The sequence below is a fragment of the Plecotus auritus genome, assembly GCF_963455305.1.
Source record: "Plecotus auritus genome assembly, chromosome: 1".
NCBI classification, from domain to species: Eukaryota; Metazoa; Chordata; class Mammalia; order Chiroptera; family Vespertilionidae; genus Plecotus; species Plecotus auritus.
This window is the reverse complement of record NC_137770.1, coordinates 81,181,437-81,320,213: the sequence shown is the minus strand read 5'-3', so window position 1 is coordinate 81,320,213 and position 138,777 is coordinate 81,181,437. Positions and strand designations below refer to the sequence as shown.

The 138,777-nt window shown below is 45.4% G+C and overlaps 7 protein-coding genes and 3 pseudogenes across 18 annotated transcripts; 5 read left to right on the top strand and 5 right to left on the bottom strand.

Moving 5' to 3' along the window:
- Positions 1-4,661: 4,661 nt before the first annotated feature.
- Positions 4,662-15,460, bottom strand: PNP (purine nucleoside phosphorylase). Its single transcript, XM_080680880.1, has 6 exons — positions 15,352-15,460; positions 13,427-13,596; positions 10,630-10,733; positions 10,269-10,444; positions 9,961-10,151; positions 4,662-9,525 (listed from the first exon to the last, which is right to left on the bottom strand). The coding sequence occupies exons 1-6, from the start codon at positions 15,360-15,362 to the stop codon at positions 9,308-9,310; spliced, it is 870 nt and encodes a 289-aa protein (XP_080537006.1). The 5' UTR covers positions 15,363-15,460; the 3' UTR covers positions 4,662-9,307.
- Positions 15,461-31,555: 16,095 nt separating this feature from the next.
- Positions 31,556-35,401, top strand: PIP4P1 (phosphatidylinositol-4,5-bisphosphate 4-phosphatase 1). Of its 2 annotated transcripts, none has more exons than XM_080680908.1 (7): positions 31,556-31,842; positions 32,183-32,373; positions 32,782-32,888; positions 33,314-33,419; positions 33,612-33,664; positions 33,768-33,858; positions 34,569-35,401. In XM_080680908.1, the coding sequence occupies exons 1-7, from the start codon at positions 31,701-31,703 to the stop codon at positions 34,710-34,712; spliced, it is 834 nt and encodes a 277-aa protein (XP_080537034.1). In that variant the 5' UTR covers positions 31,556-31,700; the 3' UTR covers positions 34,713-35,401. The 2 variants fall into 2 exon arrangements, with proteins under 2 accessions (XP_080537034.1, XP_080537033.1); XM_080680907.1 differs by having other exon boundaries at positions 31,556-31,863.
- A 91-nt stretch (positions 35,402-35,492) lies between these two features.
- Positions 35,493-38,334, bottom strand: APEX1 (apurinic/apyrimidinic endodeoxyribonuclease 1). Of its 3 annotated transcripts, none has more exons than XM_080680632.1 (5): positions 38,130-38,334; positions 37,696-37,815; positions 37,288-37,481; positions 36,443-36,635; positions 35,493-36,268 (listed from the first exon to the last, which is right to left on the bottom strand). In XM_080680632.1, the coding sequence occupies exons 2-5, from the start codon at positions 37,751-37,753 to the stop codon at positions 35,751-35,753; spliced, it is 963 nt and encodes a 320-aa protein (XP_080536758.1). In that variant the 5' UTR covers positions 37,754-37,815; positions 38,130-38,334; the 3' UTR covers positions 35,493-35,750. The 3 variants fall into 3 exon arrangements, with proteins under 3 accessions (XP_080536758.1, XP_080536756.1, XP_080536757.1); XM_080680630.1 differs by having other exon boundaries at positions 38,099-38,186; XM_080680631.1 differs by having other exon boundaries at positions 38,033-38,183.
- OSGEP (O-sialoglycoprotein endopeptidase) lies at positions 38,229-59,436 on the top strand. Of its 4 annotated transcripts, none has more exons than XM_080680573.1 (12): positions 38,229-38,813; positions 40,986-41,105; positions 41,272-41,447; positions 43,442-43,537; positions 43,673-43,722; positions 43,866-43,944; positions 45,841-45,906; positions 45,990-46,080; positions 46,307-46,382; positions 46,471-46,569; positions 46,718-46,761; positions 59,382-59,436. In XM_080680573.1, exons 1-11 carry the CDS (start codon positions 38,699-38,701, stop codon positions 46,755-46,757), a joined length of 1,008 nt encoding a protein of 335 aa, XP_080536699.1. In that variant the 5' UTR covers positions 38,229-38,698; the 3' UTR covers positions 46,758-46,761; positions 59,382-59,436. The 4 variants fall into 4 exon arrangements, with proteins under 4 accessions (XP_080536699.1, XP_080536697.1, XP_080536696.1 ...); XM_080680571.1 differs by lacking the exon at positions 59,382-59,436 and adding an exon at positions 49,294-51,688; XM_080680570.1 differs by lacking the exon at positions 59,382-59,436 and adding an exon at positions 47,162-47,567.
- LOC308254686 (protein BUD31 homolog) lies at positions 49,472-49,906 on the bottom strand (annotated as a pseudogene). The gene has a single exon. The product of its transcript is annotated as a protein BUD31 homolog (transcript).
- A 209-nt stretch (positions 59,437-59,645) lies between the features above and the next one.
- KLHL33 (kelch like family member 33) lies at positions 59,646-69,191 on the top strand. Of its 2 annotated transcripts, XM_080680539.1 has the most exons (5): positions 59,646-59,743; positions 60,098-60,859; positions 65,088-66,012; positions 66,120-66,287; positions 66,403-69,191. In XM_080680539.1, the coding sequence occupies exons 2-5, from the start codon at positions 60,118-60,120 to the stop codon at positions 66,953-66,955; spliced, it is 2,388 nt and encodes a 795-aa protein (XP_080536665.1). In that variant the 5' UTR covers positions 59,646-59,743; positions 60,098-60,117; the 3' UTR covers positions 66,956-69,191. The 2 variants fall into 2 exon arrangements, with proteins under 2 accessions (XP_080536665.1, XP_080536666.1); XM_080680540.1 differs by lacking the exon at positions 59,646-59,743 and having other exon boundaries at positions 60,063-60,859.
- A 3,537-nt stretch (positions 69,192-72,728) lies between these two features.
- On the top strand, positions 72,729-117,701 carry TEP1 (telomerase associated protein 1). 2 transcript variants are annotated; one of them, XM_080680511.1, is made up of 55 exons: positions 72,729-72,850; positions 77,981-78,570; positions 80,533-80,715; positions 81,020-81,154; positions 81,888-82,049; positions 83,076-83,237; positions 83,547-83,621; positions 87,637-87,761; positions 87,978-88,135; positions 91,118-91,227; positions 91,924-92,014; positions 92,241-92,427; positions 96,415-96,583; positions 97,072-97,230; positions 97,415-97,492; positions 98,254-98,384; positions 98,709-98,768; positions 99,628-99,786; positions 100,459-100,635; positions 100,834-100,954; positions 101,532-101,656; positions 101,961-102,074; positions 102,168-102,285; positions 102,438-102,632; positions 102,734-102,909; positions 103,009-103,165; positions 103,271-103,450; positions 103,909-104,001; positions 104,307-104,439; positions 104,595-104,745; positions 104,961-105,094; positions 105,293-105,381; positions 105,644-105,758; positions 106,186-106,426; positions 106,625-106,748; positions 107,622-107,746; positions 107,875-107,974; positions 108,179-108,334; positions 108,475-108,687; positions 108,931-109,084; positions 109,179-109,391; positions 110,204-110,364; positions 110,559-110,672; positions 111,738-111,845; positions 112,210-112,342; positions 112,445-112,521; positions 112,625-112,757; positions 112,898-113,034; positions 113,187-113,311; positions 114,379-114,522; positions 114,673-114,769; positions 115,927-116,032; positions 116,139-116,344; positions 116,463-116,567; positions 116,988-117,701. In XM_080680511.1, exons 2-55 carry the CDS (start codon positions 78,004-78,006, stop codon positions 117,108-117,110), a joined length of 7,884 nt encoding a protein of 2,627 aa, XP_080536637.1. In that variant the 5' UTR covers positions 72,729-72,850; positions 77,981-78,003; the 3' UTR covers positions 117,111-117,701. The 2 variants fall into 2 exon arrangements, 1 of the variants encoding a protein (XP_080536637.1); XR_013961226.1 differs by lacking the exon at positions 113,187-113,311.
- On the bottom strand, positions 84,455-85,520 carry LOC308254506 (magnesium transporter NIPA2-like; annotated as a pseudogene). The gene is made up of 2 exons: positions 85,383-85,520; positions 84,455-85,325 (listed from the first exon to the last, which is right to left on the bottom strand). The product of its transcript is annotated as a magnesium transporter NIPA2-like (transcript).
- A 1,762-nt stretch (positions 117,702-119,463) lies between the features above and the next one.
- Positions 119,464-130,119, bottom strand: PARP2 (poly(ADP-ribose) polymerase 2). The gene is made up of 16 exons (XM_080680561.1): positions 129,963-130,119; positions 128,431-128,571; positions 128,071-128,141; positions 127,269-127,319; positions 125,110-125,206; positions 124,614-124,689; positions 123,923-124,025; positions 122,945-123,107; positions 122,548-122,686; positions 121,697-121,760; positions 121,481-121,615; positions 121,080-121,207; positions 120,823-120,922; positions 120,192-120,290; positions 119,848-119,972; positions 119,464-119,729 (listed from the first exon to the last, which is right to left on the bottom strand). The coding sequence occupies exons 1-16, from the start codon at positions 130,012-130,014 to the stop codon at positions 119,570-119,572; spliced, it is 1,704 nt and encodes a 567-aa protein (XP_080536687.1). The 5' UTR covers positions 130,015-130,119; the 3' UTR covers positions 119,464-119,569.
- LOC308254719 (small ribosomal subunit protein uS10-like) lies at positions 128,556-129,236 on the top strand (annotated as a pseudogene). Its single transcript has one exon. The product of its transcript is annotated as a small ribosomal subunit protein uS10-like (transcript).
- Positions 130,120-138,777: the final 8,658 nt, after the last annotated feature.

Here is a 138,777-nt window from a genome sequence, read left to right as displayed (position 1 = left end):
TGAGTTGTCTCTTGCATCCAGGAACTTCCCTTGCTTTTGTTAGAGGGTCTGACTTTATTTGAGCTGTATTTTTAAATACTCGAGGTGGAGCTAAGGGTTAACAGAACCCAGGCTAAGGCAAGACAGGAGAAAAAAAATGGGTGGCTGGTTTTTAACTCTGGCTTTTCAATTGGAATTGCTTTCTGAGAGTCTAAGCAAAAATCCTTCGCTGTATAAATAAATGAGAGCTAAACTCGTTCAACTCCAGAAATAAAGGGGCACATCCTCCCTCCAGCCCGAATCTTAGATGTTCTTAGGCAACAAAGAATCCTTGTGGAGGTGTCAGAGGTCATTCCTCACATGCAGGGGCCCCATATGGAAATCCCAACTAAACTGTAATTAAACTGATTGGCTCTTCCAATGGAACAGCCATAAGTTTTAGTGGATCAGTGCCCCAAGCCCTTCTTATTGTTTTAGACAGCCGGGAGAGAAACTGAGGCTTGTAAGAGGGTTAAATGGGGCTTGAGGGATGAGAGCTTCGTGGAGTTCAACCCATACGCAGCACACTTTGACCCACTACATGACAGCCCTAGAAAAGTTGCTCAGACTACGGATATAAAAACAAAGACAGACAAACAAAAAACTAAAATTAACATGAGAAATTGTGTCTCCAAGGTTGGAAACTCCCAGGCCTCAGCCCTCATTAATACTCCTGATAAGAAGTGTTTACTTGCAAGTGCTTTACAGAAATGGAAAGGTTTAACTAGAAAATAATTTAAAAATGCAGTTGTCTTTGGGTACATGCAAAAAAATCAGAAAAAAAAATGTCATCTCTAAAATGAAACTGAATGAATGAATGGAACGAGTATCTTAATTTTGGAAATTAGAAGCTTCTAAGGAGAAACACAGATAAATTCTTTTTTTATAGCTCCCCCATTTTATCCTTTGCTTTCTGAGCTTTCTTGTCCTTTCCCCTCCTTTCTTCCTTCCACTCCGTCTCTTCCACTACCACTGACTAATGGGAAAATGAGAATAGGAATTCTAACAGCTCCCTTTGGAAAAAAGCTTGTCTCAGCTAGACAGGAACCAGCAACTGTTCCCGATTTTATCCAGGACCCTGATGGATTCACAAAGAAATTTAACTGTTAGAACATGTAATCCTGGCTATTCTGACCTATTCCAATTAATACACCTACTGGTTTCTGAGAGCAAGGCAACATAGTTACTAAATAAGGTCTGCTGTGAAACTGTAGAGGAGTCTGTTTTTACTATTAAAGCCAGGTTTAAAAAAAAAAAAAAAAAAGGCAGGTCACCATAAGATTGTAGAAAACTGAAATGGGATTTACAAAGAGAAAGCAAACATAGGGCTGCTCTAAGGACTATGAGAGGGTATTGCCCCTTCTCCTTACTAATACTTTAGGAGAAATTGAAATTATCATAAAAGAGGAAGTTATTAAAGTCCTTGTAGATACTGGGGCCACTTTGTCCATTCTTAACCCTACCCAACTGAGTTTCCCTCTCAGAGTAAAGCTTCTGTGCAAATGGTAGGGATATCTAATGAACCAATGACTGTTTTTAAATCAGAACCTGTCCCCTTTCAACTAGGTGATGTTATGAGGCAGCATATACACTGAGTGGCCAGATTATTATGATCTCTGAACGCGTAATAATCTGGCCACTCAGTGTACATCCTATATAATAAAAGGCTAATATGCAAACTGTCTCCTCAACCAGGAGTTCCAGCAGGCAGGCCGGCCAACCACCCATGTCCCCTCCCCCTGGCCAGGCTGGCCAGACCCCACCCATGCATGAATTAATATATATATATATATATATATATATATATATATATATATATACATATATATATATATATACACACACACACACACACACACACACACACACACACTAGAGGCCCGGTGCATGAAATTCGTGCATGGGGGCAGGGTCCCTCAGCCCAGCCTGCACCCTCTTCAATCCAGGACTCCTTGGGGGATGTCCAACTGCTGATTTAGGCCTGATCCCTGGGACATCGAACATCCCTCTCACAATCCTGGAACACTGGCTCCTAATCGCTCACCTGCCTGCCTGCCTGGTCACCCCTAACTGCCCCCCGCCACCAGCCTGATCGTCCCTAACTGCCCCCCACTGATGGCCAGGTCGCCCTCAACTTCCCCCTCCCCGCCGGCCTGGTTGCTCCTAACTGCCCCCCCCCCACCTCCTACTGACCTGGTCACCCTTTACTGCTCCCCCCTGCTGGCCTGGTCACCCCATGCAGCCTGCTTGTTCAGTCGTTTGGTTGTCCCTCACTAACCCCCCTGCCAGCCTGGTCACCCCACGCAGCCTGCTTGTTCAGTTGTTTGGTTGTCCCTCACTAACCCCCACTGCCGGCCTGGTCGTAGGCAGCCATCTTGTGAGGGCTAATTTGCATATTACCTCTTTATTATATAGGAGATATATATATATACTGAGTGGCCAGATTATTATGCATTCAGAGATCATAATAATTTGGCCACTCAGTGTATTTTACTGGTCAGATCAACCTCAATTCACCTGATAGGGGGAGATTTTCTTGAAACCCATGATATCCACATATGCTTTTTTCAGAAGGGTGATATGTATTTAGAGCTAAATGAACCAGATATAGAACATAAAAGGGAAAATGATGATTTTAAAAAGGGAACCTCCCAAGAGGGAAAAAATTTTGAGACTGAATGCATGTCTGCTAACCATCTTTTTTTCATTATTAACTTCCATGAGAGCCTGAGAGATAGCTAAACAGAGTACCTGCCCTACTCAGAATGGCCCAGAGACTTTCAGGCTTCAACCCCAGTAAGGGGGGGTGCAGGAGGCAGCTGATCAATGATTCTCTGTCATCATTGATGTTTCTCTCTCTCTCTCCCTTCCTCTCTGAAATCAATAAAAATATATATTAAAAAAGAAAGAAAAACAAAACTTAAGATAAGCAGCAAAAAGATTCAGATCATGGTCACTCAAAAATTAGAAATAACCCAGAATATTTTTTAACAAGGACATATAGGATCTGACTGCCTCCAATTCACCTGTCTTTTTATTTTAAATAATAATAATTCAACCTTGAATGCCATCTAAGGTTATAGTCTTGCCCATCCCCAGTGGTCCACCCTATTCAGCAAGACAAATGCTGACACTGAGACTTCCTAATAATGAGCCTTCCTAGCACCATAGGACCCTGTTATCTAACCAAAAGGTTGGTTATCAATGCATCCTTTGGATTGATTTGTGACCAAAAGGGCTCTGTGTGGACGAAAAGGGGCCACGTGCTACCCTGACTAACTCAGGGAAGGCCTACATGGCTGCCTTGCAAACTTAGAGACCTAAAGTAACCACAAAGGATAGTCCAAAATTAAAACTTTTTAAACTAAAAAGCAGTTTATGGTGGCTAATCATGTCTTAGGCCAGTATCTTCCCTGACAAAGGTCAATCTTTAACTGAACTGAGCCCGTCTATTGACTTTTTGCATCTACGATAACATATCATTGGAATGTCAAAGTAATTTTCCTTTTTCTGGTCCCCTCAAGGCACAGGCACTGCTCTGCAAAGACCACAAATGCCCTCATTGTTACTCAGTTAGTTGTTGATTGTTAACTATCCTGCATCCATGTAAGAAAAGTATCATTTTACTTTTTTATCCAACCCAAAGGTTTGCCTGCTTTCTCCCACCTCCCTAATCTATCATCAATGGATTTTACGTAACCCACTTACATCTCCCCTTTTGATTGTAATGTATAGAACAAGGTACAAAACTGCCATTCTTCAGAGCTTTATCTCAATCCATTGAGTTCTGCTTCCTGACATTTGTCAACAATTTGGCTCAAATAAACTCACAAAAATTCTTCACAGGTTTGAATGTTTCTTAAGTTAACACCATCTTATCTCCCACTGCTCCCTCCAATAATTTCTTCAATTTAACTATTTCAATCTGTTAAATGATTAAACATTCCTTAATTCACCTGCATGTAGTACCTTCTGCCAATCCTCATTACCTCTCTTTCCTGTAAGACCTAATTCAAGTCTCAGCAGTCTTTTTCCCACTCCCCATCCCCAGTGTTGGTTCTCTCCTCTGAATTCCTATAGCACAAGCCAGGATATGCTACTCTTCATACATCATTGCTCTATTTGGCTCAGATAGACCGTTGGCCTGTGGACCAAAGGGTTCCTGGTTTGATTCCAGTCAAGGGCATGTACCTTGGTTGGAGGACCTCAGTTGCAGGCTCCTCCCTGGCCCAGGCCCTGGTCAGGGCTCCTGCAGGAGGCAACCAATCCATGTATTTCTCTCACATCAATATTTCTCTGTCTTTCCCTATCTCTTCCACTCTCTCTAAAAACCAATGGAAAAATATCCTCAGGAGAAGATTTTTTTTTTTTTTTTAAAAAGTCCATCTTACTCATAGTTCATAAGGGGAAGCCAATTCTAAACAATGACAAGATAACGCAGGAAAAGACTACAAGTAGGCAGAGAGGACACAACTAATTCAGGCTTTTGTGTACATATATCCTGTCTCCCATCTAGATTGCAAGCACTTTGTCTTATCAATTTATATTAGGGTTTTTAGGACAATGTTCTATTCAAAGTACATGATTAACAAGCATTATTGATGTTGATAAAGATAACCATGATAGGGTCAGGTAAGAAAGCCTAACTTGATGGAGAGTATGTGCTTTGACACCTATCATGAGATTCAGGAAAAACAGTCCATTTTGCAGATGTTCTGCAGGCTCCTCTGGAGAATAGTCTCATCATCAGTTTTTTTCCCCAAGAACAATCCTTCTTTAGGATTGTCCCTCCAAGATCTATCTCCCCAACTTTGTGCCTTTATTCTCTTGGTTACCTAAACTGATACATTCCATTTGGGCTGAATTATTTGGCACTTCGAAATTGAAGACATTTGATTTTTTTTTAAAGTGGTGTATCCATGCAATTGAATATTATCCTATATAATAAAAGGGTAATATGCAAATCAACCGAACAGCAGAAGCCGGGCTCATGGCTGGCAAGTGCAGCGGGCGGTGGTGGGAACTTCTCCCCACTCCGCAGCAAGGCTAAGTATGTCCGACTGCCATCAGTCAGACATCCCCCGAGGGCTCCTGGACTGCAAGAGGGTGCAGGCTGGGCTGAGGGACCCCCTGAGTGCATGAATCTTGTGCACTGGGCCTCTAGTTTAGTCATAACAAGAAAGTATGGCCCTAACTGGTTTGGCTCAGTGGATAAAGCTTCGGCCTGCGGACTAAAGGTCCCAGGTTCGATTCCAGTCAAGGGCATGTACCTTGGTTGTGGGCACATCCCCAGTAGGAGGTGTGCAGGAGGCAGCTGATCAATGTTTCTCTCTCATCGATGTTTCTGACTCTCTGTCCCTCTCCCTTCCTCTCTGTAAAGAATCAATAAAATATATTTTTTAAAAAAGGAAGTATGAATACATGCTACAACTTGGATGAACCTTGAAAATATTACGCTCAGTGAAAGAAGCCAGCCACAAAAATCCACAAGATTCCATACAGTTCAATCTATAAAGACAGAAAGTAGCCCTACCTGGTTTGGTTCAGTGGATAGAGCATCAGCCTGCGAACTGAAAGGTCCTGGGTTTGATTCCAGTCAAGGGCACAGGCCCGGGTTGTGGGCTTGACTCCCAGTAGTGAGTGTGCAGGAGGCAGCTGATCAATGATTCTCTCTCATCGTTGATGTTTCTATCTCCCTCTCCCTTCCTCTCTGAAATCAGTAAAAATACATATTTTTTTAAAAAGGACAGAAAGTAGATTAGTGGCTCCTAGGGCTGGGGAGGTGAGGAGGTGGTGCAGAATGATAGCTAAAAGATACAAGAGTTCCTTTTGAGGTGATGACAATGTTCTAAAATTGACTGTAGTGGTGATTGCACTTATCTCTGAATATACTAAAAATCACTTACCTATATGCTTTAAAAGGGTGAATTTTATTATATATGAATCATATCCGAGTAAAGCTACTTTAAAATAGAAATTGAAGACATGTTGTGTTCATGTTCTCTCTCCCCAACCCATATACCCCTCAAACCAAAAAATTCGAATGAATTAACTTTGAATTAATACTTATTACCCATAATTAATTATCACTTGCCTGTAGCTACTTTCCTTGCCATACCACTTAGTTTTTATTATAAAGAAAGCACAATTTTGTTTTATGTCACTTTGGGGGTATATTTAATGCCCTAACATGAATATAATAATATTTACACTTGATGTATGCATATACACATAAAGTAGGTGAGTCCTACTTTTTATGCTGTAAGTTAGAACTAAGAAATTAGACTTTTGAATTAGGACATCAAATGCATAATTTTCTTCTTGAATCAAGAATTCTATCATGAAACACAACACCCTCTACTAAATCTAAAAAGCTACAAAAACAATATTCCACTATCTCTCTGATATTTTTCAGGTGGCAGCATTCTGGTTCCTGATCCATCTCACAAGTGGCAGATCAGGGGTAAGAAAGCAAAGCACCAGTCCTTGCCACTGTGGCTCATTTGAGTGGAGTGTTGCCCCATACACCAAAAGGTTAGAATTCCGTCAGGGCACATACCTAGGTTGCAGGTTCGATTCCACAGTCTGGATCTGTACTCCCTTCCTCTCTCTCTAAAATAAATATATTCTTGGTGAGGATTTAAAAAAAATTTAAGCCAATCACCAAATGCAGCCCTCCTCTGGTCTCCAAATAGCTGTCTGCCCACGTCTCGCTAGAGCCTCTCTTGTCCTCTGTTCGTCACACCTTTGGTGACAATGACCCACGAACATGCCTAATACTTTTCATAGCTCTGTGCTTTTCTCACCCTGGGGCGAAATCCTCTTCCTCTCTTCCACCTAGACTGAGCTCAAAGTTTTCTATAAAACTTTCACTAAACAACCAATTCTCATGGTCCAATGTATACAATTTCTCTGTCCTTTGGGCTCCCGTCACATAACAATTTTAAACCATCTTATATTAACAGTTAATGGTTTTACCAATGTATCTCTCTTAAGACTGTAGGGTACTCATAAAAAAGAATGAAATCTTATTTGTCACCTGGATGGACCTAGAGGGTATCAGGCTAAGCGAAATAAGTCAGAGGAAGACAAATTCCACTTCTATGTGGAATCTAAAGAACAAAATAAATCTCCGAAACCGGTTTGGCTCAGTGGATAGAGCGTCGGCCTGTGGACTGAAGGGTCCCGGGTTCGATTCCGGTCAGGGGCATGTACCTTGGTTGCGGGCGCATCCCCAGTAGGGGGTGTGCAGGAGGCAGCTGATCGATGTTTCTCTCTCATCGATGTTTCTAGCTTTCTATCCCTCTCCCTTCCTCTCTGTAAAATATCAATAAAATATATATAAAAAAAGAACAAAATAAATGAACAAATGACACAGAAACAAACTCATAGATACAAAGAACAGATTGATGGTTGCCAGAGGGGAGGGGGTTGATGGACTGGGTGAACAAGGTGAAAGGATTAAGAAGTACAAATTGGCCCTAGCTGGTCTGGCTCAGTGGATAGAGCATTGGCCTGCAGACTGAAGGGTCCCGGGTTCGATTCCAGTCAAGGGCACATGCCCAGGTTGTGGGCTCAACCCCCAGTTGGGGGCATGCAGGAGGCAGCCGATCAATGATTCTCTCTCATCATTGATGTTTCTATTTCTCTGTCCCTCTCCCTTCCTCTCTGAAATCAATAAAAATGTTGTGGTTTTTTTTTTAAAAAGAAGAAGTACAAACTAGTAGTTACAAAATAGTCACAAGACTATAAAGTACAGCACAGGGAGTATAGTCAATATTATAATAACTATCTATGGTGCCAAGTACTTAAATTATCAGGGGGACCACTTCATAAATTCTATGGCTGTCTGGCCACTGTGCTATACACCAGAAACTAATACAAAATAGTGTTGGATGTCAACTGTAATTGAAGAATAAAAAAGAATAGGCACTTAAGAAAAGACCATTTTTTATTCTTAATATAACACTATTTGAAAGAGATTTCAAAAGCTTTCCATCCAAAATGCTTCTTCCATATTATACTACTAACTGGCATGTCACCATTAGAGGCTCATCCAGCCCTATCCTTTCTCAAAAGGCAAATGGACTGGGAGTGTAGTGTGGTTGTCAAACATGCCAGCCAGCTGACGGCAAGTTGATAAGCACAAACAGTGCAATGAGCCAAAAAAGGGGCCATGTCTGGCTGCTGCGTCACAGAGAGGTTCTGACTAAGCAAAAATGAAGAGAAAGACTAGAGCCCAGAACGTGAGCAACAGGGGAAAAGAAAGTGCTCAAATAGAAGTTGAGTAAGAGCCAACTCAAGTTACCTGGGGTTGACAAAACTAATCAGCAGTGAAGTGGCTGGCAGCAGATAAAGGGGTATTTGCCACTGCATTGTCAGAATGGAGTGAAGAAGAATACAGTTGCTATTAATTATGAAAGAAGGTAGAGTAGTGGATAATTAAGAGGAAATATAATTAGGGCTTAACATGGAACTGGCAACAATGGAACAGAAGTGGACACCAGTAAAATAATTCAGATATTCATGAGTATAAACAGGAAAGCATTCAGAAGGCAAGGGACAGAGGCAAGACTGGCCTGAGGGAAGTGGCCTTCATAGACCAGTTAGCCCTTCCTTATCATTTTCTAACATCTTTCTCTATTTTCATCATCTTGCCTTTTCTTCAACCTTTCCTTAATTTACATACATCATCTCAGTCCTTAGCTACTTGTCTGAGAAGCAGATAGTCTCACAAGACATGTGCTCTCATAGCCATTTATGCCAATCTTGGCCTGTGCCCCAGCCTTATCCCAAATTGCACAAAAAAATAAAAATAAATTATTTCATCTTTTTCTTTATTCTCAAAATATGATAGTATTAAAGTTCAAGAGGTATTGAGCTGGTCCCTTTGTGCTCGCCAGCACTTTGTGGGAGGTAGAACTGAATCCCCAGGAATGTGAAAGCATTATCTCAGAAAGCTAGCAGCAACTATTAACTGTGTCAAAGTCAGTAGCCCGAGTCAAATCCTGGGAACGTTCATGGATGTGTAGTAGGGTTTGGCTTGGGCTCCAGCTCTTGAAAATAGTGGAAGTGAAAATAATGAAGTGTTATGAGAAGACAGTTGAGCAAAAGAGCACTAGGCACCAGAAGGGTCTGGTGGGAGAAGTGGGGAAAGTGAAGGATAGGGATCTTCCTCTCCTTTCTGCCACTATCTAACACCAGAGGCATGTCACCTCAGCAAGGGTCCAAAGTAGGTAGCAGCTACTTGGGTCCCACAATGTAGAGGGCCAGACCACTCCGGGGCTGGTTAACTGTCACGGTCAGGCAGTGGAATGCTAGCCATAAGGATGGAGACAAACTGTTCCAATTTCTGCGCAGCTTGTTTCCCAGCATTTAGTACTTCCTCGTGGTTGGCTTTCTCCAGGCTTTCATAATCCATGATGACCTTGTTAGTGATGAGGGAGAAGCCAAAGACTCGAAGTCCACAGTGCCTTGCAACTACAACTTCTGGTACTGTGCTCATGCCTGATGGAGAGAAAGGAAAGCCATGTGTCAGGACCCTTAAGTGACTCTTTTCTTCACCGTTTATCCTAATCTATAACTGTCTGTGGTAATTTTAAAGTCAGTTCAAAGGATGCAGCTCCATCTTCCAGCCAGAGGTACAGAAGGTGACTATGACATTGGTTAGAATAATCTTTAGAAACAGTTATCAAATCAAGTATACGTCATTAGCATTACAGCTGTTTAAGCCCCTGATGCTGAGTGGGGAGGTCTGATGCTATAACACATCAAACTTCACCACCTTAATACCTTTCTAGAAATCACTTCCTAGAAAGTCAATCTTTCTCAAGTCAAATCTTCTCCCAATCCACTATCAGGTCTATAATCTTTTACTCCTTCCCTTTTCTAGTTTACCAGATCCCTCCCTCTTCAAGCCTCTAGCCAAGTATCCCTTCTCACCAACAGCATCAGCACCCAGCTTCTGCAGCATACGAGATTCTGCCACAGTCTCAAAGCTGGGGCCTGTCACCATAATGTAGGTCCCTTCCTGTAGCTCTCTCTGCTCTCCCATTTGTTTCCAGGTACTGTGAGCCTTCTGCCTCATCTCCCGGTCGTAGGCATCAGACATGGCAGGAAAACGAACTCCAAACCTAGGGCACAGGTTGGATTATCTCAGATTAATGAAATACAATGAGCTCTCTCCTCACTTCCAGACAAGTCCTTACACCACCACCCCCCATCTATAAACAAAGGAGCAAAATAAGTACCTTTCATCATTGGGCCCTATGAGAGGGTTCTCACCGCAGAGACCTGGTAGGTTGATGTGATCACGGATCAGCATGATATCTCCAACCTCAAACTTGGGATTGAGTCCTCCAGCTGCATTGGTGACCACTAGGGTGTCCACACCCAGAAGATGGAAAACCCTCACTGGGAATGTCACCTTGGAAGCAAAATATAAAAGATCAGAAAGTATTCTTTAAAATTTCACCAATCCATTATTCAGATATGCACGCCTTACATCATGAAAGGAGGGAACCAAAAATCTGCCTAGTTAGGCAATAAAGTGGGATAGAGAGCTCTCTCCCTTTCTTCCAGATCCAACCCAGACTTATGTCCCGAATTTACCTTCCAGAGTGGGTAGCCTTCATACATGTGGAACCTGCCCTGCATCATCACACAGTTTCTGCCATTCAGGACCCCAAACACCAGTCGACCAGCATGACCTGGCACTGAATACAAAGAAAGAAAGGGAAATGAATGGGATGATGTTTTCATACAACATTGAGCACCTGCTATGAGTCCACTCACTGTGCTCAACATGTGAGGATATAATTAAGCAAAAGAAGATGTTATTATGTTCACTTTCAGAAATTTAGGTCGGTGGTGATAGAAATTAATCATAAACTTACAAATAAATACTTAAGTACATTCAAAGATTAGGACTATGGGGGTAAGAATGTTCAATGTGAACATATATCAAAGGAAGGGGGAAAAATTTTTTAAAGAAATTTCCAAACAATAAGAAAGCCATATGGTAAAAGAATAAGTGAGCAAAAAAAAATAGGATTAGTGGGAAATAATGAATGCTATAATTATAGACCGCTTTCCCAAAATTCTCAGAGTATGTATTCCTATGTATTACCTGAACTAAACTATATGCACCTTCACTCCTGAAAGGACGGTCATAGTATATTCTTCTTCCTAAAGAGGCTCCTAAATAAGGGCAAGGAGCTGAATTTGGACCCACACAAAGTCTTCTCCATTAGGACTCCAAACTGTCCTGGGGAACACATGCCCATGATGGGGCGTGGGAATGCAAAAAGAACTCCCACACAGATGTAATAACCATCATTACCATTTTCTTTATCTGACACTTCTCCTCTAATGAACATGGCGAACTTATCTTTTAAAAAATGGATGGTCTGCCCTGGCTGGTTTGACTCAATGGATAGAGCGTTGGCCTGCGGACTGAACGGTCCCAGGTTCAATTCCGGCCAAAGGCACATGCCTCGGTTTCTGACTCGATGCCCAGTAGGGGGCGTGCAGGAGGCAGCCAATCAATGATTCTCTCTCATCATTGATGTTTCTCTCTTTCCCTTCCTCTCTGAAATCAATGGAATATATATTTTTTTAAATGGATGATCTGGGAGAGGAACCAAAACCAAGAGGAAGAGTTGAGAGACATTTAGAAATAGAGGTTTATTTTTTTTAATTACCAGTAATAGAACATAGGTGAGAGTTAGGAAAACGCAGGTGGAATATACATAATAAGTTGATAAAGCTTAAAAAATGAATCCTCTTGTTACTTAGTACAGTGCCCTTCTAACTGAAGATAGAAGTGGCAGGTGGAGCCAATGTCACTGCTGTCTCCCTTACAAAATTTTGCTCTCCATCTCTCTTTTTAGTATTTCCTTCTCCAACCCCCATCCCCACCTTCTTGCTCTGGTCTCCCAGTCTTACTCCAAAGGGTTTGAAAAATAACTGAAAAATCTGTTTACTCATCTGGCCAAGGTGGCCAGTGACTGAGCATTGACCCAGAACCAAGAGGTCACTGGTTTGATTCCTGATTGATGTTTCTCTCCCATGGATGTTTTTATCTTTCTATCCCTCTCCCTTCTCCTCTCTCTAAAACCAATAAAAACATTCCTTTTGATCTGTTAAAAATCCTAACTCTCCAGGGAAAAGAGGAAGGTAGAAATCCAAAGAAGTATTAAATTAACCAATGAAAGTTAATTATCTGAAAAATTAATAAGTAAACCAAGTAAGCTACCCTTGTAAAAATAAATAAGTTACCCAAGTAAGCTACAGTACACTTGAAACTTGCCTCTATTTCACTTGGCCCTTTTGTAAGCCTTCACTGTAGAGCTTTCCAGCTGCTATTAGGATGCTGGGTATGTTATCCTCGGGTCCCTCTGTGCATAGGGGACATCTGCCCTTTTCCCCCTCAAAAGGGCCAGTGTGTTAGGTTAGGTGTATTCATGGATTATTTATATATTTATTTTCAAGAACATGGTAGTCTGTGTGTCCATTTGTTGTTGTGCTCTAGCCTGTGCCTTATCCTAGGACTGAAGCTAGAGCTGGGGAGATTAGAAATGGCAGGAGGACACAGGACAGAGGAGGCCTGATTTTGCCCTGGGAGGTTACAGGCAAGGCTTTTTCCATTTAAGCTGCAGTGATGATGTAGGTGTGTGAGTATGTATGTGGTGACTACAGTGTGTATGGGGGAGGTGTTGTAGAGCTTTAAGGAGGGCTGAGTCATTAAAGCATAGGAAATGTGTCATCATCTAGTACCATTGACACACACATGCCCTATTATGACAGTCCTTCTAGTGGAATTTCATTCTAAAGTCATTCTGATTCATGGTGGTTTATTTTCTACTCTTACAAGTTGTCTTTAGTCCCATGCTATAGAGCAGGGGTGGGGACCTTTTTCTGCCCAGGGCCATTGGGATATTTAGAATATCATTTGAGGCCATACAAAATTATCAACTTAAAAATTAGCCTGCTATAGTTGGTCAAACATTTAAGTAACTCACCCCTAATGCCTTGGCAGGGCCAGACCAAATGATTTCATGGGCTTTATATGGCCCGCAGGCCTGACATTCCCCACCCCTGCTTATAAAGGTCTGGGCATAGAAGCATTGCCCTCCCATCAGAATCCCATCAATGTCAAATCTCAGGGGGAAGGTGGAGGTGGGTGGGAAGAGGTCAACCAAAGAACTTACATGCATAACACATGGACACAGACAAAAGAGTGGTAGAGGCATGGGGTGGGGTACAGGGGCAGGGTATAAGGGGCAGGGTATAAGGGTCAGTGGGAGAAAAAAAGGTGACATATGTAATACTTTCAACAATAAAGATTTTTTAAAAAAAAGAATCCTATCGATATCCCTCAATCCCACCCCTCTCTCCTTGCCAGTACCTGTACTTTGGGGAAAGTTTGGTATCTCACTGTAGTCAAAGATCTGGGTCTGAGTTAATTTATCAGTCAGGCCTCCTAAGCCAGAACCACAGATCACTGCCACTTGAGGTCGGTGTTTGGTGTGGGACAGAAGCCATTCTGCAGTATGTTGATAATCTTCATATGTGAATCTAGAAAAAGAGAAAAAAATCAAGGTGAGTTTTGCTCCCATACCAAGGGCATGAGAGACTAAAGACCTTTACTACAGAAAGGCTGGCAGGTACACCGAGGTGGCAGGGGACAGAGAAGCTAGCCACAGAGCTGCCCAGATTGGAGGCTCCTCTCTCTCAGGAAAGGCAACACTCAGCTCGACTAGCTGCCCACTCCCCTTTCCGAATCACACCCACTGGAAGTATGATATGAAATGCATTCGAAAGCCTGACAAAAGTTAATGTTTCCACCACCAGCCCCAACTTAAATTTTGCTATCACTTTCAGGTTTAATGTCTCTCCTTGTGACAAAGATTTAAAGAAGAAGGGACCAGAGTCCACAGAAGTATAGTTGAAATAATCAAATCAAGGAGGGTAAAGAGACCCTCCTATCTTACAGGCTCAGTTTGAAAATTAATTAATTTTGCTAATAAGCTCCAAATACCTAGGATTCCATAAATCAGGCTTCTGCTCCACAGCTCTTGAACCTTTCTCCCACTTTCCCCCCTGCTGTGTTCTCCTCCCAGTCTTCTCCCATTTTCCCTTCTCTGCACCAAGGTCCTTTGCCCTTCAGAGACCTAAGGACACACACTTATCCAGAACCCATACACTTGGTCCCTCCCCTCACCCCTCCCCCCCCCCCCCCCCGCACTCCTAATCAACCTAGAATTTTTCTCACAGGTCCAGTCCAATTCTCACACCCATCTGGGAAGACCAAAGATTGAAGAAGAAGGAAAAAAAAGTCAAACTGAGGTGCAACAGAGCTGAATACAATTAAGGAAGCCTCTAGGAAATCCTATCCTTCAAAAGAAGAACCTTTGAAACAAGATGGCTCTACAATACACCAGGAATGTAGCTAGGTAAGGGATAGGGGCGAGGGCAATGGAGCTGGGGCCACGAGATGATGGAGCAGAGAAGCAATAAGATGGTAAACAGTTCATCAAATAGCATCCCTAAGAGGTGCAAAGGAAATGAAAGAAGTAAGACCTAGACACCTAGCATATCTAGCCACAGATTATAGGACTTCCTCACTGGCCGTCAGTCCCCCAAGAACACCCTAGAGCCCTGGGCATCCAAAAGCCAGTGATCCCTAACGCTGGAAACTTGGACTTAGATTTCCAGGACTAAAGCAAAGAGAAGGGTTTTCAAAGGTGTGAGGTGAGGGTAGTGGGCAGGGTCTGTTGCTCAATTCACTAAATAAAGATTTCCTTTTCTCCTTGGAGACTCCATCCCCAACTTAATTGAACTCCAATTTGGAGGGAAAGGCTGTGTTGGCGAGGGACGTGAGCGGTATCTCCTCTGAAGGAGGAACTCAAGATATGGGCACAAAAAGTACCTTACAGCTTTACCTAGACTCTAGAATGGGAATCTGTGAAGAGCACATGGGGATGGGGGCATGCCTCCCTCTACACTTACACCCCAAACGTGTGGGTGTGCGCGCGCGCGCGCACAGACACCAGCTTCCTTTCGGTATAGACTACACTGTACTAACCGGTCCCCTCCCTGCTCTAGCGGCGCCACCTCAACTCTATTCCCACGTGCGCCCCTGCCGGCGCAAGCCGCCCCACGGCTCTGTCGCTTTGTCCCTGGCACCCGGCTCCATGCCAGGCCTCTGCATCTCCAGGGCACTCTCCCGGCCACCTCCGGGCTCGGAGTGCCAAGTTTCCAGGTTTCGGTGACAGCTATTTCCCCTCCCCAGGGGCCTTTGGGGTTCCTCGGGCCTGGTGCCCGCCTCACCGGCTCTCCATGGTCCCGTGGACGCTCTCTCGATGAGCCTGTCCTTCTGCGCAAGGTTCTGCTCCGCCGAGTTGGGCTGCCACAACCGGATCGGCACTGTAAACCCGGCGCGGGCTTATATCCCCAGCCCGGGAGTGCCCAGCCAATGGCAGCCACGTAAGAGGGCCGGCCCCATCTCCATGGTGACACACCCAGTTTCAATTGCTGGAGGCTGGGTTGTAAACCTGAGTTCTTCCCAGGGCTGGACCCTTACTCGCGCCTCACCCAGCACCTCCAGCATTTCATCCCTGCACCTATTCCGGTCCGCAGAGCCCGGTTTTCCAGCAAGAAGGAAACTCTGTGGGAAGAAGACTAGAAGCCAGGAGGGGGAGCTCCCCTCCCTGCCAATACCCCCTATCCCTCGCCCATGAATTGTAACCCCATTCCAGGTTGTGTCTGCAGCACACCGTGAGAGATTAAAAAGAGAAAATTTTAAACCTTAGATAGTGCAATCCTAGAAGAAAATTAAGTGAATCTGAGTTACTTCCTGGACAAAGGAAACTGGGTTGACCCTAGCAACATTGCTGATCTTGAGGTTACAGGATCTGAGTCTAAATCTAAGACCAGATGGGGAGAAGATAAAACTTTTAGGGGAAAGAATTCCTGGATCCTCAACACGAAGGGGGGTATGAGATGGGAAACCAGACAATCCCTTGATTTACACAATACTGGATCCAAGCAATACAGATAACTAGAGAAGGACTCATGTAACAAACTACATAATATAGCATTTTTGTAAGAATACAGCTATTGCCCTAATTTGGCTCAGTGGATGGAGTGTTGGCCTGTGGACCAAAAGGTCCTGGATTTGATTCCAGTTAAGGGCACATGCCTGAGTTGCAGGCTTGATCCCTAGTAGGGGGTGTGCAGGAGGCAGCCAATCAATGATTCTCATCATTGATGTTTCTATCTCTCTCTTCCTCTCCTTTTCTCTCTGAAATCAATACATATAAAAATTCAGCTATTTCCTCTCCCCACTTTTACAATTTTAACCAGCCTCACACAAAGTCATAAATCAATGGCCCCTGCTTAGCTATTGGAATCTTCCATCTGTTTCCACTCACCTAAAATCTAATCCTATATAATAAAAGGGTAATATGCAAATCGACCAGACAGCAGAAAGACTGGTCGCTATGATGCATACTGACCACCAGGGGGCAGATGTTCAATGCAGGAGCGCCGCTCAGCCACAAGCTGAGTACAGTGGAGGTGGTGGGAGCCTCTCCTGCCTCCGCAGCAGCGCTAAGGATGTTCAGGGGGGTGCAGGCCTAAGCCGTCAGTTAGACATCCCCTGAGGGCTCCTGGACTGCTAAAGGGCACAGGCCGGGCTGAGGGATTATCCCCCCTCCCCCCCAGTGCACGAATGTCATGCACTGGGCCTCTAGTCCTATATAATAAGTGGGTAATATGCAAATTAACCCTCACACCCTCACAAGATGGCTGCCTATAACCAGGCTGGCAGAGGGGTTAGTGAGGGATGACCAAATGACTGAACAGCAGGCTACATGGGGTGACCAGGCCAGCAGGGGATCTGTGAGGGGTGACCAGGCCGGCAGGGGGGGCAGTTGGGGCAATCAAGCTGACAGGGGGGGGCAGTGAGGGGCAACTAGGCCAGCAGCGGGGGCAATAGAAGCAACCAGGCCAGTGGGGGGGGCAGTTAGGGGCAACCAGGCCAACAGGGGAGGGGCAGTTGGGGGCAACCAGGCCAGCAGGAAGAGGGCAGTTGGAGGTGGCCTGGCCGGCAGGGGGGTGGCAGTTAGGAGTGATCAGGCCGGCATGCAGAGACAGCGAGGGGCGATCAGGCTGACAGGGGAGGGCAGTTAGGGGCGACCAGGCAGGCAGGCAGGTGAGCAATTAGGAGCCAACAGTCCAGGATTGTGAGCGGGATGTGCAACTGCTGGTTTAGGCTTGATCCCGGATATCCCCCGAGGGGTCCCAGATTGGAGAGGGTGCAGACTGGGCTAAGGGGACCCCCCCCACACCCGGCCCGCCAATGCACGAATTTCGTGCACCTGGCCTCTAGTGTATATAAGTATATATACACTAGAGGCCAGGTGCATGAAATTCATGCACAGGGGGTGTATCCCTCAGCCCAGCCTGCACCCTCTCCAATCTGGGACCCCTCAAGGGATGTTCGACTGCCCGTCGGACATCCCTCTCACAATCCAGGACTGCTGGCTCCCAACTGCTCTCCTGCCTGCCTTCCTGATTGCCCCTAACCTCTTCTGCCTGCCAGCCTGATCACCCCCTAACCACTCCCCTGCCAGCCTGATTGATGCCTAACTGCTCCCCTGCCAGCCTGTTTGCCCCTAACTGCCCTCCCCTGCAGGCCTGGTCACCCCTAACTGCCCTCCCCTGCAGGCCTGGTCACCCCCAACTGCCCTTCCCTGCAGACCCAGTCACCCCCAACTTCCCTCCTCTGCTGGCCTGGTCACCCCTAACTGCCCTCCCCAGCAGGCTTGATCACTCCCAACTGCCCTCCCTTGCAGGCCTGTCCCTCCCAACTTCCCTCCCCTGCTGGCCATCTTGTGGTGGCCATCTTGTGTCCACATGGGGGCAAGATCTTTGACCACATGGGGGCAGCCATCTTGTGTGTTGGAGTGATGGTCAATCTGCATATTACGCTTTTATTACATAGGATAGAGGCCTGGTGCACGGGTGGGGGCCAGCTGGTTTGCCCTGAAGGGTGACCCAGATCAGGGTGCGGGTTCCCTTGGGATGTGGGGCGGCCTGGGTGAGGGGCCTGTGGAGGTTTTCAGGCCAGCCACACCCCCCGGCGACACAAGCAGAGGCCCTGGGATCTGGGATTTATTTATCTTCTACAATTGAAACTTTGTAGCCTTGAGCGGAGCCAAGCCTTCTGCTCGTTCAGTGGCTGCAGCCATTTCTGTTGGGATTTATTTATCTTCTATAATTGAAACTTTGTAGCTTGAGTGGAGGCCTGGGCCAGCAAGGGCAGGCGGAAAGCTTGGCTTCCTCCATTGCCAGGGAAACCCAAGCCTCCCTCCTGCTCTCTGTGGCTGCAGCCATCTTGGTTGGGTTTATTTGCATATTCTCTCCTGATTGGCTGGTGGGTGTGGCTGCTGGGTGTAGCGGATGTATGGTCAATTTGCATATTACTCTTTTATTATATAGGATATATATATATATATATATATATATATATATATATGCAGAAACAGTGCCAAATGAATGCTTTATTCTATCATTATTGTTACAATCGGTTTTTTATTATTATTACTATCCCTATTCATCCAGTAATTTTAGCAAAGATAACAGGGTGATTTAAAGTAAATCTTACTGGGCCTAACCCTGTAGTTCAGTTGGTTAAAACATTGTCCTGATACACCAGGGTTGTGGGTTCCCCAGTCAGGGCACATACAAGAAGCAACCATGAAGGCATAAAACAACAAATTAGTGTTTCTCTCTCTTCCCCCTTCCTCTCTGTATCTAAAAATCAATAAATAAAATTTTAAAAATAAAGTAAATCTTAATGACCTTAGTAATGAGACTATGAACAACTGAGACATCAAAAGCATTATATTAAATGATGGATAAGATCAGTCACAGGTAAAATTCAGCCCAAGAAAATATCTATTCAATTTGATTGCTGAAAAGCTTTTTTTTAAAAAAAAAACACTCCAAATCCAATCCAACTTACACAAAAGACAAGATTAGAATATGATTATATATAAGAAAATGCAGCCCTAGCTGGTTTGGCTCAGTGGGTAGAGCATCAGCCTATGGACAGAAGGGTCCTGGGTTCGATTCCAGTCAAGGGCACATGCTAGGAGTTGTGGGCTCAATCCCTAGTAGGGGGTGTGCAGGAGACAGCCTATCCATGATTCTCTCTCATCACTGATGTTTCTATCTCTCCCTCTCCCTTCCTCTCTGAAATCAATAAAAACATATTTTTTTAAAGTGTAAACTTAATTCGTTTTAATGGACTCTCTAAAGTTAGTGTATAGAAACCAAAAGCAGATGCTCTACAATATATCTACAAAATAAAAATTCAGGGACAAGTCTCAATTTTCTATAGTAATTCTAAGGCATCATATGGGAAAGAATCTGCAGTATATATAAACATTCCCATCACCCAAGAAATGTACTGTTATGTGACAGGCAAGGACAGTTTACCAGACCCCTCCTTAGTCAGATGGTATAACCTTCAGAACTACACAACATACTCTATTCTGAATTCAAGTTCAGCAACCAATGTTATGCTCCCTCTCCCGGCCAACTCAAAGCCCAAGTGCCAAGTTTCTCTTGAAGCCCCAATTTCTTCAATCTGTTTCACCTATGACCCAGAGAGGCGTCTACCCTACAAGGTCCAGCACATCTTCTCAAGCCACATCTTTATCTTGGTCTATTCAACAGGAGGACCCAGGCCCTAGGTTGCATTAAACCCTACCTTGGATCCTGTCCTACCCCTAACTTTGGTTTATTTACATCTCTTACTGCTATCCTCACAGTTTTTGACCTTTAAATGGTACAGATTCAGGTGTTCTGTGTTTGTGTGCATTTGCTGTACTACGAACACTGATGTATAGCAGATACTAAAAGGTCAAAACTATAAAATGTCTATTATTTCTACTTAGGCCACGTTAGCTTAAAAATAATAGGCCAGCCCAACCGGTTTGGCTCAGTGGTTGAGCATTGACCTATGAATCAGGAGGTCAGGGTTCCATTCCCAGTCAGGGTACATGCCCAGGGCTCAACCCTCAGTAGGGGGCATATGGGAGGCAGCTGATCAGTGATCCTCTCTTATCATGGTTGTTTCTATCTCTCTTTCCCTCTCCCTCCCTCTCTGAAATCAATAAATATATATATATTTTTTTTTAAATAATAGGCCCTAGCTGGTTTGGCTCAGTGGATATAGCATCAGCCCTCGGACTGAAGCGTCCTGTGTTCAATATCAGTCAAGGGCACATACCTCGGTTGCAGGCTCTCAGCCCTGGTCAGGGTGCATGCAGGAGGCAACCAATCCATGTGTCTCTCTCACATCAATGTTTCTCTCTTTGTGTCTCTCCCTCTCCCTTCCACTCTCTCTAAAAATCAATGGAAAAATATCCTCAAGTGAGGATTAGAAAAATAAAAAATAGCAAAGAAGGAGCTGCCACGTGCAGAAACTATTTCTAAAAAAAAATAAAAATAAATTAAAAATAATAGGCCAGTGGCTGTCCCTCTCAGAGCATGCTGTCTTTCCCTTTCCCCTCTACTTCCCCGCAGGCCTGGTAACGTTACCCTTCTCTCTCCTAAGCGCCAAGGGCCATTCTTTTGCCTCTGTAACTTGTTTTCTGAGTCCACAAAACCCAGTTGGCTCACTTTTACTACCTCTGTAACTTTCTAAATAAACTTCCTCTTATAATTTGGAAATAATAATAATAGGCCAATGTGAGAAGCAAACAAACATTTGAGATCCAAAAGAATAGCTATTCAGGAAGCACTGATTCAGGCAGAAACCCAAGTAGGCGGTGAAAGGAAAGGGTGTTTGTGAGAAAGGGAAACGGGAGCAAATACACAAACAGAAGGAATTTCTTTAGGTGCAGATAAGCTAATGCAGCGATGTTAATTCTAAAGAATGTTTTTTAGGCCTGTAGTCATAATATCTGCTTTCTTCTTATCTACAGAAACAGTTGTTTGGGATACAATGTTTCTTTAGTCCAAAGGTTATTTTGCCAGTTTTAACATTTCAGGAGTTTGAGGAGTAAGACATACAAGGGAACTCTCCCTGCGCAAGCAGTTCTGCTCATACATAAAGTGACTCTGCTTGTATTAGTTTTTATAGTCATCTCAAGCGAAGGCCCCATACTCTATTCCAGTGATTTTTCAACCTTTTTCATCTCATGGCACATGTACAATAATCCCTAAAATTCTGTGGCATACCAAAAAATATATTTTTTACCGATCTGACTTAAAAAAATAGATATAATTTTTGATTCATTCACACCGGACAGCTGTTGTTGTGTTGGCCCTTGTCGTTTTTTTATTTGACAATCTAAGGGGAAAGAGGTCAGTGCCACTGGCTAAATAATCATGTATGGCATGCTTTAAAAAAATTTTGTGGCACACTGGTTGAAAATTGCTGCTCTACTCCTTTATGACCATTTTGATCTATTTTCAGCACCCCGACCAGAGGTTACCAATTTCTTAGTTTATAATGAGCTTAGTATCTCAACAATTTTTTTTTATAGCAACCCTAGGTCATAAGAAATACCTAACAGTTTTGCTTTTAAGTGGTTGGTTCATAACAACTTAGTAACAATTTTTAAAAAACAATATACACAAGTTGGAAGGGAAAAAAATTTTTTTTCTTAAATAGCCACAAATAGTTACTAAAGGAATTGATGTGCCTGTTGGAGACTGCACAACTTCTCAAACCTTGGAATCCGACACTGCTACCCCCATTTCCCGTTCTGTGATTTTCACATAGTACTTACTTTTTTTTATCAGAGGAATGGAAAACCAGGTTTTGCAAAGATATTTTGAAATCAAAAGGAATGTAGCAGAATCTAATGTTCAAATTGTGAATTACCTCCAGCTGCTAATTTGCATTGTATACAGAAATATTGATTATTGCTGTGTTTCCTTTAATTTTTTTTAAAGAATAGCTTATTGATTTAGAGAGAGAGGGTAAGGGAGAGGGAGAGATAGAAACACCGATGTGAGAGCACAATATCCATTGACTGCCTCTTCCACACCCCCTACCAAGGATCCAGCCACAACCCAGGTATGTGCCCTTGAAGGGGAATGGAACCAGCAACCTTCTGGTGCACAAAACAACACCCAACCAACCAAGCCACATTGGCCAGGGCTCCTTTAAAAAAATTTAATATCCCATGGTGCCTCTGTGAATTTTTACCTTGGCACAGAGTTTGGGAAGTATGGCCTTAATCACTCAATGCCACCTTGTTATCTTGAATCTGTGTAGTGTAAAAGAATGGACTTTGTCATCAAACTACCTGTGTATGAATTTCATCTCTATGCCCTACATACCAGTTGTGTGACCCAAGGCAAGTAAAATTCTCACTATGCCTCAGTTTCCTCATATGTAAAATGGGACAATAATAGTACTTACTATTGTTGCAAGAATTATATAAAATGCTTAAGTGTTTAGCTAATGCCTGGAATTATAGTAAGCACACAGTAAATGTTGTCTATTATTGTTATTCCCCATTGTCTCTTTTTCTTTCTCTAGACCACTTAACTGTGAATTGGATCAGAAGAAAAGCTAGAGGTACACCCAGCCCATCAACAGCAATTCTAATCCTGCACTATTTAAAACAGTACCCACTAGCCACATGCAACAATTTAAACTTAATAAAATAAAGATGACATAAAAATAAAAATTCCATTTCTTAGTTATACTAACCACATTTTGACTGCTCCATAGCCACATGTGCCTAGTGGCTACCACATTGCATAGCATAGAAACATTTCAATCATTACATAAAGGTCTACTGCCCAACACTGCTCTTATCTTTTCTGGTCATGCTGCCCTGTACCCACATAAAAGAAACTGGAACTATGTTTTATTTTATACATTTAGGGTTCCTGTAGTCAGGAATCAAATAATCATCAAGGGGTGATTATAGCCTATTACTGCCTTATTACCCTTTCTTCTATCTTATCACGCCTTCTAAATGCTGAGGGACTCCCTTGTCCAAATGTACTCATTAACCCGCCCATCCCCCACACTCAAGATCAAGGAAACTGAAGAACAGAAGGGACAGATTCTAAGTCACTCAGCATTGCCTTACAGAATGAAAAGATGTCTCCAGATAGTGACTCCAACATCAACATTTATAGAAGGAGACTCAGCCGCTGAGGATCCTTTAGGTGAAAAATCTATTTTATTCCTGTTCTCTCCACTGAGATGTCTCATTCCCTCTAGACCAGAAGTAGATGTTCTCCTCTTTAAATACTTATTCCACCACCACTACCAACCTTAAATCCTCTATTTTATCTAATTCCTAAAATTAAAATATTATTTTATTTTAGGTGGAGGTTTTCTCCTGTTAAAGGATCACTTTTATTTCTCTTCTCTAAGAGTGAGATTCCTATCTTGCCTCACTCAGTGGCAGGAACAGAGTGAAGATTTTAAAAAAAAAAAAAAACACATTTTTTTAAGCCCTGGCCTGCGGTTGGAGCATTGTCCCATATACCAAAAGGTTGAGGGTTTCATTCCCGGTCAGGGCACATATCTAGGTTGTGGATTTCATCCCAGATCAGGGCTCACATGGGATGCAACCGGTCAATGTTTTTCTCTCACCTCTCTCTCTCTCTCTCTCTCCATTTCTCTCTCTCTAAAAATCAATAAAAACATGTCCTTGAGTGAGGATTTTTAAAAAAACTACTTACCCTCAATTCCAAAAACCTTAGCACCCAGATAAGGAGGCAGACTATACCCAAAAGAACAGGGCAAAAGGCTCAGTATAATAAACAGCAATTGACCCCTTAAAACCAGACCACACCCTACCCCACCTCATCCAACACTTCCATACTAACCCTTGTCTTGGTTAATTCACTCTGCATATTACCAAAAACATTCTTTATATATATTCTAAAGGTCCAGTGCATGAAATTCGTGCACGGGTGTGTGTGTGTGTGTGTGTGTGTGTGTCCCTCAGCCCAGCCTGCACCCTCTCCAATCTGGGACCCCTCAAGGGATGTCCGACTGCCCATTTAGGACTGATCCCATTTAGGCCTGATCCCACTGGGATTGAGCCTAAATGAGCAGTCGGACATCCCTATCACAATCCAGAATTGCTGGCTCCCAACTGCTCGCCAGCCTGCCTCCCTGATTGCCCCTAACCGCTTCTGCCTGCCAGCCTGATCACCCCCTAACCACTCCCCTGCCAGCCTAATCGACACCTAACTGCTCCCCTGCCGGCCTGATTGCCCATAACTGCCTTGTCCCTCCTAACTGCCCTCCCCTGCAGGGCTGGTCACTCCCAACTGCCCTCCCCTGCAGGCCTGGTTGCCCCTAACTGCCCTTCCCTGCTGGCCTGGTTCCCCCCAACTGCCCTCCCCTGCAGGCCTGGTCCCTCCCAACTGCCCTCCCCTGCCAGCCATCTTGTGGTGGCCATCTTGTGTCCACAGGGGGGCAGCCATCTTGTGTGTTGGAGTGATGGTCAATTTGCATATTACCTCTTTATTATATAGGATATGTAAGAAGCAGAAGAGATATCAGGGATATGTATGCACAGAAAAGGCCATGTGAGGCCACAAAGGAGAAAGCAGCTATCTTCATGCCTAGGAGAGAGGCCTGCTGACACCTTGATCTTGAATTCCAAGCCTCCAAAACTGTGAGAAAATAAATTTCTGTTGTTTAAGCCACCCAGTCTATGATCCTTTATTATGGCAGCCCTAGCAAACTAATACTCCTCCGTAGCTTGATTTTTCTCAATCTAAGTGAGAAGACTCCACTCCATAAATAAGATATCTAGTACCAGGAGTATTATTGAAATGATTTACCTACATGATACAGGACTACCAACCAATAAAACCCCACGCCAGCCTTTAACAACTGATGTCAGCTATGCTAGAGTCCCAAGCTGAATATTCAACCTGCTTTGTACTACAGCTCACAATATTGCTTGGTACATAAATTGACTTCAAGATGGAGCTCAAGTGCCCTAACTGGTTTTGCTCAGTGGATAGAGCATTGGTCCCCGACTGAAGGGTCCTGGGTTTGATTCCAGTCAAGGGCATGTACCTTGGTTGCAGCTGGATCCCCAGTAGGGGGCGTGCAAGAGGCAGCTGATCAACGTTTCTCTCTCATTGATGTTTCTGACTCTCTATATCTTTCCCTTCCTCTCCGTAAAATTAATAAAATTATATTTTAAGAAAAGATGGAGCTCGAGTTAACTGATTGATAGCCAGTTATCAAGCAATTTCTATATGCCAGATATTGAGCATAAAAAGGGCTTCAGTCTGAATACCATGCATTCTACCACCTCTATGTTTCTGTCCTTTTCAATCTGCTTAGCAGATGATGTGAATGCAAAAGTATTAAACAATAGTCTTAAGACTTAAGCTCTTAGTCCTACTTCAATCTCTCTCAGCTTAAGTGACTAGCTCACAGAGCCTCAGTTTCCACATTTGTAAAATAAAAATAGTCTTGCCCTCCCTGTCCATCTCATAGGGGCATTTGAACCTACTTTATTATTTTTTATTAAATTTCTTGGGTTGACATTGGTTAATAGGATCATATAGTTTACAAATGTACATTTCTATGATACATGATATATATTACATTGTGTTCCTACCACCCAAAGTCAAATCATCTTCCATCACCATATATTTGGCCCCCTTTACTACATCCCCACTCCCTTCCCTCTGGTAATCACCATACATACTATTGTCCATGTCCATAAGTTTATTTTATTTTTTTAAATATATTTTTATTGACTTCAGTGAGGGAGGGAGAGGAATAGATAGAAACATCAATGATGAGAGAGAATTATTGATTGGCTGCCTCCTGCACACCCCCTTGTGGGGATCAAGCCCGCAATCCAGGCATATGCCCTGACCAGGAATCAAACATGTGACCTCTGGTTCATAGGTTGACCTCAACCACTGAGCCATGCTTGCTGCACGAGTTTCAGTTTTATATCCCACGTATAAATTAAATCATGGTTCTTGGCTTTTCCTGATTTATTTTGCTTAGTAAATGGCAGTATCATAAGGGGATTTGAAATAAGTATTTTATTAACTATGATCAAATTACAGATATTATCTTTACTTTTTGCATTTTTCTGCCAATTGACCTATTCAAGACAGAGCTCAAATCCAAGTTATCCATGAACAATAAGAGAATAATCCTTCATTGTATTCATTATATTATTATTTATTTTTAAAAATATAATTTTATTGATCTCAGAGAGGGAGAGGGACAGAGAGAAAAAAACATCAATGATGAGAGAGAATCATTGATTGGCTGCCTCCTGCATGCCCCCTACTGGGGATCGAGCCCACAACCCAGGCATGTGCCCTTGACTGGGAATCAAACCCGGGACCTTTCAGTCCGCAGGCCAGCACTCTATCCACTGAGTCAAACTGGCCAGGGCCCTTCATTATATTTTTAAATTTTTCTCTAGCTACTCTGACTAGAAATGATTTTTCCCCCTGAATTCATATTATACTGTTTAATTCATTTGTTATGGAAGCACATGTTATGTCATGATTTTCTAATATTGATTTTTCCATGTAATAGATTACTAGTGCTTATATTTTATACTGTTAATTTTTACATTATCATGTCACCCTACCCAGAGTGTCAGTTTCTTCTTTCACAAAGAGAAAATATTTAACAAATATTTTGCAGATGTATAGATTGCTGATATTCTACCATTTATAGTAGGTTGAAAAACAACTGAAATATCTCACCAGGATTTGAAGTTCATTTCCCCACACCTTGAATCTGTGCAGGCCCTGTGACGTGATATGACCACTAGAATGTGGTAGGAATGAAGGACTTAAGATGCCTTTCATCTTCTCCTTTCACCCTCTTGGACCATCCTTCAAAGTACCACCAACCAAGCCCAACCAAGCCAGCACATACAACTACCAGACATATAAATGAGGCCATCTTGGACCATTCAGTTTTTACAGTTACCTCTGACTGCATGATCATGAATGAGCCCAAGGAGACCAGTAATAGAACCATGCAGCCAACTTGCAGAATCATGAGGAAAAAACCAAAATACTTTGTTTGGGTGTTGTTCATTATACAGGAATAGATCACTGAAGACCAGAAGAGGCATTTCTCTCTTCCATACTGACAGGGTTTTTTCCTACCTCTTTTCACAACTTACCTTGCTTTCTGGGCATGTGTCTTCTAAGCACTACCAGATTGTTATGTCACTGGGGTGAGACAGAATTTATTGATCTTAGATCTCTGCTAAAGTACTGTGCCCAGAACTGTAGGGAGTGGGTGTTGAGTACATTTGTAGAATAAGTAATGGCTCCTTCCAATGGAGCCTTGGAACTCAAGTTTCAAAGGAATTTATTATATTATATAAATAAATAAAGATATTCTTTATTATAAAGAAGTTTAATCATGAGAGCACTTAGACAGCCATTGTCTTTTCCTTAACCCTTTCCCACACCTATATGAAAAGAGGTTAGTCTGGCATTAAAAGGGATCTATAACCGGACATATTCAGGGATTATTCCATTACACCTTTCCTTCAGTGCCTCACATACCTGTCAGAGAGAATATTCTTTCTATTTGTTAATATTTACTTCTCCATTTACTTCTCTAGCCACATCCCTATATTTTACCTGTAGAAGCCCAAACTACTACTACTACTACTACTACTACTACTACAAAAAAAAAAAAAAAAGGCTCCATTCTACTCACTCATTCCTAGAGGATCCTTGGTACTGTGTCTAATCCTCCATCTCGCCCACATTTTGATACACATAATACTAAATATAAATGAACTTTAAGTAAGGCTTTGGTGAGGGTGGAAGAGTCACATTAGGATAGGTTTTGGAATATGTGTAACCAAGGTGCAAATAATGAACCTACTCCACCCCAGAGTGAACACTTGAGCAACTGTGTGCCACAAATATCAGAAAAAGCGGCAGACTGGCCTGTTCCCTTGTATAGTTACAACCCCTTGCCTATTTTTGTATCCAGAGGTCCTATATTTCTTTAAGTGTCTGTGGGACAGAACTGCTAGATGGATATTTACTTCTAGGTAGAAGCTGACTTGAAAACTCTGTGTCTAAAACTCAGAACCCAGGTGAAGTTTTCAGCACCTATAGCAGCCATAATGGCTGAGACAACAACAATACCTTTATTATTAAACTAGAGGCCCAGTGCACGAAATTCATGCATGGCGGGGCAGGGGCCTCAGTCCAGCCTGCACCCTCTCCAATATGGGAGCCCTCGAGGGATGTCCGACTGCCTGTTTAGGCCTGATCCCAGTGGGCCTAAATGGGCAGTCGGACATCCTTTCACAATCCAGGACTGCTGGCTCCCAACTGCTCGCCTGTCTGCCTTCCTGATTGCCCCTAACCTCTTCTGCCTGCCAGCCTGATCACCCCCTAACCACTCCCCTGCCAGCCTGATTGATGCCTAACTGCTCCCTTGCCAGCCTGTTTGCCCCTAACTGTCTTCCCCTGCAGGCCTGGTCACCCCTAACTGCCCTCCCCTGCAGGGCTAGTACCCCCCAACTGCCCTTCCCTGCAGACCCAGTCACCCCCAAATTCCCTCCTCTGCTGGCCTGCTCACCCCTAACTGCCCTCCCTTGCAGGCCTGGTTCCTCCCAACTGCCCTCCCCTGCTGGCCATCTTGTGGTGGCCATCTTGTGTCCACATGGGGGCAGGATCTTTGACCACATGGGGGCAGCCATCTTGTGTGTTGGAGTGATGGTCAATCTGCATATTACTCTTTTATTAGATAGGATAGAGGCCTGGTGCATGGGTAGGGGCCAGCTGGTTTGCCCTGAAGGGTGACCCGGATCAGGGTGGGGGTTCCCTTGGGGCATGGGGCGGCGTGGGTGAGGGGCCTGTGGTGGTTTGCAGGCCGGCCATGACCCAAACAGAGGCCCTGGTATCTGGGATTTATTTATCTTCTACAATTGAAACTTTGTAACCTGGAATGGAGCCAAGCCTTCTGCTTGCTCCGTGGCGGCAGCCATTTCTGTTGGGATTTATGTATCTTCTATAATTGAAACTTTGTAGCCTTAAGTGGGGGCCAAAGCAGGTCAGGGCTGCAGAAGCTTGGTTTCCTCCTTCACCGTGGGCAACCCTAGCCTCCTGCTCTCTCCAGCTCTGTGGCTGCCGCCATTTCTGTTGGGCTTTATTTATCTTCTATAATTGAAACTTTGTAGCATTGAGTGGAGGCCTAGGCCAGCAAGGGCAGGCGGAAAGCTTGGCTTCCTCCATTGCCAGGGAAGTCCAAGCCTCCCTCCTGCTCTCTGTGACTGTGGCCATCTTGGTTGGGTTTATTTGCATATTCCCTCCTGATTGGCTGGTTGGCCTGGCTTGTGGGGGTAGTGGGGGTATGGTCAATTTGCATATTACTCTTTTTTTAGATAGGATATCTGGGAAGGGCTGCATTTTCCTCAATATTAGGCTCAGTGAAGAGGCTTCTAGCTAAACTGGTCTTCATCCTCAAAGTTGTTGTTTTTTTCAATTCCTTGTTGCCTTTCCTGTATAGGGCAGTCACAACTTGGGCTATGACATGGGGCTGGGGGTGGGGGGTGGGGTAACCAGGTGTGGTTCAAGCATCCATAAAGGCCACAGAAGTTTAGGGAAGGGGCCTGGCAGGGCACTATCGTCAAAGGTTGAGTTCAGAGGTTACTGATAGACTCTGAGTTCTGTTTTGATTTCTGGGAAGGGGTAAGATAGAACCCTCATCTGAGGGGCTCTTCAGGGAAAAGTGGCCATTCCAGCATTATTCTCAGTGAAGGAACCCCTACATTTAATAGACCTGAGCTAAAGTATTCCCATTCACAACAATCAGATATTTTCCAAGAGCAGGAGCTGGAACCATTTCCATTTGATTTCCTGGTTCTACCTTCTCCTATGACAATGGGCCCTTCCTATCCTTTACTGGCTTAACTAAAGGATATTACTTAACATCATAAAACAAAGATTCGCTAAAGTGACTCACTTTTGAATTCCAGAATAACAGCCTACCCACCTTACCCTTACATAATCAAGGAAATCTTCCTAAATTACTCTTTGCATAACAAAGCCATTCACCTTGACTGACTGCCCCTGCTCTACCCTGAAACACCCAATAAAGTTGAAACAAAGAAAAAAGTTCCCTTCCCCTAAGCAGGGAAGAGGAAACCCACACATTTTATCTTTGCCTGGGTACCTATTTAGTAGAGCACCTATTAAGTTTTAGCTGCTGTGCAAGTTGAGTATAGATGAATATGGAAGAACAGGAGAGTGGGTAGGTGGATTGGCTCTGTGTTTAAATGCCTGAGTTACTTACAAACTTTTCCAATACTTGTCAGAACAACCTCCATTGCAGTCTGGTGCCTGGGGGCAAAGTTGACTCTTTAGATTAGAAAGTCTTAAGACTGTCTCATCTGCCAAACAAGGTGACGAAAATACCCTTGGGCTTGATTGGTTAACTCGATTAAAAAAAAATACTTTTCACCCTATCCGGTTTGGCTCAATGGATAGAATGTCAGCCTGTGGACTGAAGGGTCCCAGTTTGATTGTGATCAAGGGCACAGGCCTGGGTTGAGGGCTCCATCCCCAGTAGGGGGCATGCAGGAAGCAGCCAATCAATGATTCTCTCTCACCATTGATGTTTCTATCTCTCTCTCCCTCTCCCTCTTTCTGAAATCAATAAAAATATTTAAAAAAATACTTTTCATGCTGATGTGTTTAGGATTGAGGGGTCAGAAAATTAAAACTTTGAGATCTCCTTTAAGTGGTAGATGCAGACTCATAAAAAGATAATCTCACAATTCAATTAGGGATAGGGAGAAAGGTGAAATCTGCAGACCAGCTTCCAGGAGAAACCAGTCTTGTGTCCTGTTCCAGAAGTGACTCCAAGAAAGATTGGGGTTATAATTTTAATGTTTTAAATAATTTCCTCATGGTACATCTTTCACTGACTTTTTAACAGGTTTTCTTTGAGCTCAGTGTCTACAGATCCTCCTCTAGCTGCACAGACATCCCAAGCTCCGCACTCTTCCACGGCCCATTCCTTGAGCCACGCCTCCGGGTTCTGGAGCTAAATTCGGGCCAATAAACTTGCGCCCAAGGATCACAGGACGAGGGAATGGAAGCCTCCAGCCAATAGGATGCCAATCATAACCGCAACGAGAGAGAAAACTTTTTAATGGTGTCTTTGGACCAATGAGGAGCAATGATTATACTCCGCTCTGGGCGCGTAACAGAGGACTCGTGGCTTCCTGACACGTGACCAGTGAGTCGGGGCTGCCCCGCCCCACCTGCTGGCCTGGAGGTAGCGCGATGGCCACGCTGCCAATGGCTTGCTCGTCCTCTCATCACGTGCAGCTTTTGCAGGCCCAGCGGCCTTTCGGAAGGTCATGTGACAGTGACGTTTTTGCAACGCTACCCAATGGTAGAGAAGAGCTGCCTCCACAGGACCAGGAATTGGTTCCTTTCCACGAATGATAACCCGGCGGGGGCGGGGATAGCCTATCACGTGCTGCGGGACAGACCAGGGCGGGGCAGGCCGCTGGTTGCGGTGCGAGCGGGGCGCGCGGCGCGCAGGCGCCCTGGGGACCCGGTAGCGGCGGTGGCTGTGGCTGCGGCGACAGGAGCCGGACCCTTGGCCGAAGCTGAAGGCGGTGGTGACGGCCATGGCGGCCGATGGAGAGCGATCCCCGCTGCTCTCCGAGCCTATCGACGGTGGCGCCGGTGGCAACGGATTAGCGGGGCCAGGCGGGAGTGGGACTGGGCCCGGGGGAGGCCTGACCCCCTCAGCACCACCCTACGGAGCCGGTAAACATGTCCCACCCCAGGGTAAGACGGGGTGGGTCCGAGGTGCTCCCGGGGGTACTCGGAGAGGCGGGAGGGGCGGGGCCGCAGGTGGAGGGCGGGGCCCGAGCGCCAGGTGCGGAGCTGCTGCACTTGTGACAGGGCGAGGTTTTCTTCCTTCCCAATCGCCACCCGATCTTGAAAACGGAAGGGGTTTCTGAGGAAGCTGATTGCAGGACGGTCTGTAAGGAGCCCGCCGAGTTTGGTCAGAAGGATTGAGGACCAGAAAGCGATCCCTACCCCGTGGAGCATCAATGGTGGTGTCTGCAAGTGATGCCAGCCCTTTCTTTACCTTCCTCCCCAGCATTTCCCCCGTTCCCCGAGGGACACCCAGCCGTGTTGCCTGGGGATGACCCACCCCCCTACTCACCCCTGACCAGCCCAGACAGTGGGAATGCCCCCATGATCACCTGCCGAGTCTGCCAGTCTCTCATCAACGTGGAAGGCAAGATGCATCAGCATGTAGTCAAATGTGGCGTCTGCAACGAAGCCACGGTGAGTTACACACACGCACACACACACACACATATATAGATATAGATATAGATATATGTGTGTGTATGTATATCCTGTTTCCTGAATCCTTTTTCTGATTCCTTGATTCTAGACCCTGACCTTCAGCCAGCCAGAGCTCTTTATAAAACCCAGCTTTTAGTTCCAGGAGCCTCATTTCCCCAGAAGCCACTCACCAAAGCTAATGCTTACCATCCTTCACCTTCATACCTATCCCAGATACTTAAGCCTAGTTTTCATTTGCCAATCTCGTGCTGTTTGCCTTTCTTTCATTTCTCTGTCTTGGTTAAGACTTTTATTTATCTGATCTCTCCTCAGAAGGTGTTTTTGGAGGAAATGAAAGGGATTGGGATTAGAGGTTTGCTTACTTATATTCCCATTATTCTCTAGCCAATCAAGAATGCACCCCCAGGGAAAAAATATGTTCGATGCCCCTGCAACTGTCTCCTTATCTGCAAAGTGACTTCGCAGCGAATTGCCTGTCCTCGACCCTACTGGTAAGAGGCATCAGGTGGGGAAGGGCATCAGTGGGGAAACCTAGAAAGCCCAAAAAGGATGAATGGTTGTAGAGAATGTCAAGGTGAGAGAGCCTGGTGTTTATTTAGAAGGAGAAAAGGCTAAGGACTGTTGTGCCTCTTGTAGCCATCTTTCTCATCTCTCAAAAAGATTGGGATGAAATTGTGTACTTTAGGAAGACTGAGAGTTTTGGGGACTTCGTCAGTTATCCTGAGATAAAAGGGAAATTAGAGACCTGTAGTTAAAGCAATGCTCTCCCTCAAGGGTTCTCTCGGGTAGCATTGAGGAGCAGAGTATGTTAAATGTACAGAGAAGTAGAGGAAAATAGTGAAGCAGGTAGTGGGGGGGTATGAAGGAGGGGTCCTTAGGATTAAAAACTTTTCAAACACTTTTTTTTCTTGTACAGCAAAAGAATCATTAATCTGGGGCCTGTGCACCCAGGACCTCTAAGTCCAGAACCTCAACCTGTGGGTGTCAGGGTCATCTGTGGACATTGCAAGAATACTTTTCTGGTGAGAAGGGGTACTGGGAAGTCCTGGGGAAAATCCCAGGAGGAATCATGAATGTGTTTCTGACTTATGATAATGAATCCTGAACAGGCCTGTTCCATGAGAACCCATTTCCCACCCTCCCCTGCCCTAAGACTCTCAAAATAGATGACCCTGCTTATACTATTAATTGGTTTCTCCCTTTTTTCTCCATAGTGGACAGAGTTCACAGACCGAACCTTGGCCCGTTGTCCTCACTGCAGGAAAGTGTAAGTGATTATGAATGGCATCATTGAGCTGGTAATCGGGTAAGGGGTAGAGTAAAAATTACAGGATCATTTAAAACATCCATTTCTGTTTGCCTCCCCACAGGTCATCTATTGGGCGCAGATATCCACGAAAGAGATGTGTCTGCTGCTTCTTGCTTGGTTTACTCTTGGCAGTCACTGCTACTGGCCTTGCTGTGAGTAACTGTGATCCGACCCCCTTTATTCTTCAGCCTCATCTCTGTAGACTAAGATTTGGGAATGGCTAACCTAAAAAAAGGGGGAAAGAAATCAAGGGCATAGTGTTTGTGTTTTAATGTATAGATGAGCTGAAGTTGAGGTGACTGAATAATAGTCTTCTTCGTTACTATAGGAGTAAAGAACAGCCATCTTCTTTTTTTTAAATATATTTTTATTTATTTCAGAGGAAAGGAGAGGGAAAGAGAGATAGAAACATCAGTAATGAGAGAAAGTCATTGATTGGCTGTCTCCTGCACACCCCACACTAGGGATCGAGCACACAATCCCCCAGGCATGTGCCCTGACCAGGAATTGAACCGTGACCTCCTGGTTCATAGGTCAGTGCTCAACCATTGAGCCACGCTGGCTGGGCCAGCCATCTTCTTTATGCAGAAGATAGGACAGTGGAGAAGTGGCTTAAGTTAGGAGTTGCTATGTAGGAAACCTGGTGCAATTGTAAGACATTAAGAAAAACTGACAGATGTTTGGGATTGTATATTCCTGCGTAGGGGAAGGAAACTGAACAACTGGGCCCTTAAGCAGGTCCCTGAAGGTGGCTGCACATGGATAGGGAACAGGGATTGAAGCTTGTGTTACTGTTATTAGGGCTGCTAGTAGGTGGTGAGACATCACAGTAACCCCATCATTCTTTCTTTTTCTTTGTCAGTTTGGGACATGGAAGCAAGCACGGCGATATGGAGGCATCTATGCAGCCTGGGCATTTGCCATCTTGTTGGCTGTTATGTGTTTAGGGCGGGCCCTCTATTGGGCCTGCATGAAGGTCAGCCACCCTGTCCAGAACTTCTCCTGAGCCCCAGGATGACCCACAGACTGTGCCTGGCCCCTCCCTGGTGGGGACAGTGACACTACAAAAGGGAGCCACGACAAAAGGCTCCCTGGGCTTCTCTAAGAGGAGCCAAGCAGCTGCCTTCCTTTTCCCTGGGGAGTAGGAAGGAACCAGGCCCTCACCTAAGTTTGGAGGGGTAGATAAGACTGCTGCAGGCCATCTGCTTTCCTCCTAGGGTTGCTGTACTTAGGGTGAAGTAGGGGAAATGTTGCTCCTAAACCTGGATCTTAAAAAGATGGTTCTAGCCTTGTCCTTCCTGTATGCTCCCTGAGCCATTCCTGTCCCTTATACATTCCAGGGCAGGGTTGGGGTGGGTTGCCCTGGGGGTTTCCCTCCCTCTTGTGCACCATTAGGACCTTGCTGCTATTGCACTTCACCAGGGACTGGCTCTGACTTCAGTCCCCTCAGTCTCCTCTCTCCCCATTCCATGTCCTGTGGGGGTGGGGCTAACCGCTGCTTTGTACAGAACCACAGGAACTGATGTGTATATAACTATTTAATATGGGGTATGTCCCCCTAGTCCTGTGTTTCCCTTAATTCCTCCTTCCAACCTTACCCCCCAGCAGTAGTATTTCACTGGGCTAGGTAGGGTTGCTGTGTTGGGGGAGGTTAAGGTCATCCTGTGCTTGTAAATAAATAAGGTCATGACTCTGCCCTTTTCTAATTGTTAATCTGTATGTAAGACAAAAATGAGGAGGGGAATTTGTAGCTCCACAGAGGGGTGGAATACAAAGACAGCAAGGCTGAAACTATGACTCTTTATTTTCACATGGACAGTTCAAAGGAAGTCATCAGTAGCTTGTTTAATGTTAAAAAAAAAAAAAAAAGGAAGAAAAAAACCCTCACCACCAAAAAAAACAAAACCTTGGGCTTAAAGGAAGCCCATCTGTCACTAGGAGCCTGGCTGAAGGGAAATACAGTGCAGAATTCTCTTGAAAGCAAAGAAGTTTAAAGCTAATTTAGGGGCTTATTTCCCAGGCTTAAAATGATTTGGGGGAGGTATCACAGTGCTAGGTATAGGGTGATGGGACAGTGGTCACTGCCCAAAGCCTTGGAACGGATCTTGCTGTCACACAATGCAGGTAACAGAGAATGAGACACCAGAAAGTAATCAAGGCGCCAACCAACGTTTTTAGATCGAGCATTCATCATGTAGGTCCAAAAGGTATAGGCATAGGCGGTGTTGGGGTAGAGGTGCCGGAAACTGTCAGCCAGTGGCACAGCCTTCAGCAATTCCCCAAAGCCTTGCCGCTCTTGTGGGGTGAAGCCAGCATTCTTTTTGTTTCCCTTGGGGTTGCGAAGGTCAATCTCTTCATGAGCCACATTGAGGTCCCCACACAGCACAAGGGGCTTGCGGGAAGCCACGTCCTTCAGGAACTTGCGAAAGGCTTCATCCCAGCGCTGTCGGTACTCCAGGCGCACCAGACCTCGGCCTGCGTTAGGTACATAGGCTGTTACCAGCACAAACGCGTCATATTCAGCCACAATCACTCGGCCTTCCTGATCATGTTCCTCCTCGCCTAGAGATATGAAACAGTATCAGTGCAAAAAAGCATAAGGGGAAAACAAATGTTTTTAATGAAAGTATAAATAAGCAAAGGGAAAGTAGAGAATAAAGGAATCAAGAATTGGGGCTGGAGTGGGGTATTGGCAATTAGAAAGTGCGCAGGCATTAGGAATCAGTAGGCTCTCACCAATGCCATATGAGACCTTGAGCGGGCACTGGCGAGAGAGTAGGCCCACACCACTGTACCCTTCCTTGTCTGAAGGAGCAGACCAGTACTGATGGGATAGTCCAGGCAGCTCTTGAAGTTCACCTGGTAGTTTATTCTCTGAACATTTGGTCTCTTGCAAGCACAGGATATCTGGGGCTTCTTCCTTTACCCACTGAGTAAAATGAAAGGTGTAAAAGATAGTATCAATACAGCAGATATTTATTGAATCTGTGCTAAGTACTAGACATAACAGGAGGCAGGGTCCCTGTGCATAAGGAGTGTAACAGTCTAGCACAATAAGCAATTAGATAACTGGTAACTAATGGAAGAAGGCTTACATACATCCCGGTGGAGATTGTGTTTTTTTCTATAGGGAGTGGCTAGCTAAGATTTTTAAAGCATTAGTTACTTATTTCGTTTTTTAAATTTTATTGGGGTGATATTGGCCAGTAAGATTGTATGTTTCAATAGTACAATTATATAATATAGCATCTGTGAATTGCATTGTGTAAGTACTAGTTATTTAAAAACAAAATACGCTGGAGATAAACATGGAGCAAGTCCAGTAAGATTTTTTCAATATGCTGGGGAAGAGATGAAAACGTTAAACGTTTAAGACAATGGCAATGGAATGGACAGGCAAGAAATGGTTGGTATGACTTGGTGAAGCCCCTCCTTATACCTCTCCCACAAAAAAAAAAAAAACTATAAAAAAATAAACCTTCGTGGTAGGTACGTAGGTACTAAAATGGGAAAAGGTAATTAAACCCTAAGATCATTCAATACTAAAGACTATCTATTTCCCCTCCTTGATTTCCACTCACATCTAATCCTTTCTTCTTAATCCAGGCTCGAAGCCCATCCACATTCCAGGAGCAGATCTTGAGGGTGGCTGATTTGCCACTGGGCGAGGTTTTCTGATCTGGGGGGTCCTCATACAGGACTGACCCCTCTCCTGCTGCCTCTTTTTCATTTTTCTTTGCTCCTGCTCCCGCCTTACGCTTCTTGGCCTCTGGTTCTATAAAATAAGTAGTACATAGTGATAAAAGTTGGCGGTAACCAACTTTCATCCGGGGTTAACTATAGGCCCACTGAGAGCCTGCAGTTGCCGCGAGTTCTTCAAACTGCAAAAATGTGGTGCGTCGGTCCGTACTTCCCGTTTATCGAATAAATTAGAAGCACCACCATCACAGCCTCTAGGCCCTAGGGAGAGGGGCTCATTTCACTCTTACCAATCTTGGGCTCTTCCCCGTCTTCAGCCACCACTCCCTTTTTCCCACGCTTCGGCATCACTGAAACGCACGCCCTCTTGCACCACGTCGCCCTGCGGAGCAGTATTTTCCCCGCCTTGCCTACAGATGCAAATAAATGGTGAAGGCAGCTAACGCTGAGGAAAAGGCTCCTCCCGAGAGCTGCGCGTTAAGTCTGAATCCCTTCCCCGCCGCCCTGCGCCATAGGCTCATTAGCCCCTCACCCACAACGCTAGATCATTCCACAGTGATCTATGTACCCTCCCACAAGATCTTCCCTCAGGCCAACCGAGGGCCTTAATCAAGGATCCCGGCTTACGCTAGCCGATCAGACGTCCAGAAAAGCCCTTGTGATGGTCAAAAGAACAGCAACCCGGTATCTGACCTGCTAAAGTTGCCGCCGGGATCCTTCTTACCCGAGCACAAAGAAGGGAGCACGCTGTGCCCCCACGTGGGTAACTGGCGTGGTCACGTGACCCGGGGTATCACCGCGTAGCGCAGGAATGCCGGCGATTAGTCTGTCTGGCACCACGTGACGGAGAACCTAGGCCCTCCCTTCTCCAAAGTCTCCAGGCGACTGAAGGCCCCAGCCCTCCATTCTCGGACTGTTTATCCGTGTGCCCGCTGCACGACTCCTCCTGCCACCCCGACCGAAGATCCCAGCGCTGTGCAAGAGAGAAAAACAGTCAGTGGGGAAGGCTGGGCTGGACCACCGGAGAGAGGCACAGGAGCGGTTAGGCGTGCAAGGAGCGGATGCCGGCTCAGCGTCCCTGGCAGTTAGGAGGACAGGTTCTTGAAGGGGCCTTGACGGGTCGCCGTGACGACGGGGGCGGGACGGCGCGACCTGCGGAGTTGTTAGGCGCCAGTCAGTGTGCGTTCCGCCACTTAGCTGCTGCGGGCTCCTTCCTCTGCACACGGAGCGGTGAGGGTTCCGCGGCCGCAGTGTTAGCCAGGACCCTGCGGGTGTTTTCTCCCCGCTTCGGCCATGCCCACTGTACTGGGCTTTGAAGGCAGCGCCAACAAGATTGGTGTAGGAGTGGTGCGGGATGGCGCGGTGCTGGCAAACCCGCGGCGCACTTACGTCACGCCTCCGGGCACGGGTGAGTAGGGAACTTAAAAAGTTGGCAGCGCGCTGCCCCGCCCAACATCATTTTCCATCTTCCTAAACACTAGCGAAGTGGGGCGTGGAGCGCATTGTCCCCTCATAGGGTTTTTGATTCGAGGCTCTGAGGTTATGTGACGTCTATTGACGTCACAAAGCTGATGCATATGAGTCACAGGCACTTGTACCTGGATCTTCAGGGTTCGTTCAGCTTTTATTGAGTGCCTTTTATGTGCTAAGAGTCAGTCAGCTAACTGTTGGGTACAAAAATAGTTGCATACAAAATGAGATGTGACGAGCCTGCTATGGAGATCGACATGTAAACCGAACTTTACAGTATGATAAATAGTATAGCATATAGATGTAATCAAAAATTCCAGAATGAGTGTAAAGAGTCCCAGTTTAGGTATCAGACAGAACTGGCTGGCTTTACAGTATTCATGGCCAATATGTGTTTTGGGAAGTCTTTACTCTTAAAATGGGACTAATACCTGCATCATGGGATCTTGAGAATTAAAGTACCTGTCACATTACAACTTTTAATAAATATTATTTGTAAGTTATGATGTTATATCATGCCTACCCTCTCCCAAATCACCTGTATGTGTGTAGGAGAGGGCAACTGACTTGTGTGTACCCGAAAAGGCTCCCTGAGCAGGTGATGTTGTGACAGGTTACTCATTAAAAATACTATATGTATGTTTAGCACTCACTTTTCTAGGCATTTTAGCAATAGGAATGCAAAGATGAATAAAAGGGCCAATGTTCTGAGACGCTCACAGTTGAACTGGGGAAACTACAGGTAATCATAATGCTATAATTGTTACATGCAGTTCTAAGTATTTTTGCCACAAACATTTTCACTGCACAACCCATTGACCTTAAGGCAATTACACTATAAAAGACAAAATAACTGGTTGACAGTTTGGTTAACATTTGGCAGATTTAATGCATTTCAGGTAATTGACAGTGGTTTCATTTCTCCGTTGAGGAAATTGTTGCAGTTACTTCCATTTTTATATTAAAGAAATCATAGTCCTCATAATGGTCTCTAGAATGATGAGTAGATATGGTAATCTTCAAATAGTGGATGATAACAACTATGTATAAGCCATATTGCACAGCTATGTGAAAGTCAGATTGCATACTATACTAGAAAGTGATAATTTATCAGTTTGCAAGTCGTTTGTGAGCAATCTTCCCTCCCACCCATCAAAACCAAAAGTTTACCAAACAATAGCAAATACAAAAGAGGCAGCTACTAATTCACAACAATCTTCGAGCTCATTAATTACCGATTTCTTTTGCCCTGGCGGGTTTGGCTAAATGGATAGAGCATCAGCCTGCGGACTGGTCCCAGGTTCGATTCCTGTCAAGGGCACATCCCAGGTTGCGGTCTTGATCCCCAGTAGGGGGCATACAGGAGGCAGCTGATCAATGATTCTCTCATCATCATTGATGTTTCTATCTCTCTGTCCCTCTCTGAAAGCAATAAAAAAATATATATTTTTTTTAAATATTGATTTCTTTAGCTGAAACTGATATCTCTCTTAATGAAGGAAGAATTATAGCGAAAAAGGAAAAATGTGATGCCAAACAAGGAGATGAAATCAAGAAGCAAAACTTATAATACTATAAACAAAAGACTTAGAAGACAATGTATTTTTATTTTTCACAATAAAGTGTTTTTAATTTTATTAATTTTTCATGTTTCAGTGCCCCTCTATTATTTTCCATTTTATCTTTTACTGTGCAATTGCCTTAAAGCCAAGTATTTGTGCTGCAAAAATATTTGTGGAGGAAATGCTTGTGGCAAAGATGTTACAGTAAACAGACTCATGATGAAAATACTGTGCATGGTTAAATACAGTATTGTGGTGATGCACAGGATTTGTAGGATCATAGAGAAGATCACCAAAGGATATGAGGTAGGTGTCACTTGGATTGAGTCCTAAAGGCTGAGAAGAAGTTGGATATGAAGAAGGGCATTTTGGAGGGGGTGGTCATCCTAGCTGAACAGACTGGCAATAGTATGTCTGAGCACCTGGAAGACAGGATGCTTGAGGAGAGTGAAAGGGACTCTTCCTACTACTAAAACGCCCGTCTTGGATTGCTGTCTGCCTTTTCTAAAAAAAACCCCTATGATCTCTGACTTCTGTTCATCCCCTAGGATTTCTTCCAGGTGATACTGCCAGGCACCACCGAGCTGTTGTCCTGGACTTGCTGCAGGAGGCACTAACAGAGGCTGGCTTAACCTCCCAGGATATTGACTGCATTGCCTACACCAAAGGTATGGCGGGGTGAGTGGTGGGCAATGGAAGAATATACCTGGAACTTGGCTATATCAAAGTAGCCTGCAGTTTGTCTCTGCTACCATCACTACTTCAGCCCTGTCTCTCATATTTCCTGCTTCCTCAATCTCTAAAGGATTCTAACTCCCATTTCAATCTCCCTAGGCCCTGGCATGGGTGCCCCACTGGTTTCTGTGGCTGTTGTGGCCCGTACTGTGGCCCAGCTGTGGAATAAGCCATTGCTAGGAGTGAACCACTGTATAGGGCACATTGAAATGGGCCGCCTCATCACTGGAGCCACCAGCCCAACTGTGCTGTATGTCAGTGGAGGAAATACACAGGTATTTAGCAGACTGCACCATTTCTTCTTAATTTCTAAGGAATTGTAATACCAGCACCTTTCATGCTCTACCTGAGTGGCAGGAACTGCAAAAACAAAGCTGGGCTCCTTTGAACCTAAACTGTGGCACACTAGAAAATCCACAATACAGTTGTAACAGTGCCGATTTGGGCAAGATAATCAGAATCAAATGACTTTTATATACAAAGATAAGGAATTTCCTTAGAAAATGAAAGAATGGTAAGGATTGAAACCCTCAAAATAAAGGATTTTCAATGTCATTTTCTGAAGCTAATTCTTGTACAGATCTTAGCAATTAAAACTAAAGGACACTACACGATTTGTTTCTTTATGACAATTATATGTTTTGTTTGCATTACTGGTAGAAATATATAGAAGTTGTTATTTTAAGGGTGTAAACATACAATTTTTAAAACACTTTATAAATGGTTGAAGATATTTTAAGTTTATAGGGGAAGGCATAGTTGTTTGGGGTCCCTTATAAGACCTTTTTAGGTTGGGATTGGAGAACTCCAACCTTTTTTCCCAAAGAACACCTGATGGAGTTATTGTCAGAAATAGTCATCGTCTTAGCCTATGAAAGGGTTATGTTCTAAAACATCATTGTGTGAAATAGTTATTAAAGATGAACCACACATTCCCACGAAAATAATGTGGGAACTTTAACAGGTAGAGGGCACTTATCTGTGTGAGTCCTGAAGGATGACATGCAAGGTTAGGGACTTGGGGTGTGGAAAGTAGCAATGGAAGCTTACAAGGGTTAAGAGGCTTAGGGTTTATTTCTGGTCAAAGACACATACCTCTGTTGCAGGCTCAATCCCTGATCCTGGTCAGGGCAGGAGCAGGAGGCAGCTAATCGATGTGTCTCTCTCTCTCTCCCTGTGTGTGTCTCTCCCCCTTCCTTTCACTCTCTCTAAAAAAAAAAAATATATATATATATATATATATATATATATACATATATATATATATATATATATATATATATATATATATATCCATGGAAAACTATCCTCGGGTGAGGAGTAACAAAAAAAAAGGAGGAAGGACAAAGGCAGGAAAATTTCCTTCCCCTCTTGTCACTAGCCTTTTTTTTTTCTTTTTCATCTTTATCCAAGGATATGTTTTATTGATTTTTAGAGAGGGAAGCAGGTGGGAGGAGAGAGAAAGAAACAAACGTCAATCGGTTGTCTCTACTGGGGACGGAACCCATAACCTAGGTATGTGCCTTGACCGGGAATTGAACCCCCAACCTTTTGCCGCACGGGTTGATGCTCCAACCAACTGAGCCACCCAGCCAAGGCTGTCACCAGCCTTTTGACAGCCGAGTAAAATCTACATCAGAATGCAAAGAAATCCTGAGCAGCACCAGGGGAAAAGAGACTTATCTGGTCCCTCGGAATCACTCACTGCCAAAAATATGAAGCATATGTGTTAGTGGGTTCTATGTTTTCTGTGTTAGAAGTTGGTCACTTAGGAAGAATGGACATAAGTTGATTGCCGGAGTTGAGTTGCATCAGCCATCAATCTGACCCAATATGGGATTTTTGAGGTGGTTTTTTTTTTACCACTACTTCTCATGTTTACAAATAGTACTGCCCTGATAGGATACTCTAAAAGGACTCTGGTTCCCTGTCTTAAGCAGGAAAGCCTGTTCCTTAGTCTGTCCCCTGTCAAGACTGCTTTTAAGGGATATGTCAGGAATCTCCAAGCTAGAAAAACGTATTTGAAGTGACAGTTTGCTTCTGCTCTGACCATCTTTATAGATTAGGAATATTCAAGGTATATGCTCTGGGAATATTGCTCTGGGAATATTCAAGGTATATGTGAGCTTCTTAGAGTTTGGCAAAGCACTTTCTATTTCTTATTGGACGCTCTAGTGGCCATGTTGATCCTCCTCTGCTATATTCTTCCCCAAAGCCAACTACTCCTCTTTACAGACGAGGTTTTCATGGACATCCTCATCACCCTTAGGTGATTGCATATTCAGAGCATCGTTACCGCATCTTTGGGGAAACCATCGATATTGCTGTGGGTAATTGTCTGGATCGTTTTGCTCGAGTGCTGAAGGTAAGCCATTGGGCTGCAGAGAACATAAGATGTGGATGACTTTTGGGGGAGCCATGGAAATGGAGGGAGAAAGTAGTAAATTCACTTCTTATGCTTCCTGGATATCTGACTTTATCATCTTTTTTTATCTGCTAGATTTCCAATGACCCAAGTCCAGGCTACAACATTGAACAGATGGCAAAGCGGTAAGGGGCCATAAGGTGGAAAGAGGCTGGCTGGTGGGGCTTCTGGCATTTTCTAATGTACACATTAATGAGGTTTGGGAGGGGCTTTGGAGGGTGAGCAACCAGCTGACTACAGGCTTAGTGCCTCATGTACTCCCGCATAGAGGCAAGAAGCTAGTTGAACTGCCATACACTGTAAAAGGAATGGACGTCTCATTCTCAGGGATCCTGTCTTTCATTGAGGTGAGTGTGGAAGAGGTGAGAAGACGGGCACTTGCATGCTTTTTAATGAAGCATATCTGTTTTGCTCACCATTGTATTTCCTGCATATAGCATAGTACTGGCCCATATTTGATGCTGAATAAATTCAGGCAGCAAATATTTATTGAACTAGAGGCCCCATGCTTTGATTCATGCGTGGATGGGGTCCCTCGGCTTGGCCGGTGATGGGGGCGGCCAGGAAGGACCGAGGGAGGGCTCCAGGGTGTGTCTGGCCCTCTCACCCCAGTCCCCATTGGTCAGATCCCAGCAGCAAGCTAACCTACCCGTCAGCGTCTGCCCTCTGGTGGTCAGAGCTTGCATTCTAACAGGAGTTGGATAAAGAAACAAAACAAAAAGGGAAGAGGGGAAAATAATAAAATATAAAGGGTTGCATAGTGGTAAGTGATGAAGAGAAATGCAGCAGGGTACGGGAGGGGTGGGGAGTGGTGGGAGGATATTCATAATTATTGAATCTTGAATGAATGCTGCCCACTCTGTAGTTTGGTACCAATGAAGAACAAAGTGTGTGGTCAATTGAATTGTGAAACATGGTGATCCTCCAAGTGCACGAATTTTTATTCTCATGGCATCTGCCAAACCACTGTTCATTGTTTTATTTGTTTGTTTCCTCACCACTTTTTTTTCTAATTAAATTTATTGGGGTGACATTTGTCGACATGATCATAATAGGTTTCAGGTGTGGCTTTCTATGTTACAAAATCTGTATTTTGCACTGTGAGCCCAGCACCCAAAGTCAAACCTTCTCTCACCATATATTAGGACCCTTTTCTCCCCTCCCCCCCGCTTCCCCTCTGGCAACCACCACACTGCTGTTTGTGTGCAGGAGTTTCAGTTTTATATCCCACATATGAGTGAGATCATATAGTTCTTAGCTTTTTCTGACTGACTTATTTTTAAACTACTTTTTTATTTTCTTTATTGATTAAGGTATTACATATGTGTCCTTATCCTCCCATTGCTTCCCCCCTCCTCCCACATCCCCCGCTCATGCCCTCACGCCCCTGGTGTCTGTGTCCACTGGTTAGGTTTATATGCATGCATACAAGTCCTTTGGTTGATCTCTCCTCCTTACCCCCACCCTCCCCTGCCTGAGGTTTGACGGTCTGATCGATGCTTCTCTGTCTCTGGATCTGTTTTTGTTCATCAGTTTATGTTCATTATATTCCACAAATGAGTGAGATCATGTGATATTTATCTTTCTCTGACTGGCTTATTTCCCTTAGCATAATGCTCTCCAGGTCCAGCATAATATTCTCAGGGTCCATCCATATTGTTACAAATGGCAGTATTTCATCCTTTCTTGTGACTGTGTAGTATTCTATTGTGTATATGTACCATATCTTCTTTATCCAGTCCTCTTTGCTCTTTGGTTGTTTCCATATCTTGGCCACCATGAATAATGCTGCAATGAACATAGGGGTGCATATATCTTTGTGAATACATGATTTTGAGTTTTTCGGGTATATACGCAGGAGAGAGATTGCTGGGTTATATGGTAGCTTTATCCTTAATTTTTTGAGGAATCACCAGACTGCTTTCCATAGTGGTTGTACCAGTCTGCATTCCTACTAGCAGTGAATGAGGGTTCCCTTTTTTCCACAACCTCTCCATCACTTGTCATTGCTTGTCTTGTTGATAATAGCCACTGTAACAGGTGTGAGGTGGTAGCTCATTGTGGTTTTGATTTGCATTTCCCTAATTACCAGTGAGGTTGAACATCTTTTCATATACCTATTGGCTGTTCATATGTTATCGTGGGAGAAGTGTATTTTCAGGTCCCTCCGCCAACTTTTTGATTTTGTTGTTTGTTTGGTTGGTTTTGAGTTTTATGAGTTCTTTTTTCCCCTTTAATAATAGGATGTAGCCCAGCGGATGTTGGCCACAGGCGAGTGTACTCCTGAGGATCTGTGTTTCTCCCTACAGGTAATGGAGTAAAAAGCTAGGACAGAAAGCTGGGCCTAAGTTGGGATTCCCTCTGATGTTTTCTCCTTGTCTGTCCCCCACAGGAAACTGTGTTTGCAATGCTGGTAGAGATCACAGAGCGGGCCATGGCACATTGTGGCTCCCAGGAGGCCCTCGTCGTGGGAGGTGTGGGGTGTATGTATCATTGGACTCTTCCTATTCTTGGGCATGTGCATCTTCCTCATGATAGTTTAAATCTGAGGGTTTGGGGAAATTACTAGTTTTATTTCTTCTCCTATGCTTCCCAATCCTTGCCCCCTAGGACCCGTACTTCACTTTCCTAATTAAATGCACATGCGGCATACAGCTAGACTGGAGAAATAGCTAAACTAAGTAAATCCTACCCACCACCTCATCATAGGTAATATGAGGCTACAGGAAATGATGGAGACAATGTGCCAGGAACGTGGAGCCCGGCTTTTTGCCACAGATGAGAGGTAAAGGTCCTTGTCCTTGATTTTTTTTCTCCAATTACTACAGTTTTCTACCTTCAGATCCCAAATTTCTTATCTTTTTCCTTCCCAGATTCTGCATTGACAATGGAGCCATGATAGCCCAGGCTGGCTGGGAGATGTTTCGGGCAGGACACAGGACTCCCCTCAGTGAATCTGGGGTCACGCAGAGGTAAGTACCCCCTTGGAGGGTGTAGATAAGATTATATGGGAGGTAGGCAAAAATCAATACATCAGAGGGTCCAGAATCATGAGAGCAGAGAAGAATGGAAGATGTTAAAGGATAGTCCATCCACCAAGTTTTTCCTGTTTTTTCACAGGTATCGGACAGATGAAGTGGAAGTCACCTGGAGGGACTGACAAGGTGAACAGGATCAGAGTAGATAGTGCCCTAAGTGGAGCCCATTATCTCCATCCTGATGGGAGTCCTGGCCAGGCTGTGGATTCCCCTTCCCATCATTGGAACCTCAAGTTGACTCAGCAATAAGATATTTTTGGTTTTGTATGTTGGTAATGGGCTTGTGTTTTTTAGGAACAATATAGAGATGGAACTAATAAATTGGTGGTGGTGGTGTGAGTGGATAAGGAGGCAGAGGTCAGAGCAGTGTAGCCTTGGGTGTTGCTACTCTGAAGCAAAGATTGAGGGGCTGTCTTAGGCCCTCTTCTAACATCCCCTTAATAGTGGTATCACAACTAATATTTTAGTTTCAGGCCTTGTGCTAACTGCTTTACATTCATTGTCTCATTTAAATTCTTTGAAATAGGTGCTCAGGACTTCCTTCAAAATAGCCTGGAGCCAGGTCTAATTGCATACTAATTTAAAACTCAAGAATAAAACTGTCCTGCCCTGGCCAGGTGGCTCAGTTGTTTGGAGTGCCATCCTGTACACAAAGGTTACATGTGGGCTCGATTCCCTGTTAGGACACATACCTAGGTTGTTGGTTCGATCCCTGGTACAGGAGGCAACCAATCAATGTTTCTCTCTCACCTCAATCTCCCTCTCTAAAATCAATGAAAACATATCCTCTGATGAAGATAAAAGAATGAATAAAACTGTCACTCATACATGCACTTATATTGGCAGGCTTGAAGGGGGGCCCCAGATACACAAACCTTGTGAGAATGTCATCATGCTCTTTGTCTTATGTCAATCACCATAAGAATTCCCAAACTACCAAGTCATCTCTCATCTTTTAGACTAATAACGATTACTCTTCACCCTCTTTTTTGTCCCCATCTACCTTCCTCTCCTAACTTTTGGAATTCTTTTGTGCTCTTTTCAACTAATGGCCAGTTACTAACAAAATTCCCTACACCCTTAGCCTCTCTTCTGAATGTTCCCTTTACATTGCTGCTCTGAGCCCTGCTTTCTCCTGAGGACTCTGCTTCTGCTACCACCTCCAATGGTGGTGTTTTCTCTCACATCCATTGTACCACTGGGCCTAGAGGCAGTGAATTTTTCTCATTTTTCCTTACACCATTTTTAGACTATTCTCTCTTATCCATAACACTCTTCAGCTTTGAAACACTTGTCATTCGATTATACCATGTCAATACCATTCCTGTCATGAATCTTGATTTCAGTATCCATGTGGATTAACTTTCTAATGCTCTCAGTTTTTTGCTCCTTTGGTGATTTTGTCCTCTAAGCCCCCTTCAGCCGTTCATTCCCTTGGTCATATTCTAGACCAGTGGTCGGCAAACTGCGGCTCTGTTGACTAATGAGTTTGCCGACCACTGTTCTAGACCTACGACCACTTCATAAATCATTCCCAAATATCCCACTCTCCCACCATTACCTCCGATCTTTCCAGTTTATCCCCTTTAGTGCACTGAATCCAACAATTCATCCTTTCACCAGGACCTATAATCGATTGATCTTCCTTTCCACTGACCTCATCCCCTCTGTGTCTTCATTTCCCTCTTCCATCTAAATTTTAATCATGAGCACTTTGTTGCAAACACCTCACCTCCCTTGCCTCTCTCTGTAATAGTCAACTCTTCACCTACTTTACGCCTAGACCCTTGCAGCGGAAAGGGGTGGCCAAAACGTTAATTTGTCTTACTTTAAATCCATCACCATGAAACTTAAGTGAGTCCTTTATTTTATTTTTTTTTAAATATATTTTATTGATTTTTACAGAGAGGAAGGGAGAGGGATAAAGAGATAGAAACATCAATGAGAGAGAAATATCAATCAGCTGCCTCCTGCACACTCCTTACTGGGGATGTGCCCGCAACCAAAGTACATGCCCTTGACCGGAATCGAACCTGGGACCCTCAGTCCGCAGGCCGACACTCTATCCACTGAACCAAACCGGTTAGGGCTTAAGTGAGTGTTTTAGACTACCTAGCAATATTCCCTACATCTCCCCTCATTCTCTTACTTTGATTCCTATTTTAAAGAGAAAATAGAAACAATCAGAAAATGTTCACAAGCTCCCACCACTACATTTAACTATCTCAGTGCTTGTACCCCATATACTCTGCTTTTCTTCCTGTTACTGTATACCAGTGGTTTTCAACTGGGAGGCACTGTTACTGGCCAGTGGCCAGGGATGCTGCAAAATATCCTACAATGCACAGAACAGCTCCCCACACAGAATTATCTGGGCAAAAATGCCATTGGTGTCAAGGTTGGGAAACACTGCTTCTCTCCAAAAACTTGAGCAGTACACTCCATATTCTAGCTTTTACGGATGTCTCTCAACAATTCTCCCTCCTTTTCTTTAGTTAGTATTTCCTTTTCTTTCCTGGACCTTCTATCAGCACAGAAAGATGTTATCATTTTTCTTATCGTACAAATACATGAACCCCTAGACCCCATTGCCACTTCCAATAGCTTCCCATTTTTTGGCCCTATTTTACAGTAAAACATCTTTTTTTTTTTTTTAAGGTTTAAAAGTTTTATTTCTACAAATCACAGCTGATGAACACCAAGAGACCATGCTCCAACTCGGTCCTGTGGCACTGCTCTGCCAGAAGAGCTGCTATCAGGAAAAGGGGGTGTCACGACAGGCAGAAACCTGAGCAGTCCAAAGTCCTGGGTGGAAAGGGGTCAGGGCCCGAGGGCCTCAGCCAGAGCAGCCCCGGCAGCCGCAGTGTGTGCACTCAATGATCCGGCCCACTTCCAGCTTGCTTTTGGGAACCCGGCAAATGCAATTTGTCCCAAAATTGGTGTCCCTTGTCTGAATGCACCGCAGGCAGCATAAGTTTTCATAACCCTGCTTTTTCCGTTTTGCAATCAGGTTTTTGTCTGCATAGCCTTCTTTAATACAATATTCATATAGTTCTCTGCTTATGGCTTTCTGCTTATAGAAGAGGTAAAAAATATAGCGGGTTTTCTGGTGGTGGATCCTGAAGATAGGCCACAGAGATTACACTTTCCTCTTTCCCTCATGAGGTTCTGTTTCACCTTCTCTCATCTTTTGATCTAATTCATCCAGTGTTGGTTCAATCAACTCCCAGCCATCTGGGGGAGCTTTCCGGCTTCTTTTGACTTTAGGCATTTTTCCCCACAAGATAATTTGCAAAGATCTCAAGGCTACTTCCAAAGAGTGTAACTGAAAGATCTCTCGTCAGTTTCAGGCTCAGGTTCTTTTCTAGCTCTATCAATTACTCTGCGACTTTGGGGAGGCCACATTCCCACTCTGGTACTCATTCTCATCTCTAGTGCTGTCAGGTAGCCGAGCTCAGGCTCCCAAAGAGATGCCACAGTAAAACATCTTAAAAGTTGTCTCCAGTTCCTCTCCACCAATTCCCACCAATTTCCTATTTAGTCCATTCCACCAAGACTGTTCTTATCACGGTCACCAATGACTTGGACAAACCTAAAGGCACATTCTGTCCCATCTTACACAAGCTGTCAGCAGCATTTGACTCCCTCTGAAAGATTTTCTTTATTTGGCTAGGACATGTACTCTTGTTGCCTCCTAACTCACTGACTATTCTTAGTCTCATTTTCTGGTTTTTCCTGATCTCTACAACCTAGTAACTCTAGGGTCCAGTCCTTGGACCACTTCTACACACCTGCAGTGATTTCATTCAGTCTTTTTTTAGATACTGATCTTTTTTAAAATTATTTTTTTATTGATTTCAGAGAGAAAAGGAGAGGAAGCGAGAGCTAGAAACATCAATGATGAGAGAGAATCATCGATCTGCTGCCTCCTGCATGCCTTCCACTGGCGATCGAGGCCTCAACCCAGGCATGTGCCCCTGACCAGAATTGAACCTGGGACCTTTCAGTCTGCAGGCCAACGCTCTATCCACTGAGCCAAACCTGCCAGGGCTCATTCAGTCTTTTACATTAAGACTATTTTAATGTGGATGACACCAATTTTTTAGCTCCAACCTGGACTTCTGTCCTGAATATCTAGTTGCCCATTGACATCTGGATTTGGATGGCATCTCAAATTTGACATGTTGAAGTTGAACTTCTTTTTCTCCCAACTTACTGCTGCAGTCTCCTATTGCAGTTAATGACAACTTCTGTGTCATAGCACTTTGGTATTATCTTTGACACCTCTCTCATCTTCTCCAGTTTATCAAATCATGTTGCCTTTACCTTGAGAATATATCCAGAATCCCATTTCTTTTCACTTCCCCTGCCCCAACCCAAGACAAAATCAGAATTACTGCAGTAACTGGTCTATCTGCTTTGACCATTGCCCACTTACAGTCAGTTCTCATCACAGCAACCAGAGTGAATAGTGTTAATATGAAAGGCAGATTGTGTCAGTCACACTCAAAACCTTCCGTGTTTTTCTATATTAGAGGAAAAACCAGAGTCCTTTAAAGGTCTGTGAGACCTTCCATGAGCGGTCCCACCCTTCCCCACTTATTGCTTGACCTTGCTTCCTGTTACTCACCTTACTCACTTTGCTCTGGCAATATTTGCCTTTTTGTTTTTCTTCAACACCGAAGGTGTGCCCACCCCTCAAGGTCTTTATATTTCTTGCTCCTGCCTGGAAAGCTCTTCCTCCAGATGTAGCTTATTCCATCAGAGTCTTTAAGTCTTTGCTTAGCTTTTTCTTCTTCTTTTAGTGAGGTCTTCTGACAACCCTACTTAAAATTGCACTCCTCCAACACTTTCTAGCTCTCTTCCCTGTTTTCTTTCTCTTCATAGCACTTACCACCTTCTAATCTAATGGTCTTATGATCATTGCTTGTCTCCTCCCATTAGAATATAAGCTTTCAGGATGATCACTTCTTGAGGTATATATCTAATCACTATGTTGTACAGCAGAAAGTAATATAATATTGTGTGTTAACTATAATTAAGAATAAATTTTAAAAAAGAAACTCCATGAGAGGAGGGGATTATCTTATTTTATTCATTGCCATATTATCTTCCAGTACTTAGAATGGCCATTCAATCAGTATTTGCCGAGGGATGAATAAGTTGATGGGGAGGTAATCAAAGGACTGTAAAGTAAGACAGGCAAAAATAAAAAAGAATTGGGATTATATGAGCTTGGGAAAAGAGTAAGTTTCTGATTACTAAGTAGAAAGTAGTGACAAACACTTTTATTTACAAAGAAGAGACACATAAATGGGTTGAAAATGCATTAAGATAATGAAGTTTAAAATCAGAAACTTTGGCATGGAAGATAGAGTGTTCGGGATACAAGTAGAAAGAAGATAAGTTTCCTTCAAATATATTTGAGAACAGGAATGATCTCTGCTTCTCTAGGCTTGGGCAGTTAATTTAATAATTGGGAATCAAGTGAGTTATTAACATTTGCCTTGGGTATTTATGTGTAATTTTTTATTAATATTATGGGGTGGAATGGAACTTGAAGGGAGGACCTTTGGCACTGTAGTAGGGGCATTCTTACCTTAGCAAGCTTTGGGTGCTTGCTTTTTTTTTTTTAATGTATTTTTATTGATTTCAGAGAGGTAGAAAGAGATAGAAACATCAAGGATGAGAGAATCAATCAGCTGCCTCCTGCATGCCACCCACCGGGGACTGAACCGGTAATTGAATCTTGACCTCCTGGTTCATAGGTTGACGCTCAATCACTGAGCCACTCTGGTTGGACTGGGCTCTTGCTTGAGGCTTCCCAAGAATCGTCTTAACATTTGTGGAGCCAAGAGACTAAAATCATGGCTTTGTGAGTCCTAATAATGGGGTCCTCCTTTTAGCTCAGTCTCCTGAGTCTCCTACAGGCTCAGTGTGTCCTGCTGATTAACAGGAACGAAGCAGTGGGGGTTGGGGAGGGTCAGGCCCAGGGCAGGCTGACTGAGGGAGTTCGGGTGCTGTTCCTCAGTTTAGCCATTGGACTGGTCCTATCCTAGCATCTATGCCCTACAGTTTGGAATTTTCCCAGACTCACATGACTGAGGGCAACACCCTGAGGAAACATTGCCATAGGACTTCATGAAGACACATTTGCCACTCCAATCATATGGCTAGGAAGAAGCAGAGGACAAGTTAAATGCCATTGTCAGTCCCTTTTCTATAGCTTCTCTTTTCCCTCAGCCAGCACTCCCACTGCAGTCCTGTTTCATCAGATTCCGGCTCTTCCTCCCCCTCTCTCCTTTTGTTTGCCAAAGTATTCAGTGAAAGTGTAGCTTGTCCGACACTTACTTGCTCCTATAGGTACTTAGCTATGAAGAAGAAGGGGAGAAGTGTTGGGGGTGGGGGGTTGGTTCTGACCACATCTCTTGAGGTTCGCCTGTGAGCTCAGGTAGTGGGCACATGTTGGAAGCCAAGCCTGAACCTTGTGATGATGAACGTATCCTAGGGCAAGACAAGAGAGGAACTGGACATTTTGCCTACATTTCATAGCTTTTTCTATCCCTTCATCTGCAACAAGTGGCCCAGTACCCTCTCCTCCCCTTCCTGTCTTTTGTATTTTAGGCCATAACCTTGGGTTTTTGTGTCGTGCTTACTCCTGGTGTTTCTCCTCCAGCTGCTCAGGGGGACTTCTCACAAAAACTGTCACAGGACATCCCATTTTTTTGGGGGAGCCAGTAAGTAGATCAGCACAGTCAGCCCTCTGACTATAAGAGAGCAAATGGGTAGCCTCCCCACCTGCCTTCTCCTAGGGACAAGGGAGCACGCTGTGATGGCCTCAGAGGTGGGAGAAGGGTATTGGGTACTTTGTATATGCAGCTTGTTCTCAAGTCCTCCCTCAACTTTATATCCCGACCCTCCCTTCTGGAACTTGAAGAAGAGTTGGGCTTTTTAGCAAGAGTCCCTACCTCCATCATCACTGAGCCAGTACATGTCCACTGGCCCTGCTTGGACTGGAATGAGATTTGAGGCTGCCAGTGTAAAGATACTACCCAAGAAGAGGAAGGACAAGAACAAGACAAATTCCTTATCCAGCTTAGCAATTGCCCCCAACTCAATATCAGACCTTCCCCCTCCCAGAAGAAAACGGTTGCTATGCCAGAGAAATGTCATGTAGCTTCTTTCACATTCCTTTTTGTGTTCACTTTACTGGGTTCCTTGCTCTTCCCTTCCTCACTCCCCAAATCTATTTCCCCTAAAACAGGATCTGTTTTAGAATTGGTCTCCTCTCCCTTCTGAGAATCCATTCCTGTGGTATCCAAAAACCTTGGATTTACTGAGAAAGGTAGGGGTATAACAGAAAATGTCTTGTTGCATCCTTCCTGGAGCCCACCCAATCAATGAGGACACCCCAAGTGTAAGCTATTTAAATGTGTGCTATTAATTGCTTCTCAGCCTTTGGCTAAGATCAAGTATAGATGTATGCTATTATTAGAATTGGAGTACTTTCAGAAACCCTGTTCTGGTATTGGGTCATACCCCTTCCTGACCACACTCCAGCTCACCCTCACCCTGCTACTGTATTTCTTCATCCACATTCCTGCCACCTGAATTTAGGAGATAACTTTAAAGCTTCCCCCCATTCCTAAGGTTTCAGGAGAACTTATTATAACAGGTAGGAACTTCAAAGCAAAGTTCATTTTTCTCACATTGTGTTACCTAAGACTCAAGTCTTGGTAACTAAATAAGTACACTTACCTCCTGTCACACTGTTTGACAGCCAATCTCTACACACCAGTTTTGACACCTTATCCTTCGCTTAGGCCCATCCCTTTTTGACACACTTCGATGATGTTGGATAGCCAGGCTTAACCCCTGTGGCATCCTTAAGAGGCAGACATCATAGTTGTAGTCAAAGTCCTTTATTAGGAAAAAAGGAGATTAAGAATAAGAGCTGAAGAAAGGGGAGCTCCCCTTCCTGGGGACACAGGTACTGCTTGGCAGCTGGAGGGAACAGGCTTTCACCATGATTACATTTCCTCTTCCCCTGGTTTCTGACCATTTCTAAGCCCATCTTCACCTCCCTATGCCCTCCACCCTCCACTTGCTATAAAATGCCAACATAGTCCTCCACAGCTGATATCAGCACCTCCTGCCAATTTTGCTTATATTCCAAGACTAGTACATTGGGCTTCAGCTGGCCCAAATCTGTGATGTGAAAGGGAAGCAACGAGGAAAGAAGGGGGTGGGGGTGACATTGGGCACAGGGCAACAATGATGCAGTTTGGCAGGCTGACCTGCATGAGGCTTTGGGCCCTAGAACATAGCCTGGAGTTAGATATGACTATATAGAAGGAATGAATCTTCCAGACATTTAGCCAGTTGACATAATTCTCAGAACCTTGAATGGCTTGGGGCTCCTAAGAGTGGGAGGCAGAAATGTAGGCTGTGACTGTCCCTTCCTTAAAGCATCCTTCTACCAACAACCCTCACTACTCTCTAAGTTCTCTGAACTCACTCACTGACATGTTGATCTCCCCACCCCTTTTTCTTCCCTGTACTTAGTCCCTTCCTACTGAGAGTCCTTTCTTCTCTTACCAAGACCACATTCCCACAGATTAAAAGATTCATGTTCTTGTGAAGACCTGCACAAAATCACCAGGGCTGGAGAGCACCTGCCCTGTCCCATGGGACAGCAGCTCCCTGGCACCAGATAAGTATGTCGTATGTGATGGAGGTCAAGACTACCAGGTGTATGTTAAATGTTGCCAATTAATTCTTTTTAATTGTAAATGCTGTGCAATCTGAACCAAATTCATCTGAAGGCAAGATCCAATTCAGAGGCTATCAGTTTTCAAACCCTGGTCTAGAGACTCCCTCACCGGAAGTTCTTGACATGGTCCTGCATGTTGGTCAGGCTCACTGAGTAGGACAGTGCTCTTTCCCTTTTCATCACTTATACCCTAGCACCTCAGAGAGGCAGAAACTAGGACACTAGTTTATTCTGGATAGAAGGCAGGAGTGGAGGGCCTTACCGATGGAGGTAAGAAAGTGTGACAAAGAGGGTTCCTTTGGGGAGAGCTGTCGCAGGGTTCTGATAACAAAAGTTGAACCATTAGTGAAGAGGAAGAATATGCTTTATGCCTAGACATCCTTCTCACCTTGAGGTCCCCAGAGATTGGTCCCAATGAATACTCCATGGCTAAAGAGAAGATGGGAAACATACCAAAGAAACTGTCCTCCAGACCATGCCATTATTTCCCAAGAAAATGCTTCCAACATAAAAATGCAGGGAGAAAAGATGGGGTTTTAAAGAGTATCTCTGGCTTCCCTTCATTCAGCCAAGATTATTACCCCTCTACTCAGTTTAGTGCCTGTAACTTAGGTGATGGTGGAAAGAATAAGGGAATTTTGCAAACTTGCTAGCCTAGGAACTTACAGGACTTCGAGTGGTCTGATGGTCAGTTTGCAAATTGAATACAAAATTAGAAGTCAAGGGGTCTTTTCTGAAGAGGTTTGGGCTAATGAGGTCCCTGCTCCAAGGGGAGACATTCATTCCCTTAGTGCAATTCTCATTTCTCAGCCATCTTCCCACTATCTCACCTTGGTACTCAAAGAAGCCAGTGGCTGGGGTTTGTGGGAGGAATGTTGCAAGCTGGTAGCTGATAGAGGAGGATCAGGAAGAAGATAATTTGGACCTAAAATACCATGAGTGAAGAAAAAAAAAAGGAGAAATGTGAGTGGAAGGAAAGGAGTAACAATCTACTTCACCTCCTTTCTTTCTTTGTCCCATCTTCACTCTCCCCTCCTTTCCCACCAGTCTTTTCCATGAGTGTGGCTAAATGGAAGTCCTTTTTCTTCTTGCCTCAAACAGCAGAGTCCCTTCCCATTCCAGAGAGGTGAATCTCAAGATTATAAATATCTGGGAGCAAGAAACAGAATTTCTCATCTGATAGTCTTATCTGGTGCTCATCCCAACAGATCCTCAGAATGAGTCCTACTTTCCCCTTCAAGAACTGACATGTGGAGTTTCTTCCAGCAAAACTGTTCAGTTTCAGATCTGGGTCCCTGGAAATCAGCTCTGCCAGCTACATACACACATACATACAAACATACATCTCCCCACATTTGGCCCCTCCCAGATCTGTCCAGATCTCACAGCCATCCCCTCAGCCTTCTCCCCGTCCCCGACTTCAATTCCAGCACCTGTCTTAGACTCCCATGCCCAGAAAGATGGTCACAGTCGCCATGCCCACCACCTACAATTCATTTTCAGGATCCATATTTTGCAGCTGCACCCCATGCTTCTAGAAGTGTAGAACACAGAGGTAGGGGTCATGGAGACTTAACTGACCAATTTGATGCCTCCATCTGATTCTTAAAATGACTCGCCCAGGCTAGAGTCACAAAAAATGCAGGCTGGTGGTCAGCTGACTTGAGAAAGGATGCACCAAGGGCGGGGATGGGCAGTACTCAGAGCAGGTCCAAAGGGTGTCCACGAAGCCTGCCATGTGCAAAGCCACAGCTACTGGGTTGAGAAAAGTAAAAATGATCCTGAAGGAGCTTTCAAGTCTGGGACCCAATCTGTATGAGATAAAAAAGAAAGTACATGTCACCTGATCAGGACAGTCTGTGGTCTCAGCGATTCCTTACAGGCCCTGAGATAACCTAGTGGTAAGACATCAGCCTTGACTTTGCCACAGTGGAGATGGTGAGATAGACAGGCTGGTGATGGTAGTGACTGAAGCTGAGAGCAGGATAATGAGCCATGTGAGCCCTGTGGTGGGGATAAGAGTGGGCCCCTTTATTCATTTTTAATATATTTTTATTGATTTCAGAGAGGAAGGGAGAGGGAGAAAGAGATAGAAACATCAATGATGAGAAAGAATCATTGATTGGGTGCCTGCTGCACGCCCCCTACTGGGGCTCACGCCTGCAACCTGGGCATGTGCCCTTGACTGGAATCAAACCCAGGACCCTTCAGTCTGCAGGCCGACGCTCTATCCACTGAGCCAAACCAGCCAGGGCAGGAGTGGGCCCTTTTAATTCACTCAGGCCGAATCTTGTAATCCCTTCCTACTGCCCAGCAGAGCCCTGAGCTCACGCCTATGCCCACCTGAGCAGTGATCCAAGGCAGCCGCAGGTAGAGGAGGATGCCCCAGGTGTTGAGCATGCAGCAGACCTGGTGGGGAAGGGTGGTGAGGGAGAAACTGAGGTCACACTCAGCTCTCTCCTCCCTCCCACAGAAATACCCTCTGAGAACTCTGAGCAAAGTTCTCTCTCCCCTATCTAGACCCTCAACCTTTGGGAACCCTGAGCCACCACGACTCCCATAACCCAGTGGAAGTGCACTGGGGCTTTGCCAGGTCCAGCCCCCACATTCTCCCATCATCTTGGGAGTGTGGGGCCCCTCTGCAGAGGTGGAAGCCCGGCTAGCCCCTGACTGATACAGCAAAGATGAGGCTGAGGTACCCAGACCCCTCCCCAGCCAGCACATCAGCAACCAAGAGGAAGGCCAGTAGACCTGGAGGTTTTGTGAGGGTGGGGCATGTCAGTCCCAAGGCTTTAATGGAGGGTGGATGATGGCCCAGAAGAAAGGGTTTAACTAGTCTTCGGTGTTCACTGTGGGGCATGTGTCTCACGGTGGCAGAGCCACACAGGGTCTCCAAACAGGCAGCTGCCTCAGTCCCAGCACCAGGGAGTTGGCGCAGAACTCAGAGTGGGGTCCAGTGTTCTCCTCCTTGGGGAGGTGGGGCTGGAGCAGGGACCCACCTTAGGTATGTTTCCACTGGCTTATCCGGGAATGTAGTTCCCCTTCTTCCTGGTGGGGGCTCAAGGTGCTGGCTTCCTCTTCCTGGCAGGAGGCCATGAAATGTCTGAACTGGGGGACAAGGGACAGAGGCTGGTCACTATGAACCCTTTCTCTGGCCAGAACAACCCCTGGCTGGCTGCCTTTCTCTGTCAAACCATTTTGGGGAGTGCAACCCCTGGTCTGTGGGGGTACCCAAGTGGAGAGCAGGGGTAGCCATGAAAGCAGAGGGATTGCTGTGCCCCAGCAATTCACCTTCCCGTACCCCTCCCCTCCTCCCCCCATGCAAACCACTCCTCACACCTGAGTCTTAAGGAACTATCTGGCTTCACTCCCTGGTTAAATCAGCTTGTCCAGTGAATCTACTCAGCCTGGACCAGCCTTTCTATTGGCCAGAGAAGCCAGCACTAGCAGCCCTTGGCCTGTCCTACCTCCCTGGTAGAGTGGAGGGGAAGGGTGAATGCTGCCCCTTCTCTAAATTCTTTGTCCATGAGGATATCTGCAATTGCATGGATTTAAAGGTCTCGGGATGAGAAAGGGGCATTGTACCGGGCAGAGGGAGTGGCTGTTGGTGTCTTGCCCCAAACAAAATTCTAAAGTGTCCCTAGTCCATCCAGTCCAGGACTCTGGTCCCCACTATCTGGTCGTCACCCCAACCACCTATGAAGACACAGGGTTTTGGGTTTCATTCTCTCACCAGGGACCCTACCGCGGTCCTGAAGGAAACCCACTGCTGGGGGTGGGTCACCTAGGATGGTAGCCCTAATACAAGCCCTTTCATCTTCCCCACCCATTCCACCCACCACGGACCCAGCCGGGTTACGTTAGCGTTTCACATCGGTACTGTTCGCTCCAGGGTCCCAGTTTCATCGTGCAGGGAAAATTCAAGTCAAAACCCAGGAATGACCCCAAACACGCTTCACTCTTCTCGCCCCAGTTTCCGCGGGTCTACGCAGTACAGTCTTCGCCCACCCGCTCCAGCGCGGTCCCGAGGAACGCTGCCTTTCTGTCCCGGCTCACTCCACCCAACCCCGCACCCTCCAGCATCCGAGTTTGCCTCGCTCAGCTGCAGGACATGACCTACAGATGGATGGGGATGGGCGGTCATCTCAGGACCGGGCCCAGGAGGATTGGGTGTCGGACTTCGGACACCGGGAGCCCAGGCCCAAGCCTGCCAGCGCCGGCTAAAATTAGCGGATGCGACCGCTCGCTCGGTTGCGGGCGAGTCCCCGCTGCCACGCCGCCCGAAGCAGAGCAAGTTCGAGTGAGAAGGCAAGCGGACGCTGGAGTCTCGGGAAGGTGACCACTGGGATACGGGCGAGACGGGCGGGCACGGCCCGGGTACTGGACCTTTACACAGCTTCTTGCTCGCTCCGCTGCACCTCATGAACCCCATGCTTGCGCGGTATAGCCTGGCTGCTTGAGCCTTGGAGTGGCGAGTGGGGTTGCGGGGGAGGAACTGGTGCGGGTGCGGGGGGAGGGGAGACGGTGCGGGCGCGGGGGGTGGAAGGAGCGGCTGGTGCGGGGGCCGGGGTGGGCAGACCCGAGGGTCGGCGGCGGTTTGAATGGCTTGAAGCAGGGAGAGATACTGACGTCGCCAGGCTGGAGGCAGGGGTTCCTCTGACCTCCTCTCCTTCCTCCGCGCCTCTGCAGCAACCCAGTGAACTTAGGCCATGAGCGTCTCGGCCTCGGAACATCGTCCCTCGGACCGGGGGCGCGTCTCCCTTCCCATCCAGAAGGATGGCCGTGGCTTCCGCTCTCCCGGCCGGAGAAACCCGTCCTGGCCTCAGACCCCGGACGAGGATCCCAGTTTGCCCCCTTTTCCTCTGGAAGAGCCTGGCCCCCGGTCCGTGGCCCCAGGGGACCTTCCCTCTCCCACCTTGTCCCTAGAGGAGGAGGAAAATGACGAGGAAGACGCGGCGGAGCCCGAGGGGCTGCGCAGCGAGGAGCATCCCAGACAATTTTTCGCGGAGGCACAGAGGCTGCGGGAGCAGAGGTTGTTGCTGGATGAAGAGGTGTCCGTGGAGGGGCGAGTATACGGGGTGCATCGGGTGATCTTGGCCGCAGTTAGCAGCCTTTTTCGAGGCAGGCTGCTGGACGGCATTGGTCCGCGACCCCCCTTCAGCCTCGACGTGGCCCCCAAGGCCTGGGAGGCCGTGCTGACCTTTGCCTATGAGGGAGTGCTCAGTCCCGTCCCGCTGGGGCAAGTGCTGGTGGCAGCCAAGGCCCTGGGAGCACCCCGTGTGGAGGCCGCGGCCAGGCGGCAACTCAAGAAGGCTGGAAGCGCCCAGGACGAAGAAAAGCAGCCCAGCCAGGCGGAGGAGCTGAGGGAGAACCTGCGCAGCATTGAGCTCTTATACCAAGAGGGCGTCGGGTGTGACCTGGAGCTGGAAGCAGGCGGCTGCAGGCTGAGGGGTGAGGGCCTGTGGGGCATTCCTTACTGTAGGTGCAAATGCTACCGGAATGGTGTGTGCAAGCAGCAGGTGGTTTGATCCCTACCATAGTGGTTTTGATCTCTGCTGCAGTCAGAATTCCCCTGGGGGGTCTTTGGTGCCTCTCTGGAGCCACTTGAGAGTGGAGCATGCGCACTGGAATTGTTTGCTAAGAGCACTGACAAATTTAAACTGACTCTCCGCGCGTTGGCTTCCTGGGCCCAGTAACAAGGAATGAACGGCCAGCTGGCTGGAGCTGAGGTGCAGCCATTGCCAGTAGAACAGGCAGAAAGCGATTGCCTCAAACAGGAATTAACCAAAGGCCCTTCTTGTATTTAGGACACCGGAAAAGCCAGAGGAGCATGGTGTGTCCTTTCACCTAAGTATGTCTTTTCACCTAAGTGTGCTAGACAACATGGCTGATGTGGTCCTACAGCTAATGAGCAAGGTCTGGTACTGTTCTGCCAGAATCTTAAGGTTCTCAGACCACGGCACTTTGAAGTTAACTCTGCTCATCACCAGGAAAGCTAAGGAGGGTTGAATAAGTGGAGTTCAGACACTACTAACATATAGTGAGGTACTGAGTACCATGAATTGTTACATTTGCTATCTTTTTTAATCCTCATTGAAAACTAGTGAGGTAGGTACCATTATTCCTAGGTGCAGGTAAAGTACATTAAACTAAGACATGTTAACTGGTGAGAACCAGGATACAAGTCTACATCCACTAGCCCAGCCTACTCTCATTAGGCCATGCAATGCCTCCTATGCAGCCAAACCAAACACACATCGGAACTGGAGTTGGAATGCAGATGCATACAGGTTTAACATTAAAAGGGATTATTTTAGATATTATCTAGTTCAGCTCTTATTCTTTATTGATAAAGTAATCAGACTTGAAGACATGTCCAAAATCACATAGCTACTGCTCATGAGAGGAATGACTGAGACCCAAAGTGCTTATGGGATTCCCAGAAGGAAAAGCATCCTGTCTTAGTCAATTTGGGCTGCTGTAACAAAAATAACAACAACAACATACCAGAGACTGGGTGGTTTAACAACATAAATTTATTTCTCACAGTTCGGGAGGCTGGGAGTCTAAAATCAAGGTTCTAGCATGGTCAGGTTCTGGTTAGGGCCCTTTTCCTGATTTGCAGAAAGGCGCCTTCTCATTGTGCTCACATGGTAGAGAGGCACTCTCATCCCTAATTACCTCCCAAAGGCCCCACCTACAAATATCATCATATTAGGGACTAGGGCTTCAACATACGAATTTTGGAAGGACACAATCATTCCGTCTTTAGCAGATTTCTAATGTGTTTGTAGAATACATGGAGGATTTAAATTTCATAGTTATAAAATTCCCACTAGGGTTTAGAATTTACACACTGTTTTCATTTCTCTAAGAGACATGCCAGCTTAATGGTGGGAGCCTGTCGCTTAAAATTCTAGAGACTAATGATGAGTAAGAAGAATACAAATGGTTGTGAGCTCTTTCACAGTTGACTCTGAGCTATAGTTTGACTGGTGATATGGAAGATGAGATGGCTTACCTGCCTCAAGGAAGGCAGATTTTCTCAGGCAATACTATATTTGAAAGCTGCCACTGATGTTTACCACTTGGGAAGCACAAAGCCACTACCTACTGCTTAAAAAGGCAATGGAAAGCCATAGCAACATCACCTCCCCTTTGAGAGAGATGAACATGGCAAAGCTGGTCAAAGCAGCCTAAGGTTCATAAACCTCACTGGGAGCTCGGCCCTGTGTCACCTGCCATAGAGGACTTCGAGGAGCATCCCCCCCCCTTTTTTTTTAAATTATGAAGCATTTCAAACACACAGCAAAGTAAGAATATTAGGATGTACATCCACCCCAGCCAGTTTGGATCAGTGGATAGAGCGTTGGCCCGTGGACTTAAGGGTCCTAGGTTTGATTCCTGTCAAGGGCATGTGGTGTCTCGCACATCGATGTGTCACATGGACGTTTCTCTATCTCTGTCTCTTCCCTGTCTTTCCACTCTCTCTAAAACTCAATGGAAAAATGTCCCTGGGTAAGGATTAACAATAAACAAAAACAAACAAACAAAAAAGATGAACACTCATCACCCACACTTAACAATTAATATTTTAATTTACTTATAAATCTGTGACATTTCACTCATAAATACTTGGGTATGTTTTTCTTTAAAAGAGAACATTTTCTCATATAACCACAATACCTTTATCAAATCTAACAAAATTAATAACAATTCCTTAATATTACCTAATCCACATAGAAATTTTCCTGCTTGTCCAAAAAATGTCTTTTAGTACTTGTTTGCTCAACTCAGGAGCCAATCAAGAACTGTGCTGTATACTCAGATGTACATCTCTTAAGGTTCCTTTCTTCTTGCATAGTCCTTCTTCCCTTTTTATGACTTGACTTACTGAAGAAACAAGATTAGTTATCCTATAGAATGTTTCATTTTCTAGGTTTGTATGTGTTTTCCCTCATGTTTTTTTTTAATTTTTAATGTTTTTATTGATTTTAGAAAGAGAGGGAGAGAGAGAAAAAAACATGGATGTGAGAGAGAAACATCAATCAGCTGCCTCCTGAACATGCCCAACCAGAGATTGAACCTGCAACCTGGGTATGTGCCTGACCGGGAATCAAACCAGCGACCTTTCAGTGCACAAGACAATGCTCAACCAACTGAGCCACAACCACCAGGACCCTCATGGTTTTAATTTTTTCCTTTAGCCTCTCAAATTCTTATAAATTTGAATTTAAAGCTAAAGTCTTGGTTAGATTCAGGTTAAATATATCAGTCAGATACTCCATAGGTGATGCCAAGACCTCAAGTTGAGTTATGTTAGGAAGCATTCGAGATCTAATTGTTTAACAGCATCTGTTAACAGAACAGTTTCAGTGTTGTGAGGACACCCATGCAGATAAGCAGGGTATCGATACACAGCAGCCTGGCATCAGTGACAGTAGATGGTGAAGATCTGCCCAGAAAGCCACTGCATGGCAATAGAAAACAAATCACTTCTTCTTGCTCATTTTCTTACCTTAAAGCGAGCAATTTAACTAGATGATTTTGAAGGTTTCCAGTTTAAAATTTTATGTTCCATAAATAATACCGAACCCTAGCCGGTTTGGCTCAGTGGATAGAGCGTTGGCCTGTGGACTAAAAGGTCCCGGGTTTGATTCCGGTCAAGGGCACATGCCCAGGTTGCGGGCTTGATCCCCAGTAGGGGGTGTGCAGGAGGCAGCCAATCAATGATTTCCTCTCATCATTGATGTTTCTGTCTCTTTTTCTCTCTCTCCGTTCCTCTCTGAAATAAATAAAAATATATATTAAAAAATAATACTGAGATGTGTAGTGGGGGTGTGCAGAGGAAAGCTAGAACAGATGGGAAGTCTTAAGCACTAAATCTTGGGCAAGTGGAGATTGCATTCTGAATAGGTTGGCTTATAGCCTTCCTGAGTAAAACCTGACTAACAGAATGGCTGATGTCAGTGGCCCTTACCATTATCAAGGAAATAATTTTATTCTGTGTACAATACAGAGACCTATACAAGTTGCACATTGGTCTTTGAAGTTTATTTTCTGCTCCCTGTTAGCAAATGCTGTCTAAAGCATCTTCTGGACTTGACCTATCAAGACTTTTTCTCATTGACCTGGATCAAAAAGACTAAAGCAATGTTTACCAAAGTATCTTCAGGCCACTAACATGAGAGTCATGCAGGGTGCTTGAAAATGTTAAAATAAAAGTTCTAGGAACTCCATTCAGACCTTCTGAATCAGCATCTCTAGAAGTAGGTTCCTGAAACCTGAATTTTTTAAAAAAAAACAAAACTATGTTTTATTGATTTTTTTACAGATAGGAAGGGAGAGGGATAGAGAGTTAGAAACATCAATGAGAGAGAAACATTGATCAGCTGCCTCCTGCATACCTCCTCCTGGGGATGTACCCTCAGCCAAGGTACATGCCCTTGACCAGAATCAAACCTGAGACCTTTCAGTCCACAGGCCAACGCTCTATCCACTGAGCCAAACTGGTTAGGGCTGAAACCTGCATTTTAACATTACCCCATGGTATTCTGATACACATCACAGTTTGGCTGTTGGCCTTGGGTGGTTGATTCAAAGTTGAGGCCGTGAAGTTGGGATAGTACCTAGCAGTTTGCAAAACTGGGTCCCCATCTACTTCTTCTCCCTCTTGCAGTGCACCGAGCAGCCCTGGCCTGTGGCAGCGAGTTCTTTGGGGCCATGCTCCTGAGTGGGATGAGGGAATCCCAGGGCACACAGGTGTCTCTGCGCACTATCTCTGCCCAGGACCTGCGACTCCTCGTCTCTTTTGCCTACTCTGGGGTTGTGCGGGCAAGATGGCCAGGACTGCTGAGAGCTGCCCAGGCTGCCCTGCAGTACCAGAGCTCTTCCTGCCTAGCTCTGTGCGAGACTGCGTTGGCGCGGGGCCTCAGCCCTGCCCGTTGCCTGGCCCTCTTCCCCATGGCGGAAGTCCCTGGATTGGAGAGGCTCTGGAGCAAAGCCCGCAATTACCTCCTCACCCACCTGCCCGCTGTGACCTTGTGCCCTACTTTCCCTTCTTTACCGGCTGCCTGCCTGGCTCAACTCCTGGAAAATGATGAACTACACATGCAGGAGGAGTTTGAGGCCTTTGCAGCCGCGCGATGTTGGCTTGCAGCCAACCCTGGGACCCAGGAGTCAGAGGCCAAGGCCCTGCTTCGATGTGTCCGCTTTGGCCGTATGTCCACCAAGGAGCTTCGGAGAGTACGGTCAGCTGGGCTGCCTCCACCCCTGCCCCCAGACTTGCTGCTTCAACTGATAGTGGAGTCTGAGATTCCAGGTCAAGAGAGGCGGAGGGAGCCTGAGCAGGCTTTGGTGGTGATTGGCGGGGACGGGCTCCGATCAGACATGGCCATAAAAGAGCCGTCCCGAGGAGTGTGGTGGGCCCGGGCCTTCCGCTGCGGCACGGGGCTGGTCCGAACTGTGGAGTGGGGCCGGCTGCCTGCCCTGCCTGCCCCAGGACGCTTCCGGCATGGGGCTGTGAGCCTGGCAGGAAGTGAAATCTACGTGTGTGGGGGACAGGATTACTACAGCCACTCCAACACCTTGGCTTCTACTCTCAGGTATGCACCCCCAAGACCCGAAGGTGGGCAGCTGAGGGAAATTGCTGGCCCAGCCAACCACAGACTCCCAGACTCACTCTTCCTATCTCTTGTCACACTGTGTCCAGGTGGGACCCCAGTCAAGAGGACTGGAAGGAGATGGCGCCTTTGTGCCAGGCTCGGAGTTTTTTCCCTCTGGTGGTACTGGATGGACTACTTTATGCCCTGGGTGGACGAGCCAATGGTGTGGCCCTAAACTCTGTGGAGACCTATGATCCCGAGCTCAACGTCTGGAGGTGAGCAGGGAAGTGGGGGAGGGCGAGTTTCTAGGCATCAGGGAGAGACGAGGAGACTTGGAGGAGAAAAGTCAAGGATGATTGTTGCCTGATCATGTGCTCTGTTCTCCCTTAGGCCAGCACCTGCACTTCCAGCACCACGCTTTGCCCATGCAGCTGCTATTTTGGAGGGCCGATTGTACATAAGCGGGGGCTGCAATGGAACAAGCCAATGCCTGACCTCATTACTGCACTATGACCCTAAACTCGAGAAACCAGGGATACTTCTGAGCCCTATGGGGGTAGCTCGAGCTGGCCATGTCATGGCTGCTCTGGGCGGGCGGTTGTATGTAGCAGGTGGGTTAGGTGAGACTGGGGACCTGCTGAGCTTTGAAGCCTATGATCCAAAGACTGATAGCTGGACTCAACTGGTACCTCTGCCCTCCCCCCACGTGGGAGCTGCAGGGGCTGTGCTGCAGGGAGAGTTCCTGGTGCTGGGGGGCTACAGCCACCTTACTTACGCCCTCTCCCACCTTATCCACGCTTACTGTCCTGGCCTGGGCCGATGGCTCTGCCTGGGAACTCTACCAAGGCCTCGGGCTGAGATGCCTGCCTGCATCCTGACTCGGCCCACAGTGCAGCACATAGGTTTAGGTCCCACAGGGCACCAAACCAAACCTGCCGGGTGAGCATGTGGCAGCAGCAGTGGATGGGGGAGGAAGGGATAAGATATATCATGAGAGAAGGACAGAGATGAAGGGGGGACAAAGAGAAGTCTTTTTTCGGGATAGTATTTTATTCTAGTACAGTGCTTTACAACTCATAAACTGCTTTTGAATATATGATCTTCATGGAAGAAAAGGTGGCTCCAGAATTGCCAGAGAAAGGGCGTTGAGGAAGGGGAGCAGCCGAATACCTAGGTAAGAAGAGGAGACCCAGGAGCAACTGTACAAGGTTTGGGGATCCTGGTACTATTTCTAGCGGGAAAAGTGCATTTAGCTGGAAAATAGTCAAGAAGCTCCAGTTGCCATGGCATAGGGGCTATAAGAGGACAGCTGGGAAAACAATGATTCTGACCCATGGAACAAGGAGAAAATCATTTAAAGGCCATCCATGAATGAGTTTGAGGAGTGAGGGGCATGGGGCAGGGAGGACTGTAATTGTTGAGCCCTTCCCCTTTCCAGTTTTTGCTCCTCTCTACTCTCCAATCCCTGGGTCACCTGAACCCTTGGACAATATTGTTTCTCGGGTGACTTGTAGGGCCAATCTAGTGTTTCCTCAGTCCAGACCCCACAGGCTGTCCCTAAGAGCCTCTTGGTATTTATCTGAGGCAGAAGTTCCCATCTGGACCTGGCACAGAACAGGGCTGAGGTGGGAGTGCTGCATGTGGGGAAGATGAGGAGGAAAGAGGCAAAGTGGGGAGGCACCACGGTGGAAAGGGTTTGAGGGGATGGGGTAGAAGAAGTCAGAAGCTTAACTGGCTTCTTTCCTTCCCTTTGGAGTCAATTGAGGGATTAGGAGTGAAAGGAGGACAGTGTGGAATGAGGTTGTGGGAGGAAGTGGTAGGGAGAAGCGTGAGAGACAAAGAAGACATGGAAAATTGGTTTTCCTCTGTCCTGTGCCTTTCCTCCAGACTTTCTTGAATCAGTTTCCCTTTTTCTTGGCCAGGAAACATTGAGTCAAATGCTTTCTCTCTCACTTTCTCCATCCTGCTCTTCCTTCCTTTTTCTTCTTCTTTCTTTCTCTCCTCCTTTCTCTCTCACAGTTATCTATTTCTTACTATATGTTAGGAACGATATGGGACACTAAGGATACAGAGGCCAGAGAGCTCCTGACCAGCAGACAGACTTGTAAACAAATACCAGTTTTTCAGTGGACTTAGAAGTATGGACATTTCCCTCATACCTCTCATACACATTTAGCCTTCAAGAGCCCAGAGGATGGAAGAGTGAACTCTGCCCAGGGAAGGCTTCTGTTACAGAAGGCAGCATCATCAGATGGGTGTAGTTTGAACTGGATCTGGAAGGCTGCCTGGTTCACCAGTCAGAAAAGGAGGGAGGCATTCCTGACAGAGAAAGGAAGCAAGTGGGGAATGTAGTGCTTTGTGTCTCCATAGCAAAGGGGAAGTTAGAATTCCAGCAGTTCAGAGAATTCTGCTGCTGTGGCCAACCGTCTTTCTTCTCTGGAGCCTTTCTGAAGACAATGGCTTTCACTTAATGATTGTATATTCCCTCCCTCCACAACCCCCCTAAATCTTTTCTGTATTGATATTTCCATTTCTCACCCCTGAGCAGCTTAGGACAAAGGGCAAGTTCTTTGCATAGATCAATCTTCTGCTGCCATTGTTCATTAAGAATTTCATACGCCTAAGGGTGAGAAGAAGGAGCCTCATTGTACCTCTCTTCATCCTGGCCTGAGGGGTACTTGAAATGTTTGTTGTTTTAGATATTATTATTTTATTAAGGTTATTTTCTATATTTGTTTAGGAGCATAGTTGAAAATGAGGAGGGATAAGTAGGATTTTTAAGAGAAAAGAGAAGAAAGATCGAAGAACACAGGGAAAGAAGGAAATTGGAATCATTTAGAAACTGTAAGAATTGAGCCTTGCCCTGGCTGGTGTGGCTCAGTTGGTTGGGCATCATTCCATGCACCAGGAGGTTGTTGGTTCAATTCCCTGGTCAAGGACACATGTCTGGGTGTTGGGCTTGATTCCTGGTAGGCGGCATGCAGGAGGCAGCCGATAGATATTGTGCTCTCGCATTGATGTTTCTATTTCTCTACCTCCCCCTTCCTCTCTAAAAATCAATAAACTATTCTTAAAAAAAAAAAAAAAAAAAGAATTGAGTCTCTAGGGTGAACTGTGAACATATGTTTATGATTTGTATGCAAAGATAGGCTTAAATAAAGGTTTCCCATGATTGAATCATTCTTGTCTGAGTTTCTTTATTATAAAAAGCATTTAAAATTCCCTGTAATTTGACTTCCGTCTCCAACACACTACTGAAACCATCTTCCATCATTGTTATTATGACCTACTCCTCACCAATCAAATTAGGCAAGGCCATTCTCATTCTTACTCGTGTTTCTGCAGGAATTGACTGGCTTGAAAACTGGCTCTTACTCTAAACATTTCTCCTCCCCTGGCTCCAGCTATAGCACACTCTCCTGAGCCTTCTTTCTTCAATCCAAAGAGGTGACAGAAAGCCAAATCGTAGTGTCCAGGAGGACATGGCTCCATCCCAGGTGAAGCTGACAGCCAAGAATCCAAAAGTATACAGATGGGAGCAGTTAGTTGTAGAGGTCTCTGGCTTTCATTATTTAGTTTTAAAATTGAGAGTGGAGTGAGAAGAGAGGAGGAAGTCTCTGATTTGAAAAAGGACCCTGGTTAATGATTCACTTTTGAGTGAGAGGGACCTGATATAGGCCATTTAACAGTTGGGTCCCTTGCCAAGTGGACTGAGATTCAGGATAGTAATTTGGACCCAGAAGGGAAGTACAGTAAGAATCAGGAATTGGAACAGAAATCATTCACAGACTGGGGGATTATGGCAATCCAGGGATTAGGCTACAGTTTGGTGAGTGTTTAGAGCCTTCAGGACCACCAATCCACAGCATGGAACTCCTCAGGCCCTCACAAGAGGCAGTACTAAGAGATTATCTGACTGTAATACATATTCTAATCCCTCCTCTATAGACCAGATAGTTTCACTTTCTCTTTATGAATTTGCCAAAAGCTAAAGTAATAATGCCAGCCCCTTCATCACCTAAATGATTGCACAGGTCCAGCAGGTCTCACAGCAGCCTCCAGAGTGTGCATAAGAAAGGCAGCTCAGCCCAACCTGTGTACCTCAGCAGTTGAGCATTGAGCCAGGAACCAAGAGGCCACCGGTTCAATTCCCAGTCAGGGCACATGCGCAGGTTTTGGCCTGATCCTCTGTATGGGGTGTACGGGAGGCAGCCAATTGATGATGTTTTGTTTCTCTCATTGATGTTTCTATCTCTCTATCCCTCTCCCTTCCTCTCTCTGTAAAAAAATTAATAAAAATATGTATTTTAAAAAAGAAAAGAAATGTGGCTTAGCCCTAACTGGTTTGGCTTAGTGGATAGAGCATCGATCTGTAGACCAAAGGATCCCAGGTTCAATTCCAGTCAAGGGCACGTACATTGGTTGCAGGCTCCTCTCCAGCCTGGGTCCTGGTCCGGGCATATGTAGCAGGGAGTGCAATTAATTACATAGATATGAGTTTCCAGATATATTTGCCATATAAGTTGGCATCTATCTCAGCTAACCTACCTCCCAAAATGAGCATTTCACTACATGGAACTATTGCAGAGTACCAATGTGTTAGGAATTAGGTGATTTAAAAGGTTTAAGGAGATCCCCGCTGGTGTGGCTCAGTGGTTGAGTGTTGACCTATGAACCAGGAGGTCAAGGTTCAATACCCAGTTAGGGCACATTCTCGGGTTGTGGGTTCAGTCACCAGTGGGAGGCATGCAGGAGGAAGCCGATTAATGATTCTCTTTTATCATTGATGTTTCTACTTCTCTCTCCCTCTCTCTCCTCTCTCTGAAATCAATAAAAATATATTTTAAAAAAATATATAAAAGGTTTAAGGAGAGTAGGATGACAATAATGTAATCTGATGTAACCTAGCATTAAATGTTGCAGGTGTGGTATGCCAATTATCTAATGCTGCATAGCAAACTGTTCCAAAATGTAGTCACTTCAAATAACAATCATTCTATATAATAAAAACCTAATATGCTAAATGTCTGACTGTTTCGTTCGACTATTTGACCAGTCGCTATGACGAGCACTGACCACCAGGGGGCAGATGCTCCGACCAGTAGGTTAGCTTGCTGCTGGGGTCTGGCTAACTGGGACTGGGCGAGATGGGCCAGACATGCCCTGGAGCCAACATCCCACGGTCCCTCCCCAGCATCTAAAATATTTCTTCTAATTAATTTCCTTTCAATGTGCATGAACCTGTGCACCGGGCCTCTAGTTTTGCTATATTTCTCATGATCTTATGTGTCATTGGCTTCGCTTACATTTAGGCAGGGTTCAGTTAAATGATTCTTTTGTTCCATGTTCATTGATGGAAATTACTTGGTTGTACTGAAGTGGTAGATGGCCTGGTCTGGAGGGCCCAAGACAGCTTTGTTCACATGTCTGGTGCCCTGATGGGGATGGCTGGAAAGCTGAGCTCAGCTGAGATTGTTAACTGAAGCACCTATATGTGATCTCTTCAGGATGACAACCTAAGAGTAGTTGGACCTACTTGGTAGTTCAGGGCTCCCAGAAGGAGTATTCCAGAGTCCTGGGTGGAAGGTCCAAGGGGTGCCAGAATGTCACTTCTGTTACAAATATTGGTTAAGCAAGTCACTAGGTCAGTCCAGTTTCAAGAAATGAGCAATCAGACTCCACTTTCCAATGGGAAAAGAAGCAAAGAACTTGTGGCCTGCTTTAATCTACCATATCCGGTAAGGAAGACTAGTAGGGAAAGGATGGCTCACAGGGGAACATAGCCCTTGAAGGAAGGTGAAGAGAGATGTTAGTAAATGTCAATAGGCCAGAGACCAAAGGCAGATTTGTTTTGAGTCAGAGGAGTCAGAATGGAGAAGGCCTTAATATTCGAAGTTCATGTAACCTGCTGATTGGCTTCTGGCGCTTTCAGTTGGCCCCGAAGGGCTCCTCTGGGATATCAAGTACTACGTAGTAAGTGCTTGTCCATCACAGCCTGTGCAATGCTTTGAAGTTGGCAGTGATTAGACTGAACAGAAACACAAGCTGTGAATCTAAAGGTAATTATTGACAAAGGGGGAAAAACTGTGGTGGAACCAACTGGCCTTTATAATCTCCAGGCTCTCACTCTCCTCTCCGCTTCTTATCAGAAGCGGCCTAAAGGTCAGTTCCCAGGGGAGGGAGTATCAAATCAATTGACGACTCCAGATAGATTCCTTCTAATCTACAATATCCTCCAGATGGGGATGGGCTGCTCTCAGTCCACCCTGCCCCAATTATTCCATATTCCGTCTCCTTTTATTTCTATTTCCACAAAGTAACTTGCGGGTGAATTAAGAGTCCAGCTGTCTTTGACACCAGGAAAATAAAAGTGTCCAGACATGAAACGAACATGCCAAAAATTTTTTTTCAAGAAACAGTGTTGGAAGGTATGCCACAAAAAAGGAGAGGAAATTTAGCAAAAGAGGGGACTTGGTAGATGGGGAGCCTGACGGGCAGGAGAAAGGAGGACAAGAAAGGGGAAAAAGGGAGGGGACCAAACCCAGGCCCCAGAAAAGGCTGCAATGTCCTCCGGGCATTCGCACCACCAGCCGGGCACCTGCTCTTCCTGCCGGCGACGCCCCGCTCTGGCTCGCAGCTCCGGCGCCGCCCAGCACAGCGGAGTCTCCGCCCGCGGCAGTCCCCTCCCCGCCCCGCCCGGCTCCTCCTCCGGCTCCAGTTCCTCTGACCCGCGGAGCCAAGAGCCCGTCTCCCGGTTCTGGCTTCGGAGAACCGAGATCGGCGTCCCAGGCAGCCAGCTTCTCCAGTCCCGAGTGCTCCGGGGACGGTCCGAGCGCAGGTAAAAGCCGCCCTGGGCTGGGCACGGAGAGCCGGTGTGAAGGGCCGAGCGCGGCCCAGGCTCCGGTGGGGCGGACGCGGGTGGATGCGTGTGCCGGCTCCTCCCGGCAGCTCCGGGAGGGTGTGTGCGTGTGTGGAAGGGACAGTAAGAAGGGCCCACGCAAAGCCGGAGAGAGAGTGAGGGCCAGGGAGGGGCAGGGCGTAGAAGGGACGTAAGAGGAAGGAAGAAACCGAGTGAGAACGAGTCTCCCTGCTCAGTGCTCCTTGGAAGGGGCAGTAACTACCACTAACAAGGGAGTTGGAGCGCTGTTTGTGATAACAGGAACCCGGGCGGTGCTTAAACAGGAAAGAATCTCATACAGCCAACTTTTGTAAAAGTGAGGTGGGTGTTAATGTGTTAACACAACAAGGTTTCCATGACACACTGAGTGCAGAATGGTGTCTAAAGTATGATCCTCTTTATGTAAAGCGAAGAAAAAAAAAAACGGGTGGGTGGAAGAAGCATATATATATATTTGTATAAGCATAGAAAATATCTGAAACTATTCATATTAAACAGCAGTGGTATCCCTGGAGAATGGATCTAGAGATGGGGGGTGGGCGGCGGGGACTTTTCATTTGTAGTTTACAGCTGAATCTCCCTTCCCAAATTCCAGGGTGCAAAAAAAATATTTAACTGTGTTTTTCTGTTAACTTAATTTTTGTTTTGAGACATTATAAAAAACGCTTGAGTTAATTCTGAGATTTCCCCACTCCTTTCCTGGGGTTTATGTGGTACCAAGATATGAGGGAAGTGTGCAGGGCGCAGAGGCCATCATTCGTGATGTAGTTTGCCTACACTGATGTCCAGTGAGCTATCCATGTCCTTTCTGATTCTGGATTGTCTGTCCATTCAGATTTTCTTGGAAGCATTTTACGTTCCTCTCCATAAGTTCTTGCATTTGAGGTTTAAATGATTCATTTAACAACATACGTATTCCTAAAATACTTAATGCAAATAGAAGATAACCACTTGTCCAAATTTAAGCATTCTATCAAGCACAGGTTCTTAATTTGCAGTTAATGGAGATTCTAAGCGATCCATGGATGGACCCTGAAAATTGAGTGCAAAATAGTATATACTCATGTTTTTCTAAGAAAAACTCCATAGCTTTCACCAGATTGTCAAAAGTCTTTGAATCCCACTGACGAGGGCATTGTAGAAACAATACTGAACAAGGCTACAAGGGTTTTTGTTCTCAGGAATTTATAATCTGGTGGAATGAAAGACAAACAGGCAATTACAATCCAGAGGACATGTTCTATGGTAGAGGAGGTCCGATGCTGTGAGAACACAGGGCCACCTAAATTAGACTGGCTGGCTCCTTGGAGGCACTATCAAACTGAAGCCTGCTGAGTGAGAGGAAAGTAGAGTTAGGCCTGGTAAAGGAAAGGATGGGGAAGGAGTGGTCTTCGTAGAAGGAAGAGTGTTCCAGGTACCTGCCTTTATGTAGTCTAGAGTGATTACATAAAGTGGAAACTTAGAGTTAGATGGGAAAAACAGTAAGAGATGAGGCTGAAAAATGATCAGTGTTAGGGTCACCAAAGGAGGAACACACGAAGCCCAAAGAGGTGAAGAATCATGAATTTATTAGGTCATCTGTATACCAGATGGTCTGAGCCCCAAAATGGTGCCAGCAGCCAATGGTGGGAAGTCAGAGGTTTTTAAAGGACTCTAGGTGGGCTTTTTCTGGGCGGAGAATTCTCTGTGCAGGTCCGGATTCTGGGAAACTCCAGAGCGGAGAGATAATGGTCTTAGCAAGTGGAATGTCTATTGTGAAGTGGCCTACAGGTCAGTTTCCAGGGGAGGGGGTGTTGATACAATTATTTGACCAGACCTAACAGTCAGAAGCCAGGTTATATTTATGATGCAGGGCATATAAAGGAAAACAAGATAAAGGAACCCTCAGGGAGTTCTATTTTTGTAAGGAGAGAGAGTGAACAAGGAGGCAAATAAGCAAACAAGATAAAATTTTACCATCTATAATAATAAAAGGGTAATATTCTAATTAGACCTTCTGGGCATCATTATGGACATCCTTCCGGATGAAGTCGGAGCCGGAGCGAAGTCCTGGTGCAGATGCCTGGTGGCGAGGGCCAGAGGGAAGCAGCCCGGGTCCTGGGTGCCAGAGGGAAGCCGGTGCCAGCAGCCAGGGCAAGGAAGGCCTACTCTTGCACGAGTTTTCATGCATTGGGCCTCTAGTGAGAAAATAAAAAAGGCTATGTATTAAACAGTGGCTGGGGTATGTATCAAGGTGCTCCTTTTTTGGGGGGGTGCTCCTTTATTTAAACAGATCTATATACTGGGGTCCACATGGATTGCAGGGTTTTAACAAAGGTGATGGCAGGCAGAATGGAGAGAACTGGATAGGTTTGAGAGACACTGATAGAGTAGAATCAATAGGATTCAGTAGTTTATTGGATGAAAATAACAATAGATTTTATTTATTGAACATTTACTAAGTGTTGCTGTAAGTGGCTTATTTTTTTTCTCACTTATTCCTCTAACAACTCTGTGGAGGGAGACACTTATCTCAGTTTTGTAGAGGCACAGAATTTTGTTGAGGCACAGAAAGTACAAAGAAGCCCAAGGTCCCAAGTAGATTCAAGGTCCCATAAGGATTTAAACTCAAGTCTGGAGTGGTCCAAACCTCTGTAAGCAGAGATGGCAAAGGAGGGGGGATAGATTTGGAGAAGAGGTGGGATTGTGAGAAAGACAATACATTTGGGATCTATGGAGCTTTGTATACCTTTGAGTCACCCAAGTGGAGATGTCCAACAGGCAAGTGGGTAAATGAGTATGAAGCTCAGACGAGACCTAGGTCAAGGAATAAATTTGTGAGTTGCCAGCATAGAAATGTTATTTGGAGCCACAGAATAGGTGAGACTATATTGGGAAAGTATACAGAATGATTGGAACTCTAAGGAGCATTAACATTCAAGGAATGGCAGAGAAGGAACCCCCAAGAAGGTCTGGTCAGAGTTATGAGGAAAACCAGGACAGTAGCATCATGGAAGCCAAAAGAAAAGAGAGTTTCAATGAGAGTGATGTTGATAAGTTCCCAGATGTGTCTGTTCTTATATAACAAGAATTCCACTAGTTACATAAGAAGAGAGCCTTGCAGGAATAGTGGGACAGAATCCCATTTATTTGGTTGAAGAATGAGTAGGAGGCAAAGAAGTTGAAGTGGTGCATGTAGACCAGGGGTGGGCAAACTTTTTGACTCGAGGGCCACAATGGGTTCTTAAACTGGACCGGAGGGCCGGAACAAAAGCATGGATGGAGTGTTTGTGTGAACTAATATAAATTCAAAGTAAACATCATTACATAAAAGGGTACCGTCTTTTTTTTTTATTTCAATAGTTTTATTCATTTCAAACATTTTAACAAGAAGAATGTAAACACTAATTATTATAATTTGAAACTTCAAAAAATGGAGGAATCATAGCACAATAACGTACCTTATATTGAAGATGGCAAAGGCAAAATAAAATTGCCTAACAAAGGAAAGGTACAAAAGCCTTTCAAATTAAACTTAAATATAATAAAATAATTTAAAACTAAAACAAATAGAAAAGAACAAAATGTGTAAACAGTAAATTAAACATTTTCTTTAGTGCAACTTCCAAATTATGCCCGGGATGTAGATGTAGATGGCAATGTAGACTGGGTTGAAAGGTTTTTGGTCTTTAAAACATCAACTTCAGTGGGAACAGTGTTGTTGGTCTCCTTTTTAGCTAATGCTCTGATACTGTGCTCTCCAGGGGCGTGTCTCCCTACATCACCACGATAACGTGTCTACGCATTCCCAGGGTGATGTCGGGGGACGCGTCCGCGGGCATTACAAGGAGCCTCTGGAAGATTGAGAGGTTGTTCCTTCTACTGAATGGGCGGATATAAATCCGCCCACTCAGAAGAAGGATCTGCGGCCGTGTTTCCCGACGTTGCCATGTTAACACTGCTGCTGGTGAAGGAGCGGAGGGGAGAGCAAGAGAACCCTCCGCTCTTTCGGCTCCGCGGGCTCCACGGGCGGATAGAACAGCCGAACGGGCCGAATCCGGCCCGCGGGCCGTAGTTTGCCCACGGCTGATGTAGACAGATTAATCAAAATGTTTGTTTCTGGAGCTAAGAATCCAGAGTCCAAGTTACAAGTGTGGCCCCTATACTAAGTTGGGATCACACCTACAGCCCTTGGGCATTCCTTTACCCTTTCATAAGAAGACATGTCTGTTTTAAAAAAAATAAAAAAACAACTTCCTGCTCTTAAGCTGCTGCCTTACCTTTCCCTACTCTTCTTCCTTAGAATACTCCCTTTATTCTCTCTGTAGAATACTCCCTGAATACATCCTATATAATAAAGAGGTAATATGCAAATTGACCATCACTCCAACACACAATATGGCCACCCCATGTGGTCAAAGATGGCCGCCACAAGATGGCCGGCAGGGGAGGGCAGTTGGGAGGGACCAGGCCTGAAAGGGAGGTCAGTTGGGGGTGATCAGGCCTGCAGGGGAGGGCAGTTAGGGGTGACCGGGTCGGCAGAGAAGGGCAGTTTGGGGCGACCAGGCTGGCAGGGGAGGGCAGTTGGGGGGAACCATGCCAGCAGGGGAGGGAAGTTGGAGGAGACCGGGCCAACAGGGGAGAGCAGTTAGGGGGGACCCAAACCTGCAGGGGTGGACAGTTAGGGGCAATTGGGCTGGCAGGGGAGGGCAGTTAGGGGCGACCAGGCTGGCAAGGGAATGGTTAGGGGGTGATCAGGCTGGCAGGCAGGCAAGCAGTTGGGAGCCAGCAGTCCTGGATTGTGAGAAGGATGTCACAGGGATCCCACAGGGATCGGGCCTAAACTGGCAGTTGGACATCCCCCGAGGGGTCCCAGATTGGAGAGGGTGCAGGCTGGGCCGAGGGACACCTCCTCTTCCCCCGTGTACGAATTTTGTGCACTGAGCCTCTAGTCCTTATAATAAACCCAGTCCTGGAAAAAGAAGTATTGGTTGTTCTATGCCTTCACGTCACTGGCATTACCAGGAGTGCTATAGGAAAGAAACACTCCCAGTGCAGCCAAGTGCTCATCACATCTTTCTCTCCATCTAGGATATACTGGTTGGGTTCCAGCCATGGAGAAACTTTATGGGCACATGTCTGCCCACCCAGACATCCTCTCCTTGGAGAACCGATGCCTGGCCATGCTCCCTGACTTGCAGCCCATGGAGAAATCATGTGGGCATATGTCCACCCGTCTAGACATCCTCTCCTTGGAGAACCAGTGCCTGGCCACACTTCCTGATGTGAAGATCATGGAGAAACCACATGGACATGTGTCTTCCCACCCAGACATCCTTTCCTTGGAAAATCGGTGCCTGGCCACACTTCCTGACGTGAAGGTCATGGAGAAACCACATGGACATGTATCTGCCCATCCAGACATTCTCTCCTTGGAGAACCGGTGCCTGGCTACACGCTCTATTCTAAAGAGCACTATGTCTGCCAGCTCCTTTCTCCAATGTGTCCAGACATCTCAGCTGGTGCAAGCTGATCTGTGCAGCCTGGACACCAGTAACCACCTGCTCTCTGAGCATCCAACCTGGAAGACTCAGTGTTTCTCTGAGGGTCCAGGCCCTCTGACCTGCCCCAGAGCCCTGAAATCCATCTCTGCCACACGGGGAGCTCAGGAAACAGCTTTGGTAATAGCTCTAGGTGCTCGTCTTGACTGCAGCCATGTCTGTTGGATGCTCTAGTCCAGGGGTGGGCAAACTTTTTGACTCGAGGGCCACAATGGGTTCTTAAACTGGACCAGAGGGCCAGAACAAAAGCATGGATGGAGTGTTTGTGTGAACTAATAGAAATTTAAAGTAAACATTGCATAAAAGGGTACGGTCTTTTTTTTTTTTATTCCAATAGTTTTATTCATTTCAAACTGCTCTGATACTGTGCTCTCCAGGGGCGTGTCTTCCTACATCACCATGATAACATGTCTACGCATTCCCAGGGTGATGTCGGGGGACGCGTCCGCGGGCGTTACAAGGAGCCTCTGGAAGATTGAGAGGTTGTTCCTTCTACTGAATGGGCGGATATAAATCCGCCCACTCAGAAGAAGGATCTGCGGCCGTGTTTCCCGATGTTGCCATGTTAACACTGCTGCTGGTGAAGGAGCGGAGGGGAGAGCAAGAGAACGCTCCGCTCTTTCGGCTCCGCAGGCTCCAAGGGCGGGATAGAACAGCCGAACGGGCCGGATCGATCCGGCCTGCGGGCCGTAGTTTGCCCACGGCTGCTCTAGTCCCTAGCTTTCATGCCACAGCGTCTCTCTTTGAAGCCTCTTCCTGAGGTGCCCTTTACCCCAGGGCTGGCTTCATCAGCATCATTACTCTCATTACATATCTAGTTCAGACATTCCAGACAGTAGAGCAAAAACAGGCCCTGTCCTCAGAAAGCCTCTGCTCAGGAGGAGAGCCATCATGATGTTGCAGTAGCAACATCAGTCAAGTGCTTTTGAGATCCTTTACAGGCATGAGACACATCTGCTATACCCTGGCCCAGTTCCCTGGAAGTGCATGTACAGATACATGTCCACTTATACTTGCATATATGAGCACAGGTCAGAATCAGTATACAAACACACAGTCCTCTGGATAGCCTCTGCATCAGTCCAGGATTCGGACTGAGGCAAAGACTAACCTGAGCCCTATACTGTCTCTGCCTATTACAAGCACAACCTTGGGCAAGACTCTTAGTCTCTTGAAACTTTAATTTCCTCACATTTATTTATTTATTTTATTTATTTTTCTTATTGAGAGTATTTCAGATGTCCCCCTTTTTCTCCCCATTATCACCCACCATAATTTCTTCACCTTTAAAATAAGATCAGTGGAAATCTACCTCATAGGGTCATTGTCAGGATTATAGCTACTGCCATCTTACATTTATTTAGGGCTTTTCAATTTGCCAAGAGTCATACATGCATTATCCCATTTAATCTAAATGACCCCATCAGGTAGCCCTAACCCTGCCTGATGGAGGCATTAGAAGGGAATGAGGTAGCTGAGGTTCAAAGGTTAAGGGGGATCCCAAAGTTGCTGGGAGATTGACCAGGGATGTGGCCCTTTTTTTTCTGACTTCAAAATGCATTAAAAAAAAAAAGATTTTTATTGATTTTTAGAGAGGGAGGAAGGAAGAGGAGGAGAGAGAGAAACTTTGATGTAAGAGCAAAAGATCAATCAGCTGTCTCCTGTAAGCCCCCTACTGGGGATTGAGCCCACAACCCCGGGCATGTGCTCTGACCAGAAATCGAACTGGCAACCTTTTGGTGCATGGGACCATGCCCAACCGACTGAGCCACACTGGGTGACTCCAGAATACTTTAATAGCATCATAGGAGGACTCCTAGGCTGTGATATCAATAAGGAGATGAAAGCAGTTTGATCATGAAGCACCTGAGCAAAGGCTCAGAAGGTTGAGCCAAGAAAGATAGTGTGTGTGATAATGAGAGATCCCTATGTCAAAGAGGACTGATTGTTGCTGGGTGTGAAGGGAGAGGAGTTGAGGTGCTAGAAGATAAATGTGGACACTTCCTATCCCTGGGAGCTGCCTTCAAATCTACTAGTATCTATGTTTGAGAGACTGTGATTAATAATTGTCACTATCCTCAGGGTCATTGGTCCTCTTCAGAAGAGAAAAAGCCAGGAGAAAAGAAATGGACAGAGGCTCAAATGCCTTTTTACAGTCTAAGCTTGGGAGAGGAGGAGGAGGTGGAAGAACTGGCCTTGAAGCTCACCCCTGGAGACTCCGAGTCTTGGTCTGAGCCCACTGACCAGGTCCTTCAGGAGAAGAAGGTAAAAGTTTCAGTGTGACAAAGAGGTTGATGGTGGTGGAGGGAAGGGTGTGGAGTGGGTGGGAGGAGTAGTGCCCAAAGACCGAACCAGATCCCTTCCACTGATGGAAGGGGAGGGAGGGGGCATCACCCAGCTCTTATTTCTCACCTCCTAATCCCCTTTCCAACCTCTTGATTGAAAAAACATCTTCTGAATCTGGGATCCATTTTCTCTGTCCATGATTTTGTAAGTTGGCCTGAGGGATGCTTAAGTTGGTCCTTATTACCTCTTTTCTCCTTCCTTACCTCTCTTTCTCAATTCCCAGATGGCTCTCATGAGCTTGTTGTGCTCCACTGTGGCATCAAAGGTAAACATGAAAGATGCCGCCAACCCTACCAAGACTGCCCTCCTGGAAATCTGTAGTGAACTTGCCCCCTTGGAGCCTGAGTTTATCCTCAAGGTATTGTGGTGTGAGAGAGTGGATGGGAGTGGAAAGCTGGGAGCTAGAGAATGTGCTTATGGTGTGTGAGGGGGATGGTGACCAGCTTTGTGCTGTTGGTGGAGGAAGCTTCACTTAGGAAGTGAATATGATCTCTGGGTGAGTCTGTGACCTGGTCCCTAGGGTTCTTTGAGGAGTGGAGAAGATGGGATTGGAAAGGAGTGTGCTAGGGTTCATTTGTTAAAGTATACAGTGTCTTGAGGGTCATACCAACAGAATGAAACATGATTTGGCTCTTAAGGAGCTTATGGTACTGTTAGGTCAGCAAAACACTCCCAAATATGTAAATGCAAATGGCACAGTAGATAAGTGACTGTTTCAGAAGTAGAAAAGCGGGGTGGGGGAGATATTTTTGATGAGACTTTGGAAGATGTCAGGTTTAATCAGCACTTTGAACCCAGGGTAAGTCTTTGATAGATGTTGAAGGTGGGAGGTCTTCCAAAGAGGGAAAGGGCCTGGTTGACTCGGGAGGTGATCCATAGACCCAGGAGAAGACAGGCTGCAAAGGCAGGAACAGACTAAATTACAGAGGATTTAGGATGCAAAGCTCAGAAGTTGAATTTGATATTTCATAGACAATCTGGAGGGATCAGGAAAGGTTTTATGCAGGTAGATTAGATATGCAAGTTAGTTTAGGGCATGAAGCTCTGGGAGAAGTGGTCGAGATGCTAACCCTCCCCACCCTGCACCCTAGGCATCTCTGTATGCCAGGCAGCAGCTGAACATCAGGGATGTAGCCAACCAAGTCTTGGCCATTGCTGCCTTCTTGCCAGTCTGCCGCCCCCACCTGCGACGATATTTCTGTGCTATTGTCCAGCTGCCTTCTGATTGGATTCAGGTAGCCGAGTTTTACCAGGTATGGCACTCACTTCCCTGAACTTTGGCCTTCACGTAGGTTCCTCTCTTTTGCTCATTGCATCCCTGGAGAAAATTCTCGGACAGTTTGGCCGCCCTTCTGCTGCCCTCAACCTTGGTGCCCAGACAGGATAGCATCTCCCTCTACCAGGCTGGGTTGCCCAACAGGGAGAATATGATTGAGAAGGGCTGGACCACAGTTTAAGAAAAATTGGTCTTATTCTGGACCTTGTATTTACAATGAAGAAAATGAGACCCATGGAAGTCTGTTGACTAGCCCAGTACCACAGAAACTGTCATTTTAGAGCTGGGGTAGGGAACTTCTGGCCTGTGGGTCGTATAAGGTCTAAGAAATCATTTGGTCTGGCCCTGCCAAGGCACTAGGGGTGAGTTAATTAAATGTTTGACCAAATATAGCAAGCTAATTTTTAAATTGTTAATTTTGTATGGCCTGAGAATGATGTTATAAATATCCAAATGGCCCTTAGCAGAAAAACGGTTCCCCACTCTTGCTTTAGAGCAGTGGTTCTCAACCTTTTTAATGCCGCGACCCTTTAGTACAGTTCCTCATGTTGTGGTGACCCCCAACCGTAAAATTATTTTCGTTGCTACATCATAACTGTAATTTTGCTACTCTTAATGAATCGTAATGTAAATATCTGTGTTTTCCGATGGTCTTAGGCGACCCGGCTAGCGGTTCTCAACCGGTGGGTTGCGACCCACAGGTTGAGAACCACTGCTGTAGAGCCTAAGACCATCGGAAAACACAGATATTTACATTATGACTCATAACAGTAGCAAAACTACAGTTATGAAGTAGCAACGAAAATAATTTTACGGTTGGGGGTCACCACAACATGAGGAAATGTATTAAAGGGTCGCGGCATTAGAAAGGTTGAGAACCACTGCTTTAGAGCTTGGGCTGAGAACTTGCTCCCTATTCTCATTTAACCCTGTGATGGGTCTTGTTTTGTTTTGGAGGATTTGTTTTGGTCTTACTCCTGATGGTCTCTCCTCTCTCTGGCAGAGCCTGGCTGAAGGAGTGGAGGACAAGCTGGTGCCCCTGCCTGCCTGCCTGCGTGCTGCTATGACTGACAAATTCACCCAGTTTGATGAGTACCAGCTGGCCAAGTACAACCCTCGGAAGCACCGGGCCAAGAGACGCCCCCACCGACGCCCCCGGCCTCCAGTCAGTCCCTATCTCAGCTCTGGTCATTCACAGCCCAGGTCCCTTTTCTCTGGAAAGGGAGGGACGAAGGAACATGCTGATCCAGGGGGATCCTACATTAAGTGTCTGGCATGTTCTTACCACCAGGAACTAACAGTCTGAAAAATGCAGAGGAGCTGGGTAGAGCTCAGAAGTCAGAGAAGGCAGGGCCTGCCTCTTTCCTAGCTGGCTTCCTTTTGGATAGAGATGGGCCTTTGGGGCTATTGAACTGGATCTCTCCAGGGACAACCTCCATTTCCCTTTTTGAAACTGTTTCTCCTGTCCCTACAGAAGACGAAGCTTCCATTTTCTAAGAAACAGAAATACTTGCCAATATTCAAGCTTCTTGAAGATGAACAGGAGAAGGTGAGTGCCTTGTTCTGAGGTTCTATATGTGTATTAGAGGCCTGGTGCATGAAATTTGTGCACTGGGGGGTGTCCCTCAGCCCAGCCTGCACCCTCTCCAATCTGGAACCCCTTGGGGGATGTCCCTGTGGGATCGGGCCTAAACCGGTAGTCAGACATCCTTCAACAATCCAGGACTGCTGGCTCCTAACCGTTCGCCTGCCTGCCTGCCTGATTGCCCCTAACCGCTTCTGCCTGCCATCCTGATCACCCCCTAATAGCTCCCCTGTGGTCTGATTGACACCTAACTGCTCCCCTGCTGGCCCAATCGCCCCCAATTGCCCTACCCCGCTGGCCTGCTTGTCCCCAACTACCGTCCCCTGCTGGCCTGATCTCACCCCCAACTGCCCACCCCTGCCAGCCTGATGGCCCCCAACTGCCCTACCCTGATCTTATGACAACATGGGGGTGGCCATCTTGTGATGATGTGGGGGTGGCCGTCTTGTGACGACATGGGGGTGGCCATCTTGTGACAACATGGGGGCGGCCATCTTGTGATGATGCGAGGGCGAGACGCCACCTAGGCTTTTCTTTTCTTTTTTTTTTTTTGGTGAAAGAAAAATTTTAATACCACTACAATAATACAATGTTAACAAAAATTGACCAGGTACTGAGGTTTTTAGTGAGCTACCATCATTTAAATATAAGAAAAGTAATTTCTTGGTCCAAATTAGTGAAACCTTAAAAAAGATTGTCTCTAGAGAACATTATTTGAGAATACTGCTTTTTCCGACACATTCTGATTCTCAAATTCACTTTATAACAACAATTAGCAACTTTTGATTCGTTCTCTCTTAAAAAGCTGTCAGATTTCCATTTCTTCGGGAGACATTCTCCCCAGTGTGCTGTTCAGTCCCACAGGTTAAACTTCCTTCGTTATTAAGAACTTCATACATATTAGTGAGATTGTCATTCATCGCTTTTTCATCTTTTTGAAAAGACACCGGAAGGCTTGCTAGTCTAAAGCTGACGTCTTTAAAGGCGTGCAACAAGAATATCCCCACAATGATTATGCAGAAGCTACTCGAGGTACCGGCAATGTTGTCCACAGGCATGTCCTGCCACTCCTTAAAGAGAATAGTTGAGCAGGTCAGCATGGAGGTGGTGAAGAAGACGTAGTAGATGGGGGTGACGAAGGAGGTGTTGAATATGTCCAGAGCCCTATTCAGGTAGTTGATCTACATGCTCACACAGATGAGGAGGCTCAGCAGCAGGGACCAGGCCAAGGGGTGCTGCAGCACAGGCTGGCCAGCAAACAGCTCCTTGATAGCTATGCCCAGGCCCTTCACACAGGAGACTGAAAACACTCCAATCACAGAGCAGATTGTGATGTACAGGAGAATGTTCGTCTGTCCACCACAAAGATTAGTATCAAGGACACAATGACCACAAGTGTTGCGAAGACCACATAACCTGGATCCCCAAGCCTGTGTGACATCTCATTTCAAGTCTCGATCTCCTCTTCCTTTGGTGCATGAATGACCATAACTGTGGAGCCCAGAATGCTCAGCAAGCACCCAATCTTCCCGTGAAGATTCAGCCTTTCATTGAGGAAGTATGAGGAAAGAATGGCACTGACTAGGACGCCGAGAGCTCCCAGCGGAGTCACGAGGGTGGCTGGGGCAAAGGCGTACGCGGCAAAGTTGGCCACCTCACCGGCTCCCATTGAGAGCAGTCCAGCCCATCACAGCCACTCTTTAAGATATGCATGGCCACCTTAACCTGCTCTCATGGAGCCTTTCCGGGCCAGTCGCAGAAGGCCTTTCTTTTTCAAAATGAAGCTCCTCCAATGAAAATACTGGATCTCATAGCCAGCCCCAGACCAATACAGAAGTCATACTTTCTGCGCCCCGGGCTCATTGCGTTTGTTACTGAAGAGGTGCCTGGGAGTCACATGGATTCCAGGACTGAGATGCTGGTGCCGGAGGCCATGATGCGGTTTTCAAATTTACAGGTTTAATATGCTCTCTTATGAAAAAATAAAAAAAAGGCTGAAGCGGTAGAGATGACTCCTTCGCTCTCATTGCCTTGCAAGTAATACCCTTTATTGCCATTTGAATTTTTAAACGACCCACTGCCCAGCACGGCTTCCCCTCTGGTCACCGCTGCTCACACCCTCTCACAGGCCCAGGGGGCCCGACCTCCCCTGAGCTTGGCGGCCAGCGTCTCCGTCGCTGTCCAGTGGGAGGTGCAAGCATCCGGGGCTGCAGCCGGGCGCGCCGTCTCCTCCATGGGGAGCCCTGAGGGCAAGTAGCTGGGGGACAACCTCCAGTCCGGGCAACCGCCCGCCCATACCAGGGACCGCGCCAAGCCGCCACCTAGGCTTTTATTAGTATAGACCCGTGGTCGGCAAACTGCGACTCGCGAGCCACATGAAAGAGTGTGGCTCTTCTGCAAAGTACCACGGCCTGGATGAGTCTATTTTGAAGAAGTGGCGTTAGAAGAAGTGTAAGTTTAAAAAATTTGGCTCTCAAAAGAAATTTCAGTCGTTGTACTGTTGATATTTGGCTCTGTTGACAAATGAGTTTGCCGACCACTGGACTATAGACGAACAATCTTCTCAGCTGATACTTAGAAATGGAATTCCATTTGGTTTAGAAATACGAATAGTGTGGTAGGCGCAGGCCAACTTTCCAACCTGGAGAATTCTCAGTTGTGATTATGGGATCAGGTTTTGAGAGCACTGGGAAAGGCTCTTTATAGGTATATATCTTTATTGATTTCAGAGAGGAAGGAAGAGGGAGAGAGAGAAACATCAATGATGAGAGAGAATTATTGATCGGCTGCCTCCTGCACGCCCCCTACTGGGGATGGAGCCCGCAACCTGGGCATGTGCCCTTGGCCAGAATCAAACCTGGGACCCCTCAGTCCGCAGGCTTGATGCTCTATCCACTAAGCCAAACTGGCTTTTCCCCCATTTCTTATTTTTTTTCTCTAAAACTTGGATTTAATATCTGTTTAGTTTCATTACAGTCTTTTTAAATTTGATTACTAATACTTGATCACATGTAAAGCAATAAATTACAGAATTCCCCCCCGCCCCCATTTCTTTAATGACAGGTGGCATGTCCTGCTGGATAAATGAGTTAAAGACATGAAATGTTTACCTTCCATGGGAATTTTTAAAAATAAACCAAACCATTTTTTAATTTGCATTGACAAATAAGTCATTGCACTTAGCGGTTAAGAGCATAAAATCTGGATTCTGACCTGGGTGTGAATCCCTCCACCTCCAGCACTGCTGGCTACCTGACTTTGGCCAAATGATTTGCCCTCTCTTGCCTCAGTTTCCCCAGATATAAAATGGGGATTATAATAGTACCTACTTCATTGGGTTTTTGTGAGGATTAAATCAGTTATTGTATTTCCAGTATTTCTAACAACACTTGGCCCTGAATAAATGTGAGCTACCACCACTATCATCATTGGAATAGATTATTAGGAAGATGTAAGCATTATAAGAAAACACATTCTCAGTCGGTCAGCTGATCTTTTCTCTTCATCCTATTAATACATCCCAAACTTAGCTCTTCCACCATAGAAGATTCTGTAAAGCAACTTCTTTCAGTTTTTTTAACTCCTCACAGCCTGCATTATTCTGATGCCTCTTCCTGGTCCAAGTCTCAGTGATTTAAATAAGAGCCCCTTTTCTCTTTCCTCCCTTGGAGAACAAGGTATCCTCTGTTCATCCTACCTCCATTTTGCTATTCACAAGCCAATCACTCCATTTTACCATTGATAGTTCAACCTTATGTAAATAAAACATGGTGATCCCAAAACACTGCTATATTATGCTTACCATAGGAGTTCTTGTTGATAGAGATTTTTACCCCTTATTCCTACTCTTTGCCCAAATCTGCTTTGGGGAAAGAAATGATCTCATAGGTATAAGATGGTCTTAGGTTCTGCTTTCTGAAGAAAGTGACCATGGTCATAGATTAAATGACCCCAGTGGGATTTGGGGATTTTTCCACAGTTTGAGAAGTCCTACAATGCAGTGCCAGAGAGAAAGAAGCCACCAAGGTTCACCCTAAAGAAGTTGGTACAGCGACTGCACATCCAGGAGCCTGCCCAGCACGTGCATGCCTTGCTAGGCTACAGGTGGGAAGATACACTTCGAACGTACATTCCATCTGGGAAACCCCATGACTCTTCTACATTCATGGCCCTAATCCCTGTATTTCTGACCCCAGCAACATTAGTTTGGGCAGATGTGGCCTGTAAACATGACTGACTAGCATTGACTGGCTCACTTTTCCTTTCCTGAGTTATTTTCAGCTGGCTTTGAAATGATAAGCTATTCCTCCTCCATTCCAGATACCCCTCCAACCTGCAGGCCTTTTCTCGAAGTCGCCTCCCCGGGCCATGGGATTCTTGCAGAGCTGGGAAGCGGATGAAGCTATCTCGGCCTGAGACCTGGGAACGGGAGCTGAGCTTGCGAGGGAACAAAGCTTCCGTCTGGGAGGAACTCATTGGTACAGTAATCTTGACCATCACACCCTCTTCTCCTCTTCCCGATTTATGCCTCTCCATTTGAGACTAGAGGATTTCCATGACATGATGCAGTTATTCTATTGCTTGGTAGTTGTGTCACTAAAAATTATTGGACTTACAAGGTCTGCCATTGACCACACCCAAGTGGACAGGGGTGCCTGTTTTGGGTAACATTGCAATTGTAGATAGATCATTATTCCAGATGTGGTTAGGTCTTTATCAACACATGACAAAAGTGGTACCTTCTCCCTGATTTCACTTGTATCAATATCTGTGTAATTCATTCAAATAAGATAGAACTTTCTGGCACATGGCATAGTAGAATCTCCACAGGAATTCATATTTAGAACATGGAATTTTAGGTAATTTGCCCATATTGAGTTAAAAAACTTCAAATCAGGGAGGACCAAATTACTCTCAATCTTCTCTTTCTGTTTTTAAATTTTTAACTATAGAAGGTTCTTTCTATTCCATTTTGTTTTCTTTTATTTCCTTTTTCATCTTTGACAATTTAAAGTCAACTTCCTTCTGTTGAGAAATATCTAATTAGACCTTTTATCTGCTTGAGTTTTGTAGACTTCACATTGTAGAGCCTTGGAAGCCCAAGTTGGCTTTTACCTTATTTCTCTGTGGGCTGCTGTTTATAGATTATACTCAGGGAAGCCCGAATTGCTCAGCTGCTAGCACTCCACTCACTTTGTGGTTGTTACAATCACATGTTCCACACAAATGTACACACTTGCCTGGCAACCTCTTCCCCAGTATTGATTCAACTTTGGGTGGAGTAGAATAAAGAAGCCTGGATGGGAGCCAGTATATGTAGATGACTCTTGTATGCATCATCTCCACTTCCTCTCTCTGCCCCTGAAAACCAAGACTGTGTCATTATTCTTGGTTGAGACAAATGCCCATAGTCTAACCCACTGGACTCCAGACTTTTTTTTTTTTTTTTAAATATATTTTATTGATATTTTACAGAGAGGAAGGGAGAGGGATAGAGAGTTAGAAACATCGATGAGAGAGAAACATCGATCAGCTGCCTCCTGCACACCTCCCACTGGGGATGTGCCCGCGTGCCCTTGACCGGAATCGAACCTGGGACCTTTCTGTCCGCAGGCCGACGCTCTATCCACTGAGCCAAACCGGTTTCGGCAGGACTCCAGACTTTTTTAAAAAATTATTTATTGCAAAATAAATTTTGGGATACAGCAGAATATGTATATATACAGAGTGGGAAAAAGTAGGTTTATAGTTGTAAGTATGAAAAAGTTTATTCTTGTGTTATTATTTATTAATTATTGTATTATTTTCCACATGAACAACTGTAAACCTACTTTTTCCCTACCCTGTATTTATAAAAATTTCATACATATATTAATAAATTAATGTACTTAAAAATATAGAAAATATAATTATTTTTAATATAGGTATGAAAGTAAGTATAAGTAAATAAAAGAAAATATTAAAATATATAAACATAAATATAAAATATAAGATAAAATGTATGCCCTAACTGGTTTGGCTCAGTGGATAGAGCGTTGGCCTGTGGACTGAGAGGTCCCAGGTTTGATTCTGGTCAGGGGCATATACCTTGGTTGCGGGCACATCCCCAGTAGGAGGTGTACAGGAGGCAGCTGATCGATGTTTCTCTCCCATCGATGTTTCTGACTCTCTATCCCTCTCCCTTCCTCTCTGTGGAGAATCAATAAAATATATTTTAAAAAAAAGGTAAAATGTAATTAGATATACAGACCCCTCTTTGAAGACCACTGGTTCATTAACTTATGAACAATTTCTTTGGAATGAAACAGCAAATTTCCCAATTTATAGGATAAATTCTCAGTTTATTTTCTAGAGTCATAAATATGATGCTGACTTAAGTTCTTATATCTAGAAGACCTTTCATACATAGCAACAGTTGAGAAAACATGATTTTACAAAGGGTACAATAGTTCATCAGTTATCACACATCACTTATACTGTGTACACACCCTCCTCTTTCCGTTCTCCTGATGAAAGCTGCTGCGAAATGCAGACTAGAGCATGGGATGTGGGTTTGGGGCCGACAGACCTGGTCTCTGAAGTGGGGGCACCCAGGTAAAATAGGAAGTGACAGAGGTGAAATTCTGTCTGCTTAATCAGATTGTACAAGTTTCCCAGAAAACTTAAAAGGATCAAGAAGACTATTTGAAATAGGGGTTTGCATTCACTATCATGATGATGAACCTTATCTTAAGTGTATATTGTGCCTTGAAATATTAACTAATGATTGTACTACATGAATATAATTTATTAATAGACAAACTTATACCAGGATATTTCTCTTTTAGCCATCTAAAAAGTTTGTAAATCATTACTCTTCTTTAAAAAAATTTATCTTCATTGTTGAAAATATTACAGATGTTCCCCTTTTTTCCCCATTGACCCCCTCTACCTTGAACTCCACCCCCAGGCCTTCACCACACTATTGTCTGTGTCCATTGGTTATGCATATATACATATAAATTCTTTGGCTAATCTCTCCCCACCCACCCACCCCCGCCTTCCCTCTGAGATTCATCAGTCTGTTCCATGCTTCTGTGTCTCTGGATCATTTTTGTTCATCAGTTTATTTTGTTCATTAGGGAAATCACTACTTTTGATTAGAGAATATATTTTGCCAGTTGAGCCCAGTCTCAGGGCTGGAGCCAACAGACAAAGTGATAGCATAAGTTGTTTATTGAAACAGCTGTCCCATAAACAGTGTTGTATAAATTTTGCTCCAAACTTCAGGCCAACCGTGTTTGTTTTTTTCTTTGTGGACCTTTAAATCATTTTGAGTAGGATAGATCATATGTTAATACCTCACTCCCTCCATCCTGAATTTTCTACATCCTCTGAACTTCTTGTTCTGATTTCTGACCTCTCTCACTTATCCTTTGTTTCCTTTTCTCACCCCTGCCCGACCTTCTGACCTTCTGCAGACAATGGGAAGCTTCCCTTCATGGCCATGCTTCGGAATCTGTGCAACCTGCTGCGGGTTGGGATCAGTGCCCACCACCACGAGCTTGTACTGCAGAGACTCCAGCAAGCGGTATTTGTGAGGGGCAGGGAGCCAGAAGGTGGGTGTGGAGATGCTGTTGCAGTTTTGGGAACTGGGCTTTTCTTAGTGGCTGCGGAAGGTCATGGCCGCCAAGCTATTTCCATGTGGGCAGCTAAGGGGATACAGATAGGATGGGGGAGATAGGTCTGGGGGTTCATCAACCATTTGAGAAATTAGAGTATAAGAACTTTCCTTTTGCTCTGGCTGGGTAGCTCTGTTGGTTAGAGCACTGTCCTGATATGCCAAGGTTGAAGGTTCAATCTCTGGTCAGGGCACATACAAGAAGCAATCAATGAATGCATAAGTAAGTGGAAAAACAAATCGATGCTTCTCTCTCTCTTACTTCCTCTCTCTCTACAATCAATGAATTAAAGAAAAAATAACTTTCCTTTTTATTTTCTGATCTACCAGGAGGAAGCACTTCTGTGATTTAACTGACTTCAGAAGGAGTCTGATATAAAACAAAGAGCTCCTTCTGTTACTTCCTCTCCTTTCTTCTTTACCTCTTCTCATATTCTCACATAGACTTTCATTTTTCTTTAATCTTCTCCGCCTTTCTCTGTATCTCGTCTCTAATATTCATCTTGTCTTTCCTCACCTTCCCACAAATCTAGAGAGGTTATCTCAAGTTCCTGGTCTCAGAGGCCCCTATGCCTCCCAGACTCAGACCCTTCCCTTGCTTTACAGAAGTCCGTGATCCACAGTCGGCAGTTTCCGTTCAGATTTCTTAATGCCCATGATTCCATCAATGACCTTGAGGCTCAACTAAAAAATAAAGGTATTATCTCTTCTTCCGACTCCTGTTTGTCTCTCATGTCTGAGAATAGACGAGGCAGCAGCACTGGTGTTTTTCAGCCTCCTGCCTTCCAGTCTCAGGGTCTGGGGTAGGCAGAAGTCAGATGCTTGCCAGCCTCAAGGGTTGGGATGCAGGACAAATATTGATGGGAAGACAAGGTGAGAGAATTGAAACTGCTTGACTCAGGTACTTACCTGTTGCCACACAGAATTGCCATTTCCTTCCAACACACAACTGATGAGGCGGATAATGATTAGACACTTAAGAAATGTCAAGAGACGGGACTATAAAAGGCAACTTCAAAACCTAAATCGTCAGGAACTTCGGGCAGCAATGATGGTGCCTGTGTTTTATGAGCAACTCAAGCGGGAGCAGCTGAGAGTACACAGGACCAGGTAGGGGTGTGTGTGTGTGTGTTATGTGGAAGCAAAGGATGGTCAATAAAAGGTACCTTAACAAGGCTTGGGAGTCATCTGGGAACCCCAACTTTTATTCTCTAAAGACATGCTTGTCAGTCATCCCAATGTCTTAGACTTGTCTGATTCCAATCGTCTCTTGCACAGCAAAACATATCTTTAACATTGTCCTATACAGATATCATGAAACAAAACCTATTCTTGTGATTGTTTCATTGGTTTCTATGGATTCTGTGAGTCTGTGTGGCATCTCCCTTTCTCCTGTGGGTGCTAGGGTCTTCTCTGCTTCTGCTTTGGTTCAGGTTTCTTTCTTTTTCTTCTCTGACCATTTCACTTTTCTTTTTCTTTTGACACATATATTGTTATCACCAAGCACGCTCTAATGCAGACATGAAATCTGTCCTAAGTCTCAGCACCCTGTCCTTTCAGATGCTTCAACTGTATCTTCATTCATTTTCATTCAAGGCAAAGGCAGGGATCATCTGACTTTTTGGTAGAACTTGGTGGCCAGGAATATCCTGAATCAGTGACCAGTGGTTGAACACAGTTCATTAAGAATCAAGCCTAGCATACAATCCAAACAGTATACCTTTGCTGGCCATTAAGGTAGCCACTAGCCCAGCCATGGGCAAACTACGGCCTGCGGGCCGGATCCAGCCCGTTTGGCTGGTCTATCCGGCCCGCGGAGCCGAAAGAGCGGAGGGTTCTCTTGCTCTCCCCTCCGCTCCTTTACTTTGAATTTATATTAGTTCACACAAACACTCCATCTATGCTTTTGTTCCGGTCCTCCGGTCCAGTTTAAGAACCCATTGTGTCCCTCGAGTCAAAAAGTTTGCCCACCCCTGCACTAGCCACATGTGGCTTTTGAGTACTTGAAATGAAATGTGGCTTGTTGGAACTGAGATGTGCTGGGTTTTGAGGACAGTATGAAAAAAGGATGTAAAATATCTCATTCATAATTTTTGTATTAATTGAATGTTGAAATCAAAATATTTTAATTTAATTAACTGTAATTTAATTTTATTGGATAATACTGGTAGAAACTACTGACTTCTATAGATTTAAAAATTATTATGAAAAAATTTAAACATCTACACAAGTAATGAGAATAGTATAATGGATTCTATAGAACTGTTAGTCATATTCAGTGATTATCTACATTTCACCACACTTCCTTTCCTGACCCCTCTCTTCTTTTTCTTTTTCCTATTTTTGAAGATGATTTTAAAAACAAATGCCAAATAATATGATGCATTTTATTTTACCCCTCTGTACTTGTCATGTATCTCTTAAAGCAGACATTTTCTTATATAATCAGAATGTCATTAATATACTTGACAAAATTGAAAAAAATTTTTTGGTATTATCATTTACTTGAGGCCTGGTGCACGAAATTCATGCACAGTGGTGGGGGTGTCCCTCAACCTGGCCTGCACCCTCTCCAATCTGGGAACCCTTGGGAGATGTCCGACTGCCAGTTTAGGCTCAATCCTGGGATCGGGCCTAAACTGGCAGTCGGACATCTCTCTCACAATCCAGGACCACTGGCTCCTAACCACTCTCCTGCCTGCCTGCCTGATTGCCCCTAACTGCTTCTGCCTGCCAGCCAGATTGCCCCCTAATCATTCTCCTGCCAGCCTGATTGATGCCTTACTGCTTCCTTGCCAGCCCGATCACCCACAACTGCTCTCCCCTGCCTGCCCAATCGCCCACAACTGCCCCCCCCGCCGGCCCAATGACCCTGAACTGCCCTCCCCCACTGGCCCACTTGCCCCCAACTGCCCTCCCCTGCCAGCCCAATTGCCCCCAACTGCCCTCCCCTGCCAGCCCAATTGCCCCCAACTGCCCTCCCCTGCCAGTCTGATGGCCCCAAACTACCCTCCCCTGCCACGACCCGCCTCCTCCACACGAGGTGGCGGAGACGCTGGGACTGGCCTTCACTGTGCTGCACAGAGCTACGGGACCCCCAGGCCTCACTGTGCAGAGTGGCCACCAGGCCCCGCCTCCCCTGTGCGCACAGCCATCTTGTGACGACATCACAAAAGGCCATCATGCGAGGGCGTCGCATGAGGGCGTGACGCCACCTAGGCTTTTATTATATAGGATAGAAAGTTCCAACATTGGGAGAGCAATGAAATGAATGATAGTAGATCCATGTGGCAGAGTTATAGTGTGACCAATAAAAAATGGTATTTTCACACAAAAAATGTAATGCCAAAATGATCATGATGTTAATATAAAATTTAAAAAGAGGATACCAAATTGTATACAGATATGGTTTTATATAAAACTAGAGGCCCAGTACACGAGATTCGTGCACTCAGCGGGGTTCCTAAACCTGGCATGTGCCCTCTCGCAGTCTGGTAGCCCTCAGGGGATGTCTGACTGATGGCCTAGGCTCCTAAGCTGTCAGTTGGACATCCTTAGCACTGCTGCGGAGGTGGAAGAGGCTCCTGCCACCACTGCTGTGCTTGCCAGCCGCGAGCCCGGCTTCTGGACTTCTGGCTGAGTGGTGCTCTCCCTGTAGGAGTGCACTGACCACCAGGTACAGCTCCTGTGTTGAGTGTCTGCCCCCTGGTGGTCAGTGTGCATCATAGCAACTGGTAGTTCTGCTGTTCAGTCAATTTGCATATTACCCTTTTATTATATAGGATTATCTAATCCATATTAAAAATTTTCACTTGTCTCATAAATATTTCACAGCTTTATTCAAATCAGGATCCAAACAAGGCATACACATTTCATTTGGTTATTAAGTCTCTTAAATCTCTTTTAATTGTTTTCATGTCATGACTTGCTGTAGAAACCAGGTTCAGGGGCCCCACAGAATGTCCCACATTCTAGATTCTTCAACTTCCTCGTGATGTCATCTAACTTGTTCCTCTATTACATGCACCCTGGCCATTAACTCCAAAGGCTTGAATAATTCAGATTTAACTTTTTTTCTTATAAGACTATTTCATAGGTGATTCTTTGTACACTATAATAAGACCATTAGACTTAAAAAAAAAAAAAAAAAAAAAAGGAAAAGTCCTGGCCAGTGTGGCTTAGTTGGTTGAGGGTTATCCCATGCACCAAGAGGTCCCTGGTTTGATTCCTGGTCAGGGCACATACCCAGGTTGCAGGCTCTATCCCCGGTAGGGGGTGTGCAGGAGGCAACTGATCAATGTTTCTCTCTCACATCAATGTTTCTCTCTCTTTCTCTCCCTCTCTTTTCTGCTTCTCTGAAATCAATAAAAAACATATTTTTTAAAAAAAGTTAAAAAAAAAAGACTATCAGACTTTTTTTGCTTCCTAATAGGATACAGGATCTGGAGGCACAAAAAGTCTGGTGGTCCCAGTCATAGTGATGCTAAGATGCTAAGATTGATCAGTGCTCTTAGGTGATGACAGCCTGATCTCTCCACTATAAAGTTAATGGTTCATCCATTGATGATCTTTGCCTGAACCAATTGTTTCATTAGCAGTTGCAGATGGAGGTTTTCTGTCATTCCTCATATTTATCAGTTGGAATTCTAAAAAGAACTTGCCTCATCAACTAAAGGTATTTAGTTACCCTGTAATAGCAATTGTATTGGAAAGGTGGAATGAATGCTTACTTTAACTGCCAGTTTGCAGAGTAAGGAAGTAGTATTTGTTCTTTAAAACACAATAAAAAATATGTAGCAGTTAAATCTTGCCTCATGAAGCAAGTACAGATTGATGTGTTAAGCATGGCAAGTGAGTTCAGAGAATGGGTCTGCAGATGACTTCTCTCCTGCCATGAGGATGGATTAGGAGAGTCCTGTAGAATTTGAGCAAAGGGAAGCTCTGTCCCTGTCTTCTCTCCTGGCAGTGGAGGCAGGCTCTGGAAGGTGGCGGTGGGAACTCAACACTAAAGTGGCCAGTTCTCACCTTCCCATCTGCCTTAAAGTGACAAACAGAGAAGCTGCTGAGTCCTTGTGTCTGTGCCTTTCCTGTCTGCAGACAGTGGAAATATGACAGTGAAATGCTGGCTCGATATCGACAAGCCCTGGAGACAGCTGTGAACCTCTCCGTGAAGCACAGCCTGCCCCCGCTGCCAGGCCGCACCCTCCTGGTCTATCTGACAGATGCTGATGCAGACAAGATCTGTCCCAAGAGCAACCCAGAAGGGGTAAAAAAATTTAAAAATAGGAGGTTGTTAGGATGCTGGGGCTCCCGAGAGATATCCTGTGTGCAGACCTGGTTCTCACAAGCAAACGTGCATAAGCAAGCAAGCAAATGAAAGAAATGACTTGCATTTGCTTCCCAGTGTCAGACATTGGTCCCTAGGGACAATTCCTAGAATGTAATCTCAAACCTGTTCGTGGATTATAATTCTAACATTTCACAATTAGCTGGTACATAATCTTTTCTAAATTTCTGCCACCAAAATATTCACTTTACCTCCCTTCATCCGGTACTGATCCTGGGCAGGGGTACTGGCCTCTCTCCACTTTTTTCCTGGGCAGCTCTTCCCGAGGGCTGCTGAAGGTCCCCTCCTAATCTAGGGATTTGTCTCTTTCCCCAAGCAGTGGAGGTGTTTGGCCTTCAGGGCTAGATAGACAAGCGTAGTTTTAAAAGTAGAGGAGCCTTATTTCACCCCAACGCTTGTCCCATCAGCCCCCCCTGAACTATGTGTTGCTGTTGATGGGCATGATGATTGCGCGGGCGGAGCACGCGGATCTCTTGCTGTGCGGAAGTGGTGCTCTGAAGCCTGCGGTGATTAAGGCAGAAGATGGTATCCTGAAGACTGCCCTCGAACTCCAGGCTCAAGTCCAGGTCAGCCACCTACCCCTGCCCTGCAAAAATATGTGAATGGTCACAGGCCTGGGAACAGCCTGCAAAGTTGAGAAAGGCTTGTACGAGTAAATGCAGTTCGGAAGATTTCCCAAGCAGACTATGGTGTTTGTTGCTTACTGATCAGCTCTCAGGCGACCACATAACAGGAGCCTTTTTCCTTCAGGAGTTAGATGGAGAATATGAATGGTCCCTTCATACTTTGGGGAAATACCTGCTGTCTCTGGCTGCACAGAGGGTTCCTGTGAGTACTGCTCAGTCTCTGAGAAACCTTTCTCTCCCCCACATTTTCCTCCACAACTGATGTATCTCACTCCTCAAAGCTACCTTTCAAACTAAGTGCAGTACCCAGATTGGCTCCCTGCTGGCTGCAACTTCCTAACCAGTGATATGCTGGTAATATATAGCAACCAGCAATCTGGGAAAATAAGTCTTGGTTAGTAGCATTTGCTAATTTCCATGGTGTAAATTCTCCTTCCATGGCTGATTTCAAGATATCAGTGAACTCAGAGTTGGGAAGAGATGGTAAGTATCACACTATTGTGTAATTTTCCACAATACAGATAAAGTACATGTAAGTAAGATCAAGACTACATAATGGTAAGATGTAATAAAATAATTAGGAAGTGTTATGTTTTTATTTATTACCTTTGTTTTTAATATAATTTACTTAATTGTAAGTTCATACAGTTGAATATTTAATAATGGCCATGTTTCACAACTGGCTCGCAAAATTCCTAAATATTTGGCAACCAGCTCTTGGAAACCTGACTGAGCCAGCTACCCACACCACTGCCCCTACCCCAACTTCCGCTTTGATGCCCCTCCAAGTTAGGGTGTAATGGCTACCTGGTCCTAAGTGCTCTCAGGAGTAGCAGTTTTCTTTTGTGCTCAGAATTCTCCTACTTCCCCTTGTGCTCAGAGATCTCTTGATGTCCTTAGCTCTTTGGCCTGTCTTCTGTTCCTTTGCTCCTTGGTCTCAGCCCCTCCCCTTTTATCTTACAGGTAGACAGGGTCATTGTCTTTGGCCAAACTATGAATGAGAAACTGATAAACAAGGCCAAACAGCTTTTCTGGCAGCATGTGAATTCCAAGTGCCTCTTTGTTGGCGTTCTCCTAAGAAGGACGTGTGACACGTAAGGGTGCTCATTCTCATTGCCCAGTGTCAGAAGATAGTGATCCATATTTAATCTCTACCGTAATAAGTGTGGACCCTCCCACTCGCCAGACCCTCCCCAGCTCTTCCTCTTATGTCTGTTAAGGTCAGGTGCAAGAAACTTCTCTGAAGTATTCAGCCTAGCTCATACCCGTTTGTGAGGGCCACCCTAGCCCCAGCCTAGCACATTACCCCATTAAAAGTGCAGAGGCGGGGTGTCTATCTTAGGATGTTGTGGCGGGTGGGGATAGTGATTGTGTTCTTAGCACTGTTTCTGATAGGTAGTGGCTTCTTCCTTTGCCAGATTACAAGATTTGAATCCCAATGACGTGACACTCTCAGGCTGTACTGACGGGATACTGAAGTGAGTACAGGCTGGGCACTAAAGGGGTTGGGAGTTTGTTAGAGCATTTTTCAGAGAGATCTGTGGTCTCTACTCCATTTACTTCTTTTTTCAAGGAAGATAATAATGAATTCCTCTTTTACAGCTGTCTAGGTATAGCAGCAACACTTTCTGTCTTATTGCTCCACCATTATCAAATACTCTGCTTCCACCTCATGGTACAACATGACTGCTCCAGCTCCAGCCATCATTTTTGTATTACATCTAGTAGGAAAAGGGGGCATAGGAGATTGTACTCTTTGCTTTTAAGTGAACAACTCAAGAGTTGGTCACATTACTTCTATTTGTTCCATTCTTGATCCAGAGGAAAGCCAATGCTAAAGTTATTTATTTATGCCAAATTTACAGAAATCTTTTTACTTTTTTTTTTCTCCATGCTTAGCCTCCTTGTTTACATGTTTTCTTCCCTGCCTTTTTCTTTGGATGCCATCCATTGCCTCAACTCCTGTTAGGAAGCCTTGTGCAATTCCCCCTTCTTCAGGGAGCTTTTAAGGCTGATAGAGCTGATCAAGCCCAGACTGGGATGGCCTTCATCTTTCTACCTTTGCCCAGCCCAGTTTCCCCTGGCCCTGCAGAAAGCCTATGATAATTATGCATGACGGGGCCAGAACTAGGTTTTTCTCTTTTCCTTCATTCCTGTGGAGCCACACCCTCCTTTATTTTAAGCCTAAATTCACTGTTTATGGTCCTCTTCTTCAGGAGCTCCAGTTAACTGGGGGACCTAACCTAGCCATGTCTTTGTCCCTTGCCCCCTTAGAAGACCTTGCTGATTCTGATTGTGGTATTCTGCTCTCATTTTTTTGGTCACTGTTTGTTTCAGGTTCATTGCAGAGCGTGGGGCCTCCCGTCTTCTAGAACATGTGGGCCAAATGGACAAAATATTCAAGATTCCACCTCCCCCAGGAAAGACAGGAGCCCTAGCTATCCAGCCACTGGAAGAGAATACTCCAAGCCCCTTGGCTCCTATTTCCCAGCCTGGGTCAGTCTATGTTTCATGCTTTTGTGAATTGGGAGGGGCTGCCTTCAAAACCTGAAGAATCTCAGGTGACTGAAATTCTTGCTGTTGAGATGCTCTTGCTCTATTCACTGAGGTGTGCTTCTGCTTTCCCAGGCAGGGGTTTCTCTAACACAGGGAATTGTCAGACTGTGAGCATGTCCCTTTCTCTAGTGGAGAAAGGGCTCAGAATGTGAGGCAGGCAGCATGCAGCCAGGGTTCAGGCAGAGGGCTTAGGAGCATGGGCTCTGGCTTTCTCATCCTGACTTTGCCAAACAGTAGCTTGAATCTTGGGCTAGTTGCTTCAATTTTTAAGCTTTAGTTTCTTGATTAGTAAACTGGAGGTAAAGATTGTGCTTATCTCAAGTGTTGTCCTGAGCTTTCCCTGGGCAGATAGTAAGTGCATAATAATTATTATTTGACAGAAGAAGGGTGCTTGAAAAATGGCAAGTGGGGTTTAATTTCCTGGGCTCTGCAGCTGGGGCTACAAGCAGCTTATTTTCTGGAGGCCTGCTGGACATGCCCCAAATGTCTGTTGTACCTGGCTCATGCTCTGTGCCGAAGGGTGATCGCAGCTGTGTCTGGGGAATTGGGTTGTGGGGCTGATCCCTAGATCAAGCCCAGCCCTCTGCTTACATGCCCTCTGCTTACCCCCAGATGGCACAGCATCCGGATTTTCATTTCCTCTACTTTCCGGGACATGCACGGGGAGCGAGACCTGCTGCTGAGGTCTGTGCTACCAGCATTGCAGGCCCGAGCGGCCCCCCACCGCATTAGCCTTCATGCCATTGACCTGCGCTGGGGCATCACTGAGGAGGAGACCCGTAGGAACAGGTGTGGGGGACCACAGAGAAGAGGAGTGGGGTGAGGGCCATATGGTGGGCAGGCTTGGGGCTGCAAGGATGCCTGAGGGCTGAGAGTAGTGGATGGCTCCTTGGATGCTACCGAGCAGCCTGCCTTCTGCCGCTGCTCGGTTGTGAGCCAGGGCCCTGTCTCCACATTTGTGCCTGTGTTCCCTGATATGTGCTGCAGACAACTGGAAGTGTGCCTCGGGGAGGTGGAGAATTCGCAGCTGTTTGTGGGGATTCTGGGCTCCCGCTATGGCTACGTTCCCCCCACCTACAATCTTCCTGACCATCCTCACTTCCGCTGGGTAAGGCAGACAAGGTTGGATCAGGGTCTGGGGAGGAAGCAAAGGTTGGGACAGGGGTGGGAGAAGCCATGGCTTGTCAAGAACCCTGGGACTATGCACAGGCAGGTCCTTGAGACTAGAAGTAGAACACAGGCAGAAGGTTCTGTGAGCTGCCAAGACCTAGATGAGGTAGTTCCTTTGAGAAGTACCTCTGGGTTGTCTGTGGGACGCCAAATTAAGAGGGTAGGTCTGTTTAGGTTTTGCCATCAGATGGATCTGGGTGCTGATCTCCCTTCAGCCATTATATGTGGGAAGTAGCTTATTCTAATCTGGCCTCAATTTCCCCATATACTAAAGAAAAACAGTGGCATACACATTGCAGGGTTATATGAGAACTAGATAGTCTATAAAAAATACTCAATATATGATGGGCATTCAGTAAAGTATTAGCTGTTAGTTATATTTTACTGGCTTGTGTCTGGAGGGAGGCGGGGAGGAACATTCCTGAGATGAAGGAGCTCTGGGGTCTTGGCAGATGGCAGGGGAGGGTTAGTGTGATATTGAACTGGGCCCACCTGTTCTCTGCCCTCTCCCTCAGGCCCAGCAGTACCCTTCAGGTCGCTCTGTGACAGAGATGGAGGTGATGCAGTTCCTGGATCGGGGCCTCCGTCTGCAGCCCTCCGCCAAAGCACTTATCTACTTCCGGGATTCTAGCTTCCTCAGGTACCTTCTCTGGCCTCCAGGCCTTGGTCTTCACAGAAGGCCAGACAGGCTCAGTGGCCATGTCTTTTTCCCCATAGTCAGAGTACTGGTAGAGGAAGGGGAGCTAGTAGAGGAAAACAGCTTGGAGGGCTGCCTTTGCCTCACCAGATCAGCCTCGGAGCTCCCCTTGAGGAGTTTCAGGGAAACACAGCCAGGTCTGATGTGGGGGGGGGGGGGTGAGGGGGGTAGGGGGGCGGGGGAGAGGGGAGTGATGTGGAGAGAGGCTGGGGTCTGAGTCCACTCTTAGGGTTTCTTTGGTGGTCAGCTCTGTGCCAGATGCCTGGAAACGTGACTTTATTCCTGAGTCTGAAGAAGCTGTACATCGGATCTCAGAACTGAAGAGCTACCTGAATAAACATAAAGGGGTTACCTGTCGCAGGTGAGCTGGGGGAGGTGGAGAATCCCTGCGCAGAGAGATGTGGTGAGGGGATCCAGGTCTCTGTAACTCTGCTTGTGCTTGCTTTGCCCACAGATACCCCTGTGAGTGGGGGGGTGTGGCCACCGGCCTGCCCTATGTTGGGGGGCTGGAGGAGTTTGGGCAGTTGGTTCTGCAGGATGTATGGAGCGTGATCCAGAAGCTTTACCTACAGGTCAGCAGGAGTATTGGCGGCCAGGGGAGTGGAGAGGGGGTCAGGTGGTCTAGCCGCTCCTGGGTGGGAAGTAACTTTGTGGGAGCTCTGTGAGTCTTCGGCCTGGGGTCCTGAGGGCATGGAAACATAGTCACTGCCCCTTGTGCCCTCAGCCTGGGGCCCAGCTGGAGCAGCCAGTGTCCATCCCAGATGATGACGTGGTCCAGGCCACCTTTCAACAGCTGCAGTGCCCACCGAGTTCTGCCCGACCTCGCCTTCTCCAGGACACAGTACAGCAGCTGCTGCTGCACCGAGGGAGGCTGAGCCTGGTGACCGGGCAGTCGGGACAGGGCAAGACCGCTTTCCTGGTACAGAGTCTCAGGCCTGGGCAGGAGGAAGGGCGGGCCATGTGGGCTGGGAGCTTGTGCATGTAAAATGTGACCATGTTTTCTGTTCCCTTCTCATACAGGCATCCCTTGTGTTAGCCTTGCAGGTTCCTGATGGGGCCAAGGTGGCCCCCTTAGTCTTCTTCCACTTCTCAGGAGCTCGCCCTGACCAGGGTCTTGCCCTCACCCTGCTTAGACGCCTCTGTGCCTGTCTGCACAGGCAACTGCAAGAGCCGAGTGCCCTCCCCAGTACTTACCGGTGTGTATCTTCCCCATTAACCCTGCCTTGTTGATGCCACATGCTGCCACCCCTGATTCTCCCTCTCTGCTGACCCTGGTTCTTCCCCTACACATTCAGGGGCCTGGTGTGGGAGCTGCAGCAGAGGCTGCTGCCCAAGTCTGCTCAGTCCCTGCAGTCTGGCCAGAACCTGGTGCTGATCATCGATGGGGCTGACAGGTTGGTGGACCAGCATGGGCAGCTGATCTCAGACTGGATCCCAAAGACCCTACCCCGGGTGAGTATGAGAAGGAGGTGGGGGTGGGATGCAGCAGGGAGGAAAGGGGCCTCTCCAACCCTGTTTTTCTCTTCTACCTCCATACTCTTTGCCCAAATTTCACAGTCGGTGCACTTGGTGCTGAGTGTATCTAGTGACTCAAGCCTGGGGGAGACCCTGGAGCAGAGCCAAGGTGCCCATGTGGTGGCCCTAGGGCCTCTGGATCCCTCTGCACGGGCCCGGCTGGTGAGAGAGGAGCTGGCTCTGTACGGGAAGCGGCTGGACGAATCACCTTTTAACAACCAGGTTGGATTGAGGCCAGGGCTGGTGGATGTGTGGGGTGAAGCTGGGAGCTGTGAGGACCAGGGTGCTGAGGCAGCCAGCTGCCCCACACAGACCAGCTGCTTCTTCATTTTCTCAGGAACCCTGTGTAAGGGAAAGTTGTTAATAAGATAACTCATTCCCCAGCCTTTTCCCTGGCGAAGGGCCTCTCCAGGCCCATCAGTGAGGGGAGTAGTGAAGTTGTGGTTATTGGGTGGGGTAGACAGGGGATTCCCAGAAAAGGGCGTGGCTGGGCAGAGCAGCATAGGGAAGGGATGCCTGTGCCCGAGGTGATGCCTTCCGTGAATCTTTCCACTGCTGGGGATTCTCAGAGGAGGGGCTACTTTGCAGTGGGCTTTGTGCTGGACTGGAGAACAGGGGGCGGAGGGCTGGCTGTGGGCAGGCTCTCTGGTACCCATGTTGAGTCTTCTGAGTCTCATCAGATGCGGCTGCTGCTGGTGAAGCGGGGGTCAGCCCTGCCTCTCTACCTGCGCTTGGTCACCGATCATCTGAGGCTCTTCACACTCTATGAGCAGGTTGGTTGAGGATGTAAACCCCCATTGCTCATCTTCTAAGTCCTAATCCCACCTCCCTGTCTCCATTCAGCTTCTTTCATTCCCATCTCTCGCCTTCGCCCAGCCTCATCTTTTGCCATCTTTGATCAACCCCAACCCTGCCTTTTTTTTTTTTATCACCTTTCCCCCAACCCTGCTTTTCTCTCACCTGTTTTTCTTTTCCTTTCATCCCTTCCCATGGTTTCTCCTGCTGCCCCCTCCCCTTCCTACAACCAAAGCTGCCTCTCCTCTCCCCCCACTGACTGGCCTGTCTCTTCCTCTCCCAGGTGTCTGAGAGACTTCGGACCCTGCCGGCCACTGTCCCCCTGCTGCTGCAGTATATCCTGGGCACCCTGGAGAAAGAGCATGACCCTAACATACTTTGCCAAGCCTTGGCCACCCTTGGGGTCACACGTAGCGGTCAGTGTTTAGGGTGGATTGGGAGGCTGAGGATTCAGAGGTTGGATGACCTTGGTTAAAGTGGGGTCTTCTCATGCAGTGCAAGGAGGGTCTAGGTATCCTGAGGATGGGGACACTGTGGTTTGGTGGGGGCCTCAGAGAGCTTGCCTTTTCAGGTCTCACTGTGGACCAGCTGCACGGAGTGCTGAGTGCATGGAAGGTTCTTCCCAGAGGGACCAAGACCTGGGAAGAAGCGGTGGCTGCTGGGAACAGTGGGGACCCCTACCCTATGGGGCCATTTGCCTACCTCGTCCAGAGTCTGCGCAGGTACAGGTGCACCCAGCTGACGTCCTGTGTCTTCCCGTCTTTGAACCAGGGCCCCATGTGGTCTCTTCTTCACCCTACCCTTCCTCTGCATAGCCACTGACACCTGTCTCCCCGGTTAACTTCCCACTATTTGAGATGGGAATGGGAGTTCACATCTGTGCCAGGATGCTTACTGACAGGCCTCCCTCTCTTCTCCTTCCTTCTCTCCCACACAGTTTGCTAGGGGAGGGCCCCTTGGAGCGGCCCGGTGCCCGGCTCTGCCTCCCTGCCGGGCCCCTGAGGACAGCAGCTAAAGGTCGATATGGGAAGAGGCTGGAGCTGGAGAGCACAGCACACGTCCTCATAGCAGGTAACTACGGCTCAAATTAGCCTGGGGCACTGAGTGTGGGGCCTTGGCCCCAAGGCTAGGACCACGCACTGCCGCTCCCTTTGGGCTGGCCTCCTCCCCAGCACCTCCGTGGGTGGATGGCTTGCTGAGCCTGAAGGATGCGACCTCTGGAGATGCGCCAGGGCTGAATCATCTCAGTGTCCTTCCTCTGACCTCCAGCTCAGCTCTGGAAGACCTGCGACCCTGATGCCTCAGGCACCTTCCGCACTTGCCCCCCTGAGGCTCTGGGAGACCTGCCTTACCACCTGGTTAGTCCCCACATCCCACAGGTGCCTTCTCCCAAGCACCTACTTGAACAGTTCTGAGACCCCTTCTCTCCTTTGACCATGCCTATCACCACTGCCATTGCCCCTTCAAACTCCCTCTATTTTTCTCCTTTTGGTTTTCATGCCCTCCTCTTTTGGGTCCTTGGTCCCAGATCCCAAGTCTAGGTCCCAGCTGCTCAGGCAGCTCCAAGACCCCCTTGCCAGCTTCTAAAACAGCCCTACGAATCCACTCTGGTCCCCGCAGCTCCAGAGCGGGAACCGCGGCCTTCTTGCAAAGTTCCTCACCAATCTCTGTGTGGTGGCTGCACACCTGGAACTGGGTCTGCTCCCTCGGCTTCTGGAAGCCCATGCCCTCTACGGTGAGATGGGTCACCGGTGGCTTCTTCTTTGAGATATGGGGCTCCTGGGTGTGTTCATGGGGGGCCTGCTCAGAGGGAGGTGTCATGGAAAGAACAGTCCAATTTCCATTCCAAGTGGGAAATGCCAAGAGGATGAGCAAGTGAGCCTTGAGAGACCTTTTGCCTAGATCTCTTAGATTAGAGGTCCTCAAACTTTACTTAGTGGGTATACAATTACCTGGGAAATGTGTTCAAAATGAAGAACTCTGGGTCCACAGATTCTGGTTGCCGAGGTCTGGAGTGGGGCCCAGAGATTTGTACTTTTAACAGATGTTCCTGATGTGGGGCCAGAGGGCCACACTCTGAGACTTACCATTTCAGATAAATGTATTGGTGCTGGGGTCCATGGGGGTCCAGGCTGGCTCCCCAATCTGCATCTCTTCCATAGCTTCCTCAGTTCCTGAAGAGGAACAACAGCTTCCTGAGACTGACATCGCTGCATTTCACACCTTCCTGAAGCAGCAGGCTCCAGTCCTCAGTCAGTACCCCTTGCTCCTGCCTCAGCAGGCAGCCAACCAGCCTCTGGACTCGCCTGTTTGCCGCCAGGCCCCCCAGCTCTCCCAGCGATGGCACCTCCAGCGCATGCTAAAATGGCTTAATAAACCCCACACCATGGGAGGCCAGCAAAGGTAAGAAACTTAATCCCAGACTCTGGAAGCCCACCAAAGAGCAATCTGCAGCCTTTCTGAAATTGGACAACAAAGGAGAGATCAGCCAGAGTCACCGTTGGAGAGGGAAACCCAGGCATAGAAATGCAGAAATGAATTCCTGTTTGCTTCCTTCCCCTCATTCTTCATTTCCTCCCTTTCTTCCTGCTCTTTCTCTAGCTCCAGCCTGTCCCTGGCAGTTTCCTCATCCCCCACAGCGGTGGCCTTCTCCCCCAGTGGGCAAAGAGCTGCCGTGGGCACTGCCAGTGGGACAGTTTACCTGTTGGACTTGAGAACCTGGCAGGTATGACACTCAAGGTGGGGCAGTTTACCTTCAGAAACACCTCACAAACTGCCCTGAGACCCTAACAGGCCAAGCCCACCTGCTGCCACCCTGTTTGATTCAGTAACTTTACTTCCCTCACATCAGATCAAAAGGGCTTGGGCAAAACTCAATCACACAGCAAATATTTGCCATATACCTTCCGTTCAAGGCACTGTTATAAGCATTGCAAGGAATACAGGGCTTAGGACATTGTCTTTGCCTGCTTAGTGGTTACTTTGGTTGAAAGATGAGACATAGCACATAAAGAGGAACCAAAACATAGCCATGTCTCATAGATCAGAGCTAAGTTGTACAGTGACCATAGGATATTAGACAGAGAAGAGCAGGCCTTCAGGGTTGGCTGAGGAGGAGCCTGAGCAAAGACATGGGGAAGAAGGTCTCCTGTAGATTTCGGGAACAGTTGCAGCAGAGGGCACTTAAAGGCTGGAGAGGTGGGTCTCTCATCTTTCTGCCCATATCATACCTCCCATATGTCTGCATACAGTCGCCCATTCCCTACCCAGACCCATCAAAGTGTTCTCTGATTAGGGATATGTATGGAATTTGGAGTGGGGAACAAGGTGTGACCCCACTTGGATTACCAGGCTCTAGTTGGACTTGAGCTTGGCCTAGGTCTGAAGTGGGGCCCAAAGCTTTGTACTTTTAGCAGGTGTTCCAGATGTGGGGCCAGAGAGCCACATGTGGAGGCTTATGTAGAGAATGTAGAGAGCCAGGGATGCTAGCCCTTCTTGCCATCCTTTTTGCTTGGGGTTTGGATTGGCTGGACATGGTGGGAGGGAGAGGGGGGTTCGAGGGAGTGTTCTGAGCGCGCTTTCCCGCTCACTCTCACAGGAGGAGAAGTCTCTGGTAAGTGGCTGTGATGGGATCTCCTCTTGTTCGTTCCTCTCGGACAATTCCCTCTTTCTTACTGCCTTTGACGGGCTCCTGGAGCTCTGGGACCTGCAGCATGGTTGTCGGTAAGGGCTCTCCCATGTCTCGGAGTGGGGGCCTTCCCTGTTTGTGGGAAGCCCAGGCGGGGGAGGGGGGATGAGGGGAAGCCTGTAGCCAGATGGCCCCGTGGCCTGACTCTGTCTCCCTGGGGTAGAGTACTGCAGACCAAGGCTCACCAGTACCAAATCACCAGCTGTTGCCTGAGCCCAGACCGCCGGCTGCTGGCCACTGTGTGCCTAGGGGGGTGCCTAAAGGTAATGCCTGGGCTCTGTGGCAGTCAGAGTTACCCTAAGTGCTGCATCAGCCTGAGAGGTTGCTCTGTCAGTATGGCAGGGGCTGCTGACTGCTTGGCCTGGGGAGGCCTTTCCTGCTGAGGGTGGGGACTGGACAGGGTGGTCCCTGGAGCTGTGGGACTGAGGGGCTCAAGCCTCTGTCTTCCTCCCCTCTCTCTCCTCCAGCTGTGGGACACAGTCCATGGGCAGCTGGCCTCCCAGCACACCTCACCCAAGCCCGTGAATTGTGTTGCTTTTCACCCAGAGGGGCAGGTAATAGCCATAGGCAGCTGGGCTGGCAGCTGCAGCTTCTTCCAGGTGGACAGACTCAAAGTCACCAAGGTGAGAAAGTCCAGTGTGGCCCTGGGGAAGGAACACAGAGGTGGGAGTGGAAGGCGGGGAATGATGGACGTCCACATTTGGGTCACTTTGGGCTGTGCTGAGAGCATCCCTGACATTTCTGTTTCAACCTCCCCATGTAGGAACTGGGAGCTCCAGGAGCCTCTGTCTGTACCTTGGCCTTCAATGTGCCTGGGCGGGTTGTGGCCGTGGGCCGGCTGGACAGGATGGTGGAGCTGTGGGCCTGGCAGGAGGGGGCACTGCTGGCTGCCTTTCCTGCCCACCACGGCTTTGTGGCTGCTGCCCTTTTCCTGCGTGCTGGGTGCCAGTTACTGACAGCCGGAGAGGATGGCAAGGTCAGGTGTCAGAGGGCTGGGGGTGGGTTCCAGGGAAGGAGTGGCAAAGGCAGGGAATGTTTGTTGAGGGTGGGCCTTTGTTGAGGGGACTGTGGAGATAGCTTGGCTGGTGTGAGCGTCAGGGAGAAGGTGTGGGTGTGCGTACAGGCAGCTCTCAGAAGACTGTTTGGAAGGACTTTAACAGGGAAGCTATAACTCTGGGGTGGAAGTGGGGTATCTTTAAGCCCTTTTATTGGCTCTCAGGTTCAGGTGTGGTCCGGGTCTCTGGGTCAGCCCCGTGGGTGCCTGGGTTCCCTTTCTCTCTCTCCGGCCCTCTCCGTGGCTCTCAGCCCAGATGGTCATCAGGTGGCTGTTGGATACCGAGCCGATGGCATCAGGATCTACAAAATATCTTCAGGTACAAAGGGAGAAAGGATGGGGTGTTTGAGCCTTTGGAAAGAGACCCCCTCCTTTCCAAGTGTCTTCCTCTCTTGTTTTCTTTCATTCTCTAGGTTCTCAGGGGGCTCAGTGTCAAGCACTAGATGTGGCAGTGACGGCACTGGCCTGGCTAAGCCCTGAGGTGTTGGTGAGTGGTGCAGAAGATGGATCCCTGCAGGGCTGGGCCCTCAAGGAGAGCTCCTTTCAGTCCCTCTGGCTCATGTCCAGACACCACAAACCCGTGCTGGGCCTGGCCTCCTCCCAGGAACTCTTGGCTTCCGCCTCAGGTACTGCTGGGCAGTGGGCAGGGTTGTGAATCACGGAAAACACACACATTTTTCACATTTTTTTTTTTTACAACTTTAAAAGTCCTTTTAAATGCATTTATCTTGCACAATTGGTCTAGACCCGTAGTCGGCAAACTGCGGCTCGCGAGCCACATGTGGCTCTTTGGCCCCTTGAGTGTGGCTCTTCCACAAAATACCACGGCCTGGGCGAGTCTATTTTGAAGAAGTGACGTTGGAAGAAGTTTAAGTTTAAAAAATTTGGCTCTCAAAAGAAATTTTAATCGTTGTACTGTTGATGTTTGGCTCTGTTGACTAATGAGTTTGCCGACCACTGGTCTAGACTGTTTCTTCTTGTTCTTTAACCCTGATTCTGGAACCTCTTTGCAATTTCTATGATCCTTAGAGTTCCTGCCCAGTGGGGGACTTTACTGTGTAAAGCGATGGGTTTCCCTCAGGAGTTGAGAGAAATGTGGAGGTGAAAATGCAGAGTGGCCTCAGCCCTCTCTCGGTAGAAGGCTTAGTCCCAGTGACACTGGACACTGGGAAGGGGAGGGTCTAGAGGTGCAGCAGGGAGCTAGAGAGAGACAGCTGCAGAGCTGGGGCTGGGAGAGCCTGGCATCTTATCCTGTGTACTCAAGTGATGGCTGACCCTTGTCCAGGGCCTCTGCATAGCCTGTGATCACTCCTCCCTCCCTTGGAGCTGTGCCCTCAGTCCTGGCCCTCAGTCCCCATGATTGCCTTTGTCTTTGGCCTCCGGGCTAGTCTTGCTTCCTCTTTCAGGGACTCTTCCTCTCTCCCTCTTTCCACTGCAGAGGATTCCACAGTGCGGCTATGGCCACGGCAGTTGCTGACACTGCCACAAAAGGCAGAACACTTTCCCTGTGCCACCGAACTGTGGGGACATACGGGCCCCGTAAACTGCTGTAGCTTCAGCACTGATGGGTGCCGCCTGGCCACTGGGGGCCGGGATCGGGTAAGCCACTCCCCCTCCACCCCGGGTTCCTGAACAGCCCAATTTCTGTTGCTTCCTCCAGCTTTTTGCTTGATCTGCCCTCATTCCTTCATTAATACTTTCTCTCTCTCCTTGAAACTTCTTGTCTGTAATGGTCCTGGTGTTTCTCCCGCCCTCCGATGGTCCTAACTCTTCATCTTTTGGGACCTATCCAGAGTCTCCTCTGCTGGGATGTGAGGACACCCACAGCCCCTGTTCTGATTCACTCCTTTTCTGCCTGTCACCGTGACTGGGTCACTGGCTGTGCCTGGACCAAAGACAACCTACTGGTGAGTGCAGAGTAGAAGGGTGTAAAGCTCAGCAGGGTTCCTGGGGGAGGACAACACTCCCCATCTGATCCTTTTCTGACACCTGTTTAGAATAGTAATAGCTAACACCTGGCGTGGCTCAGTGATTGAGTGCTGACCTATGAACCAGGAGGTCATGGTTCCATTTCCAGTCAGGGCACATGCCTGGGTTGCGGGTTCAATCCCCAGAGTGGGGTCATGGCAGCCAATCAATGACTCTCTCTCATCATTGATGTTTATATTTCTCTCCCTCTTCTTTCCTCTCTGAAATCAATAAAATATATATTTGAAGAAATAGTAATAGCTAACATTTATTGAGCAGTGAGTATGTGTCATGCATTGGATTAAGCTCTTTGCACATATTGTCTCATTTAATCTTTACAACGCCCTGTAAAGTAGATACTGCTACCATCTGTTTTACAGAGAAGAACATTGAGTTCAGATAGATTAAAGGACATTTCCAAGGCCATGGAAGTGATAAAGCTGAACCAGTAAACTTTCTGATAAGAAAGCTCATGCTCTTGACAAGAACACAAAACTGTCTCCCAATAGTTTATGATGCCCCATCCCTGCAGTAAAGGAGAGTCCCCATGTTCTCAAAAAGAGATGAGAAAGGAGAGAGTAACACGAATAGACTTGTCATAGTTTGTCCTTCTCCTGCCTTCTAGGCAGCCACACCTTTCCTTGGCATTGCAGACTTTTCACCTTTGTCTAGATTTGTTGATTGACAGTATGTTAATACCAAGGACAATAGCTACTATTTATTCATTGCTCATTGTGTACCTGGCAGCTGTGCTAAATCTTTCTCTATAGATGCATCAGCCCCACAGCAACCAAGGCAGATAGGCGAGCTGTCATTATCCTGGTTGGATAAAAACCTAAGGCTCAGAGAGATGAACTTGCCCCAGGTCACAAAGTAATGAATGGTGGAGCTAGGATTTGAACCCAGGATAGCCATGCTCTCAGTCACAAGGTGTACTGCCCTCCATTATATATATACAAAAATGCTGGAGGGATGCTGATTCTCCCTCTCCTCTGACTCTGCAGATCTCCTGCTCCAGTGATGGCTCTGTGGGGCTGTGGGACCCAGAGTTGGGACAGCAGCTTGGTCAGTTCCTGGGTCATCAGAGTGCTGTCAGCGCCGTAGTGGCCATGGTGAGAAGGCAATACAGAGTTTCCTGGTGTCTCTGGGAAGGCCAAGGGTGCTTTGGGAGACTAGATGCATTGGGTATTCAACCCCAAAGGCAAAGGGGTATAAAGAATGAGGTGTTTGGGCCTGGATTAGAGCAGGATTAGGGTGTTGAGGCTGAGAGTTGGTGTGAAGGGAGGGCAAGCATGAAAACACAGCATCTTAAATTTATGACTTTGTGGGAGGATTGCAGCCATGAACCCCCCCAGCTTTAGGTCCCCAGTTCTCCTCACTCGTTAAAATCTTCTAAGCCCCTAGTGCTCAGCCCACAGCTCTGTGATGGGGTTGGACTTCCCATGTCTTGCTTAGTGTGACTCTGCTCTGGGGCAGGAGGAGCACGTGGTGTCTGTGGGCCGGGATGGAATCTTGAAAGTGTGGGACCATCAGGGAGTGGAGCTGACCAGCATCCCTGCTCACTCAGGACCCATCAGCCATTGTGCAGCTGCTCTGGAGCCCCATGCAGGTGATGAGATGTCAGCCACCTTCCCTCCCCTGTTGCCTCTTCCCTTCTCCCCCGTGTCTCCTCTTTTTCTCTTCTTCTCACTCATTCTCTGTGTCTTATCAGCTTGCCAGCCTGGGTCAGAGCTTCTGGTGGTGACTGTTGGACTGGATGGGCTCACACGGTTGTGGCATCCGCTCTTGGTGAGTTTCCTGAAAGGATAGGTGGGGGAGGTGGAGAAGGTATAGCGGGATAACCTTCTGTGTGTCCATCCCCTATTGTCCCGTCTCCATCCTTTCTTCCTAGGTGTATCAAACACATACCCTCCTGGGACACAGTGGCCCAATCAATGCAGCAGCTGTTTCAGAGGCCTCAGGCCTCCTGCTGACCTCCTCGGAGGATGGTTCCATACGGCTCTGGCAGGTACCGAAGGAAGCAGGTGAGTGAGGTGTGGAGAGAGGCAAGGTATGAAAGAGGGTTGTGTAACTGGGACCAAGAAGGTCAAGGGTAGCCCGATATCTCCTCTTGTATCCCAGCAGAGGTCCAGCTCCTAATGAATCCCACTGCTCTCTTCTCCAGATGAGGCAAATATACCTAGGAGTCCTGCAGCCATCACAGCTGTGGCCTGGGCCCCAGATGGTTCTGTGGCAGTATCTGGGAATCAAGCTGGAGAACTAACCTTATGGCAAGAAGCTAAGGCGGTGGCCACAGTACAGGTGAGTTGGGCTTTCTCAGTTCATTGTCTATGTGAATTCTGCCTCTGCTATGTATTTAATGGCCTGGGTTGGAGGTTGCATAGGTGCCTGGGAGAGGAAAGAGGGTGAATCCTGGCTTCTCAGAAATACTGAAATGAAGTTGTGCACACCAGGCTCCTGGCCGCATCAGTGCTCTAATCTGGTACTCAGCAAACACCTTGGTCGTTGTCAGTGCTGATGAAAAAGTCAGCGAGTGGCAAGTGGAACTGCAGAGGGATTCAACGCCCAGAAATTTCAGGTGAAACAAAGCAGCCAGGTTAATGTGGTAGAAACAGTAGTCTCCTTACGCCCAGGATTTTACTCAAATCACTGCACCTCTTCTTTTGAACTAGTTCAATAGGATGTTAGTTGTTAGGCAGAAAAAAGTCCCTAGGAAATTGTTTTCTGCTCCCAGTCATCTCAATTTAAATAATAATTAGCCTACTTTATGCTAAGCTCTGGGTCAGGCAGTATGAACTTAACTGTGTTAATTAAGAGAGCTCACAGTAGAGGAGTGTGCATATAAGTAAGCTGCCAACAGTATTCAGAGTGATTAGTGCTACAATAAATATATAAAAATATCTGTAAATATATTTTTATATATTTATATATGTCCTGGGGCTGCAGAATTGGAGAAATTTACATTTTACATAAGAGTTGCTATTTGAGGTTGGCCTTAAAGGATGAGTAGGAGTTTTCTGGACCAGTAAGGGAAGGGAATGGAGTTGAAGGAAGAGGAAGTAGCATTAACAAGTGGCACGGAGCCATGAGAGTGCATGGTGTATTCTGAGTATGCACAGCCAAGTCTTTGTGTTCTTGGTGGGAGGTCAGGGTAGGATATTAGATTGAGAAGATAAACAGGCTGGGCTGTAGAGGTGGAAAGAATTTTGAGCAGAATAATTATCAGGATTTTAGAAAGATAACTTGGGTGGCAGTAAGGAGGATGGATAGTAGTAGAGAGATGCTAAAGGTAGGGAGACCACTGTTATAGCAGTTGCTATAGTCAGGGAAGACATAATGTGGGTCCTGACCAGGGACAGTGGGGGTGAGAAGGAGAGATCCAGATTTAGGCATGTGCTACAAGTAGGATCCACAGTGCTTACTGATCACTTGGAGGTCAGGAGGAAAGGAAAAGGCAAGAATGTTAGAGATTCCTAGTTTGAGCAAGTAAGGGGATGATGATGATGAATACTGATATAATAAAAACAGAATGAGGAATAGAATTTGTAGGGAAGAGAATACATTTTGTTTTCTACTTCACTGAGGAGCCTCAGAGAGGTGGACTAAAGTAGGCTCCTTCTCTTCCCCTGTGCCTTTGAGCTACAGTCTCCGCCTGAACCGAGTTCTGCAGGAGGACTTAGGGTTCCTGACAGGTGTGGGCCTGGCCCCTGATGGCCACTCCCTCATCTTGGCTACGGCGGATTTGCAGTTATTGCACTTGAAGCCAGGGGATGCTCCCTCTGAAATCTGGTAAGATCCAAAATGTAGTTTCCTCTCAGGCTGGAGAAAGAGGGAAAAGGGGTTAGTGGTTACCCTGAGGCTGGGTCTGACTGAGAACAAGCACTGGGGTCTTACAGTCAGGTGTTCCTGGGCTCAGCCTCTTTCTTCCTTGTAAACCAGGCACGACTACACAGAACATCCTATGATGTTGTCCACCCACCAGGACTATGGTGTGTTTGCCCTGCAGCCAATGGCCCCTGGAATTCTTTCTGTCTTAGTAAGTCCTGTTTGGGTGTGTGTTAAAATAAAGATTTGTCCAGAACCAATATTTTAAAACCTTGGGGCCATGATGGAGGATAAGAGAAAAGGAAAGGCGGTTGGTTCCAAATCTCCTTCTCTTCCTTTAACTGGAGCAGCTATATACTTAAACATATTGTATATTGACTTTCCCTCTAAGATTTCATTGCTACAAAAATAAATTCTAGTGTTTAAGAAAATCATAGGAAACCATAAATCTAGGTGTTTTCAATTGCATTTGTTGTCTCTTACAACTATATTAGTGTCTGGAATGATGCAGACATATCTCATAGATATTATTTTGAGTGAAAGAAGCCAGACACAGAAGAGTACGTATTACATGATTTCACTTAAATGAAGCTTAAGAACAAGCAAAATTGCCCTAACCAGTTTGGCTCAGTGGATAGAGCGTCGGCCTGTGGACTGAAAGGTCCCAGGTTCGATTCCGGTCAAGGGCATGTACCTTGGTTGGGGGCACATCTCCAGTAGGAGGTGTGCAGGAGGCAGCTGATCGATGTTTCTCTCTCATCAGTGTTTCTAGCTCTCCCTCTCCCTTCCTCTCTGTAAAAAAATCAATAAAATATATTTAAAAGAGAACAAGCAAAATTAATTTATAGTGACAGAAGTCAGAATATTGTTAGCTCTCGGGGTAGAGGTCTCTGGTGTTGACTGGGAAGGGGCATGAAGGCAGTTTTCCAACGTGATGGAAATGTTCTATGTCTTGATCTGGGCAATGATTGCATGGATGTGCAAAAATTCATCGAGATGCACAGTTACGATTTATGCATTTTACTATATCTGGGTTACAGTTTAAAAAAAATCCTGACCAGCCCTGGCTGGTTTGGCTCAGTGGATAGAGCATTGGCCTGGCGACTGAAGGGTCCCAGGTTTGATTCCAGCCAAAGGCACATGCCCCGGTTGTGGGCTTGATCCCCAGTAGGGGGCGTGCAGGAGACAGCCAGTCAATGATTCTCTCTCATCATTGATGTTTCTATCTCTCTCTCCCTCTCCCTTCCTCTCTGAAATAAATTAAAAGAAAAAAAATCCTGACCAGTCCAGAAGAGAAAACAGTTGCTTTTGTCTGGGCCGGGGTAAGTGACACAAGTAGGCTAAACAAAATGACCTGTCCTTTCACAGAGGCAAAAGGAGTCTGGAGAGTTTGAAGAGCGCCTGGACTTTGATCTGAACTTAGAGAATCCCAGTGGGACCCTAATATCAGTAACACAGGCCAAACCTGAATCTGGTGAGTGGTGAGGGGAGGACCCAAGGAATCTAGAGGTGGCCTAGGGGAGGATGGTCGACCCTTCAAAGACTGAGACCTGGCTCTAACGCTGCCCTTGGAATTGCAGAGTCCTCGTATTTGTGTGCTAGCTCCGATGGGATGCTGTGGAAGCTAGCCAAATGTACCTTCGAAGGAGAATGGACCACAGGTAACATCTGGCAGAAAACAGTACAAATGCCTGAAACCCAAACATCAGAAACAGACTCATCTGTGAATAGTGACATGGAGAACTGGCCAACAACCCCATGTCTAAAGACACGGCAGCGTAAAAAGGTAAGTTTGAGGGAAGGGTTACAAATACAGGGGATGAGGCTCTAGGTCTGATCCTGACGCTTTCTTGACTAAGGAGGGCCCACGAGAACTCACCAGACATTTCCCCTTCCTCTCTAAGATTCATTCAGGCTCTGTCACAGCCCTCCATGTGCTGCCTGAGTTGCTGGTGACAGCTTCGAAGGACAGAGATGTTAAGCTGTGGGAGAGACCCAGCATGCAACTGGTAAGTGTGCGTATGTGCAAGGAGGGCTGAAAGGATGTCACAAGGGAGCAAACTTGGGATAAGAAAGTTCAAAAGATCAAAATTCTATTTTCTTCTGTCCTTCTTGCAATATGGGACTAACCCAGGGGTGGGCAAACTTTTTCACTCGAGGGCCACAATGGGTTCTTAAACTGGACCGGAGGGCCAGAACAAAAGCATGGATGGAGTGTTTGTGTGAACTAATATAAATTCAAAGTAAAGGAGCGGAGGGGAGAGCAAGAGGACCAGATAGAAGAGCCGGATCCGGCCCGCGGGCCGTAGTTTGCCCACGGCTGGACTAACCTGTTCTAAATAAAAAGCACTAATGTGAGAGAAGAACAAGGTAGTAAGGAGGCCCATGCCTTGTAATTCTCATCTCCCTCTTTTTTGTTCTCATTGTAGCTGGGCCTGTTCCGGTGCGAAGGGGCAGTGAGCTGCCTGGAACCTTGGCTGGGGCCTGACTCTACCCTGCAGCTCGCAGTGGGAGACACACAGGGCAATGTATACTTTCTGTCCTGGGAATGAAGATGCATTACTCAGGGCAGAGGTACCATTTGTGCTAGAGTTGCAAGCCTGAAGACACCGGTGGAAACTTTCTTGATAGAATTATAAAAATAAAGTATCAAGAAATTTCAAGTGCAGTCCTGCCTGAGTTCTCATGTGGATTTGGACCAACTGGGAGGAAAATGGATATTATAATGTTTCTTTTCTGATTTAAGATGAATTTTTACTAGAACTGCAAGAAAGTGAACCAGATTTTAGTAGACGTTCTTTGAAACTAGGCTTTAAAATTCTTGTGTCATTTGCTGGGCCGGGGAGCCCAAGATACCACTTCTGCCTGGAGGAGGAATGAAAGTGATGTTGGCCAGCACTGAACTGGAGACCTCTCACTTGGTCAAGAAAAAATAAGGGAAGGAAAAGTCGATAGGCTCTAAGCATAAAGTAAGGGCCTTTAGAAGGAACTGGGATAGAAGTGGGAAAACACTAGGTTTATCTTAGAGAAACCATCCCATGTACTCAGAACTAACTGCCCAGATGAGCACTGAAAGCAGACAGTCTACTGGCTTTCACAGTCGCTGCCGGAACAGCAGCAGCCACGTGGCTTGCAAGCATAAGTCAGCACAATCATCTGCATTCTTTTTTACACTTGATCTTAGCCAAAAGGCCGAGAAGCGATTTGCATTCTTTTTAAAAAAATCATTATATTTTTATTGATTTCAGAGAGGAAGGGAGAGAGAGAGAGAGAAAAATCAATGATGAGAGAGAATCATTGATTGGCCACTTCCTGCATGCCCCACACTGGGGATCAAGCCCACAACCTGGGCATGTGCCCTGACCGGGAATCGAACCGTGACCTCCTGGTTCATAGGTTGACATTCAACCACTGAGCCACCAGCTGAGATAATCTGCATTCTTGGAAGAGATCACAAAAGTGTATCTTTTTCAAATTCAAGTTCACAAAGGTTAAAATGAGTTGAAAGGGGGAGGCTTTTACTTACGGACTTACCAGAGACTGTGATCCTCTTAAGTAAAAGTTCTAGAATCTTCTTATTTTCCTGTAATTCTGTCCTATGGAAGAAGAAGTTACCTGAGGCCCTTTCTTTCTATGGGTGAAACAAGGATTAAGGGTCTTCTGTGTCCAAGAATTCAAGTACTTGTATGTGATAAGCCAGGGCTATTACAGGATGTTGTCCTGGGTTGATAGGGTTCTTTCAGAGAAATACAACTGCACTCTAGTCTAGAAATGAGATTTGGGGGCTTGAGTGGGATATTTAGTTCTTATTTCACCCTGATTCCAGATTTTACATGGAGAAATCACCTGAGGCACTTGACCTTATTTCTCCCCATGCCTCATGGTCTCACTCACCCAAAGGATAAAGACATAAGGAACACCATGTAGACATTTTTCAATTCTCTTGATTATATACCTAGGAGTGGAATTGGTATGTCATGTGGTAACTCTAAGGAACTGCCAAACTATTCTTCAAAGCAGATACACCATTTTACATTCTCATTAATATATGAGGGTTCAATTCATCCACACCTTCACCAACTTGTTATTGTTGGTCTTTCTTATTATAGCCCTCTAGTGGGTGTCAAGTGGTATCTCATTGTGGTTTTGATTTGCATTTCCCTAATATCTGATGATGTTGAACATCTTTTCACGTACTTACTGGAATTTGTATTTCTTCTTTGGGTAAATGTCCATTCAAATCCTTGGTTTTATTTGGATTATTTGTCTTTATCTTTGAATTGTAAAAATTGTTTCTATATTCTGGACATCTGTTGAGTCCTAAAACACAAAGTGGTGGGAGACCTGGTGTGCAGTTGATAAAAAGGGAAAAAGGCAAGTGAGAAGACCTGATTGGGAAAAAAGGACCAACTCAGCCTTTGCTGCCTCTATTCTTCTTGTAATAATAACCAACAAATTCCAGTTTGCAGAAAAATTGAATTAAATGGCAAAAAGTAATAGTCTCAATTAGTATTCCTCAATGCACAGTAGCTATTCTGCTGTGAAAGAACAGGATCCCACAGGGATATAATGTACAGCATATGGAATATAGTCAATAATATCATAGTAATTTTGTGACAGATGGTTACTAGATTTATTATGGTGATCACTTCATAAAGTATATAAATGTTGACTAACCATGTTGTACACCTGAAACTCATATAATGTTGTATGTATGTCAGCTATACTTTAATTAAAAAATTAAAAAAGAAAGAAAAAGAAAAAAACAACCCCCATGATCCTGAGTAACCTGCAGCTAGCTAGCTGTGAGATACCAAGAATTATACTTTCTGTCCTGGAAATGAAGATACACTAACATCAGAAGAAATATGTGCTTGTAGAAGTAAAGCCCAAAGAAGCCAGTGATAGATTTGTACTATTTTTATTACATAAAATAAGAAAAAGTTCAAAAGTACAACATTGTTTATTTCCTTGCTTGAAGATATCTTATCTGGTTTATTTAATATCAATGTTACCACAGCTGCAGGAAATTAAATTGAACCTTTAGAAGGTATCGCATACGGACCTGGTTGGGGTTATAGACAATAAATTCATTGTAGTTGAGGGTATAACCATCTGGATTCAGAATTCCTGTGTCATGTGCTGGTCCTAAGGGCACTGTACTCCCATTCCTGCCAAATAGAGGAAAGCATGTTAACATTTGCCTCTGGTTCAGAAGTTGAAACAGAGAAAGTAGAGCCCTATCTAGCCAAAAGGAGTTTTCTGGTCCTCCAAGCTCTGAGTACTTACAGAGTGACGAAGCTCGCAGGATTGGGAGCCATCTTGCCCAGTCCTTTGGTGCTGTGTTTGCCCTGAAGTAATCCTTCTGCCTCTGGGTTGGCCTCCAGTAGCTCATTACACTGACCTAGAGCTACCTGCAAAGCAAAAGATCTTTGAACGCCCACCCCCTACCAAGGACTGGATGGCTCTGAAGCCAACAGAAAAGCCCATCAGTACTTTCTTCCCCTATAGCAGAGGAATCGAATGCAATGGAAATTGTACTTGGCTCCCCACTCAAGTTCTCTAGTGGTCAAACTTCTCTTTGGAGAAATAGGGATAATAAACTAGAGATCATAGATGTGTTCTTGCCCTACCTCTGATAGGAGCAGTAATCCAATATCCTTTAGGCGAGAGGCGAAGCAGTAATTGGCACTCTTGGAAGACATGTCAGCAAAGTAGATTCCTTTTCCAAACTGAAATATATAAACAAACACCAACGTCAGCAGTTTAATGTATTGTGTTAAAAGGGAGGCTCACATCACTAACACTGCGTTTCTATAACCTTAAACACAATAGAGACCTTTTCCCATTTCCCCTCACAGTTATGTTCCAGAGAAGCTTAGCATTGGTGAATCTGTGCTTCTGGGGGGAAAGGATGGATATATTTAGGAATTTAAAAAAAGAGGGACATAGTAAAAAGTGAGCTGGGCCCTGGCCTGTGTGGCTCAGTTGGAGTATTGTCTCATACACAAAAGGTGGCGGGTTCAGTTCCCAGTCAGGGCACATATCCAGGTTGTGGGTTTGATCCCCAGTTGGGGCTTGTGTGGGAGGCAACTGATCAATGTCTCTCTCTCCCTTCCTCTCTCTAAAATTTAAAAAAAAAAAAGTGAGCTGGTTCAATGCTTGGAAAGGGCACCACTAATCATAATCTAGGGGGAAAAAGGACTAGGACTGAGAAAATTATTGTATTCTTTTACCTCCTTCTAGAGTTCAGTTTCTACTCACCATGTAACCTGTGATGGGAGCCTCAGGTGGGGCAATCTGAAGCCCATGACTCAGGATTCCTACCCAGTTACTCAGCCTGGAACCATGCCATAGCAGCATCCTAAGGAAAAGCCATTGTTATTGTTGTCTCTGGTGCTCTCCTGCAAACATAGGCTCTAAGCATAAAGCCAACAGCTCTCTGTGCCATCCTTCCCTTAGTTCCATAACTGCACTTCAGGCAAGGGAATATCTCCCCAAACCCAAAGCTGAACTGAGACCTGTTATGAAGGTCCTCTTTGAAGGCTTCTTTCTCACCCTCCTTCTCTACTTCAAAAACATCCAGCAAAGTCATGGTATAGTCACTGTGTGTGGGAGCATGGGTAGATTGAAGGTACTGGGAAATTATCTGTGAAAAAGAATGAAAGAAATGGCCAATGTGGCCTCTATAATAGACCAGACTAAGCTGAGAACTTCAGGGCCTCTGGTATAAATTGACAGACCTTTCTGCTCCCAAATGGTCTCACAAGGCAGTCAGAAAGAGCTCTACCTTCCCAAATTTCTAGTAAAAAGAAGTTCTGTCCTATACAAAAGTTTGCTCTTAACCAGACGTAGCCAGAAAACAGTGGGGTGGGGAAGGGTAGGTTTTAAAGGTATGAACATAAATTAACATTTTTCTTACTTTGAACTCATAACTTTTATGGTCTAAAGGGTGCAAGGCGCAATGTAGTTTTTTATAGTGTTGGTCCAATGGATGTTCTGGGCTTTGCAGCTCGGTCTTTACCAGCTTAATGGCAATTTCAATGTCTCCCAAAGCCTGACAAGATGAGATATAGAATCAATATAGGAAGAACCTGGGATAAGAGATTTAATACTTCCCAATCCACACATCTCTCACCTCTAGTAGTTGTATTTTGTCTGATAGTTCTTTCTCTGTCCGGATTAATGGAGGAGTACGGAGTCTAAGGATAGAGATATAACCCATAATAAGTCTCTGATCTGTGGCACATGACTAAAATAACAGACTAAAGATAGGTCATTTAGAAAAAAGATATAAGAAACTGGGGGGCGGGGAGAGAGAGAGAGAGAGAGAGAGAGAGAGAGAGATCTGTAAAGATATTTTAACTTCCAAATATAGAGAGATATGATGTATATACTCTGAGATATGATGTATATACTCTGAGTAGGATAAAACATATAGATTTTGACATTTGAGACTAGAGTTGAAATTCTTCTTTATGGGATGCTTTTCTAAAAAGAAGATATTAAAAAAAAGAAAAAGAAAACAAAATAAAAAGAAGATATATGGCTATCAATAAGGAATACTTTGGGTGTAGTCCTGTCTAGAAGCAGTAGACCACTCAGGGTTATTTCTAGTTCACAGAGCTCTATAAAGCAATGGAAGGAATAAAATAAGCACAAGAATATAGAATCAACAAAGATAAAGGAATGTATATACCTAATATTTAAGTTCACAGAAATGGTGTGTGGTTATAGTCGCCTTAAAGAACAGGAAATAGGGGGTGATATGCCTGAAGGTGGTTGGATAGTTAAACTCATTCTCGCTTGAGTTGGTAACTTCCACTTGGTCAGAGAATATGGTTGTAATCAGGCCAGAAGACTGCATTCCATACTTGTAAGCTGATTAGTTAGGCTATCTATAAATCATTTTGGCTCTGTATCTATTCAAGATGATCATTTCCTTAGAAATGAAAGACTTCCAAAGTGAAGTAACAGCACAGGCCTTACCCAAAGTCATGTGGGATCCTGGTGTAGAATTCATTGCATGCTTCCACGAGAGCTCGTCCTTGCTGGCCAGCCCGAATACAGTCCTCAATCTTCTTAAGAGACTGGTAACCTGCCTTGATTTGTGCCACTGTCAGCTTCCCTGCAGACCCAGCAAGAGATCAGACTCCATAACTAAAGTCCTGTCCTATCCTGTAAACTACATTTATGCCCTGCCCAACAAATACTCTCACCTTTCAATTTTCAAAATAGACCCTCCTCCCTCCACACAGCCCGTCACCCCAAATCTCTTTTTCTTCATTCATATCAGCAAGTTTTCAATCATGATAGTGATGGAAGATCCCATTAAAGGAACTAGAAAATATGAAGAGAGAATGTAGAATAGAACCTGAAGTCCTACCTAGTGGGGCTTTCTTGGTATCATATTTCATTTCTATCATCATCTCTTCCATGGCCTGGACATTACAGATCAACTTTATCAGTTCTTGTACACGAAGATCTAGCTGTGACTCTGGTTTCAAAGGGGATTTAAGAGATTCCTCCTTTTTTGTTTCCTCTTCATTCTATAGCCAAAATATAAATAATAAAATCTAAAAGGATCTATTTGAAGCACTCTGCAAGGACTGGCTGTACAATATTCCTGGCAGGTGAACATCTGCCTCTGTTTGAACACAGGCCCATACCATTATTACCTAGGCAGAGTACTCAATATGACTTCCACCTTCGAGTCCTACTCTGCCTCCCATAGGTAAACACTCAGAATAAGCCTCAAATAAACACAATATAATATCATTCAGTATGTAAAGACAGCTATTTTGTCTTAAATCTTCTCATCTTAAGACTAAGATTTCTCCAGGACAGCTTTCAACATCCTGGTTCCTGGTTGCACTCCAATTTCTCTACGGGGCGGGGGCGCAAAAGTAGGTTACGGTTATGAATATGTGAAAGTTTATTCTTATATTATTGTTTATTATTGTATTATTTTCCATGCAAACAACTGTAAACCTACTTTTGCCCCACCCTGTAAAACCCGAAGTGAATACAACTTTAAATGTAGTTTTATCCATTTGACTATTAATTACTCCTCTCTTGATTTGTAACATTAAACTTCTGGAAATAGGACCTAAGATTTTATAGCACCTTAGTCAATAATAGAGACTAGAAAAAAGCACATTTACCCTCATTCTATAGTCCCTTGAAGATTACAAAGATGAGTGAAGGTAACTCTTGAGGAACTGTAATCTTTCCTTAGGTAGGAAATAGCAAGACTCAGGATACTTTGGCCCATTCTGATCTAGGACCTGATCTAAGTCATTCTGTTAGACTTCACCCTGGTTAAGAGGAAACAGTTTTCCCCCTAAACATGCAGTCAGTTTACCTGAGTATTGGTGGTATAGTCCATTTGTACCATATCATATTTTCCAGGCACCTTACTAAACTTCTCACGATCCTCCCAATTGTTTTTTGTTTTGTCAAGGAATCTGTAGAGTCCAAGGTGGTGAGAAAAATCTTACAAATAAGGGTCTAAACTTTATTTCCCACAACAGAGCTCTTTTACACATCAACTTTCCATAAATCTGGATTCTAAATTAAAGCCCTGAATAAACAGTAAGGCTCTGGCTATAAAGGGAACAAAAAATAAATAAAAATGGGGAAAACGGACCTTTGCCTCCAGAACACCACACAGCCATTGGAAGTTTAAGACAAAAAGATCCCTATCCAACCCCTTTCTCTGAAGGAAACGTTTCTAGAGACTCCAGAAAAGTTCTTCATCCATCCATAGGAAAAGTATTTTTTAAAACTCTAGCTATATATTCTCATACCACTTTTCCCAAATTTCCTAAATTGTTGATCATGTGCTAAATTATATTAGATCTTCTATTTTTAGTCAATTTCAAGGGTCCAGGTGATGTAATCACTAACTAAGGATGCAGTTTGGTGTTCTAGTCACAGCGTGTTATAGTGGAAAGACATTAACATTTAGGCCAAATCACATTTATAAAATTCTTAAAGAAGATACATCCAAGAAGAAGAAGGGTATATTTTTACACTCATTTTTTAGTACTCACTTCTTCTGAAAGATTTCCTTGGCCTTGTTGAGGTCCCCTGAACAAGCCACCAAGCTGTGCTGCCCCATTTTCCCAACTGCAAAGTAAATGCCACATATAAGATTGGTAACCTAACCCAAGAAGAGTTCTCTAATACCGGTAGTAACAAGCCAGTTCTTTAGGGTCTGGTTAGCTTCTAACAAATGGATAGGAGAAAGTGAAAGGGCTTAGGGAATATATCTTGTTGCTATTAGTTACCTCCTACTAACTGCCATAGTTCATGAGCAGCACTATGAGAGTTCTGTCTCTCAACAGGCTGCTCGTAGTTTTTCCAATGAGAACTTCCTACTGAAAATGCCTGCCACTGCCCAATTACAGAAAGCATAATCTGATTCCTAAGCCTCACCCCAAGTTACAGAGCCTCCCTCCCACCAATTTAAGCTTAGAGGATCCTGGCCACTCACTAAGTTGCTTCTGGCTTTCTAAATGACAACTCAGAAAATGCATAAGGCATTACCTCGGCCCCATCTCATCCAAACACTGAAGTTCCTCTGAGTATCATCTTCTAACAGCTGAATCAGATAGTACTTGTTGTTGTTGAACTGGAGATTGGTCTATGATGAGTAAGACAAATAGAAACATAAAATAACAGGCTTGCAAATAGAAGAAGCATAAACCAATGACTCTTCCTTGGACAGAGGTGCCAGTAATTGCCATAAGGAAAAGAATAGCATGGGGCAAGGCAATTAGATTCCTGTAAGAGGGAAGATTTAAGGAAGGATTAGATTCTACATTAAACTTTGAATTTCTAGGAATTAAAAAATGGATCCTGCAAGCTTCCTCAAACTTTCTACCCAATCTCAAATGTGTTTTCCAGCTCCCAATCCATTCTCAATAATTATTTTTCAAATGAATACAATTTTGATGCCTCAAAGATCTGTAACTATTATGCTTATTTGTTTAGACAATTTACTGTTTAATAGCTTTAATTAAGGTTTGTTTTGTCAACTGCAGCGATTTGAGAATGAGCTGAGAGCAGGACAATGTTAGGAAGGGATAGAGGACAGGCAGAAACCACTGCCACATCAGTCCCTGGTATGACTTGGAGACGTTCAGAGAGAATGTGACTAGAATCTTAAAAGAGGTATATGGTAAGTAACTTACTCAGAGAGGGAGTAGTCCATGATAAGGCATAGTAGTTTGTGCGATAAGGTTGAGTCCTGGTTATCCAGGCACTCTTCTTTGTTAAGTGTCTGCCCCTTCCTACCTTATACCTATTCACACTTTAAAGTCATAGGATGTTAGAACAAAAAGGAGCCATAAGATCTTTTCTATCTGCTCATATTTCATGAAAAAGAAGTAGTAACAAAGGACTACTAGGTAGCCGTTAAAATTATATATGATGGGTGTATAAGTTCAAATATGAAGATACATAATTAGGATATATATTTTAACCAGGCAAATGTATTATCTATTCAAAACAACAAAAATAAATGAAGAGGAAAAGGTTAATAAAAAAAATAATAAATTTAACATAAAAATGTAAACTTCAATAAGGGCAAAAAGTATACCAGAAAGAAAATCAAAAGGCAAATGACAAATTTGGAAAACATATTGGCAATTTATATTACAGACCAGTGATTTTCAAATGATGTGTCCCCCAAAATTTTTAAAACATGCAATACTTGACTATTCAGTCAGGGGCACTGACTTCTTTTCCCTTTGATTGCCAAATAAAACTATGACAACAGCCAACACAATAGCTGTCCAATGTGAATGAATGAAATCAATACCTATTTCTTTTGTCAGGTGGACAAAAATATATTTTTTGGCGTGCCACTGAATTTTAGTAATTAGTTTATGTGCTAGCACAGTGGTTGGCAAACCACGGCTCGCAAGCCACATGTGGCTCTTTGGCCCCTTGAGTGTGGCTCTTCCACAAAATACCACGTGCGGGCATGCACATACAGTGCGATTGAAACTTCGTGGCCCATGTGCAGAAGTCGGTTTTCGGCCTGGGTGAGTCTATTTTGAAGAAGTGGCATTAGAACACTCAAGGGGCCAAAGAGCTGCATGTGGCTCACGAGCCGCGGTTTGCTGACCACTGTGCTAGGAGGTTAAAGAGGTTGAAAATTGCTTTTATAGTTGAAACACTATTCTCATATTATATAAAGTTCCTTGTAGCCAGTAAGAAAAAGACCAACAACCTGTAGGGAAATGTACAAAATGATATGAATAGAGAGTTCATAGGTTCAATAAAAGACAAGAAATCTGCAAAAAAATCTGCTTGCCCTAGCTGGTTTGGCTCAGTGGATAGAGCGTTGGCCTGTGGGCTGAAGGGTCCCAGGTTTGATTCTGGCCATGGGCGCATGCCGGGGTGGTGGGCTCGGTCCCCAGTGGGGGGCGTGCAGGAGACAGCCGGTCAATTATTGTCTCTCATCATTGATGTTTCTATTTCTTTCTCCCTCTCCCATCTTCTCTGAAATCAATAAAAATATATATTTTTTAAAAATCTGCTTCTTATTGAGGACTCTGCTATCAGGTAGACTTTATCCTACTTTAAAGAGCATGTGCCTAACATAAGGGACTCCAGAATTAACGATCTGGGCATTGGAACACTGTCATCAATAACTGTCAAGAAGAAATTCCCATAAATAGAATGACTTCTCTCCTTACCTGATTTAACATGACATCATACACATCATTCCCTTCACAGTAGATATGGGCCTAGAGAGAAAAGAAAAAACTGACATTTGTATGGTCTTGATGAGAACCTAAGTGAGGCATAAGGCATAAAAGGTCATTCTCCAGCATTACTAACATCCATCTTCCAGGGAAAGAAATGCAAAAGTATCTTCTTTCACACATAAGCTGTCATTCCTTTAATAAAAACCGGGGTGGCTCAGTGGCTGAGCATCGACCCATGAACCAAGAGGTCACTTAATCAATTCCCGGTCAGGGCACATGCCCGGGGTTGCATGCTCCATCCCCGTAGATCCCTGGTAGGGGGTATGAAGGAGGCAGTTGATAGGTGTTTCTCTCTCTCTCTACCCCTCTCCCTCCCCGTCTCTAAAATCAATAAAAACATACTTTAAAAACAAACAAACATGGTGCCTTTCTATAATTACATAAATACAATACAAATGATTCTCAGTTAAAGAAAACCTATTCTCAGTAATTCATGCCATACCAGGGCATAGTTTCTCATTTTTCCCTTGATAATGATACAATTTTCTAACTGAAAAAGAGAATGATGTATGGAAAGCTGATGACAGGCCCATAAGTTAACCAGGTTGAAAACACCCTGATTATTAATCCTTAACACCACCGTTCCCATCATTTAGCCTCGCAGAAAATGAATCACTAGTAATATTTTAGTGAGGATTCGTGAAATAAATACTACCAATGTTCCAGTGAGAATCCCAATAACAATAGAACACTGCTCTCTGAGAAATCAATGGGTTGAGGAGTCTCTCACCTTCCCCACCTTTGGGGTGCACTCTGGGTCCACGGGAGCTTTGCCCTTTAACAGCAAGGTCTTCACAGACTCTGAGGAAAGACAGGCATGTACTATGTCTACTTGTATGGGAATCAAACTGGTTAGAAAGAAACTTTTCATAATTAACTTTGTCCTTCCCAAGCAATCTTGATCTGCCCAAGCCTCAATCTGTTTCAAATCATGAAACTGAAGGTTCTAAGAAATAGTAAACCCAAAAGATAGAAAGTTATTGTGCCTTGGAGAAACGAGAGTTGACAGAACAGAATATCCTCCACGTGTCCCCCTCCCAGAGACCTCTTGCTGGCCCATGTCCTCCCTGGCCTACCACACTAGGCTGACCTTGCTTGTCTTCCGTTCTGTCCTCATCAGCTTTTCCTCCAGGCACAGGCTCTTTTTTCACCTCCTGCCTCTGGCATCTTCGAGTTTTCTTGGCAGGAGGAGAGTCCTCTGTATTGTCGGTTTCATTTGCTGTTTTAGAAACTAAGGGCAAGAATGGGCAGACAGAGAAGCAAAACAAAGAATGAATGTACACTGAATATAATCCTACTTTGAAAAAGCACCGCCTTTTTAAGGAAATGGTTTAGGATGGTTTTGTAAGGTTACAAAGAAATAATCACAGCTGTTGATAACAGTCTGAGTAATCGCTTCCGAAATTGCTATTCTGGCCAAATAAAAAAGTAAAATAAAAGGCTCTTTGCAGCTGCAGCAGAGCTCCATCCTGCCCACCCCTGCTCCTTACTCACCACTATTCGCTGGAACAAGTCAGTCAGGAAACCCCACCACAGCCATGGCTTTTAAAGATTCCAGAAAGGCACCCATGGAACCAGAGGCGGCTGTGCTTCACCGGATTAGAATTACTCTAACGAGCTCCAAGGTAACGTCTTTGGAGAAGGTGTGTGCTGACTTGATCAGAAGTGCAAAGGAAAAGAATCCCAAAGTGAAAGGACCAGTTGAGATGCCTACCAAAACTCTTGAGAATCACAAGAAAAATTCCGTGTGGGAGGGTTCTAAGATTTGGGATGGTTTCAGGTGAGGATCCACAGGGGACTCATAGACTGGCACAGCCCTTCTGAGATTGTTGAGCAGATTACTGCCATCAGTATTGAGCCAGGAGTCAAGGTTGAGTCACCACTGCCGATGCTTAAATCAACCTTTTTAATAATTGACTAGCAGTTGTTAAAAAATAAAAAAATAAAGTAAAAGGGAGCCATGGGACTCTTGTGAGTTCATAGGCTGAGGCATGCGTCTCACGGCTTGCTTATCGGTTGTTTACTTGTTACCCCCAATACCGATCATTAAAATACCTGTGGTGGAATGAGATAGCGTTTAGTAAAGCGCTTTGGAGCCTGTGTGGAGCTGAGCCCAGCTCTGTCTCTTAGCTGTGGAACCTTGCAGAAGTTATCTCATCAGTTGCCCCAAGTGCAAAATCCACAGGAAGACAATAATACCGAATCTGCTGGACGGGACTATGCATTTAAGAATATGTAACACAGAGAATAAAGATCTCATCAATTCTGAGACTTGCATCTTACCATGGATGACATATAAACCATGAATCATGTTTTAACTGGAAGCGTTTTTCCGTTCTTACTGTTACATAAAGTAATAATACATCTTACAATTAAATTTGTTTTGATTGGATGACATGATTAGACAGATATCCAATAGAGCTGGCACTTTGTTAGGTCCACAATTCTATAATAAAAAAAGCTCTGAAAACCGAAATCCTGTAAGTTTATTACCAAAACTAGTTTGGCAGGCAAGTGCGCGACAGGGGGCGATGAAAGGGGGAGGGGCTAGAGTAGGAGGCGCCGTTCCGTTCCCGACTTCCCGTCCCCCAGCATTCCGCCCCCCAGCAATGATCTCCGAACCTGACGCCCGACTGCCGCCGCTGGTCCCCCTCAGTCGCCGCCGCGCCGCCATGGAGCCTGACTATTGACGTCGTCTGCCCTCTCCCAGGATTCGCTCGGTTGGAGTCAAAAGGCGGGAACACACAGCACGAGCGCGCGTCCAGAAGAGAAGTTGCTCTCAGGCACAGGGGAGGCACGCCCATCTATATTTGCATGTCGCTATGTGTTGTGGGAAGTCACCCTAACCTATAAAGGACTATAGATACGGGGGCCTTATATACACTCCGTGTGAGCCTCCCTTCCCCAGGGCGGAGGGAAGCTCATTGGTGGGGCTACAAGCTGAGTGCACCTCGTCACTCTACCCCATGTCCCCTGGGAAGGTCTGAGACTAGGGCCAACTGCGGCCCTAACAGGGCCCTCCCTGAGCTGCGGGGAGGTGAGTTCCCAGAGAACGGGTCTCCGCGCGAGGACAGACTGGGCAGGAGATGCCACGGACCCCGCCCTCGGGCGGGGCCTGGCGGATGCCTCCTCAAGCGGAGCTTGGAACAGACTCACGGCCAGCCAAGTGAGTTCAATGGCTGAGGTGAGGCACTCCGCAAGGGGGCCTCATAACCCAATTCAGACTACTCTCCCCCCGTCCTCTTTTGCATCACAGAGTGCTTAGTTGGAAGCTTGGGAAATGTTGCGTTTTGTGCTTTATTTTGCATGCATAATTTCATTTAATCTTCATGAGGATAACAGCTAGAGTATTTAATGCTTACTGTATTAATTCTCACAACACCCCTATAGCGTAGGTATTATTATCCTCACTTTACATCTGTGAAAATCGATCTTTAGAAAAATTTCAGTGACTTACAGTGTATTTGTTTGCTAGGGCTGTCATAAATAAGTGGGTGGCTCAAACAACAGAAATATGCCATCTCACTTATCTTTACCTAAGGGCTAGAAAGAAATCCAAGATAAAGGTGTCGGCAGAGTTGATTTTTTTTTCAAGAGCTCTTTCCTTGGATGGTAGATGGCTTTCTTCTTCCTGTATTTTCCCATGCATGGTCTTCCCTTTGTGTGTGTCTGTGTCCTAGTCTCCTCTTTTTGTAAGGACACTAGTGATATTGGATTAGGGCCTACTTACATGACCTATTGCACTTTAATTACTTCTTTAAAGTCATTGCCTCCAAACACAGTTACATTCTGAGGTACTGGGGGTTAAAACTTCAACATATGCAGTGGGGGGTGGGGCACAATTCAGGCCATAACAAAGTGATTGATAATTTTCTTAGGTTTTATTTAGACAGTGCAAGAAAACAGAGGAAAATAACATATTTGACTATTCTTAATAAAGAAAATGAAAGAATTTGAGACAAAGCCCAAAGGAAAGCTGCAGAGTGTTTAAAAGTTGAATTAAAAGTGCTTAACATATAAAGAGCTGTCTCAAAGTTATAAGAAAAAGCAAAACCTCTGTAGATAAGTGGACAAAAGATATGAATAAACAATTTGCATTATGATAAGCAAGCACATGGAAAAATATTCAGACTCACATGGCATAAAAATGCAAATGCATATTCCACAGAACAACTGACCTACTCTCTCAATAAGTTATTGTTATAAGAAAAAAAATAATAAGGTTGGCACTTTTTTAGATTAAAAGAGACTTTTGGGGCATAGCAACCAAATGCAGCATTTGATATTTGGGTGCTGGTTTAAACAAGCCAGCAATAAAAGACCTATGAGGATATGTAGGTATGGACTGAGTATTAGATGACTTTAGGGAATTATTTATTAGATGTGATAATGGTATTGTAGTTAAGATTTAAAAATGCATGTGTGGCTCTGTGGTTGAGCATCCACCCATGAACCAGGAGGTCATGGTTCGATTCCCGTTGGGGCACAGGCCTGGGTTGCGGGCTGATCCCCAGTGGAGGGTGTGCGGGAGGCAGCTGAGATCAATTATTCTCTCTCATCATTGATGTTTCTATCTCTCCCTCTCCCTTCCTCTCTCTGAAATTAATAAAAACATATATATATATATATATATATATATATATATATATATATTTATTTTTTTTTAAAAAGCATGCTATAGTATTTAGGGATAAAATGTCATTATATATGGAATTACTTCAGTCAAAATGATCAAATATGGCAAAGTATAAATAATTGTTAGATTTAGGTAATAGGCATATAGATATTCATTATATTCTTTTTCCTGTTTTTCTGTATGCTTATAATAGTCATAATAAATTTTAAAAAATTAACAAAAATGATAAATTAATCAAAATAAGTATAACTAAAGAGAAGAATTAACTGTGCCAATCAAGACTTCATATCCTAAATAAGTGAACATTTTAAGTTGTATCACTGATTTTGATGTAGTATTCCTAAGATTTATTTAAATTTCTCTTTTATCTGTACTCTAGAACAACATATTAAAATGACAGGAAAATTGATTATTAAGCTAAAATACAGGTACATTATTACTGGGAAAGTGTTCACATTTCAAAAAGTAAAACCAATGGTAAGTGGGAATTTATGAAGCCAAGATTAAACAAGTAGGTCTTTAAAATAGGGAGTCTTCCTAATGACCAGTTGTTTGGCTTTGTATCATATCTGACGAAGCAACTAGCACCCATGTCTTGTTAAAGAATCATTTAGTTCATACATAAGATCATGCAACTTCAGGCAGCTGGAGCAATCTATAAATAGATGAGTTATTTTTTTTTATTTGGGTCCCCAAAAGGTATAAAAATATTTTCTATTAAAATTTCTGAAATCCGGTCACTGCCTCTCCATCAGAGAGGATGGCGTCCCACCTGGCTCCCAGCTTTGTTTCTATCTTTCTATCTGGTCTCTTTCTTTCTTTTATTTCTTAATCCCCAGCTCCTCCACTCAGGAACCGGACCTGTTCCTTTTCCGTGCTGGACGCGGAAAAGAGAGAACACCTCTACATTTGGCGCCCCGGAACAGGGACTGAGTACGGAGGCAAGAAGCGAGGGGGTCACTCCTAGAAGTGTGCGCACCACAGATTAAAGGAATAAGAAGGAGCAGCACATCCAATTTGGGTGCCAGAGCGTTACGTGTGTCACCACAATGGACCCAGACAAGCTCCTGTGTCCCTTCACTCAAAAGGACTAAGTACTGCCCCCATGACAGCAAAGCAGAAGAAGAAAACTGAAAGCTACGCAAGGGACTGAGGTGCCAATATAGGGTCATCTGAAGAAGTTAACGACTGAAGTGCAACAGATTGTGGAAAAGCAAGAAGTTGAAGCTACTTCTTCAACCATGTTCCTGCTTATGCTAGCATGTTAGCTGCCAGTCTTCTGCAAAGCCTTGCGGAGCCAAAGTCCAAGGACTCTGAGTGAATATACACCAGCAGCAAGAGACTTTCTTTCATTTAATAGCAAAAAATGTTAACATGTCTGTAGTTTTGATTTCTCTCATATTGTTGTTTTGCTTTAGCATTGTTTTGTTATTATTTTATAGCCAGACTTTTGCTCTTGACGTTCAAGTTTTGCAATTGATAACATGTATGTAGTTTAGTTTTTGCATTGGCATTGTTTGTAATTGTTTTAAAAAAAATTTCTGAAATCCTATAATACATAAAATAAAGTTAGGAAAAATAGCAGGAGCAGAAGGAACATGAGGAAGAGAGGAGGTAGAAGAAAAGGGAAAAAGAAGAAATAAAAATTTAAACAAAAGTATTTTGTTGACATGAGTAACATCCAAACCTGTAGAAAAATGTTATGCGTTTACTGGAGGTAAACTGATGACATATGCCAGGGAGCAAGATCTCAGATTCTCTGAAGAATGGCAGTTTTGCAGCTTATTTTATACATTTGAATAAGACATAGAGAAGGTACATGAAATCTACTGGTGGTAGATTAAGGGGATGGGAGGAAGCATAACAGGACTGGATAAAAGGCAAAATGGAGAAACATCTTTTACATTGGTGGGTACAGGATAGTTAATTAACATTCGCAGCACATAGAGATAGTATGCAGGGAACAAGATAACAGTGTGGAGTTCTGTGGTCCTCTGCTCTGGTGGCCTTGAGTCTGATGCCTGTGGTTGTGACTTTGACGGGTAGGAAAAGAAAAGTACTGTGACATTGCAAAGGTTTGTTATCCTAGATTAAGAACCATGGACAGAGCTCACTTAAGGTAAAGAGTGCCCTTTGCTCAGGAGGCTATAGGCCTAGGATGACTACCTGTCATGACCTGCCCAGTTAGGAACTTGATCAGACCACCTGTGTGGTTACTTTTGGTCACTGAGCTTGTCAGGCCTGCCTTGTGGTCCCATGAGCTTGTCAGGATTATTGTATAGCCCCTTTTTCATTCACAATTTGTGGAGTGTACATGTGAGTTTTACTGCTTAGCCTTGTAATTAGTATATTTCTGTTTTTTAAGGAGCTTAAATCATTAGAAAAAAATCCACTATTTTAAATTTGTAATTGTAATTAAGTATTTAAGGTTTTTGAGTGTTTGTAATTTATAAAGCACATTAAAACAAGATACCATTTCCATGGATTTACCAGCACTGCTCATATTGCAGTGGCATCATAAATTTGTTCAACTTTTGGAAAGCAAAATAGTAGCCAGGTTTTAGGAGATCCCCAGTCTCTGATGAATGGGGAAGAAAGAAAAGAAATATCAGCACAGATACTGATGGGATAAGATGGGAAGGGGGAGGAATTATAGGTTCAGAGAAGAAAGAAGGAGTTAGCCAAAAAGCCTGGTGAAGGATTGTGATTAAAGCAAAGGGGCCTAAAATTGGTCCCAGGAATCTCAAGGTCAGGGATTATATGCAATGAGATGAGCCCCAAGGAAGAATGGAAGTGGAAAAGAGATGAACAGATATATAAGTGCAGGACCAGCAGAGATGAAGAGTAGCTGTCATAGGAGGTGATTAGAGTGAGAATGAAAGGGGTTTCTGAAATGGTGTTTTGAGGTGGGGAGTTTTGCTTTCTTTTGCTTTTGTTTTGTTTTTCTTTATAATGGCACCATCAAGAATTGGGGATAATGGGCTAAATCTGTGATACTCTATAATCGTTATATCATTTGGCAACTATAGATATGTAATCAAAATGATTTCTTCCACAAATTCAGGATTGTGTGGAGGGTGGGGAGATTGTTTTCCAACACCTTACTAAGAACACACTTCTCTATTCCCCTGAATTGTCTAGGAATATTTAGGCCTATGGACTCCCAAATACATTCCAAAACACAGAGTCTGTTTCACTCACTGTCACGTGGTGTGGTTGCATTGGCTTATGGTGCTGGAATGATCATCTTGTTCAAGTAGAATGTATAGGTCAGCAAGGTTTTCTGGGGGCAGATGATCCTACTTGTTTAGTGCTAAGCACAGCCCAAAATGTCCCACTTAGAGCCACTCAAGGCTCCACATTTTTAATACCTTCTCTAGGTTTGTAGAGTCAGCTAATTTCAGCATTTGCAACCCAGTCTTTCTTCTTTCCCTCTCCAGGAATCCACTTTAGCGATTGGGCAGCTTTCCTTTTCAATCCTTAAAACACATAGGGTCTGTTAATCTCTGTCTATATATGTTATCTTGGTATTTTAAAGCTCTTAACTAAAGTAGTTTTCCCACAGTGATTTCAGAGAGCCCTATAATCATCCTTCTGGAATTCCAAATCGATCCCCTGCACCTTTCATTGGAGAAGAAAATTTGCAAAGTAACCTTGCTAGTGCTAAAGTAGAATAGCATGGGTAAGTGTAGGTTTATAACCATATGAAATTTACAGCAAAAATTGATTTCCATTGCTTTAGTTGTATCCAGAAAAAATTGTATGATGTATAGACAAATAGAACAGTATAAGTAAATTCATGCAAGCATTTACTTACTTTTGCATCTCCTCTAGTCACAAGAATGGGTAATGAGCAAGGAAGGAAGAAGGATATGAATTGAGCATGTACTATAGATTAGTCATCATGCTAGACTCTTTCATATATATGTATATATGTTAGGGAAATAGTGTAAACAAAAATCTGGAGATACCTTTTTAAAGAAATTTAGAGAATATATTCAGGTAACAATATGCAAAATGGGACATGTTGTCAGTCTTCAGTATGAACCAAGCATATGTTCAAAATGGAGGGGATAGGGCATGGTTTACAAAGGCAAAAATTGGAAGGAACTGTTGATCAAAGAAATGGGTTGCTAGGGAAATAAGACCATAAATTTACATCGTTTGTTTTCTGATTGGTGGGGGCAACTGGACTTTCAATGGTTGGGTGACTCTGATCAAGCTGGTGGGTTTGGGGTTGTGAGGTGAGAACAATGGGTAATATATAATTAAGCATTTATCAAGTCCTAGTTTCAGCCAGGCCTGTAGAATAAATAGGCTGTCTTTGCCCTAACCGGTTTGGCTCAGTGGATAGTGTTGGCCTGTGGACTCAAGGGTCCCAGGTTCGATTCCGGTCAAGGGCATGTACCTTGGTTGCGGGCACATATCCAGTAGGGAGTGTGCAGGAGGCAGCTGATCGATGTTTCTCTCTCATTGATGTTTCTAACTCTCTATCCCTCTCCCTTCCTCTCTCTGTAAAAAAATCAATAAAATATATTTAAAAAAAATAAACAGGCTGTCTTTGATCACACAATTATAGTACAGAGAGTATTATTAACGAACAGTACAATCATCATAGGAGGCTCTGCAGACAGTTCCGGAGCCCAAAAGGACAAAGTTATGCTCTGCAAGCAACTTCAGAGCTCAAGCTGCAAAAATCCAAATTTTGGTCCGCAATTTATGATACTGGTATTAAAGCTCTTACAAGTCCTCAATAGGTATTACTGGCACCATGCTACAGAGGAGAAAATGGAGTCTCAGAGATTTTAAGAAATTTATTCCAGATTGTGCAGCTAGAAAGTATCCTGGAATTATCTGTGTGTAGCACCTTGAAATAGAGGTTTTCATTTGCTGCTATAAGGTAGAAAAAAGTTTTCCTCATCCCCTTTAGGGTCCCTGGCTAGGCTTAAAAATGAAACTGACAAACAGATTAACAGGAGAAAAGCATACGAATTTTTACATGGACATGGGAGACTTCACAAGAGAATGAAGATCCAAAGAAGTGTCTAGCTAGATACAGGGGTGGGCAAACTTTTTGACTCGAGGGCCACAATGGGTTCTTAAACTGGACCGGAGGGCTGGAACAAAAGCATGGATGGAGTGTTTGTGTGAATTAATATAAATTCAAAGTAAAGGAGCGGAGGGGAGAGCAAGAGAACCCTCCGCTCTTTCAGCTCCGCGGGCCGGATAGAACAGCTGAACGGGCCGGATCCGGCCTGCGGGCCGTAGTTTGCACACGGCTGGAGAACATGAACCTTTTATACCTTCTAGACAATGATAAGTTTGTAAAGAATTGACAAGTCAGCCCGTGCCAATTTGGCTCAGTGGATAGAGTATAGGCCTGCAGACCAAAGGGTCTAGGGTTTGATTCAGGTCAAGGGCATGTACCTTGGTTGCAGGCTCCACCCTGCCCAGGCTCTGGCCAGGGCTTGTGCAGGAGGCAACCAATCGATGTGTTTCTCTCACATCTATGTTTCTCTCTGTCTTTCCCTCTCTCTTCCACTCTCTAAAATCAATGGAAAAATAGCCTAGCAGGAGGATTTAAAAGAATAATAATTTAAAAAAAAAGAATTGACAAGTCTAAGGTGTAGGAACTAGGGGTAGTAAATGATGAAAAAGTAACTAGAAAGGAAAGGGTTAGTTTAGCAAGGTTTGCTTATACAGCTAAATTTTATTTCAAAGCCTAGGCCTTTAACCACCCATGTTTTAACTACTAAGCCTATTAACTTAAATGTTACCCTGAAGGTAAGTTCTAAGGTGAATAGACTTAGACTGTTTTTAATGAAACCATGCATAAATTAACCATGTTGACGTCACAAAGGATAGGAAATTATCCTAAGTAGGGATGGGGAATGTCTGGCCTCTGAGTCGCATAAGGCCCCCTGAAGTCATTTGGTCTGCCCTGCCAAAGCATTAGGGGTGAGTTAATGAAATGTTTGACCAAATATAGCAGGTTAATTTTAAAATATATATATTTTATTGATTTTTTACAGAGAGGAAGGGAGAGGGACAGAGAGCCAGAAACATCGATGAGAGACAGCTGCCTCCTGCACACCTCTGACTGGGGATGTGCCTGCAACCAAGGTACATGCCCCTGACCGGAACCAAACTCCGGGACCCTTCAGTCCGCAGGCCGACGCTCTATCCACTGAGCCAAACCGGTTAGGGCAGCAGGTTAATTTTTAAGTTGGTAATTTTGTATGGCCGACAAATGATGCTATAAATATCCAAGTGGTCCTTGGCAGAAAAAAGGTTCCCCAACCTTGATTCTAAAGGAATGAAAATTGATTGCAGTAGGCCAGGGGTCCTCAAACTACAGCCTGCGGGCCACATGCGGTCCGCCGAGGACATTTATCTGGCCCGCCGGGTGCCGCTGCCTGTCCTGCTTAGCAGCTCACTCGTCCTGTGCCCACAGTGCGCATAGGACTTTGTTCATAGTTGTGTTTTTTTTGTTTTTTTTTTTTTTTAACTATAGTCCGGCCCTCCAACCTTTAGAGGGACAGTGAACTGGCCCCCTGTTTAAAAAGTTTGAGGACCCCTGCAGTAGGCCCATCTAAACAAGAATATTTATAAATAGCCTGAATTAGCCCATGTTTGCCTGTGCTACCTACATTAACTCAAAAGGAAACTTGGTTTAAAAAGGTCACCCTAAAATAATTAAGGTAGCATTATTGGTTCATTAAGAGATAAGTTGGTGCCGAAACCAGTTTGGCTCAGTGGATAGAGCGTCGGCCTGCGGACTGAAGAGTCCCGGGTTCGATT

What these genes read in the sequence shown, in the direction of transcription:
- PNP (XM_080680880.1), bottom strand. An exon ending in AAACTTTCCCCAAAGTACAG is followed by an intron (nt 10,734 to 13,426) that starts GTACTGGCAAGG and finishes CTTTGTATTCAG; the next exon opens with TGCCAGGTCATGCTGGTCGA. An exon ending in ATAGGGCCCAATGATGAAAG is followed by an intron (nt 10,152 to 10,268) that starts GTACTTATTTTG and finishes CCTGTGCCCTAG; the next exon opens with GTTTGGAGTTCGTTTTCCTG.
- PIP4P1 (XM_080680907.1), top strand. Translation starts at nt 31,701, where the DNA reads ATGGCGGCCGATGGAGAGCGATCCCCGCTGCTCTCCGAGCCTATCGAC. An exon ending in GCCTGTCCTCGACCCTACTG is followed by an intron (nt 32,889 to 33,313) that starts GTAAGAGGCATC and finishes TTTCTTGTACAG; the next exon opens with CAAAAGAATCATTAATCTGG. An exon ending in TCACTGCTACTGGCCTTGCT is followed by an intron (nt 33,859 to 34,568) that starts GTGAGTAACTGT and finishes TTTCTTTGTCAG; the next exon opens with TTTGGGACATGGAAGCAAGC.
- APEX1 (XM_080680632.1), bottom strand. Translation starts at nt 37,753, where the DNA reads ATGCCGAAGCGTGGGAAAAAGGGAGTGGTGGCTGAAGACGGGGAAGAG. An exon ending in TTAAGAAGAAAGGATTAGAT is followed by an intron (nt 36,636 to 37,287) that starts GTGAGTGGAAAT and finishes CATTTTACTCAG; the next exon opens with TGGGTAAAGGAAGAAGCCCC. An exon ending in CAAGGTCTCATATGGCATTG is followed by an intron (nt 36,269 to 36,442) that starts GTGAGAGCCTAC and finishes TCATATCTCTAG; the next exon opens with GCGAGGAGGAACATGATCAG.
- OSGEP (XM_080680573.1), top strand. Translation starts at nt 38,699, where the DNA reads ATGCCCACTGTACTGGGCTTTGAAGGCAGCGCCAACAAGATTGGTGTA. An exon ending in TCAGTGGAGGAAATACACAG is followed by an intron (nt 41,448 to 43,441) that starts GTATTTAGCAGA and finishes CATCACCCTTAG; the next exon opens with GTGATTGCATATTCAGAGCA. An exon ending in ATCTGTGTTTCTCCCTACAG is followed by an intron (nt 45,907 to 45,989) that starts GTAATGGAGTAA and finishes TGTCCCCCACAG; the next exon opens with GAAACTGTGTTTGCAATGCT.
- KLHL33 (XM_080680539.1), top strand. Translation starts at nt 60,118, where the DNA reads ATGAGCGTCTCGGCCTCGGAACATCGTCCCTCGGACCGGGGGCGCGTC. An exon ending in AGGCGGCTGCAGGCTGAGGG is followed by an intron (nt 60,860 to 65,087) that starts GTGAGGGCCTGT and finishes TCCCTCTTGCAG; the next exon opens with TGCACCGAGCAGCCCTGGCC. An exon ending in CCCGAGCTCAACGTCTGGAG is followed by an intron (nt 66,288 to 66,402) that starts GTGAGCAGGGAA and finishes GTTCTCCCTTAG; the next exon opens with GCCAGCACCTGCACTTCCAG.
- TEP1 (XM_080680511.1), top strand. Translation starts at nt 78,004, where the DNA reads ATGGAGAAACTTTATGGGCACATGTCTGCCCACCCAGACATCCTCTCC. An exon ending in CTAAGAAGGACGTGTGACAC is followed by an intron (nt 98,385 to 98,708) that starts GTAAGGGTGCTC and finishes TTCCTTTGCCAG; the next exon opens with ATTACAAGATTTGAATCCCA. An exon ending in CTCGTCCAGAGTCTGCGCAG is followed by an intron (nt 104,746 to 104,960) that starts GTACAGGTGCAC and finishes TCTCCCACACAG; the next exon opens with TTTGCTAGGGGAGGGCCCCT.
- PARP2 (XM_080680561.1), bottom strand. Translation starts at nt 130,014, where the DNA reads ATGGCGGCGCGGCGGCGACTGAGGGGGACCAGCGGCGGCAGTCGGGCG. An exon ending in TACCAAGAAAGCCCCACTAG is followed by an intron (nt 122,687 to 122,944) that starts GTAGGACTTCAG and finishes CTGGGTCTGCAG; the next exon opens with GGAAGCTGACAGTGGCACAA. An exon ending in GATTACTGCTCCTATCAGAG is followed by an intron (nt 119,973 to 120,191) that starts GTAGGGCAAGAA and finishes TTTGCTTTGCAG; the next exon opens with GTAGCTCTAGGTCAGTGTAA.